This window comes from Danio rerio, chromosome 8, assembly GCF_052040795.2.
Source record: "Danio rerio strain M-AB ecotype USA chromosome 8, GRCz13ab, whole genome shotgun sequence".
Lineage (NCBI taxonomy): Eukaryota > Metazoa > Chordata > Actinopteri > Cypriniformes > Danionidae > Danio > Danio rerio.
The window spans coordinates 50,049,314-50,192,170 of record NC_141028.1 but is presented as its reverse complement, the minus strand read 5'-3'; the positions used below and the strand labels follow the sequence as shown (position 1 = coordinate 50,192,170).

Below are 142,857 nucleotides of genomic sequence, written 5' to 3'. Positions count from 1 at the left end.
CTGGGTACAGAGGCCCCTAGGTGGAGGGCCAGGGGCACCCTGGGGTATCTACTGCAAGTCCAAGGAGAGAGGTTGACCCCTGGGTAGCTTGCTGGGTACAGAGGCCCCTAGGTGGAGGGCCAGGGGCACCCTGGGGTCTCTACTGCAAGTCCAGGGAGAGAGGTGGACCCCTGGGTAGCATGCTGGGGTCAGAGGCCCTTAGGTGGAGGGCCAGGGGGCACCCTAGGGCCTATACTGCAAGTAAAATGAGAGAGGTGGACCCCTGGGTAGCTTGCAGGGGCTAGATAACCCTAGGCAGAGGGCCAGGGGGCACCCTGGGGCCTCTACTGCAAGTCCAGGGAGTGTTGTGTACTCCTGGGTAGCTTGCTTGTGTCAGAGGCCCCTGGGTTTAGGGCAAGAGGGAACTCTGGGGCCTTTCCTGCAAGTCCAAGGAGAGAGGTTGACCCCTTGGTAGCTTGCTGGGTACAGAGGCCCCTAGGTGGAGGGCCAGGGGCACCCTGGGGTCTCTACTGCAAGTCCAAGGAGAGAGGTTGACCCCTGGGTAGCTTGCTGGGTACAGAGGCCCCTAGATGGAGGGCCAGGGGCACCCTGGGGTCTCTACTGCAAGTCCAGGGAGAGAGGTGGACCCCTGGGTAGCTTGCTGGGGTCAGAGGCCCCTAGGTGGAGCGTCAGGGGGCACCCTGGGGCCTCTAGTGCAAGTCCAGGGAGAGAAGTGGACCCCTGGGTAGCTTGCAGGGGTTAGAGGCCCTTAGGTGGAGGGCCAGGGGGCACCCTGGGGCCTATACTGCAAGTCCAGGGAGAGAGGTGGACCCCTGCGTAGCTTGCAGGGGTCAGAGGCCCTTAGGTGGAGGGACAGGGGGCACCCTGGGGCCTATACTGCAAGTCCAGGGAGAGAGGTGACCCCTTGGTAGCTTGCTGGGGTCAGAGGCCCCTAGGTAGAGGGCCAGGGGGCACCCTGGGGCCTATACTGCAAGTCCAGGGAGAAATTTGGACCCTTGTGTAGCTTGCTGGGGTTTTAGGCCCCAAGATGGAGGGGCAGAAGGCACCCTGGAGCCTATACTGCAAGTCCAGGGAGAAAGGTGGACCCTTGGGTAGCTTGCAGGGGTCAGAGGCCCTTAGGTGGAGGGCCAGGGGGCACCTTTGGGCCTATACTGCAAGTCCGGAGAGGGAGGTGGACCCCTGGGTAGCTTGCTGGGGTCAGAGGCCCCTGGGTGGAGGGCAAGGGGGCACCCTGGGACCTATACTGCAAGTCCAGGGAGAGAGGTGGACCCCTGGGTAGCTTGCTGGGGTCAGAGGCCCCTAGGTAGAAGGCCAGGGGGCACCCTGGGGAATCTACTGCAAGTCCAGGGAGAGAGGTGGACCCCTGGGTGGCTTGCTGGGGTCAGAGGCCCCTAGGTGGAGGGCAAGGGGGCACCCTGGGGCCTCTACAGCAAGTTTAGGGAGAGAGGTGGACCCCTGGGTAGCTTGCTGGGTTCTTAGGCCCCTAGGTGGAGGGCCAGGGGGCAACCTAGGGCCTATACTGCAAGTCCAGGGAGAGAGGTGCACCCCTGAGTAACTTGCTGGGCTCAGAGGCCCCTAGGTGGAGGGCCAGGGACCACGGGGCCTCTACTGCAAGTCCAGGGAGAGAGGTGGCACCTGGGTAGCTTGCTGGGATCAGAGGCCACTAGGTAGAAGGCCAGGGGGCACCCTGGGGCCTCTACTGCAAGTCCAGGGAGAGAGGTGGACCCCTGGGTAGCTTGCTGGGGTCTTAGGTCCCTAGGTGGAGGGCCAGGGGGCACCCTAGGGCCTATACTGCAAGTCCAGGGAGAGAGGTGAACCCCTGGGTAGCTTGCTGGGGTCTTAGGCCCCTAGGTGGATGGGCAGGGGGCACACTGGGGCCTAAACTGCAAGTTCAGGGAGAAAGGTGGACCCCTGGGTAGCTTGCAGGTGTCAGACGACCCCGGGTGGAGGGCCAGGGGCACCTTGGGGTCTATACTGCAAGTCCAGGGAGAGAGGTGGACCCCTGGGTAGCTTGCAGGTGTCTTAGGCGCCTAGGTGGAGGGACAGAAGGCACCCTGGAGCCTATACTGCAAGTCCAGGGACAGAGGTGGACCCCTGGGTAGCTTGCTGTGGTCAGAGACCCCTAGGTGTAGGGACAGGGGGCACCCTGGGGCCTATCCTGCAAGTCCAGGGAGAGAGGTGGACCCTTGAGTAGCTTGCTGGGGTCAGAGACCCCTAGGTGTAGGGACAGGGGGCACCCTGTGGCCTATCCTGCAAGTCCAGGGAGAGAGGTGGACCCGTGGGTAGCCTGCTGGTGTTAGAGGCCCGTAGGTGGAGGGCCAAGGGGCACCCTGGGGCCTCTCCTGCAAGTCCAGGGAGAGAAGTGGACCCCTAGATAGCTTGCAGGGGTCAGAGGCCCCTAGGTGGAGGGACAAGGGGCACCCTGGGCTCTCTACTGCAAGTCTAGGGAGAGAGGTGGACCCCTGGGTAGCTTGCAGGGGTCAGAGGCCCCTAGGTGGAGGGCCAGGGGGTACCTTTGGGTCTATACTGCAAGTCCGGGGAGAGAGGAGGACCCCTGCGTAGCTTGCTGGGGTCAGAGCCCCCTAGGTGGAGGGTTAGGGGCACCCTGGGGCCTATACTGCAAGTCCAGTGAGAAAGTTGGACCCCTGGGTAGCTTGCAGGGGTCAGAGGGCCCTGGGTGGAGGTCAAGGGGGCACCCTGGAACCTCTACTGCAAGTCCAGGGAGAGAGGTGGACCCCTGGGTAGCTTGTAGGGGTCATAGGCCCCTAGGTAGAGGGCCTGTGGGCACCCTGGGGCCTTTACTGCAAGTCCATGGAGAGAGGTTGACCCCTGCATAGCTTGCTGGGGTCAGAGCCCCCTAGGTGGAGGGTTAGGGGCACCCTGGGGCCTATACTGCAAGTCCAGTGAGAAAGTTGGACCCCTGGCTAGCTTGCAGGGGTCAGTGGCCCCTAGGTGGAGGGCAAGGGGGCACCCTGGGGCCTAAACTGCAAGTCCAGGGAGAGAGGTGGACCCCTTGGCAGCTTGCAGGGGTCAGAGGCCCCTAGGTGGAGGGCCAGGGGGCACCCTGGGGCCTATACAGCAACTCCAGGGAGAGAGATGGACCCCTGGGTAGCTTGCAGGGGTCAGAGGCCCTTAGGTGGAGGGCCATGGGGCACCCTGGGGCCTATACTGCAAGTCCAGGGAGAGAGGTGGACCCCTGGGTAGCTTGCTGGGGTCAGAGGCCCCTAGGTGGAGGGCCAGGGGGCACCCTGGGGCCTATACTGCAAGTCCAGGGAGAGAGGTGGACCCCTGAGTTACTTGCTGGGGTCAGAGGCCCCTAGGTGGAGGGCCAGGGGGCAACCTGGGGCTTATACTGCAAGTGCAAGGAGAGGGGTGGACACCCTGGGTAGCTTGCAGGGGTCAGAGGCCCCCAGGTGGACGGCAAGGGGGCACCCTGGGGCCTCTACCGCAAGTCCAGGGAGAGCTGTGGAGCCCTATGTAACTTGCAAGGGTCAGAGGCCCCTAGGTGAAGGGCCTGTGTTCACCCTGGGCCCTCTACTGCAAGTCCAGGGAGCGAGGTGTACCCCTGGGTAGCTTGCTGGCGTCTTATGCCCCTAGGTGGAGGGCCAGGGGGAACCTTGGGGCCTATACTGCAAGTCCAGGGAGAGAGGTGGACCCCTGGGTAGCTTGCAGGGGTCATAGGCCCCTAGGTGGAGGGGCAGAAGGCACCCTGGAGCCTATACTGCAAGTCCAGGGAGAAAGGTGGACCCCTGGGTAGCTTGCATGGGTCAGAGGCCCCTAGGTTGAGGGCCAGGGGGCACCTTTGGGCCTATACTGCAAGTCCATGGTGAGATGTGGACCCCTGGGTAGCTTGCTGGGGTCTTAGGCCCCTAGGTGGAGGGCCTGTGGGCACCCTGGGGCCTCTACTGCAAGTCCAGGGAGAGAGGTGGACCCCTGCGTAGCTTGCTGGGGTCAGAGCCCCCTAGGTGGAGGGTTAGGGGCACCCTGGGGCCTATACTGCAAGTCCAGTGAGAAAGTTGGACCCCTGGGTAGCTTGCAGGGGTCAGAGGGCCCTGGGTGGAGGTCAAGGGGGCACCCTGGAACCTCTACTGCAAGTCCAGGGAGAGAGGTGGACACCCTGGGTAGCTTGTAGGGGTCATAGGCCCCTAGGTAGAGGGCCTGTGGGCACCCTGGGGCCTTTACTGCAAGTCCATGGTGAGATGTGGACCCCTGGGTAGCTTGCTGGGGTCTTAGGCCCCTAGGTGGAGGGCCTGTGGCCACCCTGGGGCCTCTACTGCAAGTCCAGGGAGAGAGGTGGACCCCTGCGTAGCTTGCTGGGGTCAGAGCCCCCTAGATGGAGGGTTAGGGGCACCCTGGGGCCTATACTGCAAGTCCAGTGAGAAAGTTGGACCCCTGGGTAGCTTGCAGGGGTCAGAGGCCCCTAGCTGGACGGCCAGGGGGCACCCTGGGGCCTATACTGCAAGTCCAGGGAGAGAGATGGACCCCTGGCTAGCTTGCAGGGTGCAGGGTGCACTCTGGGGCCTCTACTGCAAGTCCAGGGAGAGAGGTGGACCCCTGGGTAGCTTGCAGGGGTCAGAGGCCCCTAGGTGGAGGGCAAGGGGGCACCCTGGGGCCTTTACTGCAAGTCCATGGTGAGATGTGGACCCCTGAGTAGCTTGCTGGGGTCTTAGGCCCCTAGGTGGAGGGCCTGTGGGCACCCTGAGGCCTCTACTACAAGTCCAGGGAGAGAGGTGGACCCCTGCGTAGCTTGCTGGGGTCAGAGCCCCGTAGGTGGAGGGTTAGGGGCACCCTGGGGCCTATACTGCAAGTCCAGTGAGAAAGTTGGACCCCTGGGTAGCTTGCAGGGGTCAGAGGCCCCTAGCTGGACGGCCAGGGGGCACCCTGGGGCCTATACTGCAAGTCCTTGGAGAGAGATGGACCCCTGGCTAGCTTGCAGGGGTCAGAGGCCCCTGGGTGGAGGGCAAGGGGGCACCCTGGGACCTATAATGCAAGTCCAGGGAGAGAGGTGGACCCCTGGGTAGCTTGCTGGGGTCTTAGGCCCCTAAGTGGAGCTCCAGGGGGCACCCTAGGGCCTATACTGCAAGTCCAGGGTGAGAGGTGGACCCCTGGGTAGCTTGCTTTTGTCAGAGGTCCCTAGGTGTAGGGCCAGGGGGCACCCTGGGGCCTATCCTGCAAGTCCAGGCAGAGATGTGGACCCGTGGGTAGCCTGCTGGGGTCAGAGGCCCCTAGGTGGAGGGCCAAGGGGCACCCTGGGGCCTAAACTGCAAGTCCAAGGAGAGAGGTGGACCCCTGGGTAACATGCCGGGGTCAGAGGCCCCTAGGTGGAGGGCCAGGGTGCACTCTGGTGCCTATACTGCAAGTCTAGGGAGACAGATGGACCCCTGGGTAGTTTGCAGGGGTCAGAGGCCCCTAGGTGGAGGGGCAGAAGGCACCCTGGAGCCTATACTGCAAGTCCAGGGAGAGAGGTGGACCCCTGGCTAGCTTGCTGGGGTCATAGGCCCCTAGGTGGAGGGCAAGGGAGCACCCTGGGGCCACTACTGCAAGTCCAGGGAGAGAGGTGGACACCTGGGTAACTTGCAGGGGTCTTAGACCCCTAGGTGGAGCTCCAGGGGGCACCCTAGGTCCTATACTGCAAGTCCAGGTTGAGAGGTGGACTATTGGGTAGCTTGCTGGGGTCAAAGGCCCCTAGGTGTAGGGCCGGGGGGCACCCTGGGGCCTAACCTGCAAGTCCAGGGAGAGAGAAGGTCCCGTGGGTAGCTTGCTGGGGTCAGAGGCCCCTATGTGGAGGGCCAAGGGGCACCCTGGGTCCTATACTGCAAGTCCAAGGCAAGAGGTGAACCCCTGGGTAGCAGGCTGGGGTTAGAGGCCACTAGGTGGAGGGCCAGGGGGCACCCTAAAGCCTTTACTTTATGTCCAGGGATAGAGGTAGACCCCTGGGTAGCTTGCTGGGGTCAGAGGCCCCTAGGTAGAAGGCCATGGGGCACCATGGGGCTTCTACTGCAAGTCCAGGGAGAGAGGTGGACCCCTGGGTGGCTTGCTGGGGTCAGAGGCTACTTTGTGGAGGGCCAGGGGGCACCCTAAAGCCTATACTTTATTTCCAGGGAAAGAGGTAGACCCCTGGGTAGCTTCCTGGGGTCAGAGGCCCCTAGGTGGAGGTCCAGGGGGCACCCTGGGGCCTATACTGCAAGTCCAGGGAGAGAGGTGGACCCCTTGGTAGCTTAATGGGGTCAGAGGCCCTTAGGTAGAGGGCCAGGGGGCATCCTGGGGCCTATACTGCAAGTGCAAGGAGAGAGGTGGACCCCTGGGTAGCTTGCAGGGGTCAGAGGCCCATAGGTGGAGGTCCAGGGGGCACCCTAGGGCCTATACTGCAAGTCCAATGAGAGAGGTGGACCCCTGGGTAGCTTGCTCGGTTCTTAGGCCCCTAGGTTGAGGGGCAGGGGGCACACTAGGGCCTATACTGAAAGTCCAGGGAGAAAGGTGGACCCCTGGGTAGCTTGCAGGGGTCAGAGGCCCCCAGGTGGAGGGCCAGGGGGCACCTTGGGGCCTATACTGCAAGTCCAGGGAGAGAGATGGACCCCTGGGTAGCTTGCAGGGGTCAAAGGCCCCTGGGTGGAGGGCAAAGTGGCACCCTGGGGCCTCTACTGCAAGCCCAGGGAGAGAGTTGGACACCTGGGTAGCTTGCTGGGGTCTTAGGCCCCTAGGTGGAGGGCCAGGGGGCACCCTTGGGCCAATCCTGCAAGTCCAGGGAGAGAGGAAGACCCGTGGGTAGCCTGCTGGTTTCAGAGGCCCCTAGGTGGAGGGCCAAGGGGCACCCTGGAGAGAGGTGGACCCCTGGGTAGCTGCTGGGGTCAAAGGCCCCTAGGTGGACGGCCAATGCTCAACCTGAGGCCTATGCTGCAAGTCCAGGGAGAGAGGTGGACCCCTGGGTAGCATGCTGGGGTCAGAGGCCCCTAGGTGGAGGGCCAGGGGGCACCCTAGGGCCTATACTGCAAGTCCAATGAGAGAGGTGGACCCCCGGGTAGCTTGCAGGGGTCAGATGCCCCTGGGCAGAGGGCCAGGGGGCACCCTGGGGCCTCTACTGCAAGTCCAGGGAGTGTTGTGTACTCCTGGGTAGCTTGCTTGTTTCAGAGGCCCCTGGATTTAGGGCAAGTGGGCACCCTGGGGCCTTTCCTGCAAGTCCAAAGAGAGAGGTTGACCCCTGGGTAGCTTGCTGGGTACAGAGGCCCCTAGGTGGAGGGCCAGGGGCACCCTGGGGTATCTACTGCAAGTCCAAGGAGAGAGGTTGACCCCTGGGTAGCTTGCTGGGTACAGAGGCCCCTAGGTGGAGGGCCAGGGGCACCCTGGGGTCTCTACTGCAAGTCCAGGGAGAGAGGTGGACCCCTGGGTAGCATGCTGGGGTCAGAGGCCCTTAGGTGGAGGGCCAGGGGGCACCCTAGGGCCTATACTGCAAGTAAAATAAGAGAGGTGGACCCCTGGGTAGCTTGCAGGGGCTAGATAACCCTAGGCAGAGGGCCAGGGGGCACCCTGGGGCCTCTACTGCAAGTCCAGGGAGTGTTGTGTACTCCTGGGTAGCTTGCTTGTGTCAGAGGCCCCTGGGCTTAGGGCAAGAGGGAACTCTGGGGCCTTTCCTGCAAGTCCAAGGAGAGAGGTTGACCCCTTGGTAGCTTGCTGGGTACAGAGGCCCCTAGGTGGAGGGCCAGGGGCACCCTGGGGTCTCTACTGCAAGTCCAGGGAGAGAGGTGGACCCCTGGGTAGCTTGCTGGGGTCAGAGGCCCCTAGGTGGAGCGTCAGGGGGCACCCTGGGGCCTCTAGTGCAAGTCCAGGGAGAGAAGTGGACCCCTGGGTAGCTTGCAGGGGTTAGAGGCCCTTAGGTGGAGGGCCAGGGGGCACCCTGGGGCCTATACTGCAAGTCCAGGGAGAGAGGTGGACCCCTGCGTAGCTTGCAGGGGTCAGAGGCCCTTAGGTGGAGGGACAGGGGGCACCCTGGGGCCTATACTGCAAGTCCAGGGAGAGAGGTGACCCCTTGGTAGCTTGCTGGGGTCAGAGGCCCCTAGGTAGAGGGCCAGGGGGCACCCTGGGGCCTATACTGCAAGTCCAGGGAGAAATTTGGACCCTTGTGTAGCTTGCTGGGGTTTTAGGCCCCAAGATGGAGGGGCAGAAGGCACCCTGGAGCCTATACTGCAAGTCCAGGGAGAAAGGTGGACCCTTGGGTAGCTTGCAGGGGTCAGAGGCCCTTAGGTGGAGGGCCAGGGGGCACCTTTGGGCCTATACTGCAAGTCCGGAGAGGGAGGTGGACCCCTGGGTAGCTTGCTGGGGTCAGAGGCCCCTGGGTGGAGGGCAAGGGGGCACCCTGGGACCTATACTGCAAGTCCAGGGAGAGAGGTGGACCCCTGGGTAGCTTGCTGGGGTCAGAGGCCCCTAGGTAGAAGGCCAGGGGGCACCCTGGGGAATCTACTGCAAGTCCAGGGAGAGAGGTGGACCCCTGGGTGGCTTGCTGGGGTCAGAGGCCCCTAGGTGGAGGGCAAGGGGGCACCCTGGGGCCTCTACAGCAAGTTTAGGGAGAGAGGTGGACCCCTGGGTAGCTTGCTGGGTTCTTAGGCCCCTAGGTGGAGGGCCAGGGGGCAACCTAGGGCCTATACTGCAAGTCCAGGGAGAGAGGTGCACCCCTGAGTAACTTGCTGGGCTCAGAGGCCCCTAGGTGGAGGGCCAGGGACCACGGGGCCTCTACTGCAAGTCCAGGGAGAGAGGTGGCACCTGGGTAGCTTGCTGGGATCAGAGGCCACTAGGTAGAAGGCCAGGGGGCACCCTGGGGCCTCTACTGCAAGTCCAGGGAGAGAGGTGGACCCCTGGGTAGCTTGCTGGGGTCTTAGGTCCCTAGGTGGAGGGCCAGGGGGCACCCTAGGGCCTATACTGCAAGTCCAGGGAGAGAGGTGAACCCCTGGGTAGCTTGCTGGGGTCTTAGGCCCCTAGGTGGATGGGCAGGGGGCACACTGGGGCCTAAACTGCAAGTTCAGGGAGAAAGGTGGACCCCTGGGTAGCTTGCAGGTGTCAGACGACCCCGGGTGGAGGGCCAGGGGCACCTTGGGGTCTATACTGCAAGTCCAGGGAGAGAGGTGGACCCCTGGGTAGCTTGCAGGTGTCTTAGGCGCCTAGGTGGAGGGACAGAAGGCACCCTGGAGCCTATACTGCAAGTCCAGGGACAGAGGTGGACCCCTGGGTAGCTTGCTGTGGTCAGAGACCCCTAGGTGTAGGGACAGGGGGCACCCTGGGGCCTATCCTGCAAGTCCAGGGAGAGAGGTGGACCCTTGAGTAGCTTGCTGGGGTCAGAGACCCCTAGGTGTAGGGACAGGGGGCACCCTGTGGCCTATCCTGCAAGTCCAGGGAGAGAGGTGGACCCGTGGGTAGCCTGCTGGTGTTAGAGGCCCGTAGGTGGAGGGCCAAGGGGCACCCTGGGGCCTCTCCTGCAAGTCCAGGGAGAGAAGTGGACCCCTAGATAGCTTGCAGGGGTCAGAGGCCCCTAGGTGGAGGGACAAGGGGCACCCTGGGCTCTCTACTGCAAGTCTAGGGAGAGAGGTGGACCCCTGGGTAGCTTGCAGGGGTCAGAGGCCCCTAGGTGGAGGGCCAGGGGGTACCTTTGGGTCTATACTGCAAGTCCGGGGAGAGAGGAGGACCCCTGCGTAGCTTGCTGGGGTCAGAGCCCCCTAGGTGGAGGGTTAGGGGCACCCTGGGGCCTATACTGCAAGTCCAGTGAGAAAGTTGGACCCCTGGGTAGCTTGCAGGGGTCAGAGGGCCCTGGGTGGAGGTCAAGGGGGCACCCTGGAACCTCTACTGCAAGTCCAGGGAGTGTTGTGTACTCCTGGGTAGCTTGCTTGTTTCAGAGGCCCCTGGATTTAGGGCAAGTGGGCACCCTGGGGCCTTTCCTGCAAGTCCAAAGAGAGAGGTTGACCCCTGGGTAGCTTGCTGGGTACAGAGGCCCCTAGGTGGAGGGCCAGGGGCACCCTGGGGTATCTACTGCAAGTCCAAGGAGAGAGGTTGACCCCTGGGTAGCTTGCTGGGTACAGAGGCCCCTAGGTGGAGGGCCAGGGGCACCCTGGGGTCTCTACTGCAAGTCCAGGGAGAGAGGTGGACCCCTGGGTAGCATGCTGGGGTCAGAGGCCCTTAGGTGGAGGGCCAGGGGGCACCCTAGGGCCTATACTGCAAGTAAAATGAGAGAGGTGGACCCCTGGGTAGCTTGCAGGGGCTAGATAACCCTAGGCAGAGGGCCAGGGGGCACCCTGGGGCCTCTACTGCAAGTCCAGGGAGTGTTGTGTACTCCTGGGTAGCTTGCTTGTGTCAGAGGCCCCTGGGTTTAGGGCAAGAGGGAACTCTGGGGCCTTTCCTGCAAGTCCAAGGAGAGAGGTTGACCCCTTGGTAGCTTGCTGGGTACAGAGGCCCCTAGGTGGAGGGCCAGGGGCACCCTGGGGTCTCTACTGCAAGTCCAAGGAGAGAGGTTGACCCCTGGGTAGCTTGCTGGGTACAGAGGCCCCTAGATGGAGGGCCAGGGGCACCCTGGGGTCTCTACTGCAAGTCCAGGGAGAGAGGTGGACCCCTGGGTAGCTTGCTGGGGTCAGAGGCCCCTAGGTGGAGCGTCAGGGGGCACCCTGGGGCCTCTAGTGCAAGTCCAGGGAGAGAAGTGGACCCCTGGGTAGCTTGCAGGGGTTAGAGGCCCTTAGGTGGAGGGCCAGGGGGCACCCTGGGGCCTATACTGCAAGTCCAGGGAGAGAGGTGGACCCCTGCGTAGCTTGCAGGGGTCAGAGGCCCTTAGGTGGAGGGACAGGGGGCACCCTGGGGCCTATACTGCAAGTCCAGGGAGAGAGGTGACCCCTGCGTAGCTTGCTGGGGTCAGAGGCCCCTAGGTAGAGGGCCAGGGGGCACCCTGGGGCCTATACTGCAAGTCCAGGGAGAAATTTGGACCCTTGTGTAGCTTGCTGGGGTTTTAGGCCCCAAGATGGAGGGGCAGAAGGCACCCTGGAGCCTATACTGCAAGTCCAGGGAGAAAGGTGGACCCTTGGGTAGCTTGCAGGGGTCAGAGGCCCTTAGGTGGAGGGCCAGGGGGCACCTTTGGGCCTATACTGCAAGTCCGGAGAGGGAGGTGGACCCCTGGGTAGCTTGCTGGGGTCAGAGGCCCCTGGGTGGAGGGCAAGGGGGCACCCTGGGACCTATACTGCAAGTCCAGGGAGAGAGGTGGACCCCTGGGTAGCTTGCTGGGGTCAGAGGCCCCTAGGTAGAAGGCCAGGGGGCACCCTGGGGAATCTACTGCAAGTCCAGGGAGAGAGGTGGACCCCTGGGTGGCTTGCTGGGGTCAGAGGCCCCTAGGTGGAGGGCAAGGGGGCACCCTGGGGCCTCTACAGCAAGTTTAGGGAGAGAGGTGGACCCCTGGGTAGCTTGCTGGGTTCTTAGGCCCCTAGGTGGAGGGCCAGGGGGCAACCTAGGGCCTATACTGCAAGTCCAGGGAGAGAGGTGCACCCCTGAGTAACTTGCTGGGCTCAGAGGCCCCTAGGTGGAGGGCCAGGGACCACGGGGCCTCTACTGCAAGTCCAGGGAGAGAGGTGGCACCTGGGTAGCTTGCTGGGATCAGAGGCCACTAGGTAGAAGGCCAGGGGGCACCCTGGGGCCTCTACTGCAAGTCCAGGGAGAGAGGTGGACCCCTGGGTAGCTTGCTGGGGTCTTAGGTCCCTAGGTGGAGGGCCAGGGGGCACCCTAGGGCCTATACTGCAAGTCCAGGGAGAGAGGTGAACCCCTGGGTAGCTTGCTGGGGTCTTAGGCCCCTAGGTGGATGGGCAGGGGGCACACTGGGGCCTAAACTGCAAGTTCAGGGAGAAAGGTGGACCCCTGGGTAGCTTGCAGGTGTCAGACGACCCCGGGTGGAGGGCCAGGGGCACCTTGGGGTCTATACTGCAAGTCCAGGGAGAGAGGTGGACCCCTGGGTAGCTTGCAGGTGTCTTAGGCGCCTAGGTGGAGGGACAGAAGGCACCCTGGAGCCTATACTGCAAGTCCAGGGACAGAGGTGGACCCCTGGGTAGCTTGCTGTGGTCAGAGACCCCTAGGTGTAGGGACAGGGGGCACCCTGGGGCCTATCCTGCAAGTCCAGGGAGAGAGGTGGACCCTTGAGTAGCTTGCTGGGGTCAGAGACCCCTAGGTGTAGGGACAGGGGGCACCCTGTGGCCTATCCTGCAAGTCCAGGGAGAGAGGTGGACCCGTGGGTAGCCTGCTGGTGTTAGAGGCCCGTAGGTGGAGGGCCAAGGGGCACCCTGGGGCCTCTCCTGCAAGTCCAGGGAGAGAAGTGGACCCCTAGATAGCTTGCAGGGGTCAGAGGCCCCTAGGTGGAGGGACAAGGGGCACCCTGGGCTCTCTACTGCAAGTCTAGGGAGAGAGGTGGACCCCTGGGTAGCTTGCAGGGGTCAGAGGCCCCTAGGTGGAGGGCCAGGGGGTACCTTTGGGTCTATACTGCAAGTCCGGGGAGAGAGGAGGACCCCTGCGTAGCTTGCTGGGGTCAGAGCCCCCTAGGTGGAGGGTTAGGGGCACCCTGGGGCCTATACTGCAAGTCCAGTGAGAAAGTTGGACCCCTGGGTAGCTTGCAGGGGTCAGAGGGCCCTGGGTGGAGGTCAAGGGGGCACCCTGGAACCTCTACTGCAAGTACAGGGAGAGAGGTGGACCCCTGGGTAGCTTGTAGGGGTCATAGGCCCCTAGGTAGAGGGCCTGTGGGCACCCTGGGGCCTTTACTGCAAGTCCATGGAGAGAGGTTGACCCCTGCATAGCTTGCTGGGGTCAGAGCCCCCTAGGTGGAGGGTTAGGGGCACCCTGGGGCCTATACTGCAAGTCCAGTGAGAAAGTTGGACCCCTGGCTAGCTTGCAGGGGTCAGTGGCCCCTAGGTGGAGGGCAAGGGGGCACCCTGGGGCCTAAACTGCAAGTCCAGGGAGAGAGGTGGACCCCTTGGCAGCTTGCAGGGGTCAGAGGCCCCTAGGTGGAGGGCCAGGGGGCACCCTGGGGCCTATACAGCAACTCCAGGGAGAGAGATGGACCCCTGGGTAGCTTGCAGGGGTCAGAGGCCCTTAGGTGGAGGGCCATGGGGCACCCTGGGGCCTATACTGCAAGTCCAGGGAGAGAGGTGGACCCCTGGGTAGCTTGCTGGGGTCAGAGGCCCCTAGGTGGAGGGCCAGGGGGCACCCTGGGGCCTATACTGCAAGTCCAGGGAGAGAGGTGGACCCCTGAGTTACTTGCTGGGGTCAGAGGCCCCTAGGTGGAGGGCCAGGGGGCAACCTGGGGCTTATACTGCAAGTGCAAGGAGAGGGGTGGACACCCTGGGTAGCTTGCAGGGGTCAGAGGCCCCCAGGTGGACGGCAAGGGGGCACCCTGGGGCCTCTACCGCAAGTCCAGGGAGAGCTGTGGAGCCCTATGTAACTTGCAAGGGTCAGAGGCCCCTAGGTGAAGGGCCTGTGTTCACCCTGGGCCCTCTACTGCAAGTCCAGGGAGCGAGGTGTACCCCTGGGTAGCTTGCTGGCGTCTTATGCCCCTAGGTGGAGGGCCAGGGGGAACCTTGGGGCCTATACTGCAAGTCCAGGGAGAGAGGTGGACCCCTGGGTAGCTTGCAGGGGTCATAGGCCCCTAGGTGGAGGGGCAGAAGGCACCCTGGAGCCTATACTGCAAGTCCAGGGAGAAAGGTGGACCCCTGGGTAGCTTGCATGGGTCAGAGGCCCCTAGGTTGAGGGCCAGGGGGCACCTTTGGGCCTATACTGCAAGTCCATGGTGAGATGTGGACCCCTGGGTAGCTTGCTGGGGTCTTAGGCCCCTAGGTGGAGGGCCTGTGGGCACCCTGGGGCCTCTACTGCAAGTCCAGGGAGAGAGGTGGACCCCTGCGTAGCTTGCTGGGGTCAGAGCCCCCTAGGTGGAGGGTTAGGGGCACCCTGGGGCCTATACTGCAAGTCCAGTGAGAAAGTTGGACCCCTGGGTAGCTTGCAGGGGTCAGAGGGCCCTGGGTGGAGGTCAAGGGGGCACCCTGGAACCTCTACTGCAAGTCCAGGGAGAGAGGTGGACACCCTGGGTAGCTTGTAGGGGTCATAGGCCCCTAGGTAGAGGGCCTGTGGGCACCCTGGGGCCTTTACTGCAAGTCCATGGTGAGATTTGGACCCCTGGGTAGCTTGCTGGGGTCTTAGGCCCCTAGGTGGAGGGCCTGTGGCCACCCTGGGGCCTCTACTGCAAGTCCAGGGAGAGAGGTGGACCCCTGCGTAGCTTGCTGGGGTCAGAGCCCCCTAGGTGGAGGGTTAGGGGCACCCTGGGGCCTATACTGCAAGTCCAGTGAGAAAGTTGGACCCCTGGGTAGCTTGCAGGGGTCAGAGGCCCCTAGCTGGACGGCCAGGGGGCACCCTGGGGCCTATACTGCAAGTCCAGGGAGAGAGATGGACCCCTGGCTAGCTTGCAGGGGTCAGTGGCCCCTAGGTGGAGGGCAAGGGGGCACCCTGGGGCCTCTACTGCAAGTCCAGGCAGAGAGGTGGACCCCTGGGTAGCTTGCTGGGGTCTTAGGCCCCTAGGTGGAGCTCCAGGGGGCACCCTAGGGCCTATACTGCAAGTCCAGGGTGAGAGGTGGACCCATGGGTAGCTTGCTTTTGTCAGAGGTCCCTAGGTGTAGGGCCAGGGGGCACCCTGGGGCCTATCCTGCAAGTCCAGGGAGAGAGGTGGACCCGTGGGTAGCCTGCTGGGGTCAGAGGCCCCTAGGTGGAGGGCCAAGGGGCACCCTGGGGCCTATACTGCAAGTCCAAGGAGAGAGGTGGACCCCTGGGTAGCTTGCAGGGGTCAGAGGCCCCTAGGTGGAGGGCAAGGGGGCACCCTGGGGCCTTTACTGCAAGTCCATGGTGAGATGTGGACCCCTGAGTAGCTTGCTGGGGTCTTAGGCCCCTAGGTGGAGGGCCTGTGGGCACCCTGAGGCCTCTACTACAAGTCCAGGGAGAGAGGTGGACCCCTGCGTAGCTTGCTGGGGTCAGAGCCCCGTAGGTGGAGGGTTAGGGGCACCCTGGGGCCTATACTGCAAGTCCAGTGAGAAAGTTGGACCCCTGGGTAGCTTGCAGGGGTCAGAGGCCCCTAGCTGGACGGCCAGGGGGCACCCTGGGGCCTATACTGCAAGTCCTTGGAGAGAGATGGACCCCTGGCTAGCTTGCAGGGGTCAGAGGCCCCTGGGTGGAGGGCAAGGGGGCACCCTGGGACCTATAATGCAAGTCCAGGGAGAGAGGTGGACCCCTGGGTAGCTTGCTGGGGTCTTAGGCCCCTAAGTGGAGCTCCAGGGGGCACCCTAGGGCCTATACTGCAAGTCCAGGGTGAGAGGTGGACCCCTGGGTAGCTTGCTTTTGTCAGAGGTCCCTAGGTGTAGGGCCAGGGGGCACCCTGGGGCCTATCCTGCAAGTCCAGGCAGAGATGTGGACCCGTGGGTAGCCTGCTGGGGTCAGAGGCCCCTAGGTGGAGGGCCAAGGGGCACCCTGGGGCCTAAACTGCAAGTCCAAGGAGAGAGGTGGACCCCTGGGTAACATGCCGGGGTCAGAGGCCCCTAGGTGGAGGGCCAGGGTGCACTCTGGTGCCTATACTGCAAGTCTAGGGAGACAGATGGACCCCTGGGTAGTTTGCAGGGGTCAGAGGCCCCTAGGTGGAGGGGCAGAAGGCACCCTGGAGCCTATACTGCAAGTCCAGGGAGAGAGGTGGACCCCTGGCTAGCTTGCTGGGGTCATAGGCCCCTAGGTGGAGGGCAAGGGAGCACCCTGGGGCCACTACTGCAAGTCCAGGGAGAGAGGTGGACACCTGGGTAACTTGCAGGGGTCTTAGACCCCTAGGTGGAGCTCCAGGGGGCACCCTAGGTCCTATACTGCAAGTCCAGGTTGAGAGGTGGACTATTGGGTAGCTTGCTGGGGTCAAAGGCCCCTAGGTGTAGGGCCGGGGGGCACCCTGGGGCCTAACCTGCAAGTCCAGGGAGAGAGAAGGTCCCGTGGGTAGCTTGCTGGGGTCAGAGGCCCCTATGTGGAGGGCCAAGGGGCACCCTGGGTCCTATACTGCAAGTCCAAGGCGAGAGGTGAACCCCTGGGTAGCAGGCTGGGGTTAGAGGCCACTAGGTGGAGGGCCAGGGGGCACCCTAAAGCCTTTACTTTATGTCCAGGGATAGAGGTAGACCCCTGGGTAGCTTGCTGGGGTCAGAGGCCCCTAGGTAGAAGGCCATGGGGCACCATGGGGCTTCTACTGCAAGTCCAGGGAGAGAGGTGGACCCCTGGGTGGCTTGCTGGGGTCAGAGGCTACTTTGTGGAGGGCCAGGGGGCACCCTAAAGCCTATACTTTATTTCCAGGGAAAGAGGTAGACCCCTGGGTAGCTTCCTGGGGTCAGAGGCCCCTAGGTGGAGGTCCAGGGGGCACCCTGGGGCCTATACTGCAAGTGCAAGGAGAGAGGTGGACCCCTGGGTAGCTTGCAGGGGTCAGAGGCCCATAGGTGGAGGTCCAGGGGGCACCCTGGGGCCTCTACTGCAAGTCCAGGGAGAGTTGTGGAGCCCTGGGTAACTTGCAGGGGTCAGAGGCCCCTAGGTGCAGGGCCAGGGGGCAACCCGGGGCCTATACTGCAAGTGCAAGGAGAGAGGTAGACCCCTGGGTAGCTTGCAGGGGTCAGAGGCCCCTAGGTGGAGGGGCATAAGGCACCCTGGAGCCTATACTGCAAGTCCAGGGAGAGAGGTGAACCCCTGGGTAGCTTGCTGGGGTCAGAGGCCCCTAGGTGGAGCTCCAGGGGGCACCCTGGGGCCTTTACTGCAAGTCCATGGTGAGATGTGGACCCCTGGGTAGCTTGCTGGGGTCTTAGGCCCCTAGGTGGAGGGCCTGTGGGCACCCTGAGGCCTCTACTGCAAGTCCAGGGAGAGAGGTGGACCACTGCGTAGCTTGCTGGGGTCAGAGCCCCCTAGGTGGAGGGTTAGGGGCACCCTGGAGCCTATACTGCAAGTCCAGTGAGAAAGTTGGACCCCTGGGTAGCTTGCAGGGGTCAGAGGCCCCTAGCTGGACGGCCAGGGGGCACCCTGGGGCCTATACTGCAAGTCCAGGGAGAGAGATGGACCCCTGGCTAGCTTGCAGGGGTCAGAGGCCCCTGGGTGGAGGGCAAGGGGGCACCCTGGGACCTATAATGCAAGTCCAGGGAGAGAGGTGGACCCCTGGGTAGCTTGCTGGGGTCTTAGGCCCCTAGGTGGAGCTCCAGGGGGCACCCTAGGGCCTATACTGCAAGTTCAGGGTGAGAGGTGGACCCATGGGTAGCTTGCTTTTGTCAGAGGTACCTAGGTGTAGGGCCAGGGGGCACCCTGGGGCCTATCCTGCAAGTCCAGGGAGAGAGGTGGACCCGTGGGTAGCCTGCTGGGGTCAGAGGCCCCTAGGTGGAGGGCCAAGGGGCACCCTGGGGCCTATACTGCAAGTCCAAGGAGAGAGGTGGACCCCTGGGAAACATGCCGGGGTCAGAGGCCCCTAGGTTGAGGGCCAGGGTACACTCTGGGGCCTCTACTGCAAGTCTAGGGAGACAGATGGACCCCTGGGTAGCTTGCAGGGGTCAGAGGCCCCTAGGTGGAGCTCCAGGGGGCAACCCGGGGCCTATACTGCAAGTGCAAGGAGAGAGGTAGACCCGTGGGTAGCTTGCAGGGGTCAGAGGCCCCTAGGTGGAGGGGCATAAGGCACCCTGGAGCCTATACTGCAAGTCCAGGGAGAGAGGTGAACCCCTGGGTAGCTTGCTGGGGTCAGAGGCCACTAGGTGGAAGGCAAGGTAGCACCCTGGGGCAGCTACTGCAAGTGCAGTTAGAGAGGTGGACACCTGGGTAGCTTGCAGGGGTCTTAGACCCCTAGGTGGAGCTCCAGGGGGCACCCTAGGGCCTATACTGCAAGTCCAGGGTGAGAGGTGGACCACTGGGTAGCTTGCTGGGGTCAGAGGCCCCTAGGTGTGGGGCCAGGGGGCACCCTGGGGCCTATCCTGCAAGTCCAGGGAGAGAGGTGGTCCCGTGGGTAGCCTGCTGGGGTCAGAGGCCCCTAGGTGGAGGGCCAAGGGGCACCCTGGGGCCTATACTGCAAGTCCAGGGCGAGAGGTGGACAACTGGGTAGCATGCTGGGGTCAGAGGCCCCTAGGTGGAGGGCCAAGGGGCACCCTGGGGCCTCTACTGCAAGTCCAGGGAGAGATGAGGACCCCTGGGTAGCTTGATGGGGTCAGAGGCCCCTAGTTGGAGGGCAAGGGGGCACCCTGGGGCCTCTACTGCAAGTCCAGGGAGAGAGGTGGACCCCTGGGTAGCTTGCAGGGGTCAAAAGCCCTTAGGTGGAGGGCCAGGGGGCACCCTGGGGCCTATACTGCAAGTCAATGGAGAGAGGTGGACCCCTTGGCAGCTTGCAGGGGTCAGAGGCCCCTAGGTGGAGGGCCAGGGGGCACCCTGGGGCCTACACTGCAAGTCCAGGGAGAGAGGTGGACCCCTGGGTAGCTTGCTGGGGTCAGAGGCTCCCAGGTAGAAGGCCAGGGGGCACCCTGGGGCCTATACTGCAAGTCCAGGGAGAGAGATGGACCCCTGAGTAACTTGCTGGGGTCAGAGGCCCCTAGGTGGAAGGCCAGGGGGCACCCCAGGGCCTATACTGCAAGTGCAAGGAGAGAGGTGGACCCCTGGGTAGCTTGCAGGGGTCAGAGGCTCCCAGGTAGAAGACCAGGGGGCACCCTGGGGGCTCTACTGCAAGTCCAGGGAGAGAGGTGGACCCCTGCTTAGCTTGCTGTGGTCTTAGGCCCCTAGGTGGAGCTCCAGGGGCCATCCTAGGGCCTATACTGCAAGTCCAGGGTGAGAGGTGGACCCCTGGGTAGCTTGCTGGGGTCATAGGCCCCTAGGTATAGGGCCAGGGGGCACCCTTGGGCCTATCCTGCAAGTCCAGGGAGAGAGGTGGACCCGTGGGTAGCCTGCTGGGGTCAGAGGCCCCAAGGTAAAAGGCCAGGGGGCACCCTGGGTCTCTACTACAAGTCCAGGGAGAGAGGTGGACCCCTGGGTAGCTTGCTGGGGTCAGAGGCCCCTAGGTAAAAGGCCAGGGGCACCCTGGGGCCTCTACTGCAAGTCCAGGGAGAGAGGTGGACCCCTGGGTGGCTTGCTGGGGTCAGAGGCCCCTAGGTGGAGGGCAATGTGGCACCCTGGGGCCTCTACTGCAAGTCCAGGGAGAGAGGTGGACCCCTGGGAAGCTTGCAGGGGTCTTAGGCCCTTAAGTAGAGAGCCATGGGGCACCCTGGGGCGTATACTGCACGTCCAGGGAGAGAGGTAAACCCCTGGGAAGCTTGCTGGAGTCAGAGGCCCAAAGGTAGAAGGCCAGCGGGCACCCTGGGGCCTCTACTGCAAGTCCAGGGAGAGAGGTGGACCCCTGGGTGGCTTGCTAGGGTCAGAGGCCCCTAGGTGGAGGGCAAGGGGGCACCCTAGGGCCTAAACTGCAAGTCCAGGGAGAGAGATGGACCTCTGGGTAGCTTGCAGGGGTCAGAGGCCCTTAGGTGGAGGGCCATGGGGCACCCTGGGGCCTATACTGCAAGTCCAGGGAGAGAGGTGGACCCCTGGGTAGCTTGCTAGGTTCAGAGGCCCCTAGGTGGAGGGCCAAGGGGCAACCTGGGGCCTATACTGCAAGTGCAAGGAGAGAGGTGGACACCCTGGGTAGCTTGCAGGGGTCATAGGCCCCTAGGTAGAGGGCCTGTGGGCACCCTGGGGCCTCTACTGCAAGTCCATGGTGAGATGTGGACCCCTGGGTAGCTTGCTGGGGTCTTAGGCCCCTAGGTGGAGGGCCTGTGGGCACCCTGGGGCCTCTACTGCAAGTCCAGGGAGAGAGGTGGACCCCTACGTAACTTGCTGGGGTCAGAGGCCCCTAGGTGGAGGGTTAGGGGCACCCTGGGGCCTATACTGCTAGTCCGTTGAGAAATATGTACCCCTGGGTAGCTTGCAGGGGTCAGAGGCCCCTAGCTGGACGGCCAGGGGGCACCCTGGGGCCTATACTGCAAGTCCAGGGAGAGAGATGGACCCCTGGCTAGCTTGCAGACGTCAGAGGCCCCTGGGAGGAGCTCCAGGGGGCACCCTAGGGCCTATACTGCAAGTCCAGGGTGAGAGGTGGACAACTGGGTAGCTTGCTGGTGTCAGAGGTCCCTAGGTGTAGGGCCAGGGGGCACCCTGGGGCCTATCCTGCAAGTCCAGGGAGAGAGGTGGACCCGTGGGTAGCCTGCTGGGGTCAGAGGCCCCTAGGTGGAGGGCCAAGGGGCACCCTGGGGCCTATACTGCAAGTCCAAGGAGAGAGGTGGACCCCTGGGTAACATGCTGGGGTCAGTGGCCCCTAGGTGGAGGGCAAGGGGGCACCCTGGGGCCTCTACTGCAAGTCCAGGCAGAGAGGTGGACCCCTGGGTAGCTTGCTGGGGTCTTAGGCCCCTAGATGGAGCTCCAGGGGGCACCCTAGGGCCTATACTGCAAGTCAAGGGTGAGAGGTGGACCCCTGGGTAAATTGCTGGGGTCTGAGGCCCCTAGGTGGAGGGACAAGGGGCACCCTGGGCTCTCTACTGCAACTCTAGGGAGACAGGTGGACCCCTGGGTAGCTTGCTGGGGTCAGAGGCCCCTAGGTGGAGGGCCAGGGGCACCTTAAGGCCTATACTTTAGGTCCAGGGAAAGATGTAGACCCCTGGGTAGCTTGCTGGGGTCAGAGGCCCCTAGGTAGAAGGCCAGGGGTCACCCTGGGGCCTTTACTGCAAGTCCAGGGAGAGAGGTGGACCCCTGGGTAGCTTGCAGGGATCAGAGGCCCTTAGGTGTAGGGCCAGGGGGTACCCTGGGGCCTAAACTGCAAGTCCAGGGAGAGAGGTGGACCCCTTGGCAGCTTGCAGGGGTCAGAGGCCCCTAGGTGGAGGGCCAGGGGGCACCCTGGGGCCTATACTGCAACTCCAGGGAGAGAGATGGACCCCTGGGTAGCTTGCAGGGGTCAGAGGCCCTTAGGTGGAGGGCCATGGGGCACCCTGGGGCCTATACTGCAAGTCCAGGGAGAGAGGTGGACCCCTGGGTAGCTTGCTGGGGTCAGAGGCCCCTAGGTGGAGGGCCAGGGGGCACCCTGGGGCCTATACTGCAAGTCCAGGGAGAGATTTGGACCCCTGAGTTTCTTGCTGGGGTCAGAGGCCCCTAGGTGGAGGGCCAGGGGACACCCTGGGGCCTATTCTCCAAGTCCAGGGAGAGAGGTGGACCCCTGAGTTACTTGCTGGGGTCAGAGGCCCCTAGGTGGAGGGCCAGGGGGCACCCTGGGGCCTCTACTGCAAGTGCAAGGAGAGAGGTGGACACCCTGGGTAGCTTGCAGGGGTCAGAGGCCCCTAGGTGGAGGGCAAGGGGGCACCCTGGGGCCTCTACCGCAAGTCCAGGGAGAGTTGTGGAGCCCTGGGTAACTTGCAAGGGTAAGAGGCCCCTAGGTGAAGGGCCTGTGGGCACCCTGGGCCCTCTACTGCAAGTCCAGGGAGGGAGGTGGACCCCTTGGCAGCTTCCAGGGGTCAGAGGCCCCTAGGTGGACGGCCAGGGGGCACCCTGGGGCCTATACTGCAAGTCCAGGGAGAGAGGTGGACCCCTGGGTAGCTTGCTGGGGTCAGAGGCTCCTAGGTAGAAGGCCAGGGGGCACCCTGGGGCCTATACTGCAAGTCCATGGAGAGAGGTGGACCCCTGAGTAACTTGCTGGGGTCAGAGGGCCCTAGGTGGAGGGCCAGGGGGCACCCCGGGGCCTATACTGCAAGTGCAAGGAGAGAGGTGGACCCCTGGGTAGCTTGCTGGGGTTAGAGGCCCCTAGGTGGAGGGGCAGAAGGCACCCTGGAGCCTAAACTGCAAGTCCAGGGAGAGAGGTGGACCCCTGGGTGGCTTGCTGGGGTCAGAGGCCACTAGGTGGAGGGAAAGGGGGCACGCTGGGGCCTCTACTGCAACTCCAGGGAGAGAGATGGACCCCTGGGTAGCTTGCAGGGGTCAGAGGCCCTTAGGTGGAGGGCCATGGGGCACCCTGGGGCCTATACTGCAAGTCCAGGGAGAGAGTTGGACCCCTGGGTAGCTTGCTGGGGTCAGAGGCCCCTACGTGGAGGGCCAGGGGGCACCCTGGGGCCTACACTGCAAGTCCAGGGAGAGAGGTGGACCCTCGAGTTACTTGCTGGGGTCAGAGGCCCCTAGGTGGAGGGCCAGGGGGCACCCTGGGGCCTCTACTGCAAGTGCAAGGAGAGAGGTGGACACCCTGGGTAGCTTGCAGGGGTCAGAGGCCCCTAGGTGGAGGGCAAGGGGGCACCCTGGGGCCTCTACCGCAAGTCCAGGGAGAGCTGTGGAGCCCTATGTAACTTGCAAGGGTCAGAGGCCCCTAGGTGAAGGGCCTGTGTTCACCCTGGGCCCTCTACTGCAAGTCCAGGGAGCGAGGTGTACCCCTGGGTAGCTTGCTGGCGTCTTATGCCCCTAGGTGGAGGGCCAGGGGGAACCTTGGGGCCTATACTGCAAGTCCAGGGAGAGAGTTGGACCCCTGGGTAGCTTGCTGGGGTCAGAGGGCCCTGGCTGGAGGTCAAGGGGGCACCCTGGAACCTCTACTGCAAGTCCAGGGAGAGAGGTTGACCCCTGGGTAGCTTGTAGGGGTCATAGGCCCATAGGTAGAGGGCCTGTGGGCACCCTGGGGCCTTTACTGCAAGTCCATGGTGAGATGTGGACCCCTGGGTAGCTTGCTGGGGTCTTAGGCCCCTAGGTGGAGGGCCTGTGGGCATCCTGGGGCCTCTACTGCAAGTCCAGGGAGAGAGGTGGACCCCTGCGTAGCTTGCTGGGGTCAGAGCCCCCTAGGTGGAGGGTTGGGGGCACCCTGGGGCCTATACTGCAAATCCAGTGAGAAAGTTGGACCCCTGGGTAGCTTGCAGGGGTCAGAGGCCCCTAGCTGGACGGCCAGGGGGCACCCTGGGGCCTATACTGCAAGTCCAGGGAGAGAGATGGACCCCTGGCTAGCTTGCAGGGGTCAGAGGCCTCTGGGTGGAGGGCAAGGGGGCACCCTGGGACCTATATTGCAAGTCCAGGGAGAGAGGTGGACCCCTGGGTAGCTTGCTGGGGTCTTAGGCCCCTAGGTGGAGCTCCAGGGGGCACTCTAGGGCCTATACTGCAAGTCCAGGGTGAGAGGTGGACCCCTGGGTAGCTTGCTTTTGTCAGAGGTCCCTAGGTGTAGGGCCAGGGGGCACCCTGGGGCCTATCCTGCAAGTCCAGGGAGAGAGGTGGACCCGTGGGTAGCCTGCTGGGGTCAGAGGCCCCTAGGTGGAGGGCCAAGGGGCACCCTGGGGCCTATACTGCAAGTCCAAGGAGAGAGGTGGACCCCTGGGTAACATGCCGGGGTCAGAGGCCCCTAGGTGGAGGGCCAGGGTGCACTCTGGGGCCTCTACTGCAAGTCCAGGGAGAGAGGTGGACCCTTGGGTAGCTTGGAGGGGTCAGTGGCCCCTAGGTGGAGGGCAAGGGGCACCCTGGGGCCTCTACTGCAAGTCCAGGCAGAGAGGTGGACCCCTGTGTAGCTTGCTGGGGTCTTAGGCCCCTAGGTGGAGCTCCAGGGGCACCCTAGGGCCTATACTGCTAGTCCAGGGTGAGAGGTGGACCCCTGGGTAACTTGCTGGGGTCAGACGCCCCTAGGTGGAGGGACAAGGGGCAACCTGGGCTCTCTACTGCAAGTCTAGGGAGACAGGTGGACCCCTGGGTAGCTTGCAGGGGTCAGAAGCCCCTAGGTGGAGGGGCAGAAGGCACCCTGGAGCCTATACTGCAAGTCCAGGGAGAGAGGTGGACCCCTGGCTAGCTTGCTGGGGTCATAGGCCCCTAGGTAGAGGCCAAGGGGCACCCTGGGGCCTATACTGCAAGTCCAAGGAGAGAGGTGGACCCCTGGGTAACATGCCGGGGTCAGAGGCCCCTAGGTGGAGGGCCAGGGTTCACTCTGGGGCCTCTACTGCAAGTCTAGGGAGACAGGTGGACCCCTGGGTAGCTTGCAGGGGTCAGAGGCCCCTAGGTGGAAGGGCAGAAGGCACCCTGGAGCCTATACTGCAAGTCCAGGGAGAGAGGTGGACCCTGGCTAGCTTGCTGGGGTCATAGGCCCCTAGGTGGAGGGCAAGGGAGCACCCTGGGGCCACTACTGCAAGTCCAGGGAGAGAGGTGGACACCTGGGTAACTTGCAGGGGTCTTAGACCCCTAGATGGAGCTCCAGGGGGCACCCTAGGGCCTATACTGCAAGTCCAGGTTGAGAGGTGGACCATTGGGTAGCTTGCTGGGGTCAAAGGCCGCTAGGTGTAGGGCCGGGGGGCACCCTGGGGCCTATCCTGCAAGTCCAGGGAGAGAGAAGGTCCCGTGGGTAGCCTGCTGGGGTCAGAGGCCCCTATGTGGAGGGCCAAGGGGCACCCTGGGTCCTATACTGCAAGTCCAAGGCGAGAGGTGGACCCCTGGGTAGCAGGCTGGGGTTAGAGGCCACTAGGTAGAGGGCCAGGGGGCACCCTAAAGCCTTTACTTTATGTCCAGGGATAGAGGTAGACCCCTGGGTAGCTTGCTGGGGTCAGAGGCCCCTAGGTAGAAGGCCAGGGGGCACCCTGGGGCCTCTACTGCAAGTCCAGGGAGAGAGGTGGACCCCTGGGTGGCTTGCTGGGGTCAGAGGCTACTATGTGGAGGGCCAGGGGGCACCCTAAAGCCTATACTTTATTTCCAGGGAGAGAGGTGGACCCCTTGGTTGCTTAATGGGGTCAGAGGCCCTTAGGTAGAGGGCCAGGGGGCATCCTGGGGCCTATACTGCAAGTCCAGGGAGAGAGGTGGACCCCTGGGTAGCTTGCTGGGGTCAGAGGCCCCTAGGTGGAGGGCCAGGGGGCACCCTAGGGCCTATACTGCAAGTCCAGGGAGAGAGGTGGACCCCTGAGTAACTTGCTGGGGTCAGAGGCCCCTAGGTGGTGGGCCAGGGGGCACCCCGGGGCCTATACTGCAAGTGCAAGGAGAGAGGTGGACCCCTGGGTAGCTTGCAGGGGTCAGAGGCCCCTGGGTGGAGGTCCAGGGGGCACCCTGGGGCCTCTACTGCAAGTCCAGGGAGAGTTGTGGAGCCCTGGGTAACTTGCAGGGGTCAGAGGCCCCTAGGTGCAGGGCCAGGGGGCAACCCGGGGCCTATACTGCAAGTGCAAGGAGAGAGGTAGACCCCTGGGTAGCTTGCAGGGGTCAGAGGCCCCTAGGTGGAGGGGCATAAGGCACCCTGGAGCCTATACTGCAAGTCCAGGGAGAGAGGTGAACCCCTGGGTAGCTTGCTTGGGTCAGAGGCCCCTAGGTGGAGGGCAAGGTAGCACCCTGGGGCAGCTACTGCAAGTCCAGGGAGAGAGGTGGACACCTGGGTAGCTTGCAGGGGTCTTAGACCCCTAGGTGGAGCTCCAGGGGGCACCCTAGGGCCTATACTGCAAGTCCAGGGAGAGAGGTGGACCACTGGGTAGCTTGCTGGGGTCAGAGGCCCCTAGGTGTAGGGCCAGGGGGCACCCTGGGGCCTATCCTGCAAGTCCAGGGAGAGAGGTGGTCCCGTGGGTAGCCTGCTGGGGTCAGAGGCCCCTAGGTGGAGGGCCAAGGGGCACCTTGGGGCCTATACTGCAAGTCCAGGGCGAGAGGTGGACAACTGGGTAGCATGCTGGGGTCAGAGGCCCACAGGTGGAGGGCCAGGGGCCACCCTGGGGCCTCTACTGCAAGTCCAGGGAGAGAGGTGGACCCCTGGGTAGCTTGCAGGGGTCAAAAGCCTTTAGGTGGAGGGCCAGGGGGCACCCTGGGGCCTATACTGCAAGTCCAGGGAGAGAGGTGGACCCCTTGGCAGCTTGCAGGGGTCAGAGGCCCCTAGGTGGAGGGCCAGGGGGCACCCTGGGGCCTACACTGCAAGTCCAGGGAGAGAGGTGGACCCCTGGGTAGCTTGCTGGGGTCAGAGGCTCCCAGGTAGAAGGCCAGGGGGCACCCTGGGGCCTATACTGCAAGTCCATGGAGAGAGATTGACCCCTGAGTAACTTGCTGGGTTCAGAGGCCCCTAGGTGGAGGGCCAGGGGGCACCCCAGGGCCTATACTGCAAGTGCAAGGAGAGAGGTGGACCCCTGGGTAGCTTGCAGGGGTCAGAGGCTCCCAGGTAGAAGGCCAGGGGGCACCCTGGGGCCTATACTGCAAGTCCATGGAGAGAGGTGGACCCCTGAGTAACTTGCTGGGGTCAGAGGCCCCTAGGTGGAGGGCCAGTGGGCACCCCGGGGCCTATACTGCAAGTGCAATTAGAGAGGTGAACCCCTGGGTAGCTTGCTGGGGTCAGAGGCCCCTAGGTGGAGGGCAAGGTAGCACCCTGGGGCAGCTACTGCAAGTCCAGGGAGAGAGGTGGACACCTGGGTAGCTTGCAGGGGTCTTAGACCCCTAGGTGGAGCTCCAGGGGGCACCCTAGGGCCTATACTGCAAGTCCAGGGTGAGAGGTGGACCACTGGGTAGCTTGCTGGGGTCAGAGGCCCCTAGGTGTAGGGCCAGGAGGCACCCTGGGGCCTATCCTGCAAGTCCAGGGAGAGAGGTGGTCCCGTGGGTAGCCTGCTGGGGTCAGAGGCCCCTAGGTGGAGGGCCAAGGGGCACCCTGGGTCCTATACTGCAAGTCCACGGCGAGAGGTGGACAACTGGGTAGCATGCTGGGGTCAGAGGCCCACAGGTGGAGGGCCAGGGGCCACCCTGGGGCCTCTACTGCAAGTCCAGGGAGAGATGTGGACCCCTGGGTAGCTTGATGGGGTCAGAGGCCCCTAGGTGGAGGGCAAGGGGGCACCCTAAGGCCTCTACTGCAAGTCCAGGGAGAGATGTGGACCCCTGGGTAGCTTGATGGGGTCAGAGGCCCCTAGGTGGAGGGCAAGGGGGCACCCTGGGGCCTCTACTACAAGTCCAGGGAGAGAGGTGGACCCCTGGGTAGCTTGCAGGGGTCAAAAGCCCTTAGGTGGAGGGCCAGGGGGCACCCTGGGGCCTATACTGCAAGTCCAGGGAGAGAGGTGGACCCATTGGCAGCTTGCAGGGGTCAGAGGCCCCTAGGTGGAGGGCCAGGGGGCACCCTGGGGCCTACACTGCAAGTCCAGGGAGAGAGGTGGACCCCTGGGTAGCTTGCAGGGGTCAGAGGCTCCCAGGTAGAAGGCCAGGGGGCACCCTGGGGCCTATACTGCAAGTCCATGGAGAGAGGTGGACCCCTGAGTAACTTGCTGGGGTCAGAGGCCCCTATGTGGAGGGGCAGAAGGCACCCTGGAGCCTATACTACAAGTCCAGGGAGAGAGGTGGACCCCTGGGTAGCTTGCTGGGGTCAGAGGCCCCTAGGTGGAGGGCAAGGGAGCACCCTGGGGCCACTACTGCAAGTCCATGGTGAGATGTGGACCCCTGAGTAGCTTGCTGGGGTCTTAGGCCCCTAGGTGGAGGGCCTGTGGGCACCCTGAGGCCTCTACTACAAGTCCAGGGAGAGAGGTGGACCCCTGCGTAGCTTGCTGGGGTCAGAGCCCCGTAGGTGGAGGGTTAGGGGCACCCTGGGGCCTATACTGCAAGTCCAGTGAGAAAGTTGGACCCCTGGGTAGCTTGCAGGGGTCAGAGGCCCCTAGCTGGACGGCCAGGGGGCACCCTGGGGCCTATACTGCAAGTCCTTGGAGAGAGATGGACCCCTGGCTAGCTTGCAGGGGTCAGAGGCCCCTGGGTGGAGGGCAAGGGGGCACCCTGGGACCTATAATGCAAGTCCAGGGAGAGAGGTGGACCCCTGGGTAGCTTGCTGGGGTCTTAGGCCCCTAAGTGGAGCTCCAGGGGGCACCCTAGGGCCTATACTGCAAGTCCAGGGTGAGAGGTGGACCCCTGGGTAGCTTGCTTTTGTCAGAGGTCCCTAGGTGTAGGGCCAGGGGGCACCCTGGGGCCTATCCTGCAAGTCCAGGCAGAGATGTGGACCCGTGGGTAGCCTGCTGGGGTCAGAGGCCCCTAGGTGGAGGGCCAAGGGGCACCCTGGGGCCTAAACTGCAAGTCCAAGGAGAGAGGTGGACCCCTGGGTAACATGCCGGGGTCAGAGGCCCCTAGGTGGAGGGCCAGGGTGCACTCTGGTGCCTATACTGCAAGTCTAGGGAGACAGATGGACCCCTGGGTAGTTTGCAGGGGTCAGAGGCCCCTAGGTGGAGGGGCAGAAGGCACCCTGGAGCCTATACTGCAAGTCCAGGGAGAGAGGTGTACCCCTGGCTAGCTTGCTGGGGTCATAGGCCCCTAGGTGGAGGGCAAGGGAGCACCCTGGGGCCACTACTGCAAGTCCAGGGAGAGAGGTGGACACCTGGGTAACTTGCAGGGGTCTTAGACCCCTAGGTGGAGCTCCAGGGGGCACCCTAGGTCCTATACTGCAAGTCCAGGTTGAGAGGTGGACTATTGGGTAGCTTGCTGGGGTCAAAGGCCCCTAGGTGTAGGGCCGGGGGGCACCCTGGGGCCTAACCTGCAAGTCCAGGGAGAGAGAAGGTCCCGTGGGTAGCTTGCTGGGGTCAGAGGCCCCTATGTGGAGGGCCAAGGGGCACCCTGGGTCCTATACTGCAAGTCCAAGGCGAGAGGTGAACCCCTGGGTAGCAGGCTGGGGTTAGAGGCCACTAGGTGGAGGGCCAGGGGGCACCCTAAAGCCTTTACTTTATGTCCAGGGATAGAGGTAGACCCCTGGGTAGCTTGCTGGGGTCAGAGGCCCCTAGGTAGAAGGCCATGGGGCACCATGGGGCTTCTACTGCAAGTCCAGGGAGAGAGGTGGACCCCTGGGTGGCTTGCTGGGGTCAGAGGCTACTTTGTGGAGGGCCAGGGGGCACCCTAAAGCCTATACTTTATTTCCAGGGAAAGAGGTAGACCCCTGGGTAGCTTCCTGGGGTCAGAGGCCCCTAGGTGGAGGTCCAGGGGGCACCCTGGGGCCTATACTGCAAGTCCAGGGAGAGAGGTGGACCCCTTGGTAGCTTAATGGGGTCAGAGGCCCTTAGGTAGAGGGCCAGGGGGCATCCTGGGGCCTATACTGCAAGTGCAAGGAGAGAGGTGGACCCCTGGGTAGCTTGCAGGGGTCAGAGGCCCATAGGTGGAGGTCCAGGGGGCACCCTGGGGCCTCTACTGCAAGTCCAGGGAGAGTTGTGGAGCCCTGGGTAACTTGCAGGGGTCAGAGGCCCCTAGGTGCAGGGCCAGGGGGCAACCCGGGGCCTATACTGCAAGTGCAAGGAGAGAGGTAGACCCCTGGGTAGCTTGCAGGGGTCAGAGGCCCCTAGGTGGAGGGGCATAAGGCACCCTGGAGCCTATACTGCAAGTCCAGGGAGAGAGGTGAACCCCTGGGTAGCTTGCTGGGGTCAGAGGCCCCTAGGTGGAGCTCCAGGGGGCACCCTGGGGCCTTTACTGCAAGTCCATGGTGAGATGTGGACCCCTGGGTAGCTTGCTGGGGTCTTAGGCCCCTAGGTGGAGGGCCTGTGGGCACCCTGAGGCCTCTACTGCAAGTCCAGGGAGAGAGGTGGACCACTGCGTAGCTTGCTGGGGTCAGAGCCCCCTAGGTGGAGGGTTAGGGGCACCCTGGAGCCTATACTGCAAGTCCAGTGAGAAAGTTGGACCCCTGGGTAGCTTGCAGGGGTCAGAGGCCCCTAGCTGGACGGCCAGGGGGCACCCTGGGGCCTATACTGCAAGTCCAGGGAGAGAGATGGACCCCTGGCTAGCTTGCAGGGGTCAGAGGCCCCTGGGTGGAGGGCAAGGGGGCACCCTGGGACCTATAATGCAAGTCCAGGGAGAAAGGTGGACCCCTGGGTAGCTTGCTGGGGTCTTAGGCCCCTAGGTGGAGCTCCAGGGGGCACCCTAGGGCCTATACTGCAAGTTCAGGGTGAGAGGTGGACCCATGGGTAGCTTGCTTTTGTCAGAGGTACCTAGGTGTAGGTCCAGGGGGCACCCTGGGGCCTATCCTGCAAGTCCAGGGAGAGAGGTGGACCCGTGGGTAGCCTGCTGGGGTCAGAGGCCCCTAGGTGGAGGGCCAAGGGGCACCCTGGGGCCTATACTGCAAGTCCAAGGAGAGAGGTGGACCCCTGGGAAACATGCCGGGGTCAGAGGCCCCTAGGTTGAGGGCCAGGGTACACTCTGGGGCCTCTACTGCAAGTCTAGGGAGACAGATGGACCCCTGGGTAGCTTGCAGGGGTCAGAGGCCCCTAGGTGGAGGGGCAGAAGGCACCCTGGAGCCTATACTGCAAGTCCAGGGAGAGAGGTGGACCCCTGGCTAGCTTGCTGGGGTCATAGGCCCCTAGGTGGAGGGCAAGGGAGCACCCTGGGGCCACTACTGCAAGTCCAGGGAGAGAGGTGGACACCTGGGTAACTTGCAGGGGTCTTAGACCCCTAGGTGGAGCTCCAGGGGGCACCCTAGGTCCTATACTTCAAGTCCAGGTTGAGAGGTGGACCATTGGGTAGCTTGCTGGGGTCAAAGGCCCCTAGGTGTAGGGCCGGGGGGCTTCCTGGGGCCTATCCTGCAAGTCCAGGGTGAGAGAAGGTCCCATGGGTAGCCTGCTGGGGTCAGAGGCCCCTATGTGGAGGGCCAAGGGGCACCCAGGGTCCTATACTGCAAGTCCAAGGCGAGAGGTGGACCCCTGGGTAGCAGGCTGGGGTTAGAGGCCACTAGGTGGAGGGCCAGGGGGCACCCTAAAGCCTTTACTTTATGTCCAGGGATAGAGGTAGACCCCTGGGTAGCTTGCTGGGGTCAGAGGCCCCTAGGTAGAAGGCCAGGGGGCACCATGGGGCTTCTACTGCAAGTCCAGGGAGAGAGGTGGACCCCTGGGTGGCTTGCTGGGGTCAGAGGCTACTTTGTGGAGGGCCAGGGGGCACCCTAAAGCCTATACTTTATTTCCAGGGAAAGAGGTAGACCCCTGGGTAGCTTCCTGGGGTCAGAGGCCCCTAGGTGGAGGTCCAGGGGGCACCCTGGGGCCTATACTGCAAGTCCAGGGAGAGAGGTGGACCCCTTGGTAGCTTAATGGGGTCAGAGGCCCTTAGGTAGAGGGCCAGGGGGCATCCTGGGGCCTATACTGCAAGTGCAAGGAGAGAGGTGGACCCCTGGGTAGCTTGCAGGGGTCAGAGGCCCATAGGTGGAGGTCCAGGGGGCACCCTGGGGCCTCTACTGCAAGTCCAGGGAGAGTTGTGGAGCCCTGGGTAACTTGCAGGGGTCAGAGGCCCCTAGGTGCAGGGCCAGGGGGCAACCCGGGGCCTATACTGCAAGTGCAAGGAGAGAGGTAGACCCCTAGGTAGCTTGCAGGGGTCAGAGGCCCCTAGGTGGAGGGGCATAAGGCACCCTGGAGCCTATACTGCAAGTCCAGGGAGAGAGGTGAACCCCTGGGTAGCTTGCTGGGGTCAGAGGCCCCTAGGTGGAGCTCCAGGGGGCACCCTGGGGCCTTTACTGCAAGTCCATGGTGAGATGTGGACCCCTGGGTAGCTTGCTGGGTTCTTAGGCCCCTAGGTGGAGGGCCTGTGGGCACCCTGAGGCCTCTACTGCAAGTCCAGGGAGAGAGGTGGACCCCTGCGTAGCTTGCTGGGGTCAGAGCCCCCTAGGTGGAGGGTTAGGGGCACCCTGGAGCCTATACTGCAAGTCCAGTGAGAAAGTTTGACCCCTGGGTAGCTTGCAGGGGTCAGAGGCCCCTAGCTGGACGGCCAGGGGGCACCCTGGGGCCTATACTGCAAGTCCAGGGAGAGAGATGGACCCCTGGCTAGCTTGCAGGGGTCAGAGGCCCCTGGGTGGAGGGCAAGGGGGCACCCTGGGACCTATAATGCAAGTCCAGGGAGAGAGGTGGACCCCTGGGTAGCTTGCTTGGGTCTTAGGCCCCTAGGTGGAGCTCCAGGGGGCACCCTAGGGCCTATACTGCAAGTTCAGGGTGAGAGGTGGACCCATGGGTAGCTTGCTTTTGTCAGAGGTACCTAGGTGTAGGGCCAGGGGGCACCCTGGGGCCTATCCTGCAAGTCCAGGGAGAGAGGTGGACCCGTGGGTAGCCTGCTGGGGTCAGAGGCCCCTAGGTGGAGGGCCAAGGGGCACCCTGGGGCCTATACTGCAAGTCCAAGGAGAGAGGTGGACCCCTGGGAAACATGCCGGGGTCAGAGGCCCCTAGGTTGAGGGCAAGGGTGCACTCTGGGGCCTCTACTGCAAGTCTAGTGAGACAGATGGACCCCTGGGTAGCTTGCAGGGGTCAGAGGCCCCTAGGTGGAGGGGCAGAAGGCACCCTGGAGCCTATACTGCAAGTCCAGGGAGAGAGGTGGACCCCTGGCTAGCTTGCTGGGGTCATAGGCCCCTAGGTGGAGGGCAAGGGAGCACCCTGGGGCCACTACTGCAAGTCCAGGGAGAGAGGTGGACACCTGGGTAACTTGCAGGGGTCTTAGACCCCTAGGTGGAGCTCCAGGGGGCACCCTAGGTCCTATACTGCAAGTCCAGGTTGAGAGGTGGACCATTGGGTAGCTTGCTGGGGTCAAAGGCCCCTAGGTGTAGGGCCGGGGGCATCCTGGGGCCTATCCTGCAAGTCCAGGGTGAGAGAAGGTCCCATGGGTAGCCTACTGGGGTCAGAGGCCCCTATGTGGAGGGCCAAGGGGCACCCAGGGTCCTATACTGCAAGTCCAAGGCGAGAGGTGGACCCCTGGGTAGCAGGCTGGGGTTAGAGGCCACTAGGTGGAGGGCCAGGGGGCACCCTAAAGCCTTTACTTTATGTCCAGGGATAGAGGTAGACCCCTGGGTAGCTTGCTGGGGTCAGAGGCCCCTAGGTAGAAGGCCAGGGGGCACCCTGGGGCCTCTACTGCAAGTCCAGGGAGAGAGGTGGACCCCTGGGTGGCTTGCTGGGGTCAGAGGCTACTATGTGGAGGGCCAGGGGGCACCCTAAAGCCTATACTTTATTTCCAGGGAAAGAGGTAGACCCCTGGGTAGCTTCCTGGGGTCAGAGGCCCCTAGGTGGAGGTCCAGGAGGCACCCTGGGGCCTATACTGCAAGTCCAGGGAGAGAGGTGGACCCCTTGGTAGCTTAATGGGGTCAGAGGCCCTAAGGTAGAGGGCCAGGGGGCATCCTGGGGCCTATACTGCAAGTCCAGGGAGAGAAGTGGACCCCTGGGTAGCTTGCTGGGGTTAGAGGCCCCTAGGTGGAGGGCCAGGGGGCACCCTAGGGCCTATACTGCAAGTCCAGGGAGAGAGGTGGACCCCTGAGTAACTTGCTGGGCTCAGAGTCCCCTAGGTGGTGGGCCAGGGGGCACCCCGGGGCCTATACTGCAAGTGCAAAGAGAGAGGTGGACCCCTGGGTAGCTTGCAGGGGTCAGAGGCCCCTAGGTGGAGGTCCAGGGGGCACCCTGGGGCCTCTACTGCAAGTCCAGGGAGAGTTGTGGAGCCCTGGGTAACTTGCAGGGGTCAGAGGCCCCTAGGTGCAGGGCCAGGGGGCAACCCGGGGCCTATACTGCAAGTGCAAGGAGAGAGGTAGACCCGTGGGTAGCTTGCAGGGGTCAGAGGCCCCTAGGTGGAGGGGCATAAGGCACCCTGGAGCCTATACTGCAAGTCCAGGGAGAGAGGTGAACCCCTGGGTAGCTTGCTGGGGTCAGAGGCCACTAGGTGGAAGGCAAGGTAGCACCCTGGGGCAGCTACTGCAAGTGCAGTTAGAGAGGTGGACACCTGGGTAGCTTGCAGGGGTCTTAGACCCCTAGGTGGAGCTCCAGGGGGCACCCTAGGGCCTTTACTGCAAGTCCAGGGTGAGAGGTGGACCACTGGGTAGCTTGCTGGGGTCAGAGGCCCCTAGGTGTGGGGCCAGGGGGCACCCTGGGGCCTATCCTGCAAGTCCAGGGAGAGAGGTGGTCCCGTGGGTAGCCTGCTGGGGTCAGAGGCCCCTAGGTGGAGGGCCAAGGGGCACCCTGGGGCCTATACTGCAAGTCCAGGGCGAGAGGTGGACAACTGGGTAGCATGCTGGGGTCAGAGGCCCCTAGGTGGAGGGCCAAGGGGCACCCTGGGGCCTCTACTGCAAGTCCAGGGAGAGATGAGGACCCCTGGGTAGCTTGATGGGGTCAGAGGCCCCTAGTTGGAGGGCAAGGGGGCACCCTGGGGCCTCTACTGCAAGTCCAGGGAGAGAGGTGGACCCCTGGGTAGCTTGCAGGGGTCAAAAGCCCTTAGGTGGAGGGCCAGGGGGCACCCTGGGGCCTATACTGCAAGTCAATGGAGAGAGGTGGACCCCTTGGCAGCTTGCAGGGGTCAGAGGCCCCTAGGTGGAGGGCCAGGGGGCACCCTGGGGCCTACACTGCAAGTCCAGGGAGAGAGGTGGACCCCTGGGTAGCTTGCTGGGGTCAGAGGCTCCCAGGTAGAAGGCCAGGGGGCACCCTGGGGCCTATACTGCAAGTCCATGGAGAGAGATGGACCCCTGAGTAACTTGCTGGGGTCAGAGGCCCCTAGGTGGAAGGCCAGGGGGCACCCCAGGGCCTATACTGCAAGTGCAAGGAGAGAGGTGGACCCCTGGGTAGCTTGCAGGGGTCAGAGGCTCCCAGGTAGAAGACCAGGGGGCACCCTGGGGGCTCTACTGCAAGTCCAGGGAGAGAGGTGGACCCCTGCTTAGCTTGCTGGGGTCTTAGGCCCCTAGGTGGAGCTCCAGGGGCCACCCTAGGGCCTATACTGCAAGTCCAGGGTGAGAGGTGGACCCCTGGGTAGCTTGCTGGGGTCATAAGCCCCTAGGTATAGGGCCAGGGGGCACCCTTGGGCCTATCCTGCAAGTCCAGGGAGAGAGGTGGACCCGTGGGTAGCCTGCTGGGGTCAGAGGCCCCAAGGTAAAAGGCCAGGGGGCACCCTGGGTCTCTACTACAAGTCCAGGGAGAGAGGTGGACCCCTGGGTAGCTTGCTGGGGTCAGAGGCCCCTAGGTAAAAGGCCAGGGGCACCCTGGGGCCTCTACTGCAAGTCCAGGGAGAGAGGTGGACCCCTGGGTGGCTTGCTGGGGTCAGAGGCCCCTAGGTGGAGGGCAATGTGGCACCCTGGGGCCTCTACTGCAAGTCCAGGGAGAGAGGTGGACCCCTGGGAAGCTTGCAGGGGTCTTAGGCCCTTAAGTAGAGAGCCATGGGGCACCCTGGGGCGTATACTGCACGTCCAGGGAGAGAGGTAAACCCCTGGGTAGCTTGCTGGAGTCAGAGGCCCAAAGGTAGAAGGCCAGCGGGCACCCTGGGGCCTCTACTGCAAGTCCAGGGAGAGAGGTGGACCCCTGGGTGGCTTTCTAGGGTCAGAGGCCCCTAGGTGGAGGGCAAGGGGGCACCCTAGGGCCTAAACTGCAAGTCCAGGGAGAGAGATGGACCTCTGGGTAGCTTGCAGGGGTCAGAGGCCCTTAGGTGGAGGGCCATGGGGCACCCTGGGGCCTATACTGCAAGTCCAGGGAGAGAGGTGGACCCCTGGGTAGCTTGCTAGGTTCAGAGGCCCCTAGGTGGAGGGCCAAGGGGCAACCTGGGGCCTATACTGCAAGTGCAAGGAGAGAGGTGGACACCCTGGGTAGCTTGCAGGGGTCATAGGCCCCTAGGTAGAGGGCCTGTGGGCACCCTGGGGCCTCTACTGCAAGTCCATGGTGAGATGTGGACCCCTGGGTAGCTTGCTGGGGTCTTAGGCCCCTAGGTGGAGGGCCTGTGGGCACCCTGGGGCCTCTACTGCAAGTCCAGGGAGAGAGGTGGACCCCTACGTAACTTGCTGGGGTCAGAGGCCCCTAGGTGGAGGGTTAGGGGCACCCTGGGGCCTATACTGCTAGTCCTTTGAGAAATATGTACCCCTGGGTAGCTTGCAGGGGTCAGAGGCCCCTAGCTGGACGGCCAGGGGGCACCCTGGGGCCTATACTGCAAGTCCAGGGAGAGAGATGGACCCCTGGCTAGCTTGCAGACGTCAGAGGCCCCTGGGAGGAGCTCCAGGGGGCACCCTAGGGCCTATACTGCAAGTCCAGGGTGAGAGGTGGACAACTGGGTAGCTTGCTGGTGTCAGAGGTCCCTAGGTGTAGGGCCAGGGGGCACCCTGGGGCCTATCCTGCAAGTCCAGGGAGAGAGGTGGACCCGTGGGTAGCCTGCTGGGGTCAGAGGCCCCTAGGTGGAGGGCCAAGGGGCACCCTGGGGCCTATACTGCAAGTCCAAGGAGAGAGGTGGACCCCTGGGTAACATGCTGGGGTCAGTGGCCCCTAGGTGGAGGGCAAGGGGGCACCCTGGGGCCTCTACTGCAAGTCCAGGCAGAGAGGTGGACCCCTGGGTAGCTTGCTGGGGTCTTAGGCCCCTAGATGGAGCTCCAGGGGGCACCCTAGGGCCTATACTGCAAGTCAAGGGTGAGAGGTGGACCCCTGGGTAAATTGCTGGGGTCTGAGGCCCCTAGGTGGAGGGACAAGGGGCACCCTGGGCTCTCTACTGCAACTCTAGGGAGACAGGTGGACCCCTGGGTAGCTTGCTGGGGTCAGAGGCCCCTAGGTGGAGGGCCAGGGGCACCTTAAGGCCTATACTTTAGGTCCAGGGAAAGATGTAGACCCCTGGGTAGCTTGCTGGGGTCAGAGGCCCCTAGGTAGAAGGCCAGGGGTCACCCTGGGGCCTTTACTGCAAGTCCAGGGAGAGAGGTGGACCCCTGGGTAGCTTGCAGGGATCAGAGGCCCTTAGGTGTAGGGCCAGGGGGTACCCTGGGGCCTAAACTGCAAGTCCAGGGAGAGAGGTGGACCCCTTGGCAGCTTGCAGGGGTCAGAGGCCCCTAGGTGGAGGGCCAGGGGGCACCCTGGGGCCTATACTGCAACTCCAGGGAGAGAGATGGACCCCTGGGTAGCTTGCAGGGGTCAGAGGCCCTTAGGTGGAGGGCCATGGGGCACCCTGGGGCCTATACTGCAAGTCCAGGGAGAGAGGTGGACCCCTGGGTAGCTTGCTGGGGTCAGAGGCCCCTAGGTGGAGGGCCAGGGGGCACCCTGGGGCCTATACTGCAAGTCCAGGGAGAGATTTGGACCCCTGAGTTTCTTGCTGGGGTCAGAGGCCCCTAGGTGGAGGGCCAGGGGACACCCTGGGGCCTATTCTCCAAGTCCAGGGAGAGAGGTGGACCCCTGAGTTACTTGCTGGGGTCAGAGGCCCCTAGGTGGAGGGCCAGGGGGCACCCTGGGGCCTCTACTGCAAGTGCAAGGAGAGAGGTGGACACCCTGGGTAGCTTGCAGGGGTCAGAGGCCCCTAGGTGGAGGGCAAGGGGGCACCCTGGGGCCTCTACCGCAAGTCCAGGGAGAGTTGTGGAGCCCTGGGTAACTTGCAAGGGTAAGAGGCCCCTAGGTGAAGGGCCTGTGGGCACCCTGGGCCCTCTACTGCAAGTCCAGGGAGGGAGGTGGACCCCTTGGCAGCTTCCAGGGGTCAGAGGCCCCTAGGTGGACGGCCAGGGGGCACCCTGGGGCCTATACTGCAAGTCCAGGGAGAGAGGTGGACCCCTGGGTAGCTTGCTGGGGTCAGAGGCTCCTAGGTAGAAGGCCAGGGGGCACCCTGGGGCCTATACTGCAAGTCCATGGAGAGAGGTGGACCCCTGAGTAACTTGCTGGGGTCAGAGGGCCCTAGGTGGAGGGCCAGGGGGCACCCCGGGGCCTATACTGCAAGTGCAAGGAGAGAGGTGGACCCCTGGGTAGCTTGCTGGGGTTAGAGGCCCCTAGGTGGAGGGGCAGAAGGCACCCTGGAGCCTAAACTGCAAGTCCAGGGAGAGAGGTGGACCCCTGGGTGGCTTGCTGGGGTCAGAGGCCACTAGGTGGAGGGAAAGGGGGCACGCTGGGGCCTCTACTGCAACTCCAGGGAGAGAGATGGACCCCTGGGTAGCTTGCAGGGGTCAGAGGCCCTTAGGTGGAGGGCCATGGGGCACCCTGGGGCCTATACTGCAAGTCCAGGGAGAGAGTTGGACCCCTGGGTAGCTTGCTGGGGTCAGAGGCCCCTACGTGGAGGGCCAGGGGGCACCCTGGGGCCTACACTGCAAGTCCAGGGAGAGAGGTGGACCCTCGAGTTACTTGCTGGGGTCAGAGGCCCCTAGGTGGAGGGCCAGGGGGCACCCTGGGGCCTCTACTGCAAGTGCAAGGAGAGAGGTGGACACCCTGGGTAGCTTGCAGGGGTCAGAGGCCCCTAGGTGGAGGGCAAGGGGGCACCCTGGGGCCTCTACCGCAAGTCCAGGGAGAGCTGTGGAGCCCTATGTAACTTGCAAGGGTCAGAGGCCCCTAGGTGAAGGGCCTGTGTTCACCCTGGGCCCTCTACTGCAAGTCCAGGGAGCGAGGTGTACCCCTGGGTAGCTTGCTGGCGTCTTATGCCCCTAGGTGGAGGGCCAGGGGGAACCTTGGGGCCTATACTGCAAGTCCAGGGAGAGAGTTGGACCCCTGGGTAGCTTGCTGGGGTCAGAGGGCCCTGGCTGGAGGTCAAGGGGGCACCCTGGAACCTCTACTGCAAGTCCAGGGAGAGAGGTTGACCCCTGGGTAGCTTGTAGGGGTCATAGGCCCATAGGTAGAGGGCCTGTGGGCACCCTGGGGCCTTTACTGCAAGTCCATGGTGAGATGTGGACCCCTGGGTAGCTTGCTGGGGTCTTAGGCCCCTAGGTGGAGGGCCTGTGGGCATCCTGGGGCCTCTACTGCAAGTCCAGGGAGAGAGGTGGACCCCTGCGTAGCTTGCTGGGGTCAGAGCCCCCTAGGTGGAGGGTTGGGGGCACCCTGGGGCCTATACTGCAAATCCAGTGAGAAAGTTGGACCCCTGGGTAGCTTGCAGGGGTCAGAGGCCCCTAGCTGGACGGCCAGGGGGCACCCTGGGGCCTATACTGCAAGTCCAGGGAGAGAGATGGACCCCTGGCTAGCTTGCAGGGGTCAGAGGCCTCTGGGTGGAGGGCAAGGGGGCACCCTGGGACCTATATTGCAAGTCCAGGGAGAGAGGTGGACCCCTGGGTAGCTTGCTGGGGTCTTAGGCCCCTAGGTGGAGCTCCAGGGGGCACTCTAGGGCCTATACTGCAAGTCCAGGGTGAGAGGTGGACCCCTGGGTAGCTTGCTTTTGTCAGAGGTCCCTAGGTGTAGGGCCAGGGGGCACCCTGGGGCCTATCCTGCAAGTCCAGGGAGAGAGGTGGACCCGTGGGTAGCCTGCTGGGGTCAGAGGCCCCTAGGTGGAGGGCCAAGGGGCACCCTGGGGCCTATACTGCAAGTCCAAGGAGAGAGGTGGACCCCTGGGTAACATGCCGGGGTCAGAGGCCCCTAGGTGGAGGGCCAGGGTGCACTCTGGGGCCTCTACTGCAAGTCCAGGGAGAGAGGTGGACCCTTGGGTAGCTTGGAGGGGTCAGTGGCCCCTAGGTGGAGGGCAAGGGGCACCCTGGGGCCTCTACTGCAAGTCCAGGCAGAGAGGTGGACCCCTGTGTAGCTTGCTGGGGCCTTAGGCCCCTAGGTGGAGCTCCAGGGGCACCCTAGGGCCTATACTGCTAGTCCAGGGTGAGAGGTGGACCCCTGGGTAACTTGCTGGGGTCAGAGGCCCCTAGGTGGAGGGACAAGGGGCAACCTGGGCTCTCTACTGCAAGTCTAGGGAGACAGGTGGACCCCTGGGTAGCTTGCAGGGGTCAGAAGCCCCTAGGTGGAGGGGCAGAAGGCACCCTGGAGCCTATACTGCAAGTCCAGGGAGAGAGGTGGACCCCTGGCTAGCTTGCTGGGGTCATAGGCCCCTAGGTAGAGGCCAAGGGGCACCCTGGGGCCTATACTGCAAGTCCAAGGAGAGAGGTGGACCCCTGGGTAACATGCCGGGGTCAGAGGCCCCTAGGTGGAGGGCCAGGGTTCACTCTGGGGCCTCTACTGCAAGTCTAGGGAGACAGGTGGACCCCTGGGTAGCTTGCAGGGGTCAGAGGCCCCTAGGTGGAAGGGCAGAAGGCACCCTGGAGCCTATACTGCAAGTCCAGGGAGAGAGGTGGACCCTGGCTAGCTTGCTGGGGTCATAGGCCCCTAGGTGGAGGGCAAGGGAGCACCCTGGGGCCACTACTGCAAGTCCAGGGAGAGAGGTGGACACCTGGGTAACTTGCAGGGGTCTTAGACCCCTAGATGGAGCTCCAGGGGGCACCCTAGGGCCTATACTGCAAGTCCAGGTTGAGAGGTGGACCATTGGGTAGCTTGCTGGGGTCAAAGGCCGCTAGGTGTAGGGCCGGGGGGCACCCTGGGGCCTATCCTGCAAGTCCAGGGAGAGAGAAGGTCCCGTGGGTAGCCTGCTGGGGTCAGAGGCCCCTATGTGGAGGGCCAAGGGGCACCCTGGGTCCTATACTGCAAGTCCAAGGCGAGAGGTGGACCCCTGGGTAGCAGGCTGGGGTTAGAGGCCACTAGGTAGAGGGCCAGGGGGCACCCTAAAGCCTTTACTTTATGTCCAGGGATAGAGGTAGACCCCTGGGTAGCTTGCTGGGGTCAGAGGCCCCTAGGTAGAAGGCCAGGGGGCACCCTGGGGCCTCTACTGCAAGTCCAGGGAGAGAGGTGGACCCCTGGGTGGCTTGCTGGGGTCAGAGGCTACTATGTGGAGGGCCAGGGGGCACCCTAAAGCCTATACTTTATTTCCAGGGAGAGAGGTGGACCCCTTGGTTGCTTAATGGGGTCAGAGGCCCTTAGGTAGAGGGCCAGGGGGCATCCTGGGGCCTATACTGCAAGTCCAGGGAGAGAGGTGGACCCCTGGGTAGCTTGCTGGGGTCAGAGGCCCCTAGGTGGAGGGCCAGGGGGCACCCTAGGGCCTATACTGCAAGTCCAGGGAGAGAGGTGGACCCCTGAGTAACTTGCTGGGGTCAGAGGCCCCTAGGTGGTGGGCCAGGGGGCACCCCGGGGCCTATACTGCAAGTGCAAGGAGAGAGGTGGACCCCTGGGTAGCTTGCAGGGGTCAGAGGCCCCTAGGTGGAGGTCCAGGGGGCACCCTGGGGCCTCTACTGCAAGTCCAGGGAGAGTTGTGGAGCCCTGGGTAACTTGCAGGGGTCAGAGGCCCCTAGGTGCAGGGCCAGGGGGCAACCCGGGGCCTATACTGCAAGTGCAAGGAGAGAGGTAGACCCCTGGGTAGCTTGCAGGGGTCAGAGGCCCCTAGGTGGAGGGGCATAAGGCACCCTGGAGCCTATACTGCAAGTCCAGGGAGAGAGGTGAACCCCTGGGTAGCTTGCTTGGGTCAGAGGCCCCTAGGTGGAGGGCAAGGTAGCACCCTGGGGCAGCTACTGCAAGTCCAGGGAGAGAGGTGGACACCTGGGTAGCTTGCAGGGGTCTTAGACCCCTAGGTGGAGCTCCAGGGGGCACCCTAGGGCCTATACTGCAAGTCCAGGGAGAGAGGTGGACCACTGGGTAGCTTGCTGGGGTCAGAGGCCCCTAGGTGTAGGGCCAGGGGGCACCCTGGGGCCTATCCTGCAAGTCCAGGGAGAGAGGTGGTCCCGTGGGTAGCCTGCTGGGGTCAGAGGCCCCTAGGTGGAGGGCCAAGGGGCACCTTGGGGCCTATACTGCAAGTCCAGGGCGAGAGGTGGACAACTGGGTAGCATGCTGGGGTCAGAGGCCCACAGGTGGAGGGCCAGGGGCCACCCTGGGGCCTCTACTGCAAGTCCAGGGAGAGAGGTGGACCCCTGGGTAGCTTGCAGGGGTCAAAAGCCTTTAGGTGGAGGGCCAGGGGGCACCCTGGGGCCTATACTGCAAGTCCAGGGAGAGAGGTGGACCCCTTGGCAGCTTGCAGGGGTCAGAGGCCCCTAGGTGGAGGGCCAGGGGGCACCCTGGGGCCTACACTGCAAGTCCAGGGAGAGAGGTGGACCCCTGGGTAGCTTGCTGGGGTCAGAGGCTCCCAGGTAGAAGGCCAGGGGGCACCCTGGGGCCTATACTGCAAGTCCATGGAGAGAGATTGACCCCTGAGTAACTTGCTGGGGTCAGAGGCCCCTAGGTGGAGGGCCAGGGGGCACCCCAGGGCCTATACTGCAAGTGCAAGGAGAGAGGTGGACCCCTGGGTAGCTTGCAGGGGTCAGAGGCTCCCAGGTAGAAGGCCAGGGGGCACCCTGGGGCCTATACTGCAAGTCCATGGAGAGAGGTGGACCCCTGAGTAACTTGCTGGGGTCAGAGGCCCCTAGGTGGAGGGCCAGTGGGCACCCCGGGGCCTATACTGCAAGTGCAATTAGAGAGGTGAACCCCTGGGTAGCTTGCTGGGGTCAGAGGCCCCTAGGTGGAGGGCAAGGTAGCACCCTGGGGCAGCTACTGCAAGTCCAGGGAGAGAGGTGGACACCTGGGTAGCTTGCAGGGGTCTTAGACCCCTAGGTGGAGCTCCAGGGGGCACCCTAGGGCCTATACTGCAAGTCCAGGGTGAGAGGTGGACCACTGGGTAGCTTGCTGGGGTCAGAGGCCCCTAGGTGTAGGGCCAGGAGGCACCCTGGGGCCTATCCTGCAAGTCCAGGGAGAGAGGTGGTCCCGTGGGTAGCCTGCTGGGGTCAGAGGCCCCTAGGTGGAGGGCCAAGGGGCACCCTGGGTCCTATACTGCAAGTCCACGGCGAGAGGTGGACAACTGGGTAGCATGCTGGGGTCAGAGGCCCACAGGTGGAGGGCCAGGGGCCACCCTGGGGCCTCTACTGCAAGTCCAGGGAGAGATGTGGACCCCTGGGTAGCTTGATGGGGTCAGAGGCCCCTAGGTGGAGGGCAAGGGGGCACCCTAAGGCCTCTACTGCAAGTCCAGGGAGAGATGTGGACCCCTGGGTAGCTTGATGGGGTCAGAGGCCCCTAGGTGGAGGGCAAGGGGGCACCCTGGGGCCTCTACTACAAGTCCAGGGAGAGAGGTGGACCCCTGGGTAGCTTGCAGGGGTCAAAAGCCCTTAGGTGGAGGGCCAGGGGGCACCCTGGGGCCTATACTGCAAGTCCAGGGAGAGAGGTGGACCCCTTGGCAGCTTGCAGGGGTCAGAGGCCCCTAGGTGGAGGGCCAGGGGGCACCCTGGGGCCTACACTGCAAGTCCAGGGAGAGAGGTGGACCCCTGGGTAGCTTGCAGGGGTCAGAGGCTCCCAGGTAGAAGGCCAGGGGGCACCCTGGGGCCTATACTGCAAGTCCATGGAGAGAGGTGGACCCCTGAGTAACTTGCTGGGGTCAGAGGCCCCTATGTGGAGGGGCAGAAGGCACCCTGGAGCCTATACTACAAGTCCAGGGAGAGAGGTGGACCCCTGGGTAGCTTGCTGGGGTCAGAGGCCCCTAGGTGGAGGGCAAGGGAGCACCCTGGGGCCACTACTGCAAGTCCAGGGAGAGAGGTGGACACCTGGGTAGCTTGCAGGGGTCTTAGACCCCTAGGTGGAGCTCCAGGGGGCACCCTAGGGCCTATACTGCAAGTCCAGGTTGAGAGGTGGACCACTGGGTAGCTTGCTGGGGTCAAAGGCCCATAGGTGTAGGGCCAGGGGGCACCCTGGGGCCTATCCTGCAAGTCCAGGGAGAGAGGTGGTCCGGTGGGTAGCCTGCTGGGGTCAGAGGCCCCTATGTGGAGGGCCAAGGTGCACCCTGGGTCCTATACTGCAAGTCCAGGGCGAGAGGTGGACCCCTGGGTAGCATGCTGGGGTCATAGGCCACTAGGTGGAGGGCCAGGGGGCATCCTAAAGCCTTTACTTTATGTCCAGAGATAGAGGTAGACCCCTGGGTAGCTTGCTGGGGTCAGAGGCCCCTAGGTAGAAGGTCAGGGGGCACCCTGGGCCCTCTACTGCAAGTCCAGGGAGAGAGGTGGACCCCTGGGTGGCTTGCTGGGGTCAGAGGCCACTAGGTGGAGGGCAAGGGTCACCCTGGGGCCTAAATGCAAGTCCAGGGAGAGAGGTGGACCCCTGGGTAGCTTGCTGGGGTCAGAGGCATCTAGGTGGAAGGCAAGGGGGCACCCTGGGGCCTATACTGCAATATATATATAGGATATAAATATAATGATTAAATTTTACAAAACATATTCACTTGTAGCCTACATGAATTTAAAAAACACTGCCTTCATACTTCATCTCGGGAGGCTTTTTCAGTTCATTCAATTTGCTTTTGTATAATATTATTATTATTAGCAGTATTATTTATTATATCCATATTTATATTTGTTTTATTAAAAGCAAGCTTAGATTTGTCCACCTGTCAGGTTCTTTGCGCTTAACAAACAAATAAATTATTTATAGGCTAATTGATGTCTGTGCTGTAAGGTTTCCCTATCCACGAGAGCAAAAGCGAAAGTGAACTTACTTTACGTCATGTTAATAGCAATGCGCTTATGTCGCAACGCAGCTGGCTCTTAGTGGTAATAGGAGATGAGACTCTGATTGGTTTATTCTCAAAACACACCTATAACTCATTAAGAAAATAAACTTAACCCTTTTAGACCATGCGCCATGGCGCAAAGCGGATTTTCCCGTCCTTAAGTTAGCAAAAATACGTTCTGACACACCCTCAAAGCGTTTCCGCCCTGCGTTTTGCCCCCTGTGCATGGACCGTCAAAATAGAGCCCTTTGTGTCTGGGGTGATGTGGAATTCACACCTACCTGTGTGAGCAGACTTTTCAGTCAGATTAAACTTGAACGCAAACAATGTTTTAACTTTTAATAAATGCTGTTTTAACTAAAGTAAAGACCATGTAGTAAAATACAGTTCTAGAACATTTACACAAAGGTTCCCTTTCTCTTCAAACCTCAAAAAGTGTTTCTCTTTTAGGAAATAATTTATTTTTCCACTGAAATGTTTTCTTTTTACATGACATTTAATATTCAAGCACACACACTGACATCTAGAACAGGGTTTTGAGACTAAATTGACAGTCTTCCACTGTGCTGTTATTTCATATTCTCAATAAACATTTTTTTTAAATAGTCTGTCATCAAGCTCTGTTTCAGTATATTCATTTTATGACTTTTAAACTAAACAACAAATTAAACACAGACAAAATGTTAGAGATATATTAAACGATTATTTAAACTATTTATGTCATTTAAAAATGTGCCATCCTTTAAAGAAAAAAAATACACTTCATTTTTTAAAACATATGCAACCTTTTTAGATGTGTTTTTTAATGATGTTATTTACTTAAAAATAGCTTAAATATTTTATTATAATTAAATACCATCAAAGATGCACTCTTAGCACGTGCACAAAAATTAATTCACCAAATTTGTATACAGTAAGGTATAGTAACACATGTGGACTTGTTGGAAAGCTGGAAATTTGTACTTTTAAATGATATGATATATTTGATTGTATCTTACTAGTTCACCAACTTATAACATTAAATAAAAAACATTTAACTTTTTAAAGTTAGTCAGACTGCAAGTGCAAACATATGGATTTCCACTGGATGGCACACTGAGACAAGTTAAACAGGTAAAGGGGGATGGTTGTGGGTAGACAATAGCTCGCTCACACACACACACACACACACACACACACACACACACACACACACACACACACACACACACACTGTGTCTGGGGTGAAGGGGAATTCACACCTACCTGTCTGAGCAGACTTTTCAGTCAGATTAAATTTGAACGTAAACAATGTTTTAACTTTTAATAAATGCTGTTTTAACTAAAGTAAAGACCATGTAGAAAAATACAGTTCTAGAACATTTACGCAAAGGTTCCCTTTCTCTTCAAATCTCAAAAAGTGTCTCTTTAATAAAAAATTTTATTTTTCTATTGAAATGCAGTTTTTCATGACACACACACTGACATTTATAACTGCGCTGAGAAAAAATTAACAGTCCTCCACTGTGCTGTTATTTCATATTCTCAATAAATATTATAAAAAATAGTCTGTCATCAAGCTCTGTTTCAGTATATTCATTTATGGCTTTTAAACTAAACAAATAATTAAACACAGACCCAATGTTTGGTATATATTAAATGATCATTCAAACTATTTATGTCATTTAAAAATGTGCCATCTTTTAATTAAAAAAACACACTTAATTGTTTAAAACCTATGCAGCCTTTTTGGATAAGTGCCTCTTCAGTGCTCTGCTGGAAACAAGCCTTTTTTCAGGCAGTTCCATGAGCACACATGGTGCCAGGCACACTGACATCTTTTAAAAGACTAAGCTTTGTTCAGATGCAGATCTCTGTCCAAACAACAGCATATATTTATCACATTATATTTTGTTTCAGTGTACAGGTAAACTCTTTGCTGAAAGATTGAGTGTAGAAGGCACTCTACTTACACACACACCGGCATCTTCTCACCTTCAAACAAAAGAACAAAAGGACCTCTGCTGGATACAGGTCATGTGACACTCAGGTGAGTGCTCATCTGCAGCCACACTAAAAAATAGCCAAAGCCTACAGACATGTAACACACTTGGGAGTGAATTTATAAATATTTTGGGCAATACTATTAAGTTTAAATACACTAATATTAAAAATGACAGGGGAAAGCATCTGGATTATTTAAAAAAATGTCATCATGTGACATGTTGAATCATCATGTGATCAAGCTTGAACACAAACAATTAAAATTAATTTTCATGATTGAATTATTGAGTTATGGCATCACGGTGGGGCAGTGGGTAGCATGATCGCCTCAGCAAGAAGGTCACTGCTTCAAGCCTCAGCATTCGCTGTGTAAAACATATGCTGGATAAGTTGGCGGTTCGTTCCGCTGTGGTGACCCCAGAATTATAAAGGGATTAAGCCGAAAAGAAAATTAATAAATGATTGATTGAATGAATGAATAAGTTATGCAAGTGATATTTTTTAACCTTCAAACACTCATTGAATTTATGTCCTTTCTATAATCATACTGTTGTTGTTTCCCTCAAACTACTATTACTGCTACTACTACTTTTTTTATTAAATTTCATTTTAAATGGGACCATGTAAAATTAAATCAAGCACTGTGATTATGCATTGCACTGAAGTAAGCTGTAGAGCCTTGGTTGCAGTCCAGTCATGATGTGACAAATAAATCAACAAAACATTAAATATATTAATAGTTGTACACATCCAAGCCATAGGAAACAATAAAAATAATGACCCGTTGGGCAAGATCATGTCAGTGTAACTACTGCAGTTCGGTGTCGTTCATTGTTAAAGTTAAATTAGGACATCATTTCGGTTTTGATTTATCAATCACAGTTCTAATGTGTTTCTTGCCTCAAACAGATCAGTTTTGTAGACATATTATAGACCAGTTCCTTACATTTCATGTATCATGTACTTCTATTGATCTGCAATGTAAAATTGTATTGCCTTCACAAACAACACTACTGGAGAATTCAGGCAAAACTGATGTTTTTGAAAACGGAACTCCACTTTGATCGGTTGTTCAATAGTTTTTTTAGTTTGCTCTTAAGGTTTCCTTGACTGTCACTTACATATCTTTTTGCTATCAAATGAGTAAAATCCACTGGTTTGATTGGCTTGGAAGTTAAAGTCTTTTATTTAGGCAGAGAATAGTTAATTTATATGTCAAATAATGTTACAGAACATTGATTTAATACCCATTGGGTATCAAAAATAGATACCACTTTACTGTAATTAAATTACACAATGTCATGGGCCATGCAGGTTTTTTAAGCCACCTCTTAAACACATTTTTAATATTCCACAAGGACGAAGTATCCCTTTATGAAGATTGTTTATACACACTAACAGTCTTTGAGCATTCTCAAATATGCAAAGTCAAGGCAAGGCAAATTTTATTTATAGAGCACAATTTTATAGTTGATCCAAAGTGCTTTACAATGAAATACAATATTAAAGAAAATAAAAAAATAAAACTTGTATTAAAAATGTAAGAAAAAGGAAATATATGTTTATATGTGATACTAAAATACAGTATAGAAATTACATGTATGAGTCACTCAAAGGCGAGGGAGTAAAAGTACGTCTTCAAGTTAGATTTAAAAGTATCCGAGGATGGAGAGATCCTAATGTTCAACGGCAGACTGTTCCAGAGCCTTGGGGCCGCAACACTGAAAGCTCGATCACCTTTTGATTTGCAGCGAGACTGAGGGATCGACAAAAGAAACTGATCATGGGACCTTAATGGTCTACAAGCTGTATATGGCCTAATAAGTTCACTGACATAGGCCAGGGCAGAATTGTGCAAAGCTTTATATGTAAAAAGAAAGACTTTAAAATCAACTCTGAATTTTATAGGAAGCCTGTGTAATGAGGCGAGGACAGGGGAGATCTCTTTTCTTAGTTCCTGTTATCAATCTGTCGGCTGCATTTTGGACCATTTGTAACCGAGTGTAACGGGGAGACTGACACGGAGGGATCCATTTTGCAGTATTTATTAAGTCACACTTAAACATCAACAACTCGCACGGCTGTGCGGACATACAACATACACAAAGGAGGTTTAGCAGATAACAGACGCAGAGTGATTACCAGGCTTGGGTCAGAGGCAGGCAGCGTGATTCAGAGTCCGTGTAACAGGCTTTGGTCGAGGGCAGGCAGAAGACAGAGCAGAGTCGTGAAACGGGCTGAAGTGGTAAACGGGAGATCAGGCAGGATAGACCGCTCAGAAATGCTGGCCGGGGCTAAACAAGACTTCGCCCTGAAGTGTGTGTGTGAGCTGCTTATATGTGGTACGTGGGTCATTAGTGGAATGGAGAACAGGTGTGCTGGTATCAGGTGAAATGGATGACGTAATGGTTAGAAGTCCGGAGATGGTGACCTCTGCTGGTCAGCGAGGGGAATGACTGGGACCGAGTCGGTGACACCGAGAGAGTGTTGACTGGAGTAGACCAATGTACTACCAATATATATATATATATATATATATATATATACACACACACACACACACACACACACACACACACACACACACATATATATATATATATATATATATATATATATATATATATATATATATATATATATATATATATATATATATAGAAACATCTATTTATTATATAAATATTTATATATTATTATATACATATATCTTTTTTATATGTACAACCATTTTTTAATGTATATTAATGTTGAGTGAGAATGCACTTACTTGAAGCAGGAAAATTTACACTTTGAGGAGAAGTACTGGAGCTCAGACCTGAATAAGAGTTAGATCATGTTAAATGTGAACTTTGAATGATCTTATAGAATGTTGGAAGAATTATTTTTCTGTGTCACTTTATTTTGGTCTGTTTACTTGGTCTGTTTGTTAAATTAAGTTACACTGCATCTACATGCCAACTAATTCTCGTTAGATTATAAGTAGACTGACAGGTTGGGTAAGTTGACTTGTACTTGCAAAGTTTCTTATGGTCAAAAAAAAATCTGTTGAAGGAGCATATCAACATATATTAAACAGACAGTCTACTAATACTCAAATGGACCATCAAAAAAAAGTGTTACCAAAAGTATACTTCAGGCTCATTTTTATTGATATTTAAGTAATGTAAAATGTGTGTTTTCGTTGTATATTTTAAGCACACTTCTTGTATTAGCATCTATGTATAGTACTAGTACGTCTAGTAGTATGTAGGTATACTTCTTGAATATCACTAAATTGACCAAAGTTTAGTATACGAGCGTAGACTTTTAAGTTTACTATAAATGGAACAGTAGTACACTTGAAGTGAACAACTAGTCTACATAGACATTTTCATTTGTATTGCAAGTTTGTGATGATATAAATAAGCCATTTAAAAAAAAGCGCAAAATCATTCTTGTATTTTAAATTGTTTTTCCACAAAATGTTTCCAGCATGGTTGTTGAAAAAAGACTATTCAGAGCGGTTTATAATTCAGTATGGCGCTGTGGTCAGTCATGACTGGAAATTCTTGTTTGATATGATCTCAGTGGCAAATTATGACATCAGCGTGGTGATCAGAGTCACACACAAATAACATTACTGTGCCTACACTGAGTTCATAAGATACACACAGCAGAATGAATGCAAAAATCAATTACAGTCTTGCGGCAGTGTTTTCGTCTGCTTTGTTTGAAACAGGTAAGTTTAAACAATTTTCCTACAAAATTCATTTGCATTTAGGTGATTTCCATTTGATTGGGTTTACATCAGGATGTATAATTTCTTGACTATATCAATAATAAGATTTTACTATTTTAATTCGCAATTTAATTAAACTTAAAACATGCCTAGGTAATTCTTCAACAACGGGCACTTTTATGTACTTTGATCATATATCCAAAAATATCTATAATTTTGTTCACATTTCTCAAACTAACAATAAAACCTTCTTTAAAAAAGCTACTTTCTATTATATTTTTTATATTATTGAACCTCCTTTTAGATGCCAAAATCAGTTTTCACCTTCTCGCACACCCAGAGTTATAAACTTCAACAATGAAAGTTCAGTATCTGTATCTGTATCAGTAATAGTATCTATTAATGTATCTTAATGAAGCACTAGTAAAATAAATTAAATATTTTATAGTTATTAATGTGAGACTATTATCAATATAATTTTTATACAAAATATAGCTGTCGCACAGTATCAGTGTCATTTCCACCACAACACTGTAATGTGGCTTAAAAAGTTTGTGTGAAAGATTATTTAGGTGCTTTCTATGAAAATGAATAGTGCCATCTGATAACATGTTCAAGATGAAGGGAATTTAAATTTTGTTCAATAACACTTGAAGAAAAATCAAGGTATATATTGCTTGATAAGGAAATACATTTATTCGTCATTTCCAAACATGCTGTACCTACAAAGGTGTTTTTAAAAATCAAACAAAATGAAGGTAAATAAGAGTGTTTTGTATTCATGAAAGGCTAGTACCAATTCAAAGCTAATCAGTGAAGCTGTTTCATTTTTTTACAATAAACTGTTGAAATGTCATTTCCACCACTGTCATTTCCATTACCACACACATAAAAAAAAAATATTTAAAAAGTTCTCGTCACACATTAAAAGTGTATTCACAATGTAAAAGTTCATACTCTATTTAATATACAAATTCAGTTTTTTTTATTTTCTAATAAACTCTTAACCAAATTAATATTACATTTTAGAGCGTGACAGGTGTACAATTCAGCATACAACTAATTTATTTCATTAACAAATGTATAATTATTAAATATATTGTGGAAAGATTGGTTAAACTAGATAGAAAATATCTTAGACAATGTTTGACTGCCATAATTTATTTCATTTTGAAATAAGCTGCATGTTGAGATGTGGTGGAATGGACATTTGTTCAGTTCACGATTAAAAAACGTTTCTCTTATCTGAGTTTGTCCTCTTAAAGATCTTAAAACTAGACAAATTGTTTAAACTTATGAGGCTATGCTACGTTAATTTTGAACAAGTTTTTTTACTCAACTTCACAAGACTAAAAGTGCCCGTAGTTGAAGAATGACTGCAGGTTGATGTTTTCATAACTTGCACAGTCTCTTCTAAGATTTTGCTGTTAATTGCCATGAAAATCAGACATAATGTCTGATTTCTTAAGTTGTGGTTGAGCTTGTTTGATATCGACACAACTTGGCTGATTGGATGAGCTGATTGCCTTTCTGATATTATTAATCTTATCAGTGAAGAAATGAGCAAACTCATTACATTTGCTTTCAGAGAGGAGCTCACTTGGAATCTGACTGGGGGGGTTTGTGAGTCTCTCTATTGTTGCAAAGAGTGTACGAGCATTATTTAAGTTGCTGTTTATAAGGCTTGAAAAGAAAGTCTGTCTAGCAGTGTTTAGTTCCATATTAAAGGCATGAAGACTGTCTTTATAGATATTATAATGGACTACTAGTTTCGTCTTTCTCCACATACGCTCAGCTTTTCTGCACTGTCTTTTCATCATTTGTACTCTCGGTGACCTTGTCCAAGATCCCTTTTGCCTGCCAGTCATCTTCTTGACTTTAACAGGAGCGATGTCATTTATGACATTCTCAATTTTAGAATTGAACAAATCAAGGAGAGAATCAACAGAATCTGCAGATATACTTGGTGCTAGTGATATGGCCTTCATAAACTGCTCACTAGTGTTCTCATTTATGCATCTCTTTCTGACAGAGACAGATCTGTCTTTAATAGCTGGAGTGATCAATATATCAAAAAAGATACAGAAATGATCAGATAGTGCCACATCCTTAACAACAGTCGATGAAATGTGTAAACCCTTAGTTATAAGTAGATCAAGAGTGTGTCCACGATTGTGTGTGGGTCCTTGAACATGCTGAGTCAGATCAAAAGTGTTAAAAACAGTCATCAGTTCTTTTACAGCATTGATTTCTGGATTATCAATGTGAATATTAAAATCCCCAGCAATACTAAAATAATCAAATTCAGAGGTTACTATTGATAACAGCTCTGTAAAATCCTCAATAAAAGCTGGAGAATATTTTGGAGGTCTGTAGATAATGATTAGTAAGATGCGTGGAGCACCTTTTAGTGCTATACTCAGATATTCAAAAGACAGATAGTCACCAAATGACACTTGTTTACATTCATACACATCTTTAAACAGGGCAGCGATGCCTCCACCTCTCCTATTAGCTCTGCAAACACTCAAAAAGTCAAAGTTTAAAGGAGCTGCTTCATTCAGAACTGCTGCGCTACAACTGTCATCTAGCCAAGTTTCATTTAAAAGCATAAAATCAAGGCAATTTGTGTTGATAAAGTCATTGACTAAAAGAGACTTATTGTTGAGCGATCTGATGTTTAAAAGCGCTGACTTAACAGTTTTAGCTGTTTTTTCTATAGTAGTCTCAGATCTACATTTAATAGACACCAGATTTGAATGATTTGCTAAATGGCCTGATGAAGTCTTTGGTTTTCTGTCACTTAACACAACACATATCTGCTTAGAGAAAGCTACAGACACACTGGGTTCCTGCTTGTTCTGAAAACATTTGATAAAGACACTGTTATCTAAGCAGGTCCCTGACACACATCACAGAGAGCTCTTGTGTTCACCAGCTGAAGATGGGGCGTTGTTGTTTGGGCCCTGGCGGTATGATCGGAGGGCTCTTCCAGGTGGGCTCATAGGTGGTTGTGGAGCAGGCCGCTTTTTGGTTGGTAACTGGGGGCTTGCGGCAATGGAGTGTGAAAGTTTAGTTCCAGCATATACCAGTTCTTCCATCTTTTTTGAAAAACCCAAGAGTGGTGAACATTGTGACAATGAGAACGTGTCCGGTGACAGAGGCTGTGCATCTGGAGATTCTGTCTGCAGAAATATGTTTTCCTGAGGATCATTTTTGAGTGACGAGACTTGATGCTGTTCTGATGCGTCACAGTCTGCCTGTGTTGAGCAGAGGGCAACTGATAGTGTCTCTATCAACATTGGGTGTTTTGGCTGCGTGGCATTATCACTGTCCTTGGGTGATTCGTCAGCCACAAGTCCACTCAGGAGCTGATTTGAAGTCCTGTGGTCATCCGGACATTTGCTAGGTGTGTGTTTGCAATTCAGTTCAGTGGCATACACAGCTGATGGATGATTGAGGGAGAAAAAAATATTGTCCTTTAGCACCTTTGCACCAAGTTTGTTTGGATGAAGGCCGTCTGATGTAAACAGCTGTCTTTGGTTCCAGAAGAGATTGAAGTTGTCGATGAAATTCAGTCCTTTCTTGTTACATGTTTTCTGTAGCCATACATTTAGACCAAGAAGCCGTGAAAACATATTTGTCCCTCTTGCAGGGAGTGGTCCACTTATGAACGCCTGAACCTTCAATCTTTCAGCTGTTTCCAAGAGCTCACAGAAATCTTTCTTGAGCAGTTCTGACTGTTCTTTCCGAATATCATTCTTCCCCACATGGATGATAATCCGTTTTGCCGTCTTGTGCTTTTTCAGAATTTCCTCAAGCTCTTTGTTTACATCAGAAACTGTTGCATGAGGAAAGCAGTATGTCATTGTAGATCTGCTCCTGAAATTCTTGATTATTGAATCTCCTACGACTAGTGTTCTTATCTCAGGTGCGATCGAAGCAGAATGCCGCTGTCTAGTCGGCCTTGAGCCTCTGTTCCATGCAGAATTAGTTGCTGAATCATGCGATCTCTGTCTGACTTCATTTGGGGATTCTTCACCCATATTACTCAAAACTTCATATCTGTTCTGAAGCTGTATTTGAGTCCGAGCTGTATTTGGGGTAGAAGACGCTAATGCGGCAGCGTATGATCTGACCCCTCGAGTACCCTTTGGTCTCGCACCTTGTTTATGCCAATGCTCATTTTCAACAGTTCTTTTCTGTTTTTCTGTGCTCAAAACAGTAGCAGGAACAGATTTATGGGACTCACCGGCTGTGTGCTGAGAGAATCCACAATGAAGCTGAAGTTCTGGTCGGATCGCAAGCAACTTCGTTTCAAGAACTGCAATCTTTTGTAGAAGTTTGTGGCAGTTTGTACAGCAGTGAGAATCTGAATTAATCCGATCCAGAGGCATTTTCACAGCCGTGTCTTCCATGTCTTCAGCGCGGAATGTAAGCAGCTGATAGCTGGTAGCGGGAGGATTGTTTAGACGGTAATTCCTTTCTTGTTAGTAAAGCTATATTCCAGAAAGTTTGTAGAATCGATGCTGATCTTCAAGCCATGTTGTTTGAGCACTGTGCTGATAGGCTCAAGTTAAAATTAGGGTATAAGATATAAAAGCAAGAGTGCGAAGAGCGGAGCAGTGGGCAAAGACGTCCGAACAGTAGCAAAGCAGGAAGGCACAGCGCATCGGCCTACGACAGCTGGATTAGTCCAAAAGACGCAGTCCTTTTTGCGGTTTGGCCTGTTTTAGTACAGATCATATTCTCACCACAAACGAACCGCTCCAGGGTTTGTTTGAAACCGTACTGAGACCACCTCTTCAAGCAGGTCTGGATCAAGTGACACCTGGCGCAAGACGTGTTTGCCACAATGTGTTGCTATTTTCAGACCAGCACAACCATAATTTTCCCGTTTTGCATCACTTTGTTTAAATAGCAAATCAAAAAAAAAAAATTTAAATACAAAGTGAACTTATTTGTAAATATTGTTTTATGTGCTTTGTTTCAGGAAACAAAAAGACAACTGGATGATAGAGAAAGTGACTAAGAGATGTACGGAAACAGCATATAAAAATTAAATTGTTTGACAAATCCTTTGTTTTCTGCCAATAAAGCCAATTTTAATAACATTTTATTGATTAAGCTCTCTCTGTCTCTAACATTCAGAACAAAAAATAACATTCTAAGTCAGTTCCCTGAACATTTTGAAAACGTTATGGGAATGTAGTGTATAGAGGCCTAGAGGGATATAATAGCGGTCCCCTAAACGTCCTGAGAACATCCTGAATGTTCTGTGAAGGTCCCCAAAATAACATCCCCCACACCTTTAAAGAATTCCACATGACCTTCTTAGAACATTCTGGGAACGTTACTGACAACGACCTTAACACCGACAGGGACGTTCTGAGAACGTTCTGGGAATGTCAAAATTCTAGCTGGGATTTTCCTGACTTTATAGAAAGCTTCCTGGGAACTAGAACAAAATACCTGCTGAAAATGTTAAAAGTATAATATTTTAACAATGGTACCATTAAACGGGATTCGAATGTTTTAGAGAACATTTTCCTGTCTTTTAAGAGAATGTTCTTGGAAGTAAAATAAAACAATAGCTTGTAATTTTATAATTATGTTAAAGTATAATGTTTCAACAATGTCACTAGCGATCGTAACTCTATGGATGACTGGAATTCACACACAATAGCTTACAACTACAAATACACACATGTTCCTCATCCTGACTGATTACACACACACCACCGGAGGATTGTCAAGGACTGATTACACACAGTATTTAAGCAGCACATACTCCCACCACTGAGTCTTTACATCATATTGTGATTCCTTTGTCTCGTTTTGCAGTTTTTTTATTTTTATTTATTTATTTTATTTTATTTTTTTATTAACGCTCGCCTTGTTATTCTTAGTGGTGGGCAAAGCGAGGCTTCGTGAAACACTGAAACAGTCGAAGCAAATATGTCGAAGCTTCGAAACGTTTCGAAACCCCACTCTACAGTGACATCTAGTGGTCATTTTTTTATGTATTGCACTGAAACCGCTTCAGCACAGAACAGTTGAACAAATTAGGGGATCAAACTCCACTTTGTATGCTTGATCCTTCGGAAAACATAGTACAGTGGCTAATGTGTCAGACTTCCATGTGGGGGTAGTAGGTTTTGAAGCTAGGCTGTCACAATTGTTTTGAAATGCTTTAATACCAGTTGGTACTGCTTTGCTCTTGTATCGTTTTGTTTCAACATTGGTCTGATATCCGAATAAACAATTTGTGAATAAATATGTCTTGTTTTTGTCTTAAAACAGGGTTGTTGCTAGATCAAAAACGGTGGCCTGAAGTTATCAAGAATTATTTATATTATTCATTAAATTTCCCATTTATTGTATTTTATTAATGTCTACCCAAACACTAAACCCAACCATACTGTGAAAATATTTATTATTGTTTTACAGTGTTACAAAAATGATGCTAAATTGATGGCGTTACTGCAGCTGTATCCTATTCAGGCTACACAAAACAGAAACATGATTAAAATTCATAAAACCATGATTTCAGAGTATTTGTACAAGTCGGGATTCGAACCCAAAACATCATGCAAAGTATAAGATCAAATAGCATACATGCAGTCCTCTAGGCCATATGAGACAGAGATTACCACCCGACCTTGGCAGCCAAATGCATATTCTCCAGGTCCCGGTTTTTCAAAAGTAATCCACTGGGATTTTGGATAAGGGATTGGATCAAATCTTGAAAATGGGTTTTTCAAAAGAAAAAAACGGATTACCTAATCGGATTAGATCACGTAATACAATCTTGGTTTTGATTCGGATCAAACATTTACTTTGGGTTTTTCAGACCTTTTTTGTAGGATCTGGATCACTTTGATCCAAAAAACCTGGATTAAACTGATCCCATCAGAAGGGTGGATTTAGTGTGGATTTCATGCCCAAAATATAATAAAAACTTAAAAAATGTATAAAATAATACTATTTTTGGATCATGCAGTATCTTACGAGATATACTATTTAATTATAAGGTTTTATTTTTATTTGTTCATCTGTCAGGCTATAGTGAGTATAGGCTTTAATGTATTCAGCCTTTCAGTATGCATACAGCAAAGTAGAAATAGCTTGACCTCATAAAATAATCCCCCAAACAGTTGTCAAAATTGACCAAAAACAATTAATTTTATTCTGTCAATATTATATATATATATATATATATATATATATATATATATATATATATATATATATATATATATATATATATATATATATATATATCACAATGGAAAATATTTTTGTTTTTAGAATATTTATTAGTGATGCATGCAATGATTACAGAATAACCCCAAAAAAATTGCAAAGAATGGCTATCGCTGATTTTTGATATCACTATCAACAATTGCAAAAAGAGACTGAAAGGGCAGAAGCACAGCTTCGTCTGGCAGAGAAACAACTGACTCTGACCAAACTGCAGCAAACCAAGGCCAATGACTTGAGATTCGCCTCCCAAAGGCTACGCTCAGACAAGCTGCTCTCTCCACATCAGATGAGGAAGTCTGAAATTATTGTGGAGTTTTTGACATTAAGTCTTTTTTATTTTATTTACATCTATATTTGAAACTTATTATAAATATCCTCAATGTACAGTGTTGTAGGTCTCATATGAGCCGAATGCTGGAAGAGGATGGGGTGGAGTTTTTCTTGTTTTTATTATTTATTATTATTATTATTTTAATAATTATTAAATTTTCTTAGTTTTCATTTCAAATAAAAATAAAGTTATATTGGCCCCACGCTGGCTATTCTACTTGTCGCTCTTTACATATCTATAGTTCTACATTGTGATGTCCTATGCTGTTTGAGCACTGGTTATCCAGATTTAGTGATCCTGAAAAGTTCCTATCCGGATCAGATTGATCCAATCCGATGTTGCTTTGAAAAACTGGCTCAAAAAGTAAGCTGGATTACGTAATCACGGATCGCAAAAACAGGATTACTAAATCCGGATCAATTTTATCCGGATTAAACCTTTTGAAAAACCGAGCCCAGGTCTCGAAACGCTTCTAAGCTGATCGATGCTTTGAATCGCTTTTGTCACGTGACTAGGTGTTTCAAAACACTTTAGTCACGTGACTAGGGTGGTCCGGATCATGTTTCGGTGCAGTGTTTCGAAACACTTGCACTTCGGGATCTCGACACTGTGTCGAAACATCAGTTTCACGTCAGTCATCCCTAGTTATTCTGTTTATCTCTGCCTGCCTATTGACTATGACTCTGGATTGCCATTATACATCTGTTTGCCCCTGTTTTGACCATTGCTTGCCTGACCTCCTTAATAAACCTGCATTTGGATCCTAACTCTGTTGTCAGTGTCACATCCCTTGCTTACAGTTACCAATAAACAGGTTTAAAATGTTTTAGAGAATGTTTACCTATCTTTTAAAAGAACATTCTGTGAACTAAACTAATACTAGCCCTAATTAGGTTATGACAATGGTAAACCCAAATGTGGTTACAATGTTTTAGCGATTGATTAAACGTTGTAATAATGTTAAAGTATAATATTGTAAGAATGTTACTTAGAAACGTATTTAGAATGTATTTAGTGAATGTTTACCAACCATTGAAGAGAACATTCTGGAAACTTAAAGAAAACCCATTAATAATGTTATAAGAATGTTAGAATATAATGTTCTAAAATTGTTAGCAGCGAATGTGGTTAGAATATTTCTAAAAAATGTTTTCCTACCATTAAAGAGAACATTCTGGGAACTTAAAGAATACTAGCCGCTAATAATGTTATACGAATGTTAGAATATAATGTTCGAAAATTGTTACCAGCGAATGTGGTTAGAATATTTCTAAAAAATGTTTTCCTGCCATAAAAGAGCACATTCTGGGAACTTAAAGAAAACTAACTGCTAATAATGTTATAAGAATGTTAGAATATAATGTTCTAAAATTGTTACTAGCGAATGTGGTTAGAATATTTCTGAAAAATGTTTTCCTACCATTAAAGAGAACATTCTGGGGACTTAAAGAAAAGTAGTCGCTAATAATGTTATACGAATGTTAGAATATAATGTTCTAAAATTGTTACCAGCGAATGTAGTTAGAATGTTTCTAGAGAATGTTTTCCTACCATTAAAGAGAACATTCTGGCAACTTAAAGAAAACTGGCCGCCGAAAACAGTAATTCAACATTGGTAATATTTTCAGAAAATGTATAGAACTAAAAATTTCTACTGGGGATGCATGAGGAAGTTCGACTGAATTTTTTTTTCTGCTCTATTCATTCTTTCCCTAAAAACAAAAACGAGGAAGGGATTCAAAAGAAGCTCAGACACAAAGTAGCAGTTAGATCACCATTATTTATGACAATAACATTATGTCCACCCACCTATAACAAGAGCCTATTTTGGCCCCCAAAATATTAGCAACAAAGTGAGGTATCGATCTTCTGAAGTTGCAGCCATTCTTTTGTGATATGTCAACATAAGGACCTACATTGCAGAGTGGTGATGATGCAGCATGAATCAGCTTTTCTATATTGAATCAAAAAGAATTATAAAGAGGTTTATTGCACACACAGGGAATTTGCTTTAGTGATAGAAGCTTCCAGTACTCCGGAGTACAAAAAGTACTGTACAAACATAGTGAAGACAAAAATAAAAAATAAAAACATGAATAAATAACAATAGCGAAAATAGTGAAAAAACTGATGTTTCACTGAGTTCATGTACAGTGATTTCAGAGGGCAATGCATTAATAGAAATTCATTTGCATGTTCCACCATTTTGGATAATTTTTGGATTTGACATGGAGGTGCTCTGGCTTAATTTGTTCTAAGAAAACCACTTCAACAGGTTTGTTTTCCCTAAAAGTTTATCTATGCAAGGAACCTTTTATGCACACTTTTGAAGCATACTTACCATAGCAGTCTATGAACAACCAAATGTGTGCCGTTGCTGCACTGAAGTTCCATGTTGTGGCACCAAACACTGATAAACCACAGCAAACACTATACTGATTGAAAGGTTGCTCTTAGATTGTATAAAGTGTTTACACTTTTGCATCCTGAGTCTTAATTGTTTTAAAGTACTGTAGATTTAACAAGTTTTTTTTATGTGTGTGTGATTTCTTTTTTAATGGAAATTGAAAATCTGAAATAATGTGAATCTCTTGTTTGAGCACAGTGCTCTACTGAATTAAAATATGGTGACTGTGGAGGTAATTTGAGTAAGTTGATTGCACTGTCAAATTCAAGAAACCAGTCTGAGATCTGGAAATCTGAATTTTGCAATATGCAAATCATACATGAATGGACATGGTTAGTAATAATACTCAAGTACAGTAGGCTGTGGTGTTCAAACAATGCTCTGTTGGCACTATAGCGCGTAAAGTGTGTCAAGAAAACACAACCACTAATTCATTTTTTTTTTTTACCATAATTCTCAGACTAGCCCCTATATGGCACAAATAACCAAGTTTAAAGCCACTTAAATGCATGAAGCTGCAGTCATTTAATTGGCTAATTAGATATTTACATAGCAAGCGTTTGACTAACTGTACCTGATAAAGTGGCCAAAATGTTACTTGTGGTTAAGAAGCAGAACCATTTAGTGGTTAACAAAGGAACTAAAACAGAGTTCCTCATGCCTTCAACCCAGACCATGTCCCATAGAGACTGTTCTGTCACAGAATAGCTGCAGAGCCAATTGGATGATGTAAGTGATCAAATAAAGCTTGTTTGAATAATAGGTTGTACCATTTCAAACAAAACTCTACTGACATGCCGTCGAGTGGCATTTTCTGCTACCTGCACTTACTGTTTGTGATGTACAATGGAGGCATTGTTAAGAGTCACACTCATCTGTGTTTGTGTCCAAGCTCAAGGTGAGTGAACCAAGCATAAAATTGTTTGACTTAGTTCACCCAAATTTAAAATGCTGTCATCATTTACTCTTCCTCAAGTGGCTTCAATCCTTTAATAGATTATTTCTTCTGCTAGACACAAGAAAAGGTATCTTGAACAAAGCTGAAATCCTGTAACCATTGACTGCTGTAGTATTTGTTTTTACTAATAAGGTAGTCAGTACTCACAGGTTTTCAACTTTCCACAAAATGTCTTCTTTTGTGTTTAAGGGTTAGAACCACTTTAGTGTGAGTACATAGAGAGTAAAGTTTCATTTTGAGGTGAACTATCCATTTAAAGCTGCTTGCTTTTCAGTAACACATAACTAATGATACCCTAAATGATTTCACAATTGTTAAATGAGATTTCATAGATAATCAAGTTGATAAATAAGATTATACTCATGTATGCTTCATGTAAATATATTAAAAATGCTATTCCTTAACAAAAATAATAATACTCAGATCTGTAAACCTGTTTTTTTTTTTAGATTATCATAAATATGGACTGATTGGGGCGTGTGGTGATGCAGATCAGGAAGATTTTATTGTCCAGTTTGATGATGAACAGTTGGCACACGTGGACTTCAAAGAGCAGAAAGATGTTATTACATTACCTGAATTTGCTGATCAGGCTGTGCTTCCGCCAATATATGTGGATGCTAAAAGGGCCGAATTCAATTGCAAAGCCTACCTGGCTGTGCTTAGAGAGGTGTATGCCAGTTCACCTGAAGTACTTGGTAAGACAAAAATAGGGATAAAAATGAGTCACACTTCATGATAAGTTTGCAATACTTATTAACATGAGCTAGGAATAATACAGCAACAGATTCTTGTTTGTTAATATCAGTTAATGCACCGTGAGTTAACAAGAAGTAACAAAAAAAAAAAAAAAAACGTTTATTAACTATCATTACAAAAGATGAATCAAAACTGTTATAAATATTGTTCATCATTTGTTTGTGTTAGTAAATACAATAACTTATACAATCTTATTATAAAGTCTTAACAAAAAATGTTATAGTAAAATGTTTAAAATGGTGGTTGATCTAATCTTTGCCAGAACCTCCCTGGAGCTCAATTTATCCTAAAAGTGATCCTCAATTAAATATCAAGAACACTCTGATCTGTCATGTGACTGGATTCTTCCCTCCGCCGGTCAGAGTCTTGTGGACCAAGAACAATGTGAATGTGACAGACGGATCAACCATCAGCAGATATTACCCTAACAAAGATGGCACAATGAATGTCTTTTCTCGACTGAGCTTCATTCCTGAGGAAAGCGACATTTATAGCTGTTCAGTGGAGCACAAAGCTCTTCAGCAACCTCAGACCAGAACATGGGGTGAGTGTTTATTCAACATTCACATATAATCACGAATAAAACACATGAATTTCCCAAATGTTTGTGTGTGTTGTGTGCAGATGTGGAGGTAAAGCAGCCCAGCATTGGTCCATCAATGTTCTGTGGAGTTGGTCTTGGTCTCGGGCTACTGGGTTTTGCTACTGGGGTCTTTTTCACTGCAAAAGGAAACAACTGTAACTAATAATTATCCTGAAGCAGACAAAGTGGTGCACACATAAATTGTACATACTGTATAAACTCATGTGGTGAACAGAAAACAATTCTTTATTCATTGTAAAGTGCAAGGGCAAAAGAGTTTAGAGGTTTCTCTGAGCAATCTACTGGAATCATTGGTCTAGTACCTTAGAAGTGACTAATATTAAAATTCTAGAAGTCTCACGTGACGGCATAGGGAAGTTTGTGACAAATGCAGAACATTCTGCTGAATGCATACTGTAAATATAAATTTTTCAATCAGACCGTAAATAGATATTATTTTAATATGCAAATATTGCTTTAGTTTGATTTTTGATGTATTGTCAGGTGTTTCAGAGAGACATCTTGTTTACCAGAATATACTTAATGCTGTAATTTAAATAAAATATATTCAAAGAATAAGCAAGAACCTAACCAGTCAGTCTTCAAATCTATCTTGTTACCTTAGCCTGATTCACAGTATAAGCATGCGATAATGCTTTCCAATTTGAGCGGCAGATTTCCATCTTTGTTGTCTTATTGTACAGAAGGACTTGTATAGACAGATAAAGGCTACTGTGACCCTATGTAAGGGTCATTAACAGCCTTTTCTCACAGCAGCTGGAATAAATAAATTTATCAATATGAATATTGGATGGTATGACAATTAGAAATGATAGACTGTGTAGATAAGTTGCAATTCTACACGTAACGCTAAACACACTATGACATGCTGATGTTGTTAACAGTAACCAGAAGCATTGTATAGAAGAGAAGTATAGCTAATAACATAAAAATACCAATACCAATTTGCATGGTTTAATGTACTAAGAAATTAATCAGATATTAACACATAACAGAGCGATGTGTAAATGACATATCTGCCAAAAATGTTGCTTGTTTAAATTACTTTTTGCGATGAAAACCCTTTTGGGTTAAACAGTATTTCCAAGAAAATTAATCTGTTCTTTAAATGTGTACAGTATCCACACAGCTACACATACTCCTTGAAACATCAGACTCATTAGCATTGAAGAGCTTCACCGTAAAAACCATGTCAAGATGATCCTTCTGCTTTTAACAGCAATAACCACAGAACTTTCGCTTCAGTGTTGTTCAGCTACGCAGCTGTGAAAAAATCTCACAGTGTGTGTTACTTGATCACATGTTGTTTTGTGGGTCAGTCATACTCATAAGCTGGATTTTCCAGTTTGATGAATTGAGATGCCAAACTAGACTGGGATTAGTTTACTGGAACTGCACTCTGTCTCATTCCATCTAAGAAAACAATACTGAATTACAGTGTATGATCTTTCAATACACCTGGCCTTATATCCCTAACATACAGTATAAACTTTTAAGTTAATTCTTGAAGTTAAATAAACAAGACTTGTGCTGGGATGATTTCCTGCACATGAGTCAGTTTGTTTTGAGTTAAACTACATTGCTTTCACAAGCAGTGACTCGGTTTTAAATACACAATATTATCTTTACTCTGGGATTACCCCTCTTAATTAATACACTGACTTATCATTTAAATAATAACTCAAAACTCTTACAAGGTCACAGACAGTAGACTTTTATTGGGCATATAGCCCACTCCAGCAAATGGAGACACAAAATTTCTGTTCAACGTTACTGAGAATAAAGTTGTTGCTGCAAACACTAAATATGGTGAATTATTAAAATCAAAATCCTTAATAGTTACATGAGCAGGTGAAGAAATTAAATCTCAAATTATGAGCAATTTTTTTCCCCCAGACTTGTGTGACCAGTTCTGTAAAACTTTATAACCTGTTTCTTTGTTTCACTGTACGTTTCTTGTTTTTTTTTAAACTTTAATATTGCATTGTGGATATTAAATGGAATAAAATAAATAGCGATGCCATCCACACAATATAAGTGCTGATCTTTCATTTTCGCTAAAGTTGAAAAAAACACCCTCATCGACACATCAACACCATTACAAACCTCACACAGCTTACACCGAGACATGTGACTTCTAATTCATAATTGAACAAAATAATAATAAATAAATATGTATCCTCATCCCAATTTACATCCTGCTTAAGAATTGTACACATCAAAAGTCAACAGAGCACAGATCAAGGTCCTATAATGCAGTTGTCAGGAAAGAGAATGAGAGGATTCAAGTGCAGGTAAAAGAAAACAATTTTATTAATCTTGCTGACTGGGCAATAACAAAAAACCTCCAGCAGGTGGAGCTGGGGAACCCACAGAGGGATGAAAAATCCAGGCAAAAAATAAAGAAAAAAATAAGAAAACCAAGGATGGCCTCTAGAGGGCAGACGGCAGTCTCAAGCACCAGTAAAAAGGGGTAAAGCAAAAGAAAACTAAATGCAATACCAATCGTCCCAATAGGAGGCGCACGGCAAACCAAGCCGTCACTAGATAGTCAATGCAAAAGAAAATGAAAGCAAAATAAAACTGCTTCAGCGAGAGGCGCACGGCAATCCAAGCCGTCAGTCAGCAAGGGGTTTATTCTGCGATGCTGGCAACCAGGACGAGAGGGAGCAGGAGGAGAGAAAGTCGGCTGGAGAGGAGATCGCTGGTGGGCGTTAATGCGGAACTGGAGCAGGAAGTGCCGAGAGGTGAGGAGAAACACAGCTGATCTACAGCAGGAACGGTCTGACTGGGGAGAAAGAAAAAGTAAAATCCAAAATCCAAAACAACAGTTAAAGACTGGCACTGGAGCCTAAACAGTAACGAGACGAGACGAGACTGGACGAGATCATGAAACAGGATCGTAAGGTAAGACACGCGAACGATAAGGTACAGGAAAGTGAGAACAAGAGGAATAAATAGGGAGACTAATGAAGGAAAACTACAGACAGGTGTGAAGGAACTAATGATCTAATGCGTAGAATGACAAGTGGGTGGGGTGAGACAGCAGAGCGCATGGCGATCTGTCAAAATAACGCCATGTGCGCTGAGAAAACAAAACAAATGAATGTGACGACAACATGCAGGTGACAGACCATGACAGTACCCCCACCCCTAAGAGCGCCACCAGGCGCCTCAGGGGAGGGGCTTACCCCGTCGCCGGTGAAAGTCCATAATCAATGCCCGATCCAGGACATGCCGAGCCGGAATCCAACTCCTCTCCTCAGGACCATAACCCTCCCAGTCCACTAGATACTGAAAACCCCGGCCCCGGCGTCTGACATCCAGCAGTCTCCTGACACTGTATGCAGGAGAGCCATCCACTAGGCGAGGGGGGGGAGGGGCAGGGGAAGAGACAACAGGGTTAAGAATGGATCTAAACACAGGTTTGACCCTGGATACATGAAAAACAGGGTGTACCCGACCAAGAGTGGGAGGTAACTTGAGCCGAACTGCCACCGGACTCAAGACCTTGGTGATGAGGTATGGGCCAATGAACCTGGGAGCCAACTTACGTGAGGCTACCCTAAGAGGCAGGTCCTTGGTGGATAACCATACCTTCTGACCACACACATATTCAGGTGGGAGGGTCCGATGACGGTCGGCTGCTGCTTTAGTCCGTCTAGAAGTCCGAGCCAAGACCTCCTTAGCCCTCATCCAGGTGCGACGGCACCGTTGGACAAAGGCCAAGGCAGACGGGACTGCAGCGTCAGGTTCCTGTGAGGGAAACAAAGGAGGTTGATAACCCATGGAACAGAGAAATGGGGACATACCAGTAGACGCAACCGGCAGGGAATTATGGGCGTACTCAACCCATGAGAGCTGTTGGCTCCAAGAACAAGGATTCTGGGAGGTCAGGCAGCGGAAAGTTCTTTCGAGATCCTGGTTGGCTCGCTCACATTGCCCGTTGGTCTGGGGGTGAAAACCTGAAGACAGACTCGTAGAGGCTCCGATCTGTCGACAGAACTCTCTCAAACCGGGAAACAAACTGTGGTCCCCTATCAGAGACTATATCAACCGGAAGGCCATGAATCCGGAAGACATGGTCAACCATAGCTTGAGCTGTTTCCTTGGCTGAGGGAAGTTTGGGCAAAGGAATAAAATGAGCTGCTTTAGAAAAACGGTCAACTACAGTCATGATGACAGTGTTTCCTCTTGAGGGGGGAAGGCCAGAAACAAAGTCAAGGGCCAGGTGTGACCATGGACGAGAGGGAATGGGCAAGGGCTTGAGCAGACCAACAGGTGCTCGGTTAGAGGTCTTATTCTGGGCACAAACCGAGCAAGCCAACACAAACTGCCTGACATCCTGCCTCAGAGAGGGCCACCAAAATCGCTGGCGGATGGCAGCCAGTGACCTCCAAATTCCTGGATGACAAACCAGCCTGGATGCATGCCCCCACCGGAGGACCTCGGAACGCAGCGCAACCGGCACAAACAGCCGACCATCCGGACACCCTTCTGGCACCTCAATCCCTCGACCGGCCTTAATTACCTGCTGCTCGATGCCCCAGGAGAGAGACCCAACCACCACTCCCTCAGGGAGGATGGGTCCAATTGAGGACTCCCCACTGGGGACCTCGAACAGCCGAGAGAGGGCATCAGGTTTAGTATTCTTGGACCCTGGCCGGTACGAGAGACTGAAGTTGAATCGACCAAAGAAGAGTGCCCAGCGGGCCTGGCGTGCGCTTAACCTCTTGGCCGAACGGACATATTCAAGGTTTTTATGGTCCGTCCAGACCAAGAAGGGATGCACTGCTCCCTCCAGCCAGTGACGCCACTCACCCAAAGCCAGCTTGACTGCCAACAGCTCTTTATTACCTATGTCGTAATTACGTTCTGCTGGGCTCAGGCGATGAGAGAAAAAGGCACAAGGATGCACCTTCCCATCCTTGGGGGACCGCTGAGATAGGACCGCGCCTACCCCAACATCAGAAGCATCAACCTCGACAATAAATTGTTGTTCAGGATCTGGAATAGAAAGGACAGGAGCAGAGATGAAACGGGACTTAAGAACATCAAAGGCCTCCTGAGCCTGTGTATTCCACCTGAACATAACTTTAGTGGAGGTGAGAGCCGTTAAGGGTGCAGCAACTGACTAAAGTTCCTGATGAAGCGCCTATAGAAATTGGCGAAACCCAGGAAACGCTGCAGAGCCTTGCGGGTGTTGGGGACTGGCCACTTGGCAACGGCCCTTACCTTAGCAATATCAGGTTTTATTCCCTCAGCCGAGATGACATACCCCAGGAATGTAACCGACTTCGTGTGGAACTCGCACTTCTCCGCCTTAACAAAGAGTTGGTTTTCTAATAGTCGTTGGAGGACCTGACGTACATGATGAGTGTGTGCCTGTAAAGAGGATGAAAAAATGAGAATATCATCCAGGTACACAAAGACAAACTTGTTTACCATGTCTCTCAGCACGTCGTTGACCAGGGCCTGGAAGACAGCTGGGGCGTTGGTCAGACCAAAAGGTAAGACAAGATATTCGAAGTGTCCCGTAGGGGTATTAAAGGCTGTCTTCCACTCATCTCCCTCACGGATGCGCACCAAGTGGTAAGCGTTACGGAGGTCTAACTTGGTAAAGACCTGGGCTCCCTGCAACAACTCAAAGGCAGAAGACATAAGAGGTAAGGGGTACCTGTTTTTAATTGTGATGTCATTCAGCCCTCTGTAGTCGATACATGGACGCAGGGAGCCATCCTTCTTCTTAACAAAGAAGAACCCTGCACCCGCAGGTGATGATGAGGGACGGATGAGACCAGTACTAAGTGATTCCTGAATATACCTGTCCATAGCCTCTCTTTCTGGACCAGAAAGGGAATATAAGCGACCCTTGGGCGGAAAAGTGCCTGGGAGGAGGTCAATGGCACAGTCATATGGTCGATGAGGAGGAAGAGATCCGGCCCGAGCTCTGCTAAAGACCTGGCGAAGACCATGGTACTCAACCGGGACCTTTGTTACATCAACAGTCTCCTCCTGCAACACAGAACACAAAGAACCAGGAGACAAGGCAGAACCCAAACAAGAAGCAAGACAAGACTGACTCCAGGCCAACACAGAATTTCCGGACCAATCAACGTGAGGATTGTGCCGTACCAGCCAGGGATGCCCCAAGACAATAGGGGAACCTGGTGAATCAAGAAGGTACAGTTCAATGTCCTCACGGTGATTGCCGGAAACAACAAGACTTACACGAGGGGTGATGTGGGTAATGGTAGAGATGAGCTGACCCGCTAACGACCAGACAGAAATAGGAGAAGGGAGGGGGATGGCGGGGATACCCCACTGCTTGGCAGTGAGACAGTCCAGGAAATTGCCTTCGGCCCCGGAGTCGAGCAAGGCAGAGCAGGAGTTGAGGGATCCTTCATGTTGTATGGTGACAGGCAATAGGGTGCGAGACAGAGGGGAATTCAGACAGGGGGAGGCGCCCACCAGGATTCCCCGGTTTACTGATGGGCCCTGGCTTTTAAAGGACACTTGATGGCAAAGTGCCCTGGTTTGCCACAGTAGAGACACACGCCACGGGCTAGGCGGTCCCTCTTCTCCTGAGGCGTGAGGTGCATACGTCCCATCTGCATGGGCTCAGGATCGGAAGAGGGAGGAGTAGAGGAGGCTTGTTGGGGGAAGATGTCATCAGCCCTCCAGGAAGAATGGACAGACCGCCACTGGCGGCGGCGGCGAAGGCGCCCCTCAACACGTAGAGCTAAGTCAATAAGAGTCTCCAGGTGGCGAGGAAGCTCATGAGAGGCGATCTCATCCTGGATCTCCTCATTCAGACCCTCAAAAAATCTGGATCGGAGAGCCCCTTCATTCCAGTCACAGGTGGCCGCTAAAGTATTAAACACGATAGAATAGTCGGTGACAGAACGGCCCTCCTGGGTCAGTCGTGCCAACCTGGCAGCCGCCTCATCTCCCTGTGCGGACCGGTCAAAGAGCTTAATCATTTCGTCCTTAAAATCATCAAAAAAACGGCAGAAGGGTGCCCTAGCATCCCAGACTGCAGTGCCCCACTCACGTGCTCTCCCAGTGAGCAGGGTCAGGACATATGCCACTCTGGAGGCCTCGGTGGCATAACGGCGGGGTTGCAGGGCAAAAACAAGGCCACACTGCGATAAAAAGGCCCGACAGGAACTGGGATCTCCATCATACGGAGGTGGATTGTTGGCATGGGGCTCTGGATCGTGGTGGTGGGTGGCGATAGGTGGAGCAACCTGCCTGGGTCCTGCAGCTTCATGCTGGAGTGATTCAATTCGTGCGTTGAGCTCGACCACTTGGGCAGTGAGCATCTCCAACTCTCTGGAGGTGGTGGTGAGCTGGGTGGCATGTTGACCCAGGAGTGCACCCTGCTGGGCAAGTGCAGTTCGCACTTGATCCGTGCCTGCTGAATCCATTCTGACCTTATCGTTCTGTCAGGAAAGAGAATGAGAGGATTCAAGTGCAGGTCAAAAAAAACAATTTTATTAATCTTGCTGACTGGGCAATAACAAAAAACCTCCAGCAGGTGGAGCTGGGGAACCCACAGAGGGATGAAAAATCCAGGCAAAAAATAAAGAAAAAAATAAGAAAACCAAGGATGGCCTCTAGAGGGCAGACGGCAGTCTCAAGCACCAGTAAAAAGGGGTAAAGCAAAAGAAAACTAAATGCAATACCAATCGTCCCAATAGGAGGCGCACGGCAAACCAAGCCGTCACTAGATAGTCAATGCAAAAGAAAATGAAAGCAAAATAAAACTGCTTCAGCGAGAGGCGCACGGCAATCCAAGCCGTCAGTCAGCAAGGGGTTTATTCTGCGATGCTGGCAACCAGGACGAGAGGGAGCAGGAGGAGAGAAAGTCGGCTGGAGAGGAGATCGCTGGTGGGCGTTAATGCGGAACTGGAGCAGGAAGTGCCGAGAGGTGAGGAGAAACACAGCTGATCTACAGCAGGAACGGTCTGACTGGGGAGAAAGAAAAAGTAAAATCCAAAATCCAAAACAACAGTTAAAGACTGGCACTGGAGCCTAAACAGTAACGAGACGAGACGAGACTGGACGAGATCATGAAACAGGATCGTAAGGTAAGACACGCGAACGATAAGGTACAGGAAAGTGAGAACAAGAGGAATAAATAGGGAGACTAATGAAGGAAAACTACAGACAGGTGTGAATGAACTAATGATCTAATGCGTAGAATGACAAGTGGGTGGGGTGAGACAGCAGAGCGCATGGCGATCTGTCAAAATAACGCCATGTGCGCTGAGAAAACAAAACAAATGAATGTGACGACAACATGCAGGTGACAGACCATGACAGCAGTTGCATAAATAAACTAAGTTTTGACTAAACAGCTTGACAACTTTTGTAATGGCTACTTTGTGTATTAAATATTATTGTTTAAGAAATAATACTGTAAATAATAATATTTAATAGTGTATTTACAACTAAATGGTCTGGAAATGGTCTGTGTGTTAGTGCTGAAAGATTTTGAATAAGCACCAAATGCGAAATAAACTAATGAAATTTTTCAAAATTTAAAGTAATGTTTGATTATTTTTAGGATTAACCCTTTAAATGCACAATAAATGGTTTCAAGAGGGTCGAAAATGTCACGATTTGGAAATTATGAAAAAAGGATTGACCTGAAAGATAAATGTCGTATCATATTCAGATTATCACTCTCAAAATCTTATAATACTCCGCATAACAGAACCTGATTTTAGCAAATGCAACTGTGACGGGGCCTCTCTTGGGCTCATTGAAGACCAGACAAGCTGCAACATTTCGTTCTGGGAGTAGATGAGCATGTCATCTGTGTAGACTATGGCCAACTTGTGAAGTTACTCACAAGACCTCAGCTTATTCATTACCATTAAAATTAAACGTTTCCAGCAGAATATGACACTTTAAAAAACTCCATCAGCACTGGTAACTATGAAAAACACGACTAGCACTAATAGTGTACTCCACACTTTACACTGACATTTGAAGGATAACCTGACCTTAAAGACTGAAGTAAGAACGCTGAAAAAAACATCAGATTTTAGCCCAAAAGAGTTTTTTTTTTCCTAAATTAAAGCAAAACTTTATAATATTGTGTTAATGAATTAATTAGTGTGTGTTGCACTACTGGAGTGAAGGTTAACCAGTCCACACAGTTCATGCAGCTATAATCTTTATTATCTTTTATTAATAAACTATGTACAATATTTACACGTTGGCTCCATGTCTCTTGGATGAAGGTCTCTCAGCGACGTGGTCTCTTCTGGTCACAGCGCGTGTCTGGTGGAGATAGGGAGCGGGTTCCCGGACCGAAGATGCCGCACCTGCTGAGGACGAGGAGGGCAAAGGCTTGGACTGGCAGGAGAAGGACGGCCTCTTTCTCTTCTCAGCAGCTTAGGCCTCACTGAACAGATCGAGCGCAAACACACACAAGCAGACATCATGTGAGATTTGGACATGTGGCTATGCCAAGTACAGTTTACTCACGCGTCTATGATGGGAATGACGTATCTGCCGCTGCCGTCTATCATGACTCCCTTTCGGTTTGGGTCGTCCACCTCCAACAGGAAGCTGCGGGGAATCTCTGTGCTCTTCCGGATGCGCTTGTGCGGAGCAGAGCCGCTGCCCTGTGAATTGAGGAGTGACAGTCAAACTCTGAGCAAACAATCTGACTGATGAGGACAAGGGCTCAAGTTCACAGCAATCGTGAGCTTGGAAACCCAGTTACCACATTAGTGGGGCAGTGCCTAATGTGGTGTCCCGGGATCCCAAGCAGCTTCATGGCCTCACTAGTGAATATCAGAACCATGAGAATCAGCTCAGACATTTCTCACAAAAGAAAACCTGTCAGTATCTGAACGCTCACCTGCTGGAGTAGTAGCACAGGCTGGACTGGTACATCACCGCTTTCAGCTTGTCCTCCTCTGATGCCTTTGCCTCAGCCAGATTCTCAGTCTGTTTTACAGGCATTTGCACATTTGAATCTTTTCACCCTCAACCCTTCAAACAATCTCAAATCTCCCTAAGAAGCTGAGTGTGTGTGTGTGTGTGTGTGTGTGTGTGTGTGTGTGTGTGTGTGTGTGCGTATATTGTGTGCTTTACATTGCGTTTTGCTATTGTGCTATTCATTTGTTCAATACCTTCAATAACTGCTCCAGTAAGAGGAGTGAAGGATCACCTCTTGGTGAAGATTCACCCCATCGTCCAGCTTGATGTCTGCAAAACAGGAGCTTGTGTGACTAAAACACCAGGGACAGACCAGGAGTCTTCATATAACATCTAACAGAGGGCACCACGTGACGCAGGTGCTGAAGAACTTCCGGCAATACATATTTTTTTCTTATTAATAATAGTAAAAAAATTAAGATAAATAATGATTAAAAAATAAATAGCAGAACAGTTGACCATAACTCTATATGAATAACACAGCCGCGTTTTCTTTTACACGAACAATTCAGGCCTTCGCAAAGAAGACTTGGGTGAGTCGATGATTCAGTGATTGGTTCATCTGTCCGTTCATCCGTTCATTGGCTGAATGAGTCGCTCAATGCTTTACTCAAATAAAGCGGCCTCTTGCTGCCACCAGTACTTTGACACTTTTTAAAGCACTTTCAAATGCAAGTTAATCTCTGTTTAATAAAAATGGTTTAAAACTCCTCAAGCTCATGATTTTCTTTATGCATTCGTCATTTTAAATGTAAATGTATTAGTACTTGCTTTTGATTCCCATTAAAACACTTTTTTAAATATAAATAATTATAATTAGCATTGATTGGACAACATAAAATGATTGTTCAAAAACAAACAAACAAAAAAATAATGTACAATTCATGTGTACAGCATTAGCACAAAACTATAGATTTTTGAATGGATTCTGATATCAAACAAAAAATTAAACAAACAAATAGAAAAAAACCCCAGTGACATTTTAGCATAAACACATATACTTAGCCTAGATTAAATAAATTAATAAATAAGTAAATAAATAAAATGATGAGGACAAGCCACGGCTAATTAGCATCAATTGATTTTCTGCTCAGATTTCTATTTCTAGTATATTTAAAATTAATTTTGATGTTAAGATTAAATTTTTTGTAAATTTTCATATTCCAGGAGCTGTTCAAGCCTTAATTTAAAAATTTTAACATTTTTTCTTCTTAAAATGAACAAGTTATGGCGTTACGGTGGTGCAGTGGGTAGCATGATTGCCTCACAGCAAGAAGGTCAGGACCCTGGGCTGGGTCAGTTGGCATTTCTGTGTAGAGTTTGCAGTTTTCCCCTTGTTCGCGAGAGTTTCCTCTGTGTGCTCAGGTTCACCCCACAAGTCCGAACACATGCACTATAGATGAATTGGGTAAGCTAAATTGACCATAGTGTATGTGTGTAAAAGAGTGTGTATGGGGGTTTACCTGTCATGGGTTGCAGCTGGAAGGGCATTCGCTGTGTAAAACATATGCTGGATAAGTTAGCGGTTCATTCCGCTGGGGCGACCCCAGATTGATAAAGGGACTAAGCCGAAAAGAAAATGAATGAATGAATGAATAAGTTATAAAAAGTGGTATTTTTAAACTTCAAACACTCATTGAATTTATGCCCTTTCTATAAATGTACTGTTGTAGTTCCCCTCAAACTACTAGCTATATTACTGCTATACTATTACTTTTTATTATTAAATTTCATTCGAACCATGTAAAATTATAACAAGCACTGTGATTATGCATTGCACTGAAGTAAGCTGTAATCCCTTGGCTGCAGTCCAGTCATAATGTGACAAATAAATCAACAAAACATTACATATATTATTAGTTGTACACTATCCAAGCCATAGGAAACAATAAAAATAATGACCCGTTGGGCAAGATCATGTCAGTGTAACCGAGTTAAATTAGGACATCATTTCAGTTTTGATTAAATCACAGTTCTAATGTGTTCTTTGCCTCAAATAGATCAGTTTTGTAGACATATTATAAACATGTTCCTTACATTTCATGTATCATGTAATTCTATTGATCTGCAATGTAAAATTATATTGCCTTCACAAACAACACTACTGGAGAATACAGGCAAAATTAATGCTTTTGAAAACGGAACTCCACAGTTCAGTTAATTAAATATTTTTTTTAGTTTGCTCTTAAGTTTCCTTGCCTGTCACTTACATATCTTTTTGCTATTAAATGAGTAAAATCCACTGGATTGACGGGCTTGATAGTTTAAAGTTTTTTATTTAGGCAGAGCATGGTTAATTTATATATCAAATAATGTTGCAGAACATTGACCTTTCCCATTGGGTATTAAAAATAGATACCACTTCACTGTACTTAAATTACACAATGTCATGGGCCATGCAGGTTTTTTGTAATCAACCCTTTTAAACACATTTTTAATATTCCACAAGCAATAAGTTTTACTTTATGAAAATTTTGATAAGTGTGAAACTACAAAGAAAAGGAAAAACTCAAGCATGAGTTTATACACATCAACAGGCTTTGAGCATTTTCAAATATGCAAAGAACACACAACAATGCACAGTACAAAACATTCATGGATCAAAAGAATGAATGACTCACCAAACAATTATAACACAAAACAAAGTTTTCATAATGACCTCCCAATATTAATAAACAATCTCTTAAAGATCTCTCAAGGCTTTGAATGGTAAGATGGAACACTGGGTGTCTGAAACCACATTAAGGGGCACCCTACAGTAAATATAATCTTTAAAAATAACAGCTAAATATGTTAAAAAGCCCAAAATACAAGTCCATGATTAAACTTAAGTTTAAAGTCCTCCACAAAATTGTGAAAAAGAATAAATGATTATAAAAGTCTAAATACAATGAATACAAATACAATGTTACAGTATACACCTGACTGCATGTCACCTTCAGATACAATAAGAGCTCGAATTAACATGTAGATTGTTAAGATCAAGGACATTTCCTTCGCAAAACAGTTGTAGATTCTTTGGAATGTTGATCAAATAAATGTTGAAGCATTAATATTGCCCACAGTTATTAGTAAAGATACAAGTAACTGAATCTCTACAAGATTATGGCTTGGCTTCATAAGAGATTTCATCTTGTTTCTTGCTCCGCAGCTGAAAAGGGGTTTTTAAAAATCAAATGTAATTAAAAAGAAAATCATGTCAATGAAAAATCAATTCTTATAAAAAAATAAAATTATATATATATATATATATATATATATATATATATATATATATATATATATATATATATATATAATATAAATAAAAAGATTACATTAATAAATTTATTTATAAACAACACATATTTATCTATTTATTATGTAAATACTTATATATTATTATACATTTATATATCTTTTTTATATGTACAATAATTTTTATTAATGTATATTAAATGTTAAGTGAGATTGCACTTACTTGAAGCTGGAAAATATACACTTTGATGAGAAGTACTGGAGCTCAGACCTGAATAAGAGTTTGACCATGTTAAATGTAAACTTTGAATGATTTTCTGAGACGTTTTTTCTGTGTTACTAATATTTTATCACTATTTATATTTTTTTCCACATTTTTAAATATATTATACCTTTAAAACTAATTTCTATAAACTAATTACTTTAGTCTTTGCCATGATGACAGTTCATAATATTTTTCTTCTTATTTACCAAGATACTAGTATTCAGCTTAAAGAGCAAAAACTATAAAGCAATAAAGACATAATATAGTTTTTTTGTTATTAGGTATAGTTAAGAGATTAAAGTAATTAGGCAAGTCATTGGATAATAGTGTGTTTTTATATATATTGAAGAGTTCAGATGCAAAGACCTCTAAAAGCCATCTGAAATGTTCTCCTAAAATTGAATCCGCCGTTAATGTGTTTATGTTCAGTTATTTCTATTTAAAGGCAATTAAAATAACTCATCTTTTGACTATAAAAGTAAAATTACATAGCCTATACACACAGGAGTTAGAGAAAAATGCTAACTAAGAAAATATCAAATGGCTTTTAAAGGTTTTGCATCTAAAGTCTTCATATATATATATATATATATATATATATATATATATATATATATATATATATATATATATATATTATATATATATATATACACACACACACACACACACACACACACACACACACACACACACACGCACACACACACACACACAGTTGAAGTCTGAATTATTAGCCCCCTTTTAATTTTTTTTTTATATATTTATACATAATATATTTATATATAATATATATATACTTTTTTATATATTTTCCAAATGATGTTTAACAGAACAAGGACATTTGTCTAATAATATTTTGTCACGGTATGTCTGATAATATTTTTTGTTCTGGAGAAAGTCTTATTTGTTTTATTTTGGCTAGAATAAAAGCAGATTTTAATTTTTTAAACACCATTTTAAGGATGAAATTGTTAGCCCCTTTAAGCAATTTTTTTTTTCTGACTGTCTACAGAACAAACCATCATTATACAATAACTTACCTAACTACCCTAACCTGCCTTAACCTAATTCACCTAGTTAAGCCTTTAAATGTCACTTTAAGCTGTATAGAAGTGTCTTGAAAAATATCAAATATTATTTACTGTCATCATGACAAAGATAAAATAAATCAGTTATTAGAAATTACTTAATAAAACTTTTATGTTCAGAAATGTGTTTAAAAATTCTTCTCTCTGATAAACATAAATTGGAAAAAATAAACAGAGGGGCTAATAATTCAAGGGGGCTAATAATTCTGACTTTAACTATATTAGGAGGTAAATCTAATCTCTAAGCATTTTAGGATTATTTTATTTAATATTTACCAGCAGCTCGTCTTTTTCTCCACACGATAAGTGCAGTTGTGATGACAGACATACACAACACCAGCCCACCGATCACTGTACTCAAACTAAGGAATCCTGGGTCACATTCAAACTCATCTGAATCTGTAATAAAAACACACAAAAAAAAAGAGTATACTTTAAAAAGTCACCTGCAAAATCCACTTTTTGAACAGACATGTATGTTAGAATTATGTACACAGACATCAAGGAATAAGAAAAATCCATTCGGTATATTCAAGTTTTTATTTTTATTTTTTAAATCTTAACTATAAAGCCGCAAGCATAATATTTGATACACAAGTTTCTAAGACCTATATAATATTTGATCAATACTTTGTTTAAAAACCTGTTGCATATGATTTGATACCTGTTTGATACTTGATTTCTCCCCCCTTGTGGATTTTCATGACACTGCAGGCCGTGTAAGGGCTTTTTAAAAAATCTTTTCAAAATGGCTGCTCTCAATAAATTACTCATGATTCTTTTTGGCTAAAATGATTAGCTAATTTCTTATGCTTAAAGTTGTTATTGTAAGAATAAAATTTATATTGCTACTATTTTTATTAATTAAAGGTTTTCTTGATTGAAACAAAGCATATTTACTAAATAATTAATTTATTGTCTTACAAATAAATTGTGTTAAAAAATGCATGTATTAAATTTGATACAACAGGAAAAAGGAGCTTTATTTCCGAACAATCGTGTCACATTATTGTAATGTAATCTATATCATGCCTACTACAATGCAAACACACTGTTTTTGGATGATTAGATTAATATAATTAGTGACTGAAATACCATTTTTAAATTCATTGTGGCTATTTTGTCCAATAATTCATAATTGACAAACTATGTTGATCAATGTATGTGTATTTTTAGATGTCAAAATAATAGAAAAATTAAAGTGTCTTGTAAATTTCATCAGCATATTAGTCTATGGCAATTAAAGTGACAGAAAGAAGTTAGGGGAAGGGATTGACTTCACACAGAAATGCCAACTGACCCAGCTGAGGCTCCAAACAGCGACCTTCTTGCTGTGAGGCAATTGTGCTACCCACTGCACCACTGTGCCATCCACATGTTTATGTGAGTGTTTAATTCAGTTGCATAATGAACTTTTCAATTGCGTTTGTGTGTGTCTGTGTGTATCTACTGTTGCAAAACGGCGGAATAAACTACATCAACTAATCATCTTTGTAAAACTTCCTGGTTCAGTCTTAATGTTGGTATTTCTTGGTCTCTGCTTAATCATTGTCTGAGTCACTCTCAGTCATTGTGCTTGCTGACCAATAAACTTAGGTATCAGAAGTGGACATGTCCAAACTCCATTCTGTTGCGAATATAGCACAGAAAGAACCAACTCATTTGCAAGCTCAAGCCACTTACACAGAAACTGTTTGTTTTTACTTTGACTCAAAAAACATTGACATTTTCAACAGGGTATAATAAAAGATCTGGGTATTTACTAAAACTAATACCTCCCAGACACATTCTAGGGTCACAAAAAAACTTATACAAAATATTGTTCAAATATTGTTAAATTAAGGCATAATATATGTCCTTTAAGATTACTTAAAAAAATTACTCCATTTTTAGTATTAATGTTATGACGGGGGAGTGACAGAGACAATTGGAGGTAAGATCCACAATGCAGGTTTATTAAGTGTCAGGCAAGCAATGATCAAACAAGTGCAAACGGGTATTTGTAGGCAGTCCAGAATCGTAGTCAGTATAACCGGCAACAGGTCGTAAGGCAGGGGGCTAAACAGGATAATAAAGGTAAACAAGGCTAGGGTCTAACACAGAGAAACAAGACAGGGAGAAACGCGTTGTAAAGTAACTGAAACAGATAACAAGACTCAGCAAACAGGATGGGTGAATGAGTGGCTTATGTAGGGTTGCTAATCAGTCTCTGAAAGTCCTCAGGTGTGCGAATGTAATCAAGTTAGATGAGTGAGCAGGCGTGAGTGTCTGGGAGAAGTGCATATATGATTGATATGTAGTCCAGAAGAAGGCGGTAGTGTAGTCCTATTGTTCGTGTGAGAACCAGCAATCTCTGGAGAGCGATCGCTGGTTATGTGACAATTAACATATTTATATTTAATATTTAAAATATTAACATATTTTCTCATCATCAACCACCAAGCACAACCCTTTAAAGGCCAAGTTTGACTATTCCATCAAGATGCTATCTCTTTTAACATCAGTTACTCTCCTAGACATGAAATTATTCTTGGCCAACATGGTCATCTGTTCATGAACCAGTTTTTTCCTAGTATAATGCTGAGCTAAACTATTTGCCTGAATTCGGTCAAACCCATTGTATGTACTAAGCCATAGTCAAACCTTGCTTAACAATAAGCATTAAAAGCCTAAACATCATTCAAACTATCAAAGTTCCCTCCTGTTATAGACTTTAGTAAAAGATTTTTAGAAAAATCAAGGCCACTTAAGTTACCAAATTGCCCGCCATATAACTGTTATATGGGCAGTCATTCACCAGATGTTTTGAAATGTCAGGTTAAGCAAATGTTCATCATCGAACAAAACATAAGTCATCAAGATGTAGAGACTCTAACATCAGAGCAGTCACAGATTGGCCTCAACCTACTATGGTCAAGGACCTCAAGAGATCTATCTGCTTTGCAAACTTCTACAGATGCTTAAATCACAATTACAGTTTGATTGCATCCTCCTAACATCACATTTAAAAGGCAAACCTTCACAACTTAAAAAAACAAAAAAAACAAGAAGCCTAAAAGGGGGGCTAATAAATCTGACCAAATGTATATTTTATTAGCTTTTTTGAATATACCCTTTTTGTTGTTGTTGTTGTTGGTTGGACTATTTATTTGTGATTTTGACTTTTTTATATGCGACCTTCACTTTGATTTCCTAATGATTTGGCATGTTAAACCGTTTTCTCATAAACCTTGTGCAAATGTAACACTGCTTCAGCCTCACACTAATTACAAAGTGCTATAAACCCTAGCAATATTAAAATATGCTTTGTTTTCATAATAGCTTGTTTTTCATTACCAAACTTAAGGTCCAATTTGTTGTCCAGATCAAGGTGTTTCATTGTACAGTTGTACTGATGTCTTTCATGCAGCTCTTCTTTACTAATGATCAAAGTCTTCCTCATCTGGTACGTCCCATCTCCGTTGGGCAGAATCTCCCCTCCTGTGATCTGATCGTCATCCACCGGCTCAGTATCTCTGAACAGGGTCAGGTTAATGTGACGCGGGTAAAAACCAGTAGCCAGACAGCTGATCTGAAGCCCTTGGCAGTCTGGAAGTCTCTTCTTTATGAGTCTGACTCTGGGTTTCACTTTAAAAAGCAATTGAAAAAGTGAACAGCATTAATTTGAGTATTTGCATTAATAATTAATGGATGTAAAGACAAAATGAACATAATGATTGATCATGTTTAAGAAACAATTAATTTTGTTCAGAAATTTGACATATAAATTAAACATATAAACATATGGTCATTACGTTCTGAGAGTAAGAAATTAATGACAATGTATGATTAGCATGAAATAGGGTCTCATTGCTTTGAAATATTCTGATGCATTGTTTAACCTTTTGTTAAACTTAATGTTTAACTAAATTTTGTGTTTGTAAATTAAAATGATTATTCAAAAATAAAATAAAAATAATAAAAAGCTGAAATGTCTTAATTAAAAAATTGAATAATTAATAAGTAAAATTTCTGTTGTCAATGATTTGAGATTTATAGGGATTGTAAGTAGTATTAAATCAAGTAATTAAATTCCTCATTAAGTCATGAAATTACTTTTAATTTCAGACATAGTAATTTAAATTATCTTTCTTTCAACCCAGGCTCATTCTGATCATGTATTCCAATATACAATTCTAGAGAAAGCAAAATGGGTCCCAGGAGCCATGTTTTTTTTTTTTTTTTGCAGTCTTTGTTTTCGCGAACCCGCAAGAGGTCGATGTGAACAGTTTTTCAGATCTCAAATTTTTTCTTGCCAGTGCCATTCGCACCTGCTGTTCTCAAGTAAATCCACCAGAGGCCACTGTAAACTAATTGATTTACTAGCTGACCAACGGACAAAATCCACCACCCTCTGCCTTCCCTAAACCCAACTGATAGTGTTTTCAAAAGCAATCCAGAAAAAGAAAAGGCCTTACTGCAGCCTGATTTTTACCACATTTTCAGATTTTACCACATTCTCTCCCTGTTATTTACTTGTTTATTTTATTTTTTGGCTTTTGTTTTTGTCTGCTTTCTGGAACGGTTCTTCACTGAACTCGAACCCCGTTGTCAAAGTCAATTCCGCTCTGCATCTCAAGTCTGCTGACGTATATGTTGAGCTACCTGACAAACTGGTAACAGTGCAAAAGCTATCCTTCCGGAGGTAAGCAGTCAAAGAAAAGAAATGGTACCACCCTGTAACATTTATTTTAAAGATAAAATGCAGCCATACGTAGCTCTGGCTACATAATTCGCGATTTCCAGAAATGTATATAGAGCTATATTTTCAGAATGACCCTATGTTGCCTTCTTTTGCTGATTTTTTCCCTTTTAAATAATCGATGTAATTAAGGCTGACTCACCTTTTCGCATGACAATTTTCTTTTCTTTTCCCAAAAACCTCCGCAAAGTTTTTATGCAAATAGGATGATAAACATTCTTATACAGAAACGTCACCTGAAGCCATTCCAAATGACTCAGGTTCTTTATTCTCATCCAAGGCAATGTATTTTGCACCGTTCTTGTTGCCACATCAAATGTGAACTCTTCGGTATTTTTTCCATTAAAAGCATCCCATGAAAGGAATAATCCTGGCTCATCATTGTCAAGCAATTCACATCCAGCATGTTTCTGATACACATGTAAACCTAAAAAATTCAAGGAAAGCTATTTTAAAACAAATTAGCTTTTAAATAACACAGGACACGTATAAAGTGTTTTTACTACTGGTCAGAAATGAGAAATTAAAGCTGTTTGAGGAAGACAAATCCTGTAAATGACAAGGCCCATTGATATTAAATGTTAAAGATGCACTGACAAAATTAGTCAATTCAATAAAAACATTCATGAAAAGGAATGCTTCACTCAGTCTTTGTTTTATGAAATTTAAAAGCACAGGCCAATCATTGTACACAGTATGAGCATAAAACAGGCAACAGAGTTGAGACAACAAACAAGCAACAATCAACAAACTATCTAAACAGTCCAAGGGGTCAAAAACATGGGCAATACAATAACAATGGAACTATTTAGAAATGTTGCAGCAGCTAAACAACTCAGCAATTTTGTGACAGAGTGTGTTGAGTATTTATAATTTATGTAATTAGTGATAATGTCCTTGTAATCGATGTGAATTTGAAACTTGAATTGAACTTGAATTTGAATTGTGAGTGCAAGGTTTGATGGGATATGCAGTCTGGAAAGATGATGCAGGTCATGCCCTCATATGACCCCTGCAGGTGCAATCCTGCTAGCAATTACAACAAAGACAGGTTTTTCAAGTTGACAAGTGCAAACCGTCAATCTGGGTGGTCCAGCAGCATGCTAAAATAGCTAACATCCATCTAAAAGAGCTAAGTTGTTGAATTATTTCTTTTTTTCTGGCTGCAGTTTCTCTCCTCATCAAATGTAGACAATTGCTCAGGCAAAATTTATAATTGAATATTGTACTAATTGTGAGTGAATGTTTATGACAGATCTTTTGTACATCAGCAGTTTCTCACTCTGGTCCTTGTACCTCCTGGTGCAAAGCGTTAGTAGAAAGTCCTCAGGGCAAAATGGGGTGTAATACAGATGCTCTTCACTGTGGTCCTTCCCAGAAGGCTTTGAAGTGGTTATGAAACAGATGGCCCTGGGGAGACTACTGACCTGTCATTCTGAGGTCCCAAACTTTAGTTCACAACAAGCACTTGATAATCCAGATGGACAACACTGCCAGGGTAGCATTTACCAACGCAGAGTACAAGTGCTCTAACTCTTGCACATAATCTCTTGCTTTGGACTCAACTGGAGCACATGCCACTGTACACTCTCAGAAAAAAAGGCACACGGTGGTACAAATAATGTTCCTTAAAGAACAGTCTTGTAGCTTTATAAATGTTGTACCTTATATGACACAAAAAAGATCTCTTATGATCCTGTTCTGTACCTTTTAGGGTACAATTGAAATGAAGGTAGACAATTGCTCTCAAAAAAGGGTACTTGAGTGTTGGACTACTCCTTCTTTATTGCAATATCTATGAAAATAAATATTACTGTGAAGGCAAAGGGATTTTATGACTAATTTACATTTTAAAACATGAATCATTATTTAGAAGCATATGTTTAAAGAAACTCAAACATTAATTAGTAAGTTCTATAATACAAAACAACTGGTAAAACAAAAACATATATTTTGTAAACTAAACATTTAAGGCATTTTTAATAAACATTTGGTAAGTATTATCTGATAAATACATTTTCATTATTGATATCCGCACCTTTTTGTGTTTGCTTTCCAAGTGAAGTTTATTCATAAACCAATTTCGAGAGGATCACGTGATTATAATTGAACACAGCTGGTTCTGCATTAGCATGTATAATCCACCAATCAGGCCATTCCTAACCCACTAAAAAGACCCTGGGTTTTTCACTGCAGTCCTCTTAGATTTGAAGAATCGCTCCTTCCACCTCAACCTTTTCACCTTTCCCTCCATAGGGCAGCATAGTGGCCCAGTGGTTAGCACTATTGCCTCACAGCAAGAACGTCATCAGTTCTAGTCATTTATCAGGCTGATTGTCATTTCTTTGCGTAGTTTGCATGTTCTTCCTGGGCTCGCGTGGGTTTCCCCGGGTTCTCCGGTTTCTCCCACATTCCAAAAACTTGCACAACAAGTGAATTGATCAATCTAAATTTAGCACTACAGTCAGTCTCTCATCCTGCAGCATATCTCCTCATAGCATTCATTTTAGTCTTGCTTATAATCAATCAAAATTTTAGTTTCCCATGAAACAAATCATGTCCTTAAAGGTACAAACTGCAATGGTACAAATTAGTTTCTTTGTCTTAAGGTTCAGTTCTGTTCCATAAAAAGGTACTGCCCAGTGACAAGGGTTTGTTCCTTCTTTGGTACAACATTGTAACATAATTTCTAAGAGCGCAGGGAACTTTAGTACCTTTTTTGCTTCTCAAGAATCCTCCCATTGTGCCTTGAACTTTTACCTTGACCAAAGCTCTTCTCAGAGTAGATACAATGTTATGAATTTATAAAGTGTATAATGGGTTTAGAATGTAGAAATCAGAATGTGTTTTATGTTTATTACTGAGTAGAGTTTTTCTGTAAAGACATGTTTAGACGGGCAGAATACTGTTTTTGGCTAAATTTATATAAAAACTGTATAATGTATTATTATTGTTCTAAATGAAGGAGGTATTGAAAGGCAAAACCACCAAACTATTTCAGATTTCACTCAGAATAATCAGAACTGGCTGTGAAATTCGTTTCTGTGCATCTCTAGATAAACTTTGTATTAGTAACATGAAAACATAGGCTTGCACTTACCATCTGTGAGATTCCAGTTGTCCTTAACATAAAATGTTCTGTATTTCAAGAGGTCATGCATATCTCTGAATATAAGAGTATAATTGGTGTCCTTGTACTCTGAATTACTCTGACTGTGAGGGACGGGTTTCTGTGTGATCGAATCATAGTATAACACTTGCAGGTCATCCAGCATGACAACTGCACTGAACTCAGGGAACTGTGTTTGTCCAGCAATGTATGTGCCAAAAACCATCAGTGAGTGAGAACCTGTGGAGAAAAGATTGCTTTCTGTTGACAGGTTCAGACACATATAGCTTTGCTAAACTACATAAAAAACTTAATTTTAATTCATTTTATTATTAAGGTGACGCAGTAGCACAGTAGGTAGTGCTGTCACCTCACAGCAAAAAGGTTGCTGGTTCGAGCCTCGGCTGGGTCAGTTGACGTTTCTGTGTGGAGTTTGCATATTGTCTCTGTTTTCGCAAGGGTTTCTTCCGGGTGCTCCGGTTTCCCCCACAGTCCAAAGACATGCGGTACAGTTTAATTGGATAGGCTAAATTATTTGTAGTGTATGAGTGTGAATGAATGTGTATATGGATGGGTTTCTCAGAGATGGGTTGCAGCTGGAAGGGCATCCGCTACATTAAACCATCAGTGAGTGAGCTGGATAAGTTGGCGGTTCATTCTGCTGTGGCGACCCCAGATTAATAAAGGGACTTAGCCGAAAAGAAAATGAATGAATGAATTTATATTATTAGTTCATAAATTCAGTTCATTAAAGTAAAACCTTACAGAAAAAATGGTTTTAAACCGTCTCCATGTGCGCAAGCGTGTTTGTGTTTGGGCATATGATTAGTCATATCTGATTAATAAATAAATTACCAATCCCAGTTTGATCACTACTAGTTTATATTGTATACCGTGTCACATGTCATTTCATAATCCTACCAACTCTAAATATTAATATAATTAGATTGTTTTCATTAAATAAACAAACAAACACACACACATACATATGTTTATCTGACTATAATAATGATTTAAATTGATTTAAATAAACAAACAGAAAAACTTGTACAGTCAAGAATTTTTAGCTTCAGCTCCAAGCACATGATCACAAAAATACAAAAAGTCATAAAGTGCCTTACCTGCTTTAACAGTTATCAAACATGACAAAAGAAACACAACGGTCGGCATTGTATTCATAATCAAATCCTTTTTACCAGCTCTTGTATATGGTCTTGATGTTGTTTACAAGTTTCAAACTCACATCTGTGACTTTTCTTGTCTTGCCAGTCTTTCCAGTCTTTCCTTCGAAGTGGCTAGTTTTGAGCACTTTGGTTTGAGACAACACATTGATATGGTGGCCATGATTACTCTGAAGTGCTCTTCGGAGAGTGATATATGCCATTCAAAACACACAGCGAGCCACTCTTTCAATACCTCTGAAATCACGTACTGCCCAAGTAGGTATTACTTTTAATTTTCAAAATAATGACCATTTTGAAAGTATGTTCTTCATGAAGATGAGCAGAATGAATGGAAATTAGAATACTTGTGAGATGACATGAATTTGTATGAGTTCACTTCCATTCAAAATTCACCCCTGTGGTGTCATTGGATAGTATTTGGATCCATTTCATGCACAATTCAGAATGGAATTGAAAGGCTGGAAGCCAATGCTACTATTCTGAACCAATGATTGCAACAGTAAAAGGAAGAACGACTTGTATAAATCAATTATTTATTTTCAATAAAATTTATATGACTCTTTAAAGTTATCATTATTGAGAAAGTGAAATAATCTCAAAATCTTAAGCAGCAGGATAAAAGCAATTTTCCCTGATCAACAGAAACATATCCTTCTTATACTCCAAGCATTAACAGGAACATACACTGTTAAACCTTACTGGGCATTTTTAACACTAAAATACTGTTTCCTTTTATTACAGCAAAACACTGGCTATTTACAGTAATTTACCGCATAATCTACATTAAGGTTAACAGTGTATCTTCTTCAAGGCATGTCTAAGCAATAATGCATTGTCTGTTCATTACAATAATTAAATGTCTCTATTGGGTTTACCACTCCATAGTTGAGGACCTAAACTGTCAAATGACACCAAACATAAGTGAAATACATGAACCAAACAGTACATGAAAGGAGAGCATAAGTGGATAAATGATGACTGCTTGATTACTATGAGACAAATGGCAGAGATGTGAGAGGTGTACAGTAAGGCATCCTGTGCTTGGAATGTCCCATCATTCCTTAATTGGCATAAAAGGGATGTCTGTGGGTTTCTGGGTTTCTTCTGGGTATTTTGGCTTTGCCCACAGTCAAAAGACATGCAGTATAAGTAAATTGGATAAAGTTTAATGACCATTGTGTGTGTGTGTGTGTGTGTGTGTGTGTGTGTGTGTGTGTGTGTGTGTGCGTGTGCGTGTGCGTGTGTGTGTGTGTGTGTGTGTGTGTGTGTGTGTGTGTGTGTGTGTGTGTGTGTAAAAACAACGTATAGGTGTTTTCCAGCATTAGATGCTCAAAATATAATGCACTTTGAAGTCTGGGTTATGGCAGGAAGAACATCTGCCAATAAGTATTATATTATATTTAATAAATATTGGGGGTTCAATCTGTTTTTGTGACCCCTGATACAGCAGGGATCTGATCTAATCTGAAGGAAAGTGATTCCTTAGTAAAGTAAAAATTATCACAAATAATTGATAAAAAGTCTATATTCACTGAACTTTAATTAAAACAAGATTATTTGCTTGTACTTTTAAACGTATGTATAGTCCAAACATTTTCACATAAATATTTCATAAATTATTATACTAAAATATAACCCTGCAGCCTAAAACAGGCTAAGTTTCCATTGATGTAAGCTTTGTTAGGACAGGACAATATTGGCTGTGATAAAAGTCTTTGAAATCTGGATTCTGAGGCTTAAATAATTAAAAAATACTAAGAAAATCCCCTTCAAAGTTGTCCAAATAAAGTTCTTGGTGTCGTGGAAATTTTCAACAATAATCAGAACTCACCACAGAGAATTCAAATAGCTACAAGTTGCCTAGTATCAAGCTATTTCTCTGAATTCACACGCTACAATCCAGTACTTCCCTGAATGGTGACAGCATTCTGTAGACTATTCTATAGACTTCCAACACTATCACTGTCTTTGTGGAGGTTCTTTGAGGGTAGTATCGTTAGTACTTCCATTACACGTCTGTGCAGCATATAACAGTAAGAGACCACTCCAAAGTTTGCAGAAATAAAAGTTTATTAACAGCCAGTAACCCACTGATCACAACAACCATATGTAAATCATGGACAAAAGAATACATATACATGCAACTGAGTAATAATCAATCAATGTTAATTTATTCCCCCATTGGTGATTGGTTTGTCCTGACTGTTAATTATATGGTTTTAAGCACTTTTAGTATTGTCAGTTATAGATTTTTTTAAATCACTGGATAATTATGAGCTTTGATTTAACCATCATTAGTCTGCACAATCTTCAAAAAAATCACATTTTCACATTATTAATAAAAATTGGGGTTTGACACATTTACAGCAGAAAATTTACCAAATATCTTCATGGAACATGATCTTTAATCATATTTATTCTTTTATACTAAATAACCAACATACTGTTTGTTCACTTCTTCACTATAAAACATAGGTATAACTTTCTAATAACATTTATTAACATTAATTACAACAACAAAAACAACACAAGCACATTAACATTTGTGCATTACATAATGCTCTACGATTCGAACTGCAGAACTTAGGTCTCTGAAAACACATTTTTTAATCTGATGAACCAAGAACAGCGGCTGCTTGTGGCCATCAAAATAAAGTCATCTCACCAATGACCATATTTAGACTACCTCCTTCACCTGCTGTCAGTGGGCAGAATTCCAGTATCTCTTGCAAACAGCTCAAGTGAAACTGAAAGAAAAATAAATCTTTAAACAGGTCTTTAACCATCTCATTATTAATAATGAACCAATATTTCAGCTTTAATTAAAAAGAGTACAACAAGATGTGATAACATGGTTTTGTTTTGATATACTCACTGGGTATTCTGTCAGAGTGGAAAAGCCTTTAAGACTCCGTAAAGCATCTTCTCCTTTGAGATTAGCATCAGGGGAAATGCCAAAGTCCTCCTTGTATCTATAAGAGCTTTTTCTGGAAAAAGTCTTGTTAAACGCAAACTTTCTTGTTGTGTCCAGAGTTGATGGACAACCCACTGCCTGAAGCCACAATCGAGCTCTGTCAGGATCACGGGGGAACCAGTGCAGACACCGTGCCAACAAGCACTTGCAAGCCATTCTGAATTCACTGCCAGACTGGCATCAGCTCAGTTTATAGGAAATAGTCATGTGACAGAAAACAAACTGAAACTTGTTTTTAAAGAGATCACTGAAACCCTTCCAAAAAATATGGTCACACTTTATTTTGATGGTCCGTTTGTTGAATTAAAGTTACATTGCATAGACATGCCAACTAATTCTCATTAGATTTATAAGTAAACTGTTTGGTTGGGGTTAGTTTAAGTTGACATGTACTTGCAAAGTTTCTTATAGTCAGGTAAACGTTTGTTGAAGGAGCAGCATCAGCAGATAAGCAGACAATCTACTAAAACTCAAATGGACCATCAAAATAAAGTGTTACCAAAAGTTTACTTTAGGCTCATTTTTATTAATATTTAAGTAATGTAAAATGTGTGTTTTCGTTGTGTATTTTAAGCACACTTCATGTATTTGCATCTACGTATAGTACTAGTATGTCTAGTAGTTTACATGTAAGTATACTTCTTGAATATCACTTGTGACTAAATTGACCAAAGTTTAGTATACAAGTGTAGACTTTTAAATTTACTATAAATACAACAGTAGTACACTAGAAGTGAACAACTAGTCTACATAGACATTTTTCATTTTCATAGCCAGACCAACTCCACAGAACACAGATGGACCAATGCTGGGCTGCTGTACCTCCACATCTGCACACAACACACACAAACATTTATGTGTTTTATAAGCGATTACATGTGAATGTTAAATAAACACTCGCTGCATGTTCTGGTCTGAGGTTGCTGAAGAGCTTTGTGCTCCACTGAACAGCTGTAAATGTCTCCTTCCTCTGCAATGAAGCTCAGTCGAGAAAAGACATTCATTGTGCCATCTTTGTTAGGATAATATCTGCTGATGGTTGATCCGTCTGTCACATTCACATTGTTCTTGGTCCACAAGACTCTGACCGGCGGAGGGAAGAATCCAGTCACATGACAGATCAGAGTGTTCTTGACATTTAATTTCACATCATGTCGGGGGTAAACTGAGGTTCAAGGAGGTTCTGGAAGATAATAATATGTCTTTTTTTTTAAATAAATAAATAATCATTTTCTGTGTTTGAGTTTTATCTGAAAAATATTTGGACATTACAGATCCTTCGTATGGAACTAGCAGTGAAAAATGTTCAAACTAGTTTTTCCTCTTTTATGTCTATGTATGCAGCCTCTTCAGTATCAAAATTGAAGACAATTTTATCATATGATGATCGACTACATGTTTCTATGAAGCCAAATTCAGGATAACCTAAAGCAGGGGTGTCAAACTCAATTCCTGGAGGGTCGAAGCCCTGCGCAGTTTAGTTCCAACTCTGCTCCAACACACTTACCTGTAGGTTTCAAACAAGCCTGAAAGACTCAATTAGTTTGATCAGGTGTGTTTAATTAGGGTTGGAACTAAACTGTGCAGAGCTGCGGCCCTTTTGGAACTGAGTTTGACACCTGTGACCTAAAGGTTTCAGAAGTTCAGAAATGCATAGTATCTACACAATATTGCATCTCTCATCCATAATGAAGCAATTGTTTAAAAATAACTATTACAAAAAGTATACAAATACTGTAATTTTTAGAATTAATATATTTACAATAAAATATTCATAATAAATTTGTTGCTTTTTACATTACATTTACATAAATTACAAATTGCACAACAGGTTTCACTTGAAGATTTCACTTACTTTGGCCTTCAGTATAAATCAAACAGCAAATAAAAAATGATATTCCACAAAATGTTTTAAGCATGTTTGATGACAGAAGTCTAGTCAGAGCAGTTGAATCCTACAGTTTGCCACTGTGGTCAGTCATAAACTGGAAATTCCTGTTTGATCTAATCTGAAGCTGTGACATCACATGTGTTATTTGTTATGTGTAGGCCCACACAGAATCTGTACGTCCAGATTTCCGCAAATTTTTAGCTCACTATTGAGTCTTTTCATTTAAATGTGTGTTCATTTATATTTATTAAGTTTTTAAATTCAATTCACTAATATTATTGTGATGTAATAATAATAATAATAATATTAAAATGTTCATATGATTTATTTACAATACAGTTTGTAATGTAATATGGTTCTGTCTTTTATGAGATTTATCATGAGAGACTTGCTTTGTTTACCAAGTAGGTTGATCTAATTGGGTTTGTATTGTAAACATTAAATTCAATTTAAAAATGTATTATTTGTTGATTTAATATATAAAGTTTTTGGTTATGAAAAACCTAAAAAAATTCCGCATAAGTCCACTGATTTTATTTTTTTTTTTACTAAATTCTCCAGAAATATAAAAAAATGTCGGAAGATTCTGTCTGGCCCTAGTTATGTGTGACACCGTGTGTGTTATTCTTTTGTGTTAATAAGTTTAGGGTATATTAAAATTCCTGAAAGTATAAACAGCATGGTGACAAATTGTCAGGATAATAATCATGGGACATTCCACCAGAAGCGTATTATCTGTCCCTGAAACAAAAACATTAATACAGTGAATAAAAAACAATGCATACCAGAAATTTCTAAAACGGACTGATTTCTGTGAGCTGTTCTGTAAAACAAATGTTTTCATTCATTTGGTTCTCAGATAAAAACCCTTTAGAAATGTACAAATCCTGTTATTGTCCTTGTCCTCCGCCAATTGAACCTACAGCTTAAATAGTTTTGGTATGCTAAAAACTGTTTTTTAGAAAAAAAATGTTGTTTAGTTTAGTGTGTTTTTCACGCTAGTTGATCAAAAACATGAACTTATAAATAAATTTAACAAATAAATATATAATACAAATAAACTGACAATTGTCCTCATGTTTCTGTCAGTCCTGTCACATTTGCATTAAATTTATCATAAAATGCGTGCAATAAACCTTTAAGATTATGACTCGGAAGTGACATCATGGATGCGCTCTATCATTGAACTGTATGATCTTATGTCAACTTTTGTATAATTTTCTGAGGACAAGCTTAAAGGTCAGACCCTGTCACATTTTTTATACGTGAAATTGTATGTTTCTGGTAGAATGTCCCATATCAAGACAATAATTTGTGATTAAATGTGTTAAATATTTGTTATTTATTAAAAAAGTTTACAGGATTTTTACCCCTTTAAAGTCATTTGTCAAATGGTAAATGTTTATTTGTACAGGGAAGAAAAAAATCATTGAACTCATCACTAGAGGGCGCAAAGAGACGGTTTTTGTGTATTAAAAGCACGTGTGTTTAAATGTGCTGTAATATTTATATTTTTATTATTTTGATTTCATCATGTTTACACATTTGATCTTATCAGTGGCCTATGGCTAAAAACAGAAAAAATAATTTTTCGTTTAAAAACACATGTAAGACAAGCCGTTCTTGGATGTTTCTTCATTTACACAAACACATTTGACCAGATAATTTTTCTAAAATTTTACTTATTTTATGTATATGATTCATTTTAAAACAACAGACGTATTCGTGCAAGACATAAGTGAGAATATTTGTTGGAACTAAGGAGCTTGGATTTGATACAGCAGGTTTTGCAAGGCAAATTTACTTGGAAGTGCATGATGACAGAAAAACAAATACGTCAGAGTCAGTGCTAATAAAAACAGCCCCAGTGGCAAGACGATTATATTTAATGGTTTGAGTTTTTGTTTATCCTGTTAATAAAATTATCCCCCAAAATTAGATAAAAATAGTAAAACTGAAAAAATTACAATAAATTGAACATTGGTAATTTCTAAACAGCGAGACTCTCAAGCGACTCTTTGTGTTTATTAGTTAAGATCTTAAAAAAAAAAATCAAATTAAGATAAAATTGTTCTTGTTTACAAACTTAACTGATGAGAGGAAAATTGGACTAGTTTTTTCTCAAAAAACAGAGAAAGTTTTTTCTCAAATTAATGCATACATTCCCTCATTAATCTGTAAATATTTTTCCAGTCTCATTGCTGTAAGGATAAGCACAGTGACTCTGTTTAAAATAATTTATTCAAGATGCAACACCAATGACATCGGGGAAAAGGGGAAATTCAGTTTGTCCTTTTACATGCAAATGCACCTTTAATTAAGTTTCATACAAAACCTGTTAAAAATAAAACCATCTCAGTTTTTCCCCTTTAAGTTCTCCTACATATTGTTTTCCAAAACAATAAAACAAAGGTGAGGAAGTGACCAGTTATTTCATTTCAACTGATTAATTTTTAAATGACGCTGGTGACTACTGCACCTGATATCAAGTATTTGAAAAACAGTATGCATTTAACAGTAAAAATTCACAGCTTATATTCAAAGGCACTACATATGGGTACATTTGACCTTACAGTGTTTATCAATATACAGCAGCAATAGAAAGTTGATTTATTTTAGTAATTAAATTAAAAAAGTGAAACCATACACTATTTAATAAAGATTGATATCATATATTACACTTTAAACTTTATTACTTGTTAATATATTGGTAACACTTTACAATAAGGTTCATTAGTTAATGCATTTACTAACATGAAATAATCATGAACAACACATGTACAGCATTTATTAATCATAATTGAACATTTACTAATGCATTATTAACATCCAAGTCCATGCTTCTTAACATTAGTTAATGCACCATGAGTTACCATGAACTAACGATGAACTACTGTATTTTCATTAACTAATATTTACTAACATGAACAAATACAGCAGTAAATGTATTGTTCATTGTTTGTTCATGTTAATAACTGCATTAATTAACATTAACTAATGAACCTTATTGTAAAGTGTGACCAATATACTGATTACACATTAATTAATTTAATGCAGACGTTATTGTCAATTAACCTTTTACTAATTTTTGAGTGCCTTGCACATTATTTTCATCAGTAAAAAAGTTTGGTGTTGATAAACTTCAGTGGCTTGCACAGAGTCCTGACCTCAACTTGACTGAACTCTTTTTACAGTTAATCCATTGCATTACTGTAACCCCTGATATATTTCAAAAGTTTATATCTTTTTATTTTTGATGATTATAGCTCACATAAAAACCCCAAATTCATTATCTCAGAAATGTTTTATATTATTTAAGACCAATAAAAAGAGAATTTTTAAAAATGTTGGACTACTGAAATGTATGAGCATGTACAACACTCAATACTTGGTTGGTAGCTTCATGTGCATAAATTACTCAACGGGGCATGCGCGGCGATCAGTTTGTGGCACTGCTGAGAGAATGAAGTTCAAGTTTCTCTCATAGCGGACCTCAAGTCCTCTGTGTTGTACAGGTTCTGGTATTTGATATACCCAATTTTTAAACAGAAAATTACTAACACGGGTTGTAAATAACACAGGTTATTAGTAAAAATCAATAACTGAGTGACTTGAATACACTGAAAATCTGTTATGCCCAATTCAAAAACAGACGTGGGTACATTTTATCCCATGCGGGTTGTGGTATTAATTTAGCATTTATCAATTTGAATAGTGTATATTGCAAGCAAGCAAACAATTTTTTTAAAACAAGTCATGGATATTATTGCAATTAGAATTACTTCACTGAAAAACACACACACTTTGTATTTCATTTTACTTCTTACCACAGGAGTATGTACAATAAATGTTTTTGGTTTACTGGACTTGCATGAAAAACACTATCCAATAAAGATCTGTAAACCTTTAAGTTAAAATTTATTTTTTTATTTTTTTTGCTGACTGACTGTTCAAAATTAACAAGTGATGTCTCAGTCACTGCACATGTACTCTGTTACTGGCCTTTAGAAAGGATTAAATCTCTTTAAACAGGATTTTATATATTCTTTAATTTATCATTCTGATTTATTTGTAAAGACAGAGGAAAACAGACATGTTTTACAGTTATTTCTGATGGATCAGTGTGCTAAACAGAAGCAGGAGTAAATAATGTGCATGTGATCAACATATTTTGCAAAGCAAATTTACAGGCACACAATTGACCGACAACAAATATGCCAGTGTTGCATCAAGTTACTGTAGCCAGACAAAAGTATCAGCATACAGAACAACAAAATGCAGTTCAGTCGTGTTGCATGTCTGGCAATGATTTTGTCTGCTTTATTGGAAAAAGGTAAGACATACAAAATGCATGTGTGTTAAATGATTCACCTGAACAACAAATTACTTCTTTAAAGTTAACTTTTCTTTAAAAAGTGTTGCACTCTAATCTGCTAAAAATATATTCTGCTGTGAATTTCTTTTTTATTTCTGTTTAATTTTTAATTGAAGGTGCAATATTGTTATGTTTTCTTTTTTGCAAACACATTTTTGTCTATCTTTGTTATTTTTCAGTATGTGGAAATTACGGCTATCTTCAAAGTCAATGTCGAGTACTGAGCTCTACAAAGAAAGTTGAGCTCATCTTCTCATTCATCTTCAACAAGATTGAATACATTAGATACAACAGTACTGATCAGAAAATTGTTGGCTACACTGAATTTGGAGAGAAATTTGTTGAAAACTATAAAAATAACACATTTGTGCTAGTCCTGGCTGAGTTTGGGATTGACAACTGCAAAAAAATTGCTAAGGCACTAATCTCTGATGGAATGCTGAATCATGTGACAGGTGGAAGACCTATTCATTTGTCCACTTTAAGTTAAGAAGGCCATTTATAGACTGGTATTATTGATATTTTGGTTAAATTTGATTCATGTCTAATTTTATTCACTTCTACAGTGAAACCAGAAGTCATTATTCGGTCAGTTACTGAAGCTAAAGGCAATCAGAAAGCTTTCCTGGTGTGCAGTGCCTATGACTTTTATCCCAAAGCCATCAAACTGACGTGGATGAGGAATGATAAAAAGGTTACAGCTGATGTGACGTCCATTGAGGAGATGGCTGATGGAGACTGGTATTATCAGATTCACTCCCACCTGGAATATTTTCCTCAACCTGGAGAGAAGATCTCCTGTGTGGTGGATCATGCCAGCTTCCATAAACCCATGATCTATTACTGGGGTAAGAACACAGTTATGGTGAATTTAATGTGTCAAGAATCAGCCTGGACGTATTTATCAACCGTCTTTCATTTTACAGATCCTTCTCTCCCCGAGACTGAAAGATCTAAGATCATTCTTGGGGCTGTGGGGCTGCTGATGGGGATCTTTACAGCAGCTGCAGGGGTGATCTATTATAAAAGAAAACAAACAGGTTAGTGTTTAATGTAAAACAGACTTTTTTGACTGGTAGTGTAATAAAATCTACATTATCTGTAATTTATAACTGAGATCTTGGAAATGTTGTTTTCTTGCTGCCTACAGGCTTTTACAGACTTCCGGTTTGTTTACTTCCAATGGAAACAATAAACGACACTGAACTGCAGTAGGCTGTGACATTTGATACTTAAAAATAACCTCCAGATCATCTGAGAGATCCACTGATTGAATAGGTGGAGTGTCCTGCGTCAATCACATGCTTCATCTCTTGATTTGTTAATATTAATGTTTTCTCACCTGTCAATTCAAAGGTGACAAACTCTTAAAATAGATTATTGAAGATTAATGTTTTGTTACTTGACTTGATTTATGATGTAATTCTAATGTAGATTTCAGATATTATTACGTATACACTCTAGAACTTGACATTGTACTCTACACTGTACTTGACAATGTTTTTGGAGATGACAATACTCAAACTTTCAAATACATTATGATGATTTATGTTGTTTTTCCTTTAAATGTACATTTTGTGTCCACCTGTTCACCAGCCAAACATATTTGGTTTTTAAAAAGAAGAGACTGTATTGCATTTCCACCAAGCCAAAAATGCTTAAAGACAACCTTGTAAGCAAACCAAACTGTAATTAGACTTTAGCTGAAATCAAAACATGACAAAAAAAAAAGATTGTAGCTCAGCAAAAACTTAGGGTAGACATAAGTAACATGCACTGCACACACATACAAACAATGATGGACAACTGAAAAAAATGCTTATAAACACAAGAATTAAAAGGCTGAGAAGGAGACAGTGGATAACTGAGGCAACTAACAGGGTTAACCAAGGGAGCAAATGAGGGTGCAGCACAAAACACAGAGGAGGAAAACAGTAGATGGAGGACAGGGTAAAACTCAACACAAAACAACAGAGACAAGACATTTTCACTCTTGCTTGTTCAAGACCCTTTCTTGTTGCTTTTTGATGTTCTTTGTACCCCTTTGTACCATGTACCTCTTTTAAAATGAGTGATATCCTCAAATGCTTTTGGTTGTTTGCATTATGCATCCCTTAAAATGGTTTGCATGTTTTTGAAAAACATGAATCATTTGTTCTTTATGTAGTGGTTTACAGCAACCTAAACCCACACAGTAAACTTACCTGTTTGTAAACAACAAAAATGCACTGTTTGAAAATGATATTTTTCTGCATGTGCAGCACAGTTGGTAGCATGATTACCTCACAGCAAGAAGGGTGCTGGTTTGAGCCTCAGCTGGGTCAGTTGTCATTTCTGTGTGGAGTTTGCATGTTCTACCCGTGTTCCTGTAGGTTTCCTTCTGGTGCTCCAGTTTCCCTCACAAGTCCAAAAAATATGTGGTATAGGGGAATTGGGTATGCTAAAATTGTCCGTAGTGTATGTGTGTGAATGGGTGTGTATGGGTGTTTCCCAGTAATGGGTTGCAGTTGGAAGGGCATCCGCTGCGTAAAACATATGCTGGATAAGTTGTCGGTTCATTCCTTTGTGGCAACCCCAAATTAATTAAGGGACTAAGCCAAAAAGAAAATGAATAAAGATATTTATCTCAGATTTTTCTAATAAGACATTTTTAATTTTACACAAGTTAATTTTAATTTAGTACAAATCTAAGTCCTTAGAGAGAGTCAGACGTGAGGAGAATAATTCAAATTTTATTGAACGAAACTCCCAGCAATAACAGCATTTGTTTACAAAAATGCACCATGTCAAATTATGATGCACAATAGCATTTGAAAACATTTTATAAGTTGTAAAAAACTGAAAACATTTGTTGAATTTGCAGTATTAAGAGGTCATGTTTACTGAAATCAAAAGCTTTTTCAAATCAAAAACATCAACAAAAGAGCGTTATATGTTAACATAGGGCACATTTTGTACCACCTTCCCAATTCATGTATCCATTGAATTTGTGAGGCTTTTTTTTCTGCTTAAATTTCTTTTCAGGATGTTGGAATAGCCTGACAGGGCTGCTAGTTTGATGCTAACTGCCTCCCATCCCATAGATCTTTTGATTGAGGATGCTCCAAAGCTTCTCAATAGGGTTGAGCTCAGGGGAGAATGGTGGCCACACCATTTCTCTTTTACAGAGGCACCAGCAGCTTCAAATATCGGTTTGCTGCTTTGCAATAGCATTTTAATCTAATCTTGCTCTCTTAATCTTATGAATTTGTCTGGCAGATACCTTCCTCCTCCTGAATTGATGTGCACTGTCTGTCTGAATCAGTCACAAATCTCATCACAGTAGATGATCACACTTACGTTTTTGTAAAATATCTAATGTTTTCATACCTAGTCCAAGTCCTTGCAATGTTTTATGTTTTTTGTTGTTATTTTCTTTCCCATATTGCTTGAAACATGTCTTGCTTAATAAAGCTGCTGTCACGTTAGAGTTTGAGCTTGTGACATTCTGTTGTATGGCACTGCGAAAAGAGGCAGGACTAAACAAAATGGTTAGACATTAAAAAGAAAAGCAATTGCCATATTTTACATTTCTGCCTAGAGAGGTCATGTCTTGATCTTCTATTCGCCACCTTAGAATTATAAGGTTCTATCCGAGTTATTCACATATTCTTATTAAATGACAACTTTTTTACATTGTGATTTTTTTATATATATAAGTTGCATACATTTTAAAACTTTTTATTTAAAAAAAAATTATTTTAATAAACTTTTATCTATACTAAGTCAAACTCTAGCTTGGCTCTATAAGGTTCTTTTTTTGAGCCAACCCGCATTTCAAATGCCCACACGAGGACCAAGCAGGATCAGTGTTCTGTTTATTGTTTGTTTATTAAAATTATTTGTTCATTGTCTGTTTTCTTTTAAAGTCTTAAATTTGATACTAAGCCTTGAAGCCCAAATACTTAATGTAATTCATGGGGTATATAATTCAATAGTTCATATAAAGCTTAAAATCCAATAAAAATAACCATATTAAATTACATAAAATTAACAGCTGCACTGGGTAAAATATTTAGCACAGCCTTGCATGCTCAATTTGAAAATATTCATCTTAAACCATTAAATAAATGTTAAAAAAGCTAAACTTTTACTTTCTCAAGCATCAACATAGTGTTATAACATAATTTATATTTATTTGTGATTGTATTTTTTTGACAAGTAATGCTTCAATTAATGATCTGCCAGACATTATAATTCCAAGTGTTCCACTGTTTAGAATTTGAAGGCTATCTGCATTTGCCCTATATATTTTACCCCAATTTGCAAATTTAAGAGAACTTCGTTAATTTACATTTAGGGTCTCTGTCATGTTAATGTATGAAAGAGAACTGTTACACACATACTGTTTGCTATATGGAATGCAAAATCTTGAGCTCAAGATCTCAAAATCATTTTAGAATTCCAAGGTAACAAATTGGTCCCATGCAATCACATGATAGGATTTCGCACATCAGAGTTCACCAAGCTTGAACCTGCAACGCAGTGACAAACAAAACTGGTCATATGAGTTTGCGTTAACAGTCTGCTGCATTCGCATGCATATGAATGGAAGTCTATGGGGTGAAAAGTGCAGTGTGACCGCAGCTTAATGTTGAACATCTTTCTTAAGTAGTTTTCCTTTAATTAGGCTCTCCTGACAAATTAACTATTACAATAGCTAATTTGTCAGGTGAGCCTAATTAACTATTACAGGTGTCTGGGGTGGATTTCAATGATCTAACGAGCTTTGAAAAACAAAAACTGAAAAACAAAAAATGTAATGTTTGAGACACATAAATCCAACGTGAATATTAATTTAAAACACAGCATGAGCAGCAGGCCAATAAAAGTCACAAAAAATCATGTCTTATTGCAAAAACACATATTAAAGCATTACAAACTTGTGTTGCATTCCAGGTCCCCTGAACTTCTGCAATGTCTTTATACATAGATCATGTGAATGAGCCCGGGCACACAAGTTAGCTGCTCAGGCCATGTGTACAGGTACACAGGTACTTTTATGAAAGGAGTTTTCCTTGCCATAAAACTTAAAAAAAAAACATAAAAACACAAAAATGCACTGTGATTAAAAGGACATGCCAAACCGGCGATAAAAGCCTGTAATTTTTTTTATATTAAATTCAAAATTAAAGCCGCTTTTCCAATGCACACGACAAATTACAAGCGGCAGACTGGAAGTCATTCATTTCCAATGGAGAGTAGTCCAGGAGCTGCGTGGAGTTCCGATCATTTCCGTATGCGAAAATTCGGATCTGATTTGAGCTGCTTATACGTTGAAATATTTGAACGAGCTCCTGCAAGACCGGCCGACCGGATGTGATATATTCCAGTGTTGTCCAAGCTGATCCATGTGCATGAGAGAAGAAATAGTAGTTTTTTTTTGTTTTTAATCAGTAAAAAGTTTATATTAAAAAATAATTTCTATTCATAAATGAGTAATAAAATATATATATATTTTTTTTATGTTGTCTCCACAATCCTTCCAAAATTTTTTTGCGGTCTATGAGTGTCTAATATTCATTCATTCAACTATGGTGAATGCGTGAAGAATGAAAGAGCTTGCTTTTGAACTTCTTTATTTCGGACACTGCGAGAACAGCTTCTCTCCCATGGTGCACAACAAAATTGAAAATTCTGTGCAACTGCTACAAGGGGCGTATTCCGACAGTCCAAATGTTGTGTGCAGTGGAAGGGCAGCTTAAGTATTTGCCGGAGTAAATTTCTTAGAAGTCAATGCAAATATGAAAACAAAGGCAGATTACTGCAATGCAGAATGTGTGATTTGTTTGCTGCAAATTCAATGAATTTGACTTGAACATGTCTTTCACGGTTGGTGTAAACCCTGACCAATCAGGGGCCTGTTTCAGAAAGGAGGTTAAGTGAAAACTCAGAGTATTTTAACCCTGAAATGACAGAAACTCTGGGTTTTCGGTTTCAAAATGGCAGGTTTGTTAAACTCAAGAAATCAGGGTAAGTCAAGCCTGTTTCTAAAAGAAAGGTAACTTTAACTCAGAGTCAGTTACTGTGGTAACTTACTCTGTGAATCTAACCTGGTCCGGAGCAGGTTTTATTCTCTAAACTCTGAGTTTCTGTCGGTCTCCTCCCCTTTTTTAAAGATGAAGCGTATTTCTCGCATTAGTCTTACATTTCCACACACCTATTTTAGAGCTCATTTTGGAGATGCCCATAAAAACGATTGATGGAAACGTCATGATTCACATAACTTTTGAAAATATTCATAATAAAACATTTGCATATCTGAGTAGGTTAAACTTTTATTTGATAAGAAAAGATGTGCAAAAACTACGAAGTGCACTTAACAAATTACAGTATGTACATTAAAAAAAAGTTTGTTAGAGATGATGATGAAAATGTGTGTAAATGGACAAACCAGCTGACTGAGCACACAGTAGAACATTTTAAATGTTGTTTTAGTCATTCTAAAATGCCTTTACTGTTTCAGTATTAGTGTATAATAGGCTATTAATTACCTCCGAGCGTCTGGAGCGTGTCAAGATCGGCCGCGTCTGGCTTCAAACGCCCCCACGTGTTCATTGTGTCTTCTGAGGCGCAAGTATTAAATAAAAAATCATTAACGCAGCTTGTTCTACGTACCGCAGTAAATTCTGTTTTTACTGTTGATATTTGGCGCAAGTTAATCAGGAAGTGACGATTGTGTTCTCTTTGACTCGATAAAAACGCTGCTTTATTCACATCTTTTAGGCATTATTCCAGTTTTGCACAAATTTATGTTAGCCTGTATTTTGATGGAAATATAGCTATTGCCTACATTTTTGTCACACACAGAACAAAGTCACGTACAAGGCGTGTCCTTTTTTCCATAAATATTTAGCTTAACCTTCGACATGTACCGTTACTAGATTAATGGGATTATTATTCTGTCTAAAAATTATTTTTAGCACTAGTGTTTCTTAATGTTATATCAACCTCTCTTGATCAATAAAAAGGCAGACACACAAGTGCACTGTTAAATCTATTAAAACTGATAAACATGTATAAAAGTTTAGAAAAAAGTATAAACGTCACACATTATATTACTTATTTTATTATACTTAAATGTTTAAATAATTTAAACAAAAAAATACGCATTAACTTGAGCAGCTGTTTTCCCAGGCTAACTGTCTCTGTTTCACTGATGGTTGCTTCTTTTTAAATATATACACTCATATTTGCTAAAACTTTGCATGAGCAGATCAAGTTCAGCTGGGGAAAGAAATGGTGATCTCTTTTTTTAAGATGTTGCCATGGTCACTCATAATATCTGCGCTCCATTGATAATGTCTTTTTATTGTCACGGTGTGCGCGCTTAACTCTGAGTTGGTCTACTCAAAGTTGATTGACCCAACTCAGATCAGCTATTCTGAAACCGAAAACTCAGAGTCTTTAATCTCTCGGTAAATCAACTCAGAGTTCAAGTTTAAACTCCGAGTTGTTTGAACCTCCTTACTGAAACAGGCCCCAGAAAGGACAAGCATGCACGCTGACATAATTAGCCAAAACAGTTTTAGTGGCCACACAACCACACTTTAAGTGAAGATTATTTATAAATCAATTTCGAGAGGATCACGTGCTTATAATTGCTTGCGGCTGGCCTCGCATTATCTAATTTATGATTCACCAATCAGATGATTCCTAAGCCACTATAAATACTCTAGCTTTCATACTCCAATCATTTTGAAGAATCCCCCTTCCACCCTTACTTCTCCTCTCCTCTCCTCTCCTCTCCTCTCCTCTCCTCTCCTCTCCTAGATGGGTGGCCCAGTGGTTAGCACCGTTGCCTCACAGCAAGAACATCTTTGTTTCTAGACATTACTAAGCCAGTTGATGTTTCTGTGCGGATTTTACATGTTCTCCCTATGCTCATGTGGGTTTTCCCCAGGCCCCCCTCTTTCCTCCCACCATCCAAAAACATGCAACTTAAGTTAATTGACTAATCCAGATCAGCACCATAGACATGCTCAAAGTAGTTATCTCTTAAGAGCAATCACTATCTGCTCATTAGCTACTACAGCAGGGGAGTTCTCGAGATCTACGAGCACAAACTCCCCTCTCGCCTTGCAAACGGGAGAAAGCCCCGGGCTCGAGGAACTTGTGAGCTCAGGGCTCTCTCCCTGGACAGCATGCCAAACAAGCTTTATAATCAATCATCAGCTAAGTGTGAAGTCTTGAACTGGAGTTTTTGAAAATCTTCACCTTGGCTGGAGTTTTCAGAAAGTTCAGGTTTCAGTCACCTGATGCTGTGTTTTTGTGTGGAAAAAGCAGTGGTTTTGAAAACACTGGTGTTTATGTGGACACAGTCTCAGTCTATAGAAGATGTCAGAAGAAGTGAGTGGAAATATTCCAGTTACTCCACTTTTTTGCCAACTATATTTATTAACTTTTTGTGCAGATACAACATAATATACATACAGAAATAAGTAATACACTGTTCTGCTTTTTCACAACTAAGAACCAATGACCATCAGAAAAACAATATAGTTATAAAATGACACAGTAAATGTAAAAAAAAATAATAATAAAATAAAAATATGAACAACAAAAAAAAACTAACTAAAAAAGTAATAAATAAATATTAATAAAATCATAATAAAAAACCTTTATTCCTCTTCTGCCTCAAGATCAATAGTGTCAATATAATTCAACAAGGGTTTCCATGTTTTGTAAAAATATTTTAAAGCCCCTCTTAATGAAAACCTACACTGTAAATAAAGAACTTAATTTTACAGAAAATATCCTTAAATTTTTTACAGTAATTTTTTGTAATTTCACATTATATTCAAAACTTAGTAAAAGGACAACCAATCTCTCTAAATTAACCGTTTGACTTTCATTTTAGGTACTTTATTATTAAAGACAAATTACTGACATTTGTGTTTTTTATACAGGGAAATTACAGTATTATTTATACAGTATTTTTCTGTTTTTTTAAATTATATTCAAAAGTTTGTAAAATGTACAAACATTATCAGTAAATTAACGGCTTGAATGTTATTTTATGTACTATATAAGTTATGACAAATTACAGCAATTTGTCTGTTTTTTTACAAAAAAATTGACATATTATTTACAGTGATTTTTCCTGTTTTTCAAGTACATTTAAAATTACGTAAAATTAAAGTAATAAATTGTAATTACTTGCTCTGTAAAAAAAAAAAAAATCGTAAAAAAAAAAGGTCAAATCACTGGCAGCTACGGCTGCCAAACAAAAACCATAAAATTAAGGTAAAATTTCTTTGTTGAAAAAAAGTGCAAAAAATAATAAATCTACAGGTATTTACATTAAAATGATTACAGAAAAACACAGGTATTTTACAGACTTTTCCTAGATTATTACGATCAAATCCGTTCAATAAAGGTATACACTAAGAGTGCTCACATACACCTGTTTCAGATTCCGCTGATTGCACACACACAGTCTGAGGATCATTATGAACTGATTAAATGCACTTTAAAAGCAGCACAGCACACACCAATTGCTTAGTCTTGTTATGCTGCTACTGTGAACATTATGACGCGTTGCTCTTCTTTTGTCTTGCTTTATTTGTTAATTGTTTACGGTGTTTGCTGCCGGAACTGACCATTTGCCTGTTATTTGACCATGACTCTGGATTCCCTGCAAAATTTTACATTTGTTTGCCCCTGTGTTGACTGTTGCTTGCCTTTGGATCTGCACTCATTTGTCAGCGCCCCCTTCATGTTACAGTTCCATTTCATTTAAGATCTGTAACTGAATCATTCCATATAACTTAAACCTACATGATTTATATAAACACTATTCAATAAAATGGAACAACTGTAATTTTAAAGTTGTGAGAATTTTAGTCAGTTGTACCTCATTTGTTGTTTTTTTTTTTTTTTCTAAATTTTTTTATCCAAAATAAAACTGTTAAATTACGATCATGAACATGTCTTGGCATGTTATTAAAGGTGTTTAACCGTAATGATTCAGGCAAAATTCTTTTAAAGAATTTTGTTTTCTCTTGAACTTTTAGTGTAGTCACTTTATTGATGATGTTTGATCATAATAATCTAGGAAAAGTCTGTATAATAACAGTGTTTCTTTGTAAAACTCTTAGTGTATACCTTTATTGAACAGATTTGATCGTAATAATCTAGGAAAAGTCTGTAAAATAACTGTGTTTTTCTGTAATCATTTTAATGAAAATATCTGTAGATTTATTATTTTTTTCACTTTATTTCAACAAAGACATTTTACCGTAATTTTATGGTTTTTGTTTGGCAGCCGTAGCTGCCAGTCATTTGACCTTTTTTTTACGATGTTTTTTCTTACAGTGTATTTTTTCCATTTTTAAACACAAAAAATTATTTTATCCATCTGTCATATGAAGGTAGAGATGTTTCTTTCCACCTACAACACACCTTTTATTTCTCATGCTGAGATAAGCCTATACAACCTGAGCTAATTACTGGACCAGACTGGGACAGTAATGGTGTATACTACAAAAAAGAGAACAAAGACAATTTGTTCAATAATAATTTATTGAACAAATAATTTGAAAATACAAAAATACATACACAATTCATGAGAAATCATTTGAAGATGCACAGTCCATTACTTCATAAACTATGTATATAGACAATAGGTTAATTAGGCTGCTGTCACTTTAAAATAGATATCGGGGTAGTGTAGAGACACAATGTATCAGAATACTACACTATATCCGAAATTTCACCAAGACATTAATTTTGACAATTTTGTGTACATTTAAAGTGCAATAAAGCTAAAAAAAAAAAAAAAAAAAGAGTCAAAAACACATTGCTTACAGTAGTCATTTTGATGATTAATTTTAAACCTCTAATTGGTTAGAAAAGTTAGAGTACAGTTTATGTTTAGGGAATATGTTTGGTTTAAACTTTCAGACAGAATTGATGTTTCAGGATCAACAAAATATGCTGACTCAGAAACACATCTGTGAAAAATGTAAACTGTGTTTTCAATCCTCATTTTTGTACAACAATTTTACTCAAAACAGACCATCAGAATCCAGCCAGTTATAAAATATAAAAGCATTTCTAGACACAGAGGACGCCATGTAATATACTAATAATATAACAAGCAATTTAAGCCGATCATTCAGTCGATATATTTACTAACATAAATGTTTTATAACTTTTTTTTTATTCAGATTTTATATTACTTTCGTTAATATGATTGAATGATAATACCAATGTTTATATGATTATGTACAATGCAACTGGTCTTTTTTGGGATGTATTATATGAGAGAGGCTGCAGCTTTGTTTTTCATTGTAATTTGATTTGCACTGTAAACCTTAAATAAAAGTTAAGAAGTCATTTTTTAAACAGTATTTACATTCTTGCATGATTTATGTACAATGCAATTGTCTTTGATTGGACATATTATATATGAGACCTGCTGTGTTTGCCAAAAGTGTATTCAAGCATTTTAAATAGTCTAATACTATTTCTTGAAGCAGATATAAGATATAACCAAACAGGTTTAGTTTAGTTTCTGTTCATTTGCAATGCAAACTTATATGCTATTTTTATATGACAACGGCACTTTAAACATTCGTGCCATCTTCCTGTTTCTTTAGCTTTTAGTTTTTCTAGTCATGTCAATTTACATGTCAAATTGACTAAAAATATCAAGTTAATCTTTGCTTAACTAAAATACAATATATAATTATATATAATATATATCAGTAGTTAGAGCCGGATCAACACATTGAAATACCTTAAAGTAACAAAAATGCATTTGTCATCACTTTTTGTCATCTTATTTTTTACAGTGTAACACCAAAATGTTTTTTTTCCATCATTATTTAGTAATCAACATTTGAAGTGGATCAAAACTATTTTTTAAGAATCGGTGTTGCTCGGTAGATTTAGGACAACTTTGATGAAAGGGTCTGATCCACTTTTAATGTTGACTTATGTATAATTATATCCATTTTTTGCCTTTGGCAATGAAAAGGACTCCAGTTGCAAAACCAAAAAGCCCAAGAGCAAGACCAACTCCACAGAACACAGATGGACCAATGCTGCTGTACCTCTACATCTGCACACAACACACATATTTATGTGTTTTATAAGCGATTACATGTGAATGTTAAATAAACACTCACCCCATGTTCTGGTCTGAGGTTGTTGAAGAGCTTTGTGCTCCACTGAACAACCATAAACGTCGCCTTCCTCTGGAATGAAGCTTAGTCGAGAAAAGACATTCATTGTGCCATCTTTGTTAGGATAATATCTGCTGATAGTTGATCCGTCTGTCACATTCACATTGTTCTTGGTCCACAAGACTCTGACCGGCGGGGGAAAGAATCCAGTCACATGACAGATCAGAGTGTTCTTGACATTTAATTTCACATCATTCCGGGAGTAAACTGTGGTCCAAGGAGGTTCTGGAAGATAATAATATGTCTTTTTAATTAAAAATAAAAAAACTAATTTGTTGTCGATGTCTGAATTTTATTTGAAAAATATTTGGACATTACAGAATAACTTCGTATTGAACTAGCAGTGATAATTGTTCAAACCAGGTGTGTTTCAGTAGATGTCAGCTGTGTGGAGTAAAAAAAAAACTCACCAAGAGGTTCAGTGTCTTCAGACACATTCAAAGAGAGTATCTTGTGGTAAATCTCTGTGCAGAAAGCTGGTATTCCAACATTATTGAGTCTTAGATCATTCAGAGAATATTGAGGATTTGCAATTAAAAAGGAGTTTACCATATCAGGTGGTGTGAAAACTAGTTTTTCCTTTTCTATGTCTTTATATGCAGCCTCTTCAGTATCCAAAATGAAGACAATTTTATCATATGATGATCCCCTGCATGTTTCTATGAAGCCAAATTCAGGATAACCTAAAGGTTTCAGAATTTCAGAAATGCATACACAATATCACATCTCTTTTCTATAATGAAGCAATTTTTTAAAAATAACTATTACAAGAAGTATACAAATACTGTAATTTTTCGAGTTAATATATTTGTAATAAAATATTTATAATAAATATGTCGCTTTTTACATTACATTTACATTAATTACAAATTGCACTTCAAGATTTCACTTACTTTGGCCTTCAGTATGAATCAAACAGAAAATAAAAAAATGTTATTCCAGAAAATGTTTTAAACATTTTTAAAGTCCAGTCAGAGCAGTTGGATCCTTTAGTTTGCCACTGTGGTCAGTCATAAACTGGAAATTCTGGTTTGATTTAATCTGAAGCTGTGACATCACATGTGTTATGTGTTATAGGCCCACACAGAAACTGCGCGTCCAGAAATCGGCAAATTTCCGCAGACTTTAAGCTCATCATTGAGTCTTTTCAGTAAATTTGTGTATAAATTTATGTGTGTAAATTTATATTTATTCCGCTTTTACATTTATTTTCTTTATATGTTGATTTCATATTTTTGTTATGATACTCCTCAAATAATTCCGCATAAATCCACAGATTTTTAACAAAATTCTCTGCAGAAATATCAAAAAATGTCTGCAGATTCTGTCTAGCCCTAGTTGTGTGACATTGTGTGTGTTATTGTTTTGTGTTAATAGGTTTAGGGTAATTTAGAATTCCTGAAAGTGTACAGCATGGTCACAAATTGTCAAGATCATAATCATGGGACGTCCCACCAAAAGCGTACATTTTCTGTCCCTGAAATAAAAACATTAGTACAGTGAATAAAAATCAATGCATCCAGAAATTTCTAAAATGGACTGATGGTTGATTTCTGTGAGCTGTTCTATAAAATAAATATTTCATTCATTTGGTTCTCATGATGTTTTTCTTTAATAAAAACCTTTTAGAAATGTACATATACAAACCCTGTTATTGTCCTTGTCCTCCGCCAATTGAACCTACAGCTTTAACTGTTTTGTTATGCTAAAAACTGCTTTTTAAAAAAAATACTTCAAGTTTAATTTGTTATTCACGTCACTTGATTAAAAACATGAAATTATAAATAAATTCTACAAATAAATATATAATACAAATAAACTTACAATTGTCCTCATGCTTCTGTCAGTCCTGTCACATTTGCATTACATTCATCATAAAATCCATGCAATAAACCTTTAAGACTATGACTCGGAAGTGACATCATTTGACCGAGAAGCTGACAGTAATCAAGGATGCGTTCAATCATGATCTTATGTCTACTTTTGTATGATTTTCTGAGGTCAGACCCTGTCACATTTTTTATAAGTGAAAATTTTCTGGTAGAATGTCCCATATCAAGACAATAATTTGTGATTAAATGTGTTAAATATTTGTTATTTATTAAAAAAAGTTTTACAGGATTTTTACCCCTTTCAAGTTATTTGTCAAATGGTAAATAGCCTATGTATATGTAGCCTACACGGAAGGAAAGAATCATTAAACTCATCACTAGAGGGCGCAAAGAGATGGTTTTGTAAATTGAAAGCACGTGTGTAATATTTATCTTTTATTATTTTAATTTCATCATTTTTACACGATTGATCTTATCAGTCGGCTTTGGCTAAAAACAGAAAAAATAATTTTACGTTTCACAAAACATGTAAGACAAGCCGTTCTTAGATGTTTCTTCATTCACACAAACACATTTGACCAGATCATTATTTCTAAAATATTAGGCTACTTTCACTTTATTTATTTGATTCATTTTAAAACATTCACGACAGACATAGAATATTTGTTGAAACCAAGGAGCTTGGATTTGATACAGCAGGTTTTGCAATGCAAATTTACTTGGAAGTGCATGATGACAGAAAAACAAATGCTTCAGAGTAAGTGCTAATAAGAACAGCCCCAGTGGCAAGACGATTATATTTAATGGTTTTAATGTGAGTTTTTGTTTATCCTGTTAATAAAAGTATTCTCCAAAATTAGATAAACATAATAAAACTGTAAAAATTACAATAAATTAAACATTAGTAATTTTTAAACAGCAATACTCCCAAGCGACTCTCTGTGTTTATTAGTTAAGATCTTTAAAACAATGTTTTCAAATTGAGATAAAATTGTTTTTGTTCACAAACTTAACTGATGACAAGAAAATTTGACTATACCATACACTGATTTTTTTTTTTCTCAAATTAATGCATACATTCCCTCATTAATCTGTAAATGTTTATCCAATCTCATTGCTGTAAGCATAAGCACACAGTGGCTCTGTTCAAAATAATTTATTCAAGGTGCACCACCAATGACATCGGGGAAAAAAGGGAAATTCAGTTTGTCCTTTTACATGCAAATGCAGCTTTAATCAACTTTCATACAGAACCAGTTCATACAAAATAAAAACATCTCAGTTTTCCCCTTTTAAGTTCTTCTTCATATTGTTCACCAAAACAATAAAACAGAGACAAGGAAGTGACCAGTTATTTTATTTCAACTGATTAATTTCTAAATGACGCTGGTGACTACTGCACCTGATATCAAGTATTTGAAAAACAGTATGCATTTAACAGTAAAAATGAACAGCTTGTATTTAAAGGCACTACATATGGGTACATTTGACCTTACAGTGCTTATCAATATACAGATGCAGCAATAGAAATTAGATTTATTTCAGTTATTGAATTCAAAAAGTGAAACTCGTACAGTATTTTATAAAGATTTATATCATATATTACACTTTACACTTTAATATCTTGATTACACTTTAATATATTTATTACAGACGTTATTGTCAATTAACTTTTTTACTCATTTTTGAGTGCATTCATTGGTGAAAAAGTTTGGTGTTGATAAGTGGCTTGCACAGAGTCCTGACCTTAACTTGACTGAACACTTTTTTTACAGTAATCCATTGCATTACTGTAACCCCTGATATATTTCAAATGTTTATTTCTTTTTATTTTTGATGATTATGGCTCACATGAAAACCCCAAATTCAGTACCTCAGAAATGTTTTATATTATTTAAGACCAATAACAAGAGGATTTTTAAAAATGTTGCACTACTGAAATGTATGAGCATGTACAGCACTCAATACTTGGTCGGTAGCTCCATGTCATGTGCATGAATTACTCAACAGGGCATGCGCGGCGATCAGTTTGTGGCACTGCTGAGAGAATGAAGTTCAAGTTTCCCTCATAGCAGACCTAAGCTCTTCTGTGTTGTACAGGTTCTAGTTTCTCTTATCTTCCTCTTCCTCTAAATTTTAATTTATTGAGATGTACCTTTAAATACCCAATTTTTAACCAGAAAATTGTCAATATGGGTCGTAAATAACACAGGTTTAGTAAAAATTCATAACTGAGTGACTTAAATATATTGAAAATCTGTTATGCACAATTCAAAAACAGACGTGGGTACATTTTATCCCATGCGGGTTGTGGTATTAATTTAGCATTTATCAATTTGAATGGTGTATATTGCAAACAAGCAAACAATTTTAAAACAAGTTATAGTTATTGCAATTAGAATTACTTCACTTAAAAACACAAACACTTTGTATTTCATTTTACTTCTTACCACAGGAGTATGTACAAAAATTGTTTTTGGTTTACTAGACTTGCATGAAAAACGCTATCCAATAAAGATCTGTAAAGCTTTAAGTTATAACAAAATCTTGACATTTTTTTGCTGACTGACTAGACTGATCTGTTCAAAATTTATTTTTAATTTAACAAGTGATGTCTCAGTCACTGCACATGTACTCGGTTACTGGCCTTCAGAAAGGATTAAATCTCTTTAAACAGGATTTTATATATTCTCCAATTTATCATTCTGATTTATTTGTAAAGACAGAGGAAAACAGACATGTTTTACAGTTATTTCTGATGGATCAGTGTGCTAAACAGAAGCAGGAGTAAATAATGTGCATGTGATCATGTGCATGTGCAATGTGATCAACATATTTTGCAAAGCAAATTTACAGGCACACAATTGACCGACAACAAATATGCCAGTGTTGCATCAAGTTACTGTAGCCAGACAAAAGTATCAGCATACAGAACAACAAAATGCAGTTCAGTCGTGTTGCATGTCTGGCAATGATTTTGTCTGCTTTATTGGAAAAAGGTAAGACATACAAAATGCATGTGTGTTAAATGATTCACCTGAACAACAAATTACTTCTTTAAAGTTAACTTTTCTTTAAAAAGTGTTGCACTCTAATCTGCTAAAAATATATTCTGCTGTGAATTTCTTTTTTATTTCTGTTTAATTTTTAATTGAAGGTGCAATATTGTTATGTTTTCTTTTTTGCAAACACATTTTTGTCTATCTTTGTTATTTTTCAGTATGTGGAAATTACGGCTATCTTCAAAGTCAATGTCGAGTACTGAGCTCTACAAAGAAAGTTGAGCTCATCTTCTCATTCATCTTCAACAAGATTGAATACATTAGATACAACAGTACTGATCAGAAAATTGTTGGCTACACTGAATTTGGAGAGAAATTTGTTGAAAACTATAAAAATAACACATTTGTGCTAGTCCTGGCTGAGTTTGGGATTGACAACTGCAAAAAAATTGCTAAGGCACTAATCTCTGATGGAATGCTGAATCATGTGACAGGTGGAAGACCTATTCATTTGTCCACTTTAAGTTAAGAAGGCCATTTATAGACTGGTATTATTGATATTTTGGTTAAATTTGATTCATGTCTAATTTTATTCACTTCTACAGTGAAACCAGAAGTCATTATTCGGTCAGTTACTGAAGCTAAAGGCAATCAGAAAGCTTTCCTGGTGTGCAGTGCCTATGACTTTTACCCCAAAGCCATCAAACTGACGTGGATGAGGAATGATAAAAAGGTTACAGCTGATGTGACGTCCATTGAGGAGATGGCTGATGGAGACTGGTATTATCAGATTCACTCCCACCTGGAATATTTTCCTCAACCTGGAGAGAAGATCTCCTGTGTGGTGGATCATGCCAGCTTCCATAAACCCATGATCTATTACTGGGGTAAGAACACAGTTATGGTGAATTTAATGTGTCAAGAATCAGCCTGGACGTATTTATCAACCATCTTTCATTTTACAGATCCCTCTCTCCCCGAGACTGAAAGATCTAAGATCATTCTTGGGGCTGTGGGGCTGCTGATGGGGATCTTTACAGCAGCTGCAGGAGTGATCTATTATAAAAGAAAACAAACAGGTTAGTGTTTGATGTAAAACAGACTTTGTTGACTGGTAGTGCAATGAAATCTGTACTGTATCTGTAATTTATAACTGAGATCTTGAAAATGTTGTTTTCTTGCTGTCTACAGGCTTTTACAGACTTCCGGTTTATTTAGTTCCACTTCAAACAATGAACAATACTGAACCGCAGTACTCTGCAACATCTGACACTTTAACATAACCTTCAGGTCATTCGAGAGAACTAGTGATTCAATAAGAGAAGTTCTCGGTGTCAATCACATCCACCTCATCTCCTGATTGCTCATATTATCTTATATCATGTCATAGTTGTAACTAAATGCATGTCTAAATTCTTTATAGTCTTTGTCATCTTTTATGATGTTTTTTCTCCTTAATTAGTAAATTAAATCAATTACAAATATATATATATATATATATATATATATATATATATATATATATATATATATATATATATATATATACTTTTCAGTATTTTTCTCTCTCGCTTTGCACAAAAAGTTCTTATTATATACCTGAAAGTGTTTCAGAAATGTGATTTCCCGCCTTTCTATCTTTTTCTGTTAATGATGTATTGTTTATTAAATATAATAAACTATGTTACAGAAAAAGTTCAAGATTGAAAATAAAGGTTTTTTTTTTTTTATTTATGCCATTGATGGTTCAATGAGGAACATTAGACTGGGCTAACACTACAATAGTTTTAGGCCAACATACCCAATATTCCACTACCAAGAATCTAACAAAAAAATCTTGACTGTTCCATTGTCAGTTCTGATGTTTACAGATTAATTCTTGATCACAACTACCTCAGTAATTTAGCCAATAGGAACAAATCTAAGAAAAGACAGAATTATGGATATTTTGAAAAGGTGGTCACAAAACGTATGCTTTGGAGTTTAGAGATAGAGGAAGAAAAACATGATGATATTAAAACTGCATGCTTTAGCGTCAGCTGTCATCAATTTTATGCAGAATCAGTAGCTACAGACCTCCAAACCTAATGTGGCCTGCAGAATAGCTCAAGAAAGGTGCATAGGGAGTTTCATGGAATGGGGTACAATGGCTGAGCAGCTACATAAAGGCCTACATTACTAAGAGCAATGCAAAGCGTCAGATGCAGTGGTGTAAAGCACTCTGCTACTGGATTCTAAAATAGTGGAGATGTGCTTTGGAGTGACCAATCAAGCTTTTAATTACAGCAGAAGCTTGCAAGATAGTCATCCTTGTCTAACATCAGTGCCTGACCTCACAAATGCACTTTCTAAATAAATATCATGAAAACATTCAACCCTGTGGAAATCCTTCCCAGAAGAGATGAAGCTGTTATAGAAGTGTTTTTTTGCCAAGTGTGCTTTACACACAAGGAATTTGTTTTGGATACAGAAGCTTCCAGTGTACATAAAGTGATGAGACTACACAAAATATATATATGAAAAAAAGATGATAGACATTAAACAAAGATGCAGTTAGTCAAAAAAGCCAAGCCATATTAAAACCACTTAAACCATGACATCATCAACTTTCACTTTCAGATTTAAAGGGCTAGCGTTGCACCAGACCCCCGTAAGTGGTGTCATCTGAAAGTGTAGAATCTATATTTTATGCACATATGCATCACTTTGGTTTTTATTCTACTGTATAAAAAGTAATTTACACTTAAATACACAGTATTTTGGATACCCGAGCTGGGTATTTTACATTGGTTCATTTTCATATTTTTTTATATGACACATGGACAAGTTATAGCTCAAATGAAAGCCCTTGCCGGTGCTCATACAGTTCTAGCATTCTTTTTACTGAATTATATTCATATGCCAAACAGTTGTTGAATGAATTGTGGGGTTTCCATGGTGCAGAAATGTAAACATTATATTCATGATCAATAAGCAGCCCCAGATAGCACAGACACCTTTCATCTCTTACCTTATGTTGTGCCTTCAGGGCCATTCTCCTCTGTTTTTGAGGTGATGTGCATAAGTAATCCTTTTATATGTCTGATGTGGTCCAAACACAGTGAGTTATGTTTAATTAAACAAAACAATAGTGAAATAAGTAAACAAGGATCGGTCTCTGTGGCTTGTACAGCACCTCTCATCAGTTGGAATGCAATAACTTTTGCATAGATTATGGTAGAGACCTTTTTCTTTTTTCCTATGATTACAGACATGTGCAGGAACCACCAAATTTAATTACAGTACGCTAGACCACACAGAACCTAAAAGGTACACTTTCAAATTTGAGTTTATAAAAAAAAAATACAAAAAGCGCCTCTTTTTAAGTTGTTTATTATAACACAGACGACATATACAGTTATTTTAAACACTTTCAATTGTGTTTTATGAAATTTCAAAGGGTTTTCTTTAAAATGATACCAAATTTTTGCATTTACACCTCTTTATGTGGATTTGGGAAGCTTTTAAATTTCGGTAGGTAAAATCCAGGCGGAAATCCCAAAATACCAGCAGAGTTTAAGTGGTTAAACCCACAGATCAAGACTAGGACATCAATTAAGTTCATTTGCATGTATGTAAAGACAGATATTCAACATATCTATAAGATGTATGTCACATAATGGATGTTAAATGAATTAGACTGTCATTAAGACAGTGGTTCCCGGCCTTATTTTCAGGAGACCCCTATTTTAACATTCAAAATGATAAATGACCACTTATCCCCACCTCAACAATTCCCAGTTTTTTAAACAATATTCTTGTTTTCACTAAATATTGGCTATAAAGCCTTAATCTCAGTCTGATACATTTGTCTAAACCAGTTTACGGTCTGAAGAACACTTGAAGACAATCTCAATGAAAATGTTGATTCATATTTTTTACACAAAACAACACATACGCTGTGACTCTTGATAAATTTGTATAATGATGGACAGAATTTACTGTCCTGAAGAATAAATAATTATAAAAATGTAATATTAACCATGCAAACTTTGGTTTATCACTAAATTGGCATCTTGCTATATACTATAGCAAGTTTGATGACCCTTCATGAATCCTTAGTGTCCAATAGTTGGGGTTGCAACCCCCAGGGCGGGAATCAATGCATTAAGATGCTTGTAATTTAAAATATTTGTAAAACAAACCTTGTTTATCAAGAAAATACCAAACAAGCTTTGCTATCAGGGAGACACTATATTGACTTTTTAAGCACATTATCAACTAGCAATTACTATTTGTAGACTGTATATCAGCTAAAGTGGGCTACTGAAAAAAATGTAGTCATTATATTAAATAGTATTATAATGTAAATTTATTCTTCCTGTTACATGAAATCAGACTAATCTTTTGCATTGTGAGGTCTGCCTGTTTGCAGTACTTTTATAACAATAAACCACACTAAGTATTTAAAATCAACATGTAAAACTACTGAATGTAACAAGAACAATGCAATAATATTACAAATGTCTGCACAACTGAGCCAGATTATACAGTACATAGTAATGTTGAATGGAATCTATATGTTGACACAACTAATAAATACATGTGTCAGTGTGTCAATATTACATCCATTTTTTGCCTTTGGCAATGAAAAATATTCCAGCAGCGAAACTCAGCAGCCCAAAAGCAAGACCAACTCCACAGAACACTGATGGACCAATGCTGGGCTGCTTTACCTCCACATCTGCACACAACACACACAAACATTTGGAGAATAATGTGTTTTATAAGCGATTACATGTGAATGTTAAATAAACACTCACCCCATGTTCTGGTCTGAGGTTGTTGAAGGGCTTTGTGCTCCACTGAACAGCTGTAAACGTCTCCTTCCTCAGGAATGAAGCTCAGTTGAGAAAAGACATTAAAATTTCTATCATTGTCAGGGTAATATCTGCTGATAGTTGACCCATCTGTCACATTCACATTGTTCTTGGTCCACAAGACTCTGACCGGTGGAGGGAAGAATCCAGTCACATGACAGATCAGAGTGTTCTTGAGATTTAATTTCACATCATTTCGGGGGTAAAGTAAAACCCAGGGAGGTTCTGAAATACATATTATCAATTCATTTAAAAAACAACAGCAACATAATCATGTTAATCCTAATGGGACATACTAAATGTTACCCTGGATCCCAAAACCAATCAAAGTGTTAATTAAAAAAAATGTATTATATGTCATAATGAAGCTGAGAATTTTTTTTTTTAATATATATGGTTTGATGGGATAGGAGAATATTTGGCCAGGATAAAAAACACTGAAAAAACCTTTAAGGTTGTCTAAATTCCTTGCTAACAATGCATATTACCAATCAAAAAGCTTTGAAGAAGTCATGATCTTGAATTTTGGTATAAAATAAAATCTATAACTCTGACTCAAGTATTTCAGTATGTTCACAAAAATATACATGTGTAAATAAGATTTTCCATTTTAAACTTAAGATTAAGGTTTTATGATCCAGAGTTACATAATAATAAGCAGACAACTGAATGATGAAATGGATAGTTTTGACTCACATCATTAATTAATACATTAATTTACATTATTAATTTCTTAACATTGTTACAAAATTAATACATAATGACATTGATTTAATTAATAACAAGTCATATGATATGTAGTTAATCAGAAACATTTTCTTAAACATAGTTATAGGTTTTGTTTGCTGTACATGACCACTGTGTAAAGGAAAAATCATATCTTACCAAGAGGTTCAGATACATTTAAGTTGAGTGTCTTTTCATACACCACTTTGCACAGAGCTGTTAATCCAACAGTCGCAGGGCTAGCATCAAGCAGGGGTAATTCATAGAATCCAGGATAATCTTTAATAAAATTTGGTACAGTGAGAACAAGTGTCCCATCTACTACCACCAAGTATGCAGCCAGTTCAGTATTAAAAGTGAAGACAATTTCATCATCTGGTGATCCAGTGCATGACTCCATCAGACCATATTCAAGATCCACTGAGGATTTCAGAAATTAGAGGATTTATTATATGTAGAATAATTAATGAGACATCCATGTTATATTCACAAATGTAGCCTCCAAGAATAGGAAGAGTATTAACACTATTTAAAAAATAAAAAAACATTATTAAATAACATTTTAAAATATTACAATATTAGTTTTACTTACTTTGTCCTTCAGAACATGTCCAGTAGGCAATGAAAAGCATTATTCTGCATAATAATTCAAGCATGTTTGCTTGAGTGAGTTCAACTATAGAGTGGTCTGAGGAATACACCAACATACAATATAATACAGTTTGCTGTTGTGGTCAGTTATGAACTGGATTTTCTGGTTTGACATTTAAAGTAGCAGTCCACAGGTGTGATTGTCTTGTTTAGGTATTTGTAAAGTTACTCTGCCTTCTAATAAGATGCAAAAGAGCTCTCTAACATGGCAAATACAAGACATATAGACTTTCCAAAGCCATGCAATAATAAAACAATACGCAATGATTCACTTGAGTGAAAAACCTACATTACTAGACAAACTTGTTGTCTGTGACCAAATTATTTTCTGGTCTTATCTTATTGGTATTTAATTGTTCCCTGCTCTGCTTTTGTCAATACGAAACAGATTTGCTTCCAATTATTAGTTTTTTCTTTTGTACTAACATCACAAGCTGTTTTTGTACTAACATCACAAGCTGTTTTTTTTCCCAAATAGCTTTTTTTCCCCTTTTTACTTCCGTTTCTATCAGTAATGAGACTGATATCCTAATCCACAGGATTACCACCAGAGGTCACTATCATCTATAGTTTTATCATATACTGTATATAGACACTACAGTGGAACTAGATTAGGCCTCTTACGGATTTTTAAATCATAATGATAAAATGTAGCTGCATCATGAGAACAATATACAAACTCAGATCCCCATCCAACTATGCATTCATCCACCCTTATATCTTAAGCACAGACATGACTGGAGAAGCATTAAAATTCTATAGTGCCATATGGAGCATATGACACAGCAGAAATAATGTCTACATTTGTTGTTGGCCCAGGAAACCATTTTTATTACACTATGGATTAAATACGTTCTTAATTTAATTTCATTACAACTGTTTACAGTTACAGAATGAACGTCCATGTAGAAACGTTTAACATTACGAATAAAGCAAAAATAAATGAAAATAAAAAACATGCTTGTTGTGAAACTGAACACAAATAATCATGCCTTTTCTTTTATTCATTGTGTAGTAAATCTGAGGAAATGGCTATGGGAATGAACCTCCAATAACTCCAATAACTACATTTTTAATGAAAGCATGGTTGGGTTTTCGTTAGGGCCTGAAAAAGGTGTCGGTTCTGGCCTGTTGCAAAGCAAATGCAAATTAACAGCATTTCCATTGACCAAAACATATTTTATAAAACAAATAATTTGTTATTGACTAATAAGCCCTGAGACATCATGGTTTACATTGAACTTGTAATAGCAAAGGAAACTTTTATGCCCTTTAGCAGTTATACATTATGTTTCCTCAAAACATGATGATGGATGTTGGTCTGTTTACTAAGAATATATTGCCAAAATATTTTATCAAAAGAGGTGTATCCATGGTATCCAAGCATTTGCATGATTTTTTTTTTCAATGAGATTGTACTTCACAAAGAAACTGTGGATTCAGAATTTCCAGATTAACACGTCAACTTTTTCTGAGTTATTCATTGTATAGTCTTAGTGCCTACTATTATATCAAAAGGAGCCATTTTACAAAAAAACAGAACAATATTTTAAAAGTAAGATCATATGACCTTATCAGGCGACCTGTATATGAGCAAAAATGGTTTTCATTGTTTTGTGAAATATTCTAGCAGTATATTGACTTAAATTAAACCTCTTCCATGACTGTCATTAATGGATTACAATGTTTAAATGATTAATATGTGGCTAATTTTGAGTTTTACAAAACTTCCAGCCAGTCTCCTACATTTTCTAGAACAGCAATAAAGAGCAGAAGACTGCAAAACATTCTCACACTGGTGAATCGTAAGCTTGAGTTTTCAGGGGCCTCCACACGATGGACGTAGAGCTACAGATCATGATCTCAATTTAAAAAGAGCAAACGCCTGTTCTCTGAAATGATCAATGACAATAAACTAATATATCACATCATAAAATTATTAAAAAGTGGGATATCAACAGGATAGAGCTCAAGATTGTTTGTTGTTTTGAGATTTTTATGTGTATTTTTGCCTTCTAAAAGTTTAGGGTCAGCACGTTTTTAAAATATTTTAATAAAAACATTATGCTCACAAAGGCCTGCATTTATTTGTTAAAAATACAATACATTAAAAACTATATTTTATTTTAAAGTTTTAGCACCACAACTTTTGTGCCACACAATCCTTCTGAAAGCATTTTGCTGCAACTGCTTAAGAATAATTTCTTATTATTATGAATAGTGAAAACTGTTGCGCTTCTTATTTGTATAATTTACCTTTTAAAATATGATATGTTAAAAGAAAAATATTGTGATTTAATAACAGTTGGCATTCATAGGTTAAGAAAATGAATAATGACTAGACTAGACTACAGTCATCAGACTGTTTTGATGTTGAGCTGATAGCACACAAATCTAGGCAGCCTGATTTGAGGCTTTTGAAGAGCAGAGAAAAAAATGTATGACATATGCTTATCATAACTTTGTCTTTCTCTCCTTCTGTCCATCAAAAGTTTTCTCTCACAGCCCTGGGACTGGTGGCGTTGGCCTTTGATTTTAATACTGAGAGCATAATTTATGTAAGATGTTTGAATAGCTTTTTGAGTGCGGCTAGATTAAAGAGAATTCCGTGTAATGGAACAAAAAAAGCATCTGCAGATTTTATTTAAATATATTTCAAACCTCCAATGACTTGGATAGAGTTGACAAAGGCGGAGAGGGAAAAGAGTTTGGGAAAACACTATTAAATCATTGTACTGTATGAGTTTGTCAAAGCAAGATTGCTTTGTTTCTGTAAAGCTTCCACTGACTTAAATGACAACATCAATCCACTCCTACCCAACTATTCGTACACCCACCCATCCATTCTTCAATGCATTCAAACCATCAACCTATTCATGCACTCTTTAGCTCACGTATTCATGTGTCTTTCCATCCATCCACCTTTTCATCCATCCATCCATCCATCCATCCATCCATTCACCCTTCAATTGCTAATCCATCTTTTCATCAATCAATCCCCATTCACACTTTCATTCTTTCATTAATTCATCCATCTCTCCATTGATCCTTCTATCCATTCCTCATTTACCTATTCATCTACCGACCAGTAAATCCATCCATCCATCCATACATGCATACATACATCCATACATCCATCCATCAACCCAAACCATCAATCTATCCAAAGATTCACCCACTCTTTGAATCATGCATTTATGTATTTTCTTCCATTCCATCTATTCATTCATCCATTTATCCATTCATCTGTCCTTAACTCCATGCCTCATCCATCCATCCATTCCCACATACTATTCCTTCCTTCCCTCCTTAATTCCTTCCTTCCTTCCTTCTTTCCTTGCTTCATTCCTTCCTTCATTCATCCATCCATTTATCCCTCCATCATTTATCCATGACTTCACTCCTTTTTTATCCATCATTTATCAATTACTCCATCCCTTATCCATCCATCCGTCCATCCGTGCATACATACATACATACATACATACATACATACATACATACATACATCTACCCTTACCCCCATACCATCAATCTATCCAAACATCCACCCATCCATCAGTTCACCCATTTATGCATTTACATCCTTATATTCATTCATTAATTTCTCCATCTCTTATCATCCTTCCTTTCATCCATCTATCCATCAATCCCTATCCATCCATCCATCCTCCAATTATACCGTCAATTCATCCATCCATTCCTCCACTGATCTATCTGTATATTCATTCCACATTCACCCATTCATCAACTCTTCAACTCATCCATCCATGCATCCATCCAGTCATATTTTACTCACCCATACATGCATCATTCCATCCATCCACACTTCCATTCATCCATTTATCCAATGGCCCTTTGCCTACCCTTTTATTTATCCATCTGTCTCTCTCTAATCCATCAATCCATCCATCCAATAATCCCACCCCACACATCTATCATACCACTGATTCATCCATCTATACTTCCATCTAGCAAATCTCCATACAACCTTCTTTCTACTCATCCATTCATTTGTTCATCAATTCCATTCGTCCATCCAATGTTCTGTCAGTCAATCTACCATTTCATCCATCCATTACTCTCTCTGACTCTCCTGTGAGTGTGTGTGTGTGTGTGTGTGTGTGTGTGTGTGTGTGTGTGTGTGTGTGTGTGTGTGTGTGTGTGTGTGTGTGTGTGTGTGTGTTTGTGTGTGTGTGTGTGTGTGTGTGTGTGTGTGGGTGTGTGTGGGTGTGTGTGTTTGTGTTATACTGCACATAATTACAATCAGTAACATCTTTCTTTGTACTATGGTCAGTTTAGTTTTCTTTGATTCACACACATGGATTAACAGTCAATATTTGTCAGTGTTTCTGCAAGTTGCACAACTTCTTTATTATCCCCATGCTGATGCAATGTGATGTGTTTGCTCGCTGTATACAGGGCTTTACAACATAGTGCGAAACAAAAATTATTTTTTTATTTTTCTGTGTTTAATGCTTTAAAGATAAATATTGGCAATCTGTCTTCTACAATTCAGCTTTCTGTTTGCTCAGTTGTTTCTTGGAATAGTAAAACAATGGTAAACATGGTAACAGAGATAGCTGGTTAACCTCTGTCGGGCAGATCTTCTTACCATCAATAGTTTTGTGGGACACCATGTGGTGTAAAAATGCAGACCCTTTGCCCTCTGGTTTTGTATGAGGGAGTCGGTATGGTCTAGTACCACATTTGTACCTTCGCAAAAATAAAATGAAACAAAATAAAAAAAAAAACTTTTGTATTGGTAAAACTAGCACTTACACAAACATTTATTCTTTTTTATAATTAAATTTATTTAACATATTATTAGCTTTAAATGTAAAACTAGACAACACACTACAATTAAGTATAACTTCTAATAAGTGTATATTTTGCAGATTGATTAAAATCTATTTTAAAACATTTAAATTGTCATTTTTACATTATAAGCAATTATATAGCGTCATTTTGTGACAAGTAACAATGTCTGACTTGTTAATAATCTTTTTTTATTTATTTATTTTATTTTTTTAACGTCTCAAACAAATTGTCCAGTTCACAGAATTAGTTTGAGGCTGTGCTCAATTTAAGGGGCTCACCAATCCTTTCAGAGGATTTACCTCATACTGTACACACACACAAGCACACACACAAACAAATCTTTCTTGGGACATATTTCTGTGTCATAAATTAAACACAGACAAAGAATCATTTGAGCAAATACAGCAGTGTTCATCACTTGGACCCTTCAAAACCCTTGGACCCTTCCTTCAAAATCCAATTGGCATTTTAAAAAATTTTCAACACATCAGTGTACTGTGTGATTTTCATGTGAATCAAATGGATTCAGTTCTTGAGTTAAACTTCCTGACTCGGTGATCTGGTATTACCACTCTGTAAAACAAAAATCTTGCTGTCTTAAATTTTTCAGATGAATCAATTGATCCTCTAGTCAACTCAACTTAAATTAATCAAACTGACGAAATATGTAACACTCAAAAAGGACATTTTGCTGTTTGTTTAAACTATGTATTTAAAATGAACTGAAACAAAAAATTTTGAGATTTTTGGGGAGAAACTTAATTGCTTTATGTTCAATCAAATTAAAGTTGTAAAAAAACATTAAAAATTACGTTAACTTATTTCGTTCATGTTGTCCAAACAAAAATGAACTGTGTGAAACCCAAAAATGTTTACAGAGCAAGTTAAACTTTGTTTGGTTTATAAAATGTAGTTAAAACATGTTCAACACATTAAAATAAGTTAAAGCAACAAAAAAGTAGTCTTGACTTTTAGTAATGATTTTTTTTTACAGTGCATGCTTTTTTTTGTCAAACAGCCACAAAAACATGATCATTTATAATGGTTATAACATAAGTATTGTATCAGTTGTAAACTTATCTTTTATCACTTTACTCCGAATGACCTTTTCGCTTTGGTTAGAACAAATCTTCAATATGGTGGCCATGATTGATCTTTGGAGGTGGATTTATCTAATCTGGAATGCATTGTCAGTCTGCAAATCAAAATGCAGATATGCAAAAGAACTAATAATGTCTCTTGTTTATCAATACTTTACATTTCATTTATTCGTTCGTTGGTTGTTCGTCCGTCCACCATCCATCTATCTGTCCGTCCGTCTGTCCGTTCATTCATTCATTCATTCATTCATTCATTCATTCATTCATTCATTCATTCATTCATACATTCATTCATTCATTCATTTATTCGTTTGTTCATTTATTTATTCATTTTCCTTTGTTTTATTCCCGGATTTATTTTGTTTATTCAATTCACCTATAGCACATGTATTTAGACTGTTCGGGAAAACTGAGCACCCGGAGGAAACATGCAAACTCCACACAGAAATGCTAACTGACCCACTACACATTTCTATAAACGGTTAAAATCACTAAAATCACCATTCCTTATTCTTCTTTGTTTTTATTTATTTGCAAACACCCCTTCCACCTTTTTTCTTTAAATTATTATTATTTTATTATTATTATTATTTCTATGTCCTTCAGTACCAGTGCAAAAAAAGTCATTTTCTAATGTAGTTGTTCTTTATTCACGCCATTATAAGAACAACTTTACTGCTCCTTGACTGTAGGCCAGGGGAGGTATTACGGAGAAAATCTCTGTCAAACATATCCAAATGAAGTGCTCTGTTCATTTATTCAGTTGCCTTCAGCTCAGTCCCTTAGTCCACTAATCCAGCATATGTTTTACACAGTGGATGTCTTTTCAGCTGCAACCCAGTACTGGGAAACACCCACGCACAAACACACACACACACACACACACACACGCATGTCTTTTACTGTGAAGGGAACCGGAGAACGCAAACACAGGGAGAACATGCAAACTCAAACTCTATACAGAAATGCCAACTGACCAAGCTCGGACTTAAACCAGCAACCTTCTTGCTGTAAGGTGACAGTGCTAACCACTGAGCCACCATGCCTCTCTAAAGTGCTTTGTGATGCACATTACTAATCAAAAATCAAGTGTAGATATATGTGCGGTAGAAAATGTACAAATATAACTTAGTGGAAGAGAAGCTTTGCTCAAAATGTAAATAATTTCTGACATAAAAGAAAAGGCCTGTAATTTTGATTCAAACAATGCAACATAACCGAGCTCGATTGGTTTTGTTTTTCAGTGTCAAAATTAGATCGTAAAGTTTTCATTTTGAGCTAAATTACAATTTCAGTTTTGGGTTTTATCTTCATCTCCAAGGTTTCTCCATGATTATAATATCCATAAACCCACATGGGCACAGAATAGAGCAGGTGGCGGGCTAATCTAATATATCTGCTTTTTTTTTTTATTAGGTTGAGCTCTTTTGAATCAGCTCATTTGTAGCCTGTTCATTGAGCTGCTATACCTCCAAGTGTGAAGTGCCCAACTGCGGGGACCGAATGAAAGAGACACTATGAAGTGCTAAAAGGGGGGCCATGCAGAAAGAGAGTGAACGTAGAGAAAGTTGGAACGAGATGTCGTTCAGAAAGCAAAGCACTGAATGACTGATAATGGGAGAAAGAGTTACACCAAGCTTTCGTATGTGCCCATATGTACGCATGTGATGGAGAGAAAGAGCGAGCGCTGAGAGCGGCACGCTATGATGGTATTGTTTTTGTGACAGAGATCAGTGGCTGGCTGAATGTGCTTTATTTGCAGTGGGGCTGCTCTCCCAGGCTAATAAAATGTGAAGCTCCCGCTGCCTGCAGTGGCATGCTGTGCACAGCGGGAGACAGGGCTTTTTTGTGTTCCCCTGCCCAAATTATGGAACCGTCAATACCCTCCCTGGATCCCGTCAATAGAACCACGCTTTGTGACTGATGGGAGACCAACTTCAAGGCTATCCTGAAATAACAGTGAAATAAAACAAGAGAGATGGAGGGAGAAGAAAAACTTGACCTGTTTTCCCCAAATATGCTCTGTATGCTCCGGCAGTCTGACACAGAAGGTTGTTTTTAGGATCGTCTGAGGCTTTGTGAAGACTGGGGCACTCAATAGAGCAAAAAACCATCACTATCGTTTCACTTTCTTTACCATGTGGGAGGGAATGCTCTGCTATCATCACTGTTGTTGATTTGCCTTGATCTGAATGGTGACATACCCTCAGGGTGAAGTCTGAGACATTAGACGCACTGTTGCTGTGTTAGCATTTGCATGTATTCCTCATGAAACCCGAAAGGGATTTTCCAGAGTGTTCATAGACCTACCGTTTTTGTGGAGGAGGGGGGCTGCTGGGGATATTTGTTGGGGATTTTAAGGCTAATTAGCAATAAGCAGGCATTTGATTTGGGATAATTATTTACACTTGTTCAAGCAGCATGGAAACTTAAGTACAGGTCAGGCTTTGGACTGATTCACAATGTCCCTTTAGCATTTCATTGAAGAAAAAACTTCAGTCATTCAAAATGAGAACTTTAAGTTTAATAGCATTGCCCTTTAGTAAGTAACTTTAATCATATTTTAAATAAATGTCCTCCTAACTTGTTTAATTTGTATAAAAATACTGCATGTTTACTTTATTTAATCTTTTATTTAATCTAAACATTTTATTGCTTAAAGACCCTTTTAGTCATAAAAGACTTTTAATTATTTTCAGTCATAAATGACTTTGCTATTTGTTTAATAAATCTAGTAAGGATTAATTAAACATTTAGGTTTAATTTAAAACATATATTTTGATCAAAAGTTTATTTTTTTTGTTTTGAAGAAAGCAATATATTTACACAGCAAGCATGCGTTAAAGGTGGTCACAAAAATACAATACTTACTGTAAAAATTTACAAACTTTTGTTATTTAAGTATTATTAAGTATTTTTTTCATTTTGTAAATTATAATAGGTTCAACTGGCGATGCGGTGTCGCAATGGCTAGCACGTTCGCCTTACAGCAAGAAGGTCGTGGGTTCAAGCCTCAGCTGGGTCAGTTGGCGTTTCTGTGTGGAGTTTTCATGTTCTCCCCCACAAGTTCAAAGACATGTGGCACAGGTGAATTGGGTAAGCTAAAATTGACCTTAGTGAATGAGTGTGGTTGAGTGATGGGTTGAGACTGGAAGGGCATTTGCTGTGTGAAACATATGCTGGATAAATTGGCGGTTCATTCCGCTGTGGTGACCCCAGATTAATAAAGGGGATAAGCTGAAAATAAAATGAATGAATGAATAATAAGTTCAGTGAAATATACAATTAAGTTTTTTTCACAAAAAAATTGTTTAAACAAAAAAATTTAGTATATCATAATCTCTCAAACCACTCACTCTAAAAAAAATCTTTTTCAGAGTCATTTCATCTCATTTCATCCAAAACTGTGTAAAATATGGACTAACAAAAACAGTTGAGTTAAATTTGGTCGTATTCACTTAATTAGGACATAACCCAGCAGTTGGGTTAGTCCCTATTACACCCAAAATTGGATTGAAACAACCTGAAACAACCAATATTTGACTTTTCGCTTTGATCCATATTAAATGCATGTTTTTGTTGGAGAGTTCAGTCTGACCCTTTTTGGGTCAGTCTATACTCTGTATACATTGCTACAGAGGTCACGCAAAGGTCACAAAAGTTTAGTTTCGTTCTCAATATCTCACATTTGCTATAATTTAGAAGCCTACGAGCTTAAAGACAACGGGTACAATAGAAGTCAATCAAACAGCAAGATTAACCCTTTGGTGACACTTCAGAGGAAAAGAATCTCGTCTGTTCTTCAGGATCCCGCACCCCAAAGATTTCTGTAGAGTGGGAGAAACATCACAGTGAATTATTAAACATCAAGTACAGAATAAAAAACAAGTAAATTCATCTGTCCTCCCTCTCTATATCCAAAAAAGTGAAACTTTTTCTTGTTCTTTTTCCCCTCAGTTTGGAGTTGGAACTTCAAGTCATTTCTGTGGCTGTTCAAACGGCGGGGAACACGGAGCGTTTGCTGGATTCCTGTGTGCGCATTCAAAAGCCGCCTCTCTCAGAAGTGCCACCTAGCAGTGTGCAAGCGCAGGAACCTCGTGCGGCGCCAGGATTCAGATATGCTAATTGATCAGCGGGGTAGCTCTGAGCATCGCTGCACCCAGCTTTAAATAGACAGCTGCCTCCCTCTGTATTCCCCCAACCTTCTCTCCTTCTTCAATCCCTTTTCTCCTTCTCTATCCTCATTTACCTCACTTTCAGTTCAGCATTGGAGCAAATGGCAGTACATTAATTATCAAGAAGGGCTGATAAATTGACTTCTTGACAAAGCAAAAGGAAAGGGAACTAAAGGAGAAAGACAACCAATCCTCCAATCTTCTCTTTTCGACTTCATCCTCTCCTTGTTTTACCTCACTTTCAGTTTAGCATTGGCGCAAACAGAAGTAAATTAACAAGAAGGGCTGATTAACTGAATTAAAAAAGAGAGAAACTAAAGTAGTCAGACAGCCTTCTCTTATCCCTCTCTATTTCTCCTTCTTTGTGTTTTACCTCAGTTTTGGTTTAGCATTAGAGAAAACAGTAGTAAACTAACAAGAAGAGATGATGAGCTGAATTATTGGGCAAATTGGAAAGAAACATAGCTGAAGGAGTAGATCCACCTTCGGTCATTCTTCTCTCCATTTCTCCTTAAATATCCACATTTCACTTAATTTAATTTCAAGCTTATCTTTGGAACAAACAGCAGCAAATTAACAAGAAGAAACAATGATTTAACGTTCTGGGTGAGCCATAAAGGAAGGAAGCTAAAGGAGAATGACACCCTTCTCTCCTTTTGCAATACTTCACTCCTTCTTTCTCCCTGTTTACCTCATGTCCAGCATTGGAGCAAACACATGTACATTTATTATGAAGAAGAACTGATCAATTGACTTCTGTGAAAATAAAGTTTAAAAAAAAAAACCTCCAATCTTCTCTAGTTTTTTTTCTTTGTCCTTCTCAATTCTCCTTTATTTTGCCTCACTTCCAATTTGGTATTGGGGTAAACAGCAGTTATTAACAAGATCAGTAGATTAAATGACTTCTGGGTGAAGCAAAAGGTAAAGAAACTTAAGTAAAAGGACAACCTTCTCCTCTTCTTCACTATACTTTTCTGCTTCATTCTCCCCAGATCTTCTTTTTTCTTCTTTAAGTTTTAATTCAGCTCCAGAACAAACAGCAGCAAATTAACAAGAAGAAACAATGAGCCGTTTTCTGAGTGAAGCAAAAAGGAAGGAAACTCAAGAAGAATGACAACCTTCTCTCATCCCCTCTCTTTGTTTTTTAGCATTGGAGCAAACAGAGGTAAATTAACAAGAAGAGCTGAGACTTTTCTCCACCATCTCACACACGGAAAGAATCTATATGAGGATATATGCGCATATCTGAAACCTATATGCAGTATATTTGCACATATGTGATAACATATATGCTGTATATATGTGTATATATGCAACATATAGGCAGAATTGAGGTGCATATATGTGCATATGCAGGCCAAATAGGTCTTCTGTATTGCTTCTTCATATCCACATAAGCCCTTTATGTTAATACATGATATGTCTCCTATATAGCTCATATCTCACTTTGGCAACTGTCATGCATGATGCCTTGCCTAGCTCATATTTTCTATTATAAAGGCAATAGCTATCTAGCTAGCAGAGTGGCATTTATTCATTGTTGAAATTCTATCAGAATCATTATTTTGGTTGAGGTTTAATATTTAGCATTGAATTAAATAATGAATCTACGTTGATAGTTCAATCACTTGCCATTGTTGTAAATACCCCAAATCAACCAATGTTGATAATTTACACATTTCTTAACACTGAAAATACTTACATTGTTTTAACGTTGATATTTTGGTCATTTACTATTGTTGAAAATACTGACATCGAATAAATGCTGATTTTGTGAACATTTTGATCTATTTCTCATCATAGAATTAACATTATTTCAGGGTGCAAAACTGGCTAAAAATCAATATTGAGTTTTAATGTTGTTTAAATGATAGTTGGTTGATGGTTTAACATTTATTTAATGTTAATTTAACTTAGGTCTGCTATCTTGGTAAGAACTAACTTAAAAAATGTTAAAAACGTATGTATGTGCCACTTAAATTTGCTATCGCTAGTAATTGGCATGTTATAGATTTTAACCATGGCAAATAAGTGAGAAGAGATGGAAAGCTATGATGTCTACACGTTTTCCTGAAACATTTACAAGGTCAATTCTTTCTTGTATGAAGATAGTGGAAAAGAAAGAAATGTATAACAAAATGATTTGTCTTTCTTCTTATTTATTGTTGTTGTTTTGCCTTATTTTTGTTCTTGTACTATATTTATTTCTTGTAATATTTAAGTAAATAAAAATTATTAATCTTTTAAATAATGTTGTCTAGCAGCTGTATTTTAATAATTTTACTAACATATAGGCGAACATTTATGTATCCATATATGTGCATAAATGTACATATATGTACATATAATATAGGAAAACGGCCAATTTTATTTGTCACATTTATCAAAGACCTATATCAAAACCTATATTAAAACATATATGTTTATAGAGGTTCTTTCCGTGTGGGCCAACTCAAATCTTCTCATTTGACCTCAATTTAGTTTGTTTAACTCTGTAGTAAACTGATAAATTAACAAGAAGGAGCTGACTTCTGAGCAAAGTGGGAAGTAAAAGGATTTCTCCTCCATACTCTTTAATTCTCCTCATTTTGCCTCACCTTCAGTGTAGTATTGGAGCAAACAGCAGTAAATTAACAAGAAGAGCTGATTAGCTGACTTCTGGGCAAAGCGAGAACTAAAAAAGAAAGACAATAAAATTGCAGAGGCTGTTTGTCTGCGAGTGAGAAAGGGCCTCCACCGACTCTTTATGGCAGCCAGGGCTGCATTAACGCTAAGTCCCATTTATTTTTCTCCTTGTCCAGAGCTCATGCTGAGCAGGAACCTGAGCTGATTGGGTTTCATTCACAGGTCTCTGAGTCGGCAGTAAATTCAGCCGGGGTTCCCTGAAGGGCCCCTCGACACCTCATCTCCAGCTGGCTGAGCGCGATTGTTGAGGAGCTGAGGAGTCACGGTGGGGTCATTTTCTATGGCGCTGCTAAGCTAACTCACTGCGCTCCTTTCTCTGGCTCTTTCTTCCTCTTCTCCTTCCCCGCTCCCCTCCTGCAGGTTGCTAGGGCCTGGTATTTGCTCTCCGCGGCCAGGCTGTAATGACAGCCGCGGTGCCCCTGCTGGCTCTCGGCTAGCGATCTCTTTGTGCTACTTGTGGTTATTGGGAGTGAGAGGGCAAGAAAAGAGCGATGGCACACACACACACACACACACACACACACATAAAAAAATAATCATACTTTTGCACATACCCATTCACAGATTTTGGACCTGTTGAGTAGGGTGCAAAATTCACATTGGTATAATTTTAATTAGACTATTAAACTCATAAAACACAATAAAAACACATTGTGTTTGTCTAGCATTCAAACTTTTTTAATATATTAAGATTAATTTTAAACATTAATATGTATTAATGAAATTATAAATATTCATTTATTGATTTTCTTGGTTTATACATGTCCATCGAGTGATTGACGTGACCAACAGCGCATGATGAATGATGAATGATGTTTGTGTTGCTCTGCAATAACACTTCCAATACACTAGCTGGCAATAGGTTTTTATGTTCCTCTGTGTCAAGTTTTTTTTGCTGGTGTTTTATTTTTTCTGAATGCTTCCTTAATGTACAAGTAGCTCAAACGCGCTCATTTTGGGGCGGGAACCGGTGGACGTGCAACAACTTTAATCATAAAATAAACACAGAACAAAACTTTCAATCTGGAGCTCCTTCACGAGACTCGACACTTGTAAACACTTGCTCCTATGAGTTTGCGTGGCTTTTAGTCCTATCCACACTAGTCAGCGCTACTAAGCTGACCAATCACAGAGCTTATGCTGCGTGTTGTTGCAATGTGTAGTTACATTTATGAGAGGTGCCGATCAGCGTCAGTACAGTACTGGGAAGCATCCGTACATGCTCACATTCACACACTAACTCATACACTATGGCTAATTTTGTTAAAGATCTATTTTTGGGGAGTTTTGCATTTAGGTCTACGAGCCTTGACTTGAACTCAGGATGCCTGAAGCACATTGGTGCTATATGTTCTGCACTGACTACTAGGCTTTCGGCACCATAGAACTGGTACCAATAAATGATATATTTATTTTTATTATATAATGAAATAAATGACAAGCTGTAATTTAAAGAACTTTGATGAAACATAGTCTGGCTGTATTACACGCAATGTAAAACATTTATGCAATAAATTGCACTGCATGTGGTAGTTAACAGAAATGTCCATAAAAACAATGAAAATTGTGATGAAAACATCAGAAAAATGACAATAGTTTTATTTTTACATGTCATATCTAGCAAATAGCAAGCAATGACTAAAACTGAAGCAAAACACGATTGAAAAATAAAATAACATAAAAGACATTTTAGAAAAAATACAAATTAATATATTTTTTCAAAGCTAAAATGCAAATGGAAGATGTAAATAAAAATCCTGATTTAAAATCTTTAAAACTGTAACAGTGTCTCTATTACTAAAATAACCTGCAATATATTTTCTTTCTATTTCACTGTCTTACATTGCTCAGTCATCTCTTGCTCATCACTTCAAATCCATATTTAATGCCTTTTTGTTTATTTGTGGTAAATCTGAGCCACTTTCAAAGGGATCTTGTATAACCCTGAAGGGCTTTGTTTTGCGGTAATAGCCGGCGCTGAATCCCTTTTATCACTTTTTATCGCTATTTGACCAGTTTAAAATGTAATTTTTATTGACAGACTGTTTTCAGACTCCAATATTCTCTTCAGGAGATCTCTACCCTAAAGGCAAATACAGTGTATATGTTCCCTTTGGGAGAGGGGTGAGTGTTTATGGTCCTCAATGGGACAGATGCTCATTCAAAACAGCCCAGTCAACACAGACATCATATCACACATCCTCTAAATACAGCGGCTCTTAAAAAAGGCCAAACACCAGCCATAAAAACCCTAATGACAACACTAATAAAACTACAAAGACATGAAAGAGCCGGCTGAAGTCTGTCATGCACGGCTGGCCAAACCTTCCTTCCTGCTTCTGTGTCTGCTGATGACAGGAGGAGGAAAGAGAGCGGACAAGGGTGAATATTTTTATCTTCTTTTGGATTACTGTCTGATTAGCTGCTTCAGCATTGTTGGTTTGCCAATGACCGCAACCGACTTTGACTTCATTTAACCCTGTTTCTTGTAAAGCTAGTGTCTGTCTTTGATACATATAAAATACATCTATCTATCTATCTATCTATCTATCTATCTATCTATCTATCTATCTATCTATCTATCTATCTATCTATCTATCTATCTATCTATCTATCTATCTATCTATCTATCCATCCATCCATCCATCCATCCATCCATCCATCCATCCATCTATCTATCTATCTATTAAAGGGCTTGACATGTTTCTAACTTAGTTTATCTTGGTCTTACATTTTGAAATAATTATCATAGAAAAGCACAAAGGGGGTGACATTGACACATATTAATTACCTTTGAACTTTTTGTCAAATTTTTAGACGTATTACACAAATACACATGATTAAATATACAAAAGTATAACTTATAACTATAACTTATTAATAGGACATCTATATTTTAAAAAAAATCATTGATTCTAAAACATTAGGTTGCATCCATTCAAGGTCAAACAGTACATAAAAAATGTCAAAATACAAACTGCAGGCCTCTCTAAACCTCTCTTTTTGGTGAGTTTACTCTGCTGTCATTGCTGTCAGATGGCCCAGTTGCGATTAGTTACAGCATACTTCACTTACAGCATATCAAAAGTAAAACATCCAGAATTAAAATTCATCTATGCAGACTTATACAACAAAGTGATACAAACAGTGGCGCAGTGGGTAGCAGGTTCGCCTCACAGCAAGAAGGTCGCTGGGTCGCAGGTTCATACCTTGGCTCAGTTGGCGTTTCTGTGTTGAGTTTGCATGTTCTCCCTGTGTTTGCGTGGGTTTCCTCCGGGTGCTCCGGTTTCCCTCACAGTCCAAAGACATGCGGTACAGGTGAATTGGATAGGCAAAATTGTCCGTAGTGTATGAGTGTGTATGTGAATGTTTCCCAGAGATGGGAAACTTGCTGGATAAGTTGGCAGTTCATTCCGCTGTGGCGACCCCAGATTAATAAAGAGACTAAGCCGACAAGAAAATGAATGAATGATTGAATTGACAGAAAGCAGTAATTTACAGCTGCAACTCCAACTTCAGTGTTTGAGGTTTAATAGAGCAGACATATGCTAGCAAAATGCTAATTTTGCAAACCGATGCAGATCTGTGCAGGAGCTCATTTCAGGCAGTTCAAAATCATTTCTGTCTATTGGCAGATAAAACTCAATTTATTGCACATTTTTTAACTTCCCAGACCTTTCACATTCATAAACACTTACTTTTTATTACACTAGATGGAAGGGGAAGTGAAAAGTGGTCAACCAAAAAAAGCTAAATTATTAAAATTTTATGTAATGTGAACTTTAATACAAGTTAGACTAGTTAGGTGTCAAATTAAACAACTAGGCTGTTAACAATAAAAGAAAAATAGAGATGATCTATTTAATACTGTACATGCACAAAAAACTTTTGTGAGACCAGGTTGCTGAAGTCATTGCAATTCAGAAACATCACAGAAATCTTAACATACTTCCATACTATATAGCTTGCTAAATACAGTATGCGAGCCAAGTAGTATGTCCGAATTCATAGAATTTAAAAATCAGTATGCGAGAAGTACCCGGATGACCTACTACTTTTGGTGAGATTTTGAAGTGCACGACGGATGCATGCTACGCTATCCCATGATGCACCATGAGAAAAGTCATGAATGGGAGTGAAGCAAAACAACTGATGTAGGTAGGTCATGTAATAATGACGAAAGGGTGGATGTAGTACGTCCGAGTTCCATTCATCCTACTCACATTCATACTGTATAGAACATCCTAACGGTCGAGTTGTACATTTAAATTTAAATGCAGTACCTACTGAGTAGTAGGCGATTTCGGACGCAGCCATTGTCCGAATGTTTTGGAGCTACTGTACATCAAATATGACCAGCAAAGAATCAAAGGCTGAACGTTTATGTGTATTGCTCTGCATAAATCAAGCTGTACAAAAGAGTTACACAATGGCTGAATGACATCAAGGCAATCCAACATAATTCCACTTTATCTGATTTACAGTTTCGTTCAAACAGAAGACACATCTTTTGCCACATCTCTATTGTCCACAGCATCATTTCCTCTCCCTTTGTGAAAAATAAGAAAACAAAGCACATGACAGATGCCTTGTTGGTCTCCGCAGTGACTTTCCCCTAGTGAGTCTTTAACAAGGCTCCAGATATTAAAAAAGAGTGCAGTTTTTCTTGACTAGAGCCAAGTCTTTTTGTGTGCATGGCAAAAAGCCACAGAAGCTGTGCTTTGTTCCATGAGAGCGAGGCAAAATTATGTTTGCCTTTGTGTGTGCGTCGGGTCCATGCTTTCTCAGAAAACATTTGCATGCCCGATAAACAGCAGCATTTAGCAACTTCCTTGCCTTTGTTGTAGAAAAAAGGGAGAAATAAATATCATATCTTTAAACCAAACAGAATTTCATTCACTTTGAGTTTTAACTCTCTGATGTGAGTCATTGGGGACAGTTAGACAAAAACCTCAAAACACACTATAATTACAATATGCAAAACACAGATTTCCCCATTAGAAGCTAAACTTGACACCAATTAGATATGAAATTCAAGAAAATCTCTTATTATTATAATGTGCTTTTGATAAGTAATCACTAAACAATGAAATTAATCCCACGGTGGTTCAAAAAGGATTGATTACTAGCAAATCTTTAAATAATTTTTCTTTTTTGAAATTTTAACCAAAATTGTTTGGGAAAAACTTTTAGGAGACGTTTAAAGAACACTGTTTTCAACGAAGCAGTTCAAACTGATTTTGCGCTTGATTTTTTGAAAACATTACTATTGTTATGTTTGGATAAAAGTTCTGACATCCTTCTCATGTGTATTATATGTTCAGTCAATAGTCATGAAAAAGTTTTTTTACCAAAAACAAAAATGGTGATCTACAATATGTATTTGCACATGTGCCACGTGCTTCATTGCAAAGTTATATTCGTATCTTCTGGCCTGGCATGCATATTGGTGCGATTTAGTTTGGTTCAAGTCCCGGCTGGGCCAGGTGGCATTTCTGCGTGGAGTTATCATGTTTTCCTGTGTTTGCATGGGTTTCCTCCAGGTGCTCCAGCTTCTCCCACAGTCAGAAGTCATGCGTTATTAGTGAATTGGATAAACTAAATTGGTTGAGTGAATGAGTGTGTGTGAATAAAAGCAATGGAGGTTCATGAGTTAATGTATGATGGCCGATTCACACAGGGCGTGAGCATCAACGCTTGAAGGAGGGTGTGTCTGAAGTTGGGGCTGACGCGATTGTCATGGCAGCGCCAGTCAATGAGAACGCAATCAGTTTTTGCATAAAGTGATCTGATTGGCTGATTTTTCCATTGGTGATTGAAAAGGTGAGAAATTCCCAACTTCTGCAGCAAGTAAAGCCGCTGGCACAGTGCTGACAGATCCACAATTTAGTTCAGCAAAGCTTGACGTCACCAATTCAAAGTGAATGGCAAGCATTGATGCTGATGCCCCATGTGAAGTGAGCATCAATGCTGGATTGTGGCTGAAAAGGTATCTGCCACGTAAAACATATGCTAGAGTAATCGGCAGTTCATTTTGCTGTGGCGAGCCCTGATAATAACTCCACTGATTGTATCAACATACTCTTAATTTTCAACTAAATTAGGAGTTGAGAATCTTATTTACTGTTTTAATAGAAACAACAACAGACTTTTGGACTTCTTCAAGTATTTTTCTTTTATTAAAAGAGTCTAACATATAAAAACAGAGCAAAGGACTCCAACCAGCGTAATTACCTGAAGAGCCCTATAATGTAACATAGAACCTACTGAGTGACTGTGTGTGTGTGTGAGAGAGAGAGAGAGAAAGAGACTTTGTTAATGACGCCACTTAGGAGATCAGAGACAGAATAGATGTATGAAAGGTGTGATGATGGAAACCGCTCAACCATTTAAAGATGCATTACTACTTCAAAGATTGAACTGTGTTGGAAAGACAGACACTTTGACCTTTTGGCTTAGTTACAGGTAAGAGACTAATTTAAGATGTTTTTTCAGAGTCATTTCAAGAGTTCACACTTAGCTGATGATTGATTATAAGCAAGTTTGGCATGCTGTCCCGGGAGAGAGCCCTGAGCTCGAAGGTTCTTGAGCCCTGGGCTCCCTCCCGTTTGGAGGAAGAGAGGGGAGCCTCGAGCTCAGGTAGATCTCGACAACTCCCCTTTTTATAATAGCTAAAGATTAAGATTGAAGGCTATTAAAAGATATGCTGCATTATTAGATTACCTGTATTGAAATTTAGATTTAACGATTAACTTGTTGTACATGTTTTTGGAATGTGGGAGGAAACCGGAGAACCCGGGGAAAACCCACGCAAGCACGGGAAGAACATGCAAACTACACACAGAAACGACCACCGGCCTGTTAAGGAACTAGAACCGGTGACGTTCTTGCTGTGAGGCGACAGTGCTAGTCACTGAGCCACCGTGCTGCCCTATGGAGGGAAAGGTGAAAAGGTAGGGGTGGAAGGGGGGATTCTTCAAATCGAAGATGACTGTAGTGAGAAAACCCTGGCTCTTTATAGTGGTTAGGAATGGCCTGATTGGTGGATCAAGCATGCTAATGCAGGACCAGCCGTGTTCAATCATAATCACGTGCTCCTCTCGAAATTAGTTTATGAATAAACTTCACTTCAAGAGTTCACACTTAGCTGATGATTGATTATAAGCAAGTTTGGCATGCTGTCCCGGGAGAGAGCCCTGAGCTCGAAGGTTCTTGAGCCCTGGGCTCCCTCCCGTTTGGAGGAAGAGAGGGGAGCCTCGAGCTCAGGTAGATCTCGACAACTCCCCAAAATGCTCCGCTCGGGACAGCAGCCGCGTATTTGAAGAACCCCCCAAAAGGCACAGGAGATTAATGCCATATCCGGCTGCTGAAAAGTGATACAGAAATAGCTTGGAGGAGCAACAGAGACTGGTGTGGGTGTAAAAATTAACTGAAAGTGCTAATGTATGACTATGTGTGCTCCCGGGTTCTGTTAATTGTAAGGACCAGCGGGAGAGTGAGTGGGGTAAGTGTAAAGGTTTAAAACATATGTGGTGAGTTTCGTAATGGTTTAGTATAGTAGTGATGGAAAATAAGGCTGTAAGGTTCTGCGGAGCTGTAGCTGCAGATGTGAAGCGGTTAACTGATTAACCGCTTTGGCAGTCCAATGGGGAGTGTGTCAGTAGTGGTATGGATAAATGGTAGTGTGCGTGAGCTCCGGTGGAGCGACACTGCTGCAGCAGTGGTGCAGGGGGGATGAAGCTCGGCTGAGCGTCTCTGCGACTGCAGAGGTGCGATGGTAGTCAGTACTAAGGGGAAGAATACGCTTCTGCAGCAGCGTTTTAACTGCTTTAGCAGTGCTGGGAGTGACAGAAGTGGTATAAGTGTAATGGAAGTGTGCATGAGCTCCAGCAGAGCGTCACTGCTGCAGCAGTGGTGCAGGGGATGTAAATGATGCTCGGCTGAGCGTCTCTGCTGCTGCAGAGGTGCAATGGAAGTCAGTATTTGTAAGGGAAATACGCCTCCGCAGGGACGTTTAACTGCTTTAGCAGTGCTGGAGAGTGTATCAGTATTGGGTTGCTAAATGAAAGTGTATATGCGCTCGCTGAGCGTCACTGCTGCGGCAGTGATGTGGAGGGGAGTGATGCTCGGCTGAGCGTCTCTGCGACTGCAGAGGTGCGGTGGTAGTCAGTCCTAAGGGGAAGAATACGCTTCTGCAGCAGCGTTTTAACTGCTTTAGCAGTGCTGGGAGTGACAGAAGTGGTATAAGTGTAATGGAAGTGTGCATGAGCTCCAGCAGAGCGTCACTGCTGCAGCAGTGGTGCAGGGGATGTAAATGATGCTCGGCTGAGCGTCTCTGCTGCTGCAGAGGTGCAATGGAAGTCAGTATCTGGAAGGTAAATACGCCTTCGCAGAGACGTTTAACTGCTTTGGCAGTGCTGGAGAGTGGATCAGTAGTGGATTGCTAAGTGGAAGTGTATATGCGCTCGCTAAGCGTCACTGCTGCGGCAGTGATGTAGAGGGGAGTGATGCTCGGCTGAGCGTCTCTGCGGCTGCAGAGGTGCGGTGAAAGTCAGTTTCTAAAGGGAAGTGCGCTTTGGAGAGCTGATTAACAGCTGTGTAGCAGATAGGAATCAGACACAGTAGAGCGACTCTGTGGCTGCAGGGGTGCATAGGTATTCAGAGTCTGGTGCATTATATGTGTGAAAGCAATACATGTTCCCGCTAAGCCTTTACAGCTGTATTATAGCGGGGAGTGTGGTGATGGAAAATAAATTGATACTACAATGCAATGTAATTAAGTGGAGCTGCTGTAAAGGTGTGATGGTGGTCAGTATGTAAGCAATACGAGTTCCCGCTAAGCCTTTATGGCTGTATTGTTGCGGGGAGTGTGGTGATGGAGAATAAATTGATGCTACAATGCAATGTAATTAAGTGGAGCTGCTGTAGAGGTGTAATTGTAGTCAGTATGGAAGCAATACGAGTTCCCGCTACGCCTTTACGGCTGTATTATTGCGGCGGAGTGTGATAATGGTAAAATTTTTTGAAAAGTGTACATGTGAGCTTTTAAAGAGCTTCACTGCTGTGGCAGTGGGAGCTTGGGGCTACCCCTGTGGGAGTCCGAGCTGCGGAGAATGAGTGCAAGTGAAATTAAAAAATTATGAAGAGAAAGAGAAGGGAAGTTTAATAAAATAAAAAGGAAAGTTTAGTAAAAATGAGTCCTATGCAACTAAGACAGAAAGTAGGAAGAACAGACAGAGTCGTGCTGCTTGGAAACTAGGTTGAAGTCTGCAACCGAGAATCAGCTGGGCTTCTCTGAGGAAATATTGGCTGAGGCAAATTGAGGATTTAGAGGTGTTAGAGGACCAATGACAGAGTTTATATCTGTTGTTGGAAGACTGTTCAGGCAGGGCGTCACTGCTGCAGCATTGGTGCAGGGGAAAAAATAATCTCAGCAGAGCTTCTCTGCAGTTACAGAAGTGCAATAAAATCAGTGGTGCAGAGAATTAAGGCTAAACAGCCGTCTCTGCAGTTGCAGCTCAGGCAAAGCTTAACTGTTGCAGCAGTGGTGCAGAGGGAGAATAAGGCTCGGCAAAGCGTCTCTGCAAGAGCAGAGGTGCAGTGGTACTCAGTATTAGAGCCTCACACGGAAATACTAAGTACTATTAGCAGTGATATTTAGAGATGAAAGTGAAAAAGGGGCTCAGCTAGAGCGTCACTGCAGTTGCAGTGATGTTAATGGGGTGTATAGTTAAGTGGAGCACCTAAACAGTCAATATTAGTAAGTTTTGAGTGCTCCCGCAGGGACGTTAAATACTGCCTTTAGTGATATGTAAAGATGAAGGTGAATAAGGCATATGCTAGAGGGTCACTGCGGTAGCAGTGGTGCTTTGGGTGTGCAACTCTGCGGAGCATTTCTGCGGCTGCAGTGGTGTAGTGGGCCAGTATGGAGGCAACTTGTGCTCCCGCAGAAGCATTTACTGCTGTATTAGTGCGGGGAGTGCAACGATAGTGGTATTTAGGAAATTTGTAAGTGTATGCAAGCTCATTTAGAACGTTCCTGTTGCAGCAACTGAAACTCAAGACAACCCCTGAATTGGTCGGAGCTGTGGTGAATAAAAGTGAATAGAAGTATAGGATAGTTTAAATTTGGAGAGAAAAAGTTAAAGCTAGAAAAACAGGGAAGGGTAGTGAAGGAGCTCCTATGTTAAATAGGAAGGGAAATAGGAAGGAAATGACAGAGTCATACTTCATACCCAATAATGCATGATGGTGTACTCTAGCAAGGATCGAACCCAGGTCCGCAGCGTCTTAACCTAACGTGCCAACCACTCGACCACAACAAAAGAGAAAAGTTGTGGTAAAATAATGAATAAAAAGCTGTGGTCAAGTAAATGAATTAAAAAAGTGTCACTGCTGAGAGCAACAGATTCTGGAGCTAGGGACACCGGCCCTCGCGGCCAAAAAAAAAAAAAAAAAAAAAAAAAAAAAAAAAAAACAGACCGGCCCACCGGGAATTCTCCCGGTCCTCCCGATTAGCCAATCCGGGCCTGTTTAGAACAGGTGTGTGGGGGAACGGATATCATCCTGCATCCCTTCATCCTGCGAAGATAGATCAGATATGGTTAGGTGTATCGTTGGATTGAAATGTCATACTTAGTTCAGAAGACTTAAATTATAAAGGCTAGTGTGAATATGGCATCGAGGGTGTGGGCTATGTGAGTGGAAAAGTGTCATTTGCAAAGAGTGTAAATGTATTTAGAAATGGATGTGGAGTGTAATAGGTTGGATGAGGGTCAGCTTCTGCAACCAGCTGACATGATCTCTGAAATGAGAAAAACAAGAGAGAATCAGAAATGACATTACAACATGGTACATGTATGGCAAACACAATGAATTATTTTAGCTGATAACCATGCGGGGCGTCTTAATAAGAGCATGGGCAACTAAGTGTGGAAGTGCCTTTGTTAATGCATGGTACGAAGCCTCATTGTCGCAACGAGCAAAGATAGTAGAGGTAGGCATTTGTCCCTCCTAAGGATGGCATATTAAATGGGAAATCTGCTCGACTAGTGATCCTGATGTACCTCTTGAAGACAGGGTAGGTGGAATTATAGTGGAGTTTAAACCCCTTGGTTTGTATCTAACGCAGAGTCAATTGATGAAACATCAGACATGTCAGAAATGTCCTCCTCTCATTCGTGGAAGTCAAAGCGGGAAGTTTGTTTCTTTGCTGTTTTCACATCTAACCAACTTGCCATTATAAGCTTATGGCTTATAAGTGTATGGACATGAGTCACTGGGGCATATTACGATTGGACTTCTATGCCTAATGCATTGAATGTTTTTCAGTAGCAGAGTAAACTTTTTAGAAGTTAAACTGCTATCAGATGTGGCAGTTTTTTTTTTTTTTTTTTTTTTTTTTTTTTTTTTTTTACATTTTATAATTATTTATTTTCTTTATTATTTATTTATTAATTTATGTATTTATTTATTTATCATCTGCCAACATCAAACCCTGTACTTAAAATTAATGTCACCATTTAGTAGTAATTGTGTAAATGTAATGATAATCATTCATGAGCTTGTCATGAGAGAGGGTGGGACCATCTCAAATTTTTGAGAGTTCATTGGATGGTGACGCTTCTCCTTTCAGCTATTGGCTTGAAGGAGTGTCAATCAAAGTTGCAGAAAAAGGCTGGCAGCCATTTTGTTTGCCAGAGAACTAGTGTTATGATTGGAGACGCTACTCTATTGAAT

At 44.5% G+C, this 142,857-nt stretch overlaps 6 protein-coding genes, 1 long non-coding RNA gene and 1 pseudogene across 11 annotated transcripts; 3 read left to right on the top strand and 5 right to left on the bottom strand.

The window, feature by feature from the left end:
* Positions 1-49,773: 49,773 nt before the first annotated feature.
* Positions 49,774-100,434, top strand: mhc2d8.45b1 (major histocompatibility complex class II d8.45b1). 3 transcript variants are annotated; one of them, XR_015497372.1, is made up of 6 exons: positions 49,774-49,885; positions 95,217-95,404; positions 95,543-95,885; positions 95,964-96,077; positions 96,188-98,396; positions 98,737-100,434. XR_015497372.1 is itself a non-coding variant. In XM_087264056.1 (5 exons), exons 1-5 carry the CDS (start codon positions 94,938-94,940, stop codon positions 98,258-98,260), a joined length of 870 nt encoding a protein of 289 aa, XP_087120182.1. In that variant the 5' UTR covers positions 94,796-94,937; the 3' UTR covers positions 98,261-98,547. The 3 variants fall into 3 exon arrangements, 2 of the variants coding, with proteins under 2 accessions (XP_087120182.1, XP_087120181.1); XM_087264056.1 differs by lacking the exons at positions 49,774-49,885; positions 98,737-100,434 and adding an exon at positions 94,796-94,995 and having other exon boundaries at positions 95,217-95,492; positions 95,604-95,885; positions 98,121-98,547; XM_087264055.1 differs by lacking the exons at positions 49,774-49,885; positions 98,737-100,434 and adding an exon at positions 94,798-94,995 and having other exon boundaries at positions 95,217-95,492; positions 95,604-95,885; positions 96,188-98,088.
* On the top strand, positions 60,674-64,282 carry LOC147842834 (H-2 class II histocompatibility antigen, A-U alpha chain-like). The gene is made up of 4 exons (XM_087264053.1): positions 60,674-60,787; positions 61,297-61,545; positions 61,869-62,150; positions 62,231-64,282. Exons 1-4 carry the CDS (start codon positions 60,736-60,738, stop codon positions 62,350-62,352), a joined length of 705 nt encoding a protein of 234 aa, XP_087120179.1. The 5' UTR covers positions 60,674-60,735; the 3' UTR covers positions 62,353-64,282.
* LOC147842833 (uncharacterized) lies at positions 71,385-72,441 on the bottom strand. The gene is made up of 4 exons (XR_015498669.1): positions 72,365-72,441; positions 72,091-72,179; positions 71,712-71,851; positions 71,385-71,628 (listed from the first exon to the last, which is right to left on the bottom strand). It is a non-coding gene; the product is annotated as an uncharacterized LOC147842833 (long non-coding RNA).
* On the bottom strand, positions 74,427-85,862 carry LOC147842832 (major histocompatibility complex class I-related protein 1). Its single transcript, XM_087264054.1, has 7 exons — positions 85,735-85,862; positions 84,605-84,853; positions 81,647-81,931; positions 80,100-80,390; positions 77,040-77,162; positions 75,631-75,678; positions 74,427-75,321 (listed from the first exon to the last, which is right to left on the bottom strand). Exons 1-7 carry the CDS (start codon positions 85,790-85,792, stop codon positions 75,299-75,301), a joined length of 1,077 nt encoding a protein of 358 aa, XP_087120180.1. The 5' UTR covers positions 85,793-85,862; the 3' UTR covers positions 74,427-75,298.
* LOC147842831 (H-2 class II histocompatibility antigen, A-K alpha chain-like) lies at positions 89,513-90,758 on the bottom strand (annotated as a pseudogene).
* A 5,069-nt stretch (positions 100,435-105,503) lies between the features above and the next one.
* Positions 105,504-108,269, bottom strand: LOC100332267 (H-2 class II histocompatibility antigen, A-K alpha chain). The gene is given in 5 exon segments (XM_087264057.1): positions 105,504-107,132; positions 107,134-107,143; positions 107,211-107,492; positions 107,678-107,950; positions 108,161-108,269. Coding segments are annotated over 4 exon segments (540 nt in total). The 5' UTR covers positions 107,820-107,950; positions 108,161-108,269; the 3' UTR covers positions 105,504-107,026.
* A 3,728-nt stretch (positions 108,270-111,997) lies between these two features.
* Positions 111,998-113,511, top strand: mhc2dcb (major histocompatibility complex class II DCB gene; the record flags this gene model as incomplete). Of its 3 annotated transcripts, NM_131706.2 has the most annotated exon segments (5): positions 111,998-112,098; positions 112,320-112,595; positions 112,707-112,988; positions 113,067-113,180; positions 113,293-113,511. In NM_131706.2, coding segments are annotated over 5 exon segments (822 nt in total). In that variant the 5' UTR covers positions 111,998-112,040.
* Positions 113,512-115,457: 1,946 nt separating this feature from the next.
* mhc2dca (major histocompatibility complex class II DCA gene) lies at positions 115,458-118,358 on the bottom strand. The gene is given in 4 exon segments (NM_001424011.1): positions 115,458-116,824; positions 116,904-117,185; positions 117,846-118,106; positions 118,279-118,358. Coding segments are annotated over 4 exon segments (729 nt in total). The 5' UTR covers positions 118,343-118,358; the 3' UTR covers positions 115,458-116,702.
* Positions 118,359-142,857: the final 24,499 nt, after the last annotated feature.

What these genes read in the sequence shown, in the direction of transcription:
- LOC147842834 (XM_087264053.1), top strand. Translation starts at nt 60,736, where the DNA reads ATGGAGGCATTGTTAAGAGTCACACTCATCTGTGTTTGTGTCCAAGCT. An exon ending in CAGTTCACCTGAAGTACTTG is followed by an intron (nt 61,546 to 61,868) that starts GTAAGACAAAAA and finishes AATCTTTGCCAG; the next exon opens with AACCTCCCTGGAGCTCAATT. An exon ending in ACCTCAGACCAGAACATGGG is followed by an intron (nt 62,151 to 62,230) that starts GTGAGTGTTTAT and finishes TGTTGTGTGCAG; the next exon opens with ATGTGGAGGTAAAGCAGCCC.
- LOC147842832 (XM_087264054.1), bottom strand. Translation starts at nt 85,792, where the DNA reads ATGAATACAATGCCGACCGTTGTGTTTCTTTTGTCATGTTTGATAACT. An exon ending in TTTGATAACTGTTAAAGCAG is followed by an intron (nt 84,854 to 85,734) that starts GTAAGGCACTTT and finishes TTTTCTCCACAG; the next exon opens with GTTCTCACTCACTGATGGTT. An exon ending in GAGAAAAAGACGAGCTGCTG is followed by an intron (nt 75,679 to 77,039) that starts GTAAATATTAAA and finishes ACTCTTATTCAG; the next exon opens with GTCTGAGCTCCAGTACTTCT.
- mhc2d8.45b1 (XM_087264056.1), top strand. Translation starts at nt 94,938, where the DNA reads ATGCAGTTCAGTCGTGTTGCATGTCTGGCAATGATTTTGTCTGCTTTA. An exon ending in GTCTGCTTTATTGGAAAAAG is followed by an intron (nt 94,996 to 95,216) that starts GTAAGACATACA and finishes GTTATTTTTCAG; the next exon opens with TATGTGGAAATTACGGCTAT. An exon ending in AATGCTGAATCATGTGACAG is followed by an intron (nt 95,493 to 95,603) that starts GTGGAAGACCTA and finishes TCACTTCTACAG; the next exon opens with TGAAACCAGAAGTCATTATT.